The 142894-nt window shown below is 40.7% G+C and overlaps 8 protein-coding genes and 1 non-coding gene across 32 annotated transcripts in view; 3 read left to right on the top strand and 6 right to left on the bottom strand.

Annotated features, from left to right (window-relative positions):
• Positions 1 to 24447: 24447 nt before the first annotated feature.
• On the bottom strand, positions 24448 to 43957 carry trmt61a (tRNA methyltransferase 61A). 3 transcript variants are annotated; one of them, XM_030759216.1, is made up of 4 exons: positions 43001 to 43121; positions 42381 to 42724; positions 33316 to 33582; positions 24448 to 25269 (listed from the first exon to the last, which is right to left on the bottom strand). In XM_030759216.1, the coding sequence occupies exons 1-4, from the start codon at positions 43006 to 43008 to the stop codon at positions 24974 to 24976; spliced, it is 915 nt and encodes a 304-aa protein (XP_030615076.1). In that variant the 5' UTR covers positions 43009 to 43121; the 3' UTR covers positions 24448 to 24973. The 3 variants fall into 3 exon arrangements, with proteins under 3 accessions (XP_030615076.1, XP_030615077.1, XP_030615078.1); XM_030759217.1 differs by lacking the exon at positions 43001 to 43121 and adding an exon at positions 42858 to 42967; XM_030759218.1 differs by lacking the exon at positions 43001 to 43121 and adding an exon at positions 43789 to 43957 and having other exon boundaries at positions 24456 to 25269.
• Positions 31727 to 31798, bottom strand: trnay-gua (transfer RNA tyrosine (anticodon GUA)). The gene has a single exon. It is a non-coding gene; the product is annotated as a tRNA-Tyr (tRNA).
• On the top strand, positions 43153 to 48165 carry ckba (creatine kinase, brain a). Of its 3 annotated transcripts, none has more exons than XM_030759214.1 (8): positions 43153 to 43307; positions 45817 to 46004; positions 46122 to 46276; positions 46360 to 46492; positions 46943 to 47114; positions 47207 to 47330; positions 47416 to 47605; positions 47840 to 48165. In XM_030759214.1, exons 1-8 carry the CDS (start codon positions 43300 to 43302, stop codon positions 48016 to 48018), a joined length of 1149 nt encoding a protein of 382 aa, XP_030615074.1. In that variant the 5' UTR covers positions 43153 to 43299; the 3' UTR covers positions 48019 to 48165. The 3 variants fall into 3 exon arrangements, with proteins under 3 accessions (XP_030615074.1, XP_030615072.1, XP_030615075.1); XM_030759212.1 differs by having other exon boundaries at positions 43285 to 43307; positions 45802 to 46004; XM_030759215.1 differs by lacking the exons at positions 43153 to 43307; positions 45817 to 46004 and adding exons at positions 44661 to 44821; positions 45166 to 45367.
• A 908-nt stretch (positions 48166 to 49073) lies between these two features.
• mark3a (MAP/microtubule affinity-regulating kinase 3a) lies at positions 49074 to 97363 on the bottom strand. 18 transcript variants are annotated; one of them, XM_030718380.1, is made up of 19 exons: positions 96747 to 97363; positions 92318 to 92500; positions 91381 to 91434; positions 82647 to 82695; positions 80759 to 80824; positions 75715 to 75785; positions 74878 to 74934; positions 72745 to 72981; positions 72048 to 72188; positions 69291 to 69390; positions 64932 to 65044; positions 64370 to 64517; positions 63465 to 63682; positions 62507 to 62610; positions 59216 to 59488; positions 53930 to 54009; positions 53691 to 53738; positions 51511 to 51555; positions 49831 to 49924 (listed from the first exon to the last, which is right to left on the bottom strand). In XM_030718380.1, the coding sequence occupies exons 1-17, from the start codon at positions 96795 to 96797 to the stop codon at positions 53692 to 53694; spliced, it is 1992 nt and encodes a 663-aa protein (XP_030574240.1). In that variant the 5' UTR covers positions 96798 to 97363; the 3' UTR covers positions 49831 to 49924; positions 51511 to 51555; position 53691. The 18 variants fall into 18 exon arrangements, with proteins under 18 accessions (XP_030574225.1, XP_030574226.1, XP_030574228.1 ...); XM_030718365.1 differs by lacking the exons at positions 53691 to 53738; positions 53930 to 54009 and adding an exon at positions 58203 to 58229 and having other exon boundaries at positions 49074 to 49924; XM_030718366.1 differs by lacking the exons at positions 53691 to 53738; positions 53930 to 54009 and adding an exon at positions 58203 to 58229 and having other exon boundaries at positions 49074 to 49924; positions 59216 to 59485.
• A 2133-nt stretch (positions 97364 to 99496) lies between these two features.
• eif5 (eukaryotic translation initiation factor 5) lies at positions 99497 to 107608 on the bottom strand. 2 transcript variants are annotated; one of them, XM_030718385.1, is made up of 12 exons: positions 107455 to 107608; positions 106641 to 106867; positions 105015 to 105294; positions 104779 to 104860; positions 104045 to 104217; positions 103816 to 103927; positions 103533 to 103663; positions 102520 to 102681; positions 102138 to 102299; positions 101818 to 101982; positions 100856 to 100993; positions 99497 to 99936 (listed from the first exon to the last, which is right to left on the bottom strand). In XM_030718385.1, exons 3-12 carry the CDS (start codon positions 105084 to 105086, stop codon positions 99838 to 99840), a joined length of 1296 nt encoding a protein of 431 aa, XP_030574245.1. In that variant the 5' UTR covers positions 105087 to 105294; positions 106641 to 106867; positions 107455 to 107608; the 3' UTR covers positions 99497 to 99837. The 2 variants fall into 2 exon arrangements, with proteins under 2 accessions (XP_030574245.1, XP_030574246.1); XM_030718386.1 differs by lacking the exon at positions 107455 to 107608 and adding an exon at positions 107187 to 107398.
• Positions 107609 to 107725: 117 nt separating this feature from the next.
• Positions 107726 to 113466, top strand: vps29 (VPS29 retromer complex component). 2 transcript variants are annotated; one of them, XM_030718387.1, is made up of 5 exons: positions 107738 to 107845; positions 108802 to 108813; positions 110033 to 110224; positions 110684 to 110919; positions 112991 to 113466. In XM_030718387.1, exons 1-5 carry the CDS (start codon positions 107843 to 107845, stop codon positions 113106 to 113108), a joined length of 561 nt encoding a protein of 186 aa, XP_030574247.1. In that variant the 5' UTR covers positions 107738 to 107842; the 3' UTR covers positions 113109 to 113466. The 2 variants fall into 2 exon arrangements, with proteins under 2 accessions (XP_030574248.1, XP_030574247.1); XM_030718388.1 differs by lacking the exon at positions 108802 to 108813 and having other exon boundaries at positions 107726 to 107845.
• Positions 113467 to 115943: 2477 nt separating this feature from the next.
• Positions 115944 to 119760, bottom strand: LOC115772682 (protein FAM216A-like). The gene is given in 7 exon segments (XM_030719073.1): positions 115944 to 116065; positions 117288 to 117326; positions 117328 to 117365; positions 118467 to 118569; positions 118912 to 119038; positions 119233 to 119345; positions 119685 to 119760. Coding segments are annotated over 7 exon segments (618 nt in total).
• Positions 119761 to 123707: 3947 nt separating this feature from the next.
• On the top strand, positions 123708 to 130830 carry LOC115773093 (uncharacterized). Its single transcript, XM_030719602.1, has 11 exons — positions 123708 to 123859; positions 125109 to 125400; positions 125924 to 126005; positions 127294 to 127395; positions 127484 to 127584; positions 127710 to 127811; positions 127945 to 128071; positions 128177 to 128281; positions 128411 to 128566; positions 128669 to 128790; positions 130273 to 130830. Exons 1-11 carry the CDS (start codon positions 123772 to 123774, stop codon positions 130409 to 130411), a joined length of 1416 nt encoding a protein of 471 aa, XP_030575462.1. The 5' UTR covers positions 123708 to 123771; the 3' UTR covers positions 130412 to 130830.
• Positions 130831 to 137847: 7017 nt separating this feature from the next.
• Positions 137848 to 142894, bottom strand: part of LOC115772318 (tumor necrosis factor alpha-induced protein 2-like) — a 7352-nt gene continuing 2305 nt past the window's right edge. The window contains exons 3-12 of the mRNA XM_030718478.1: positions 142852 to 142894; positions 142456 to 142567; positions 142167 to 142289; positions 141125 to 141219; positions 140922 to 141014; positions 140688 to 140814; positions 140469 to 140588; positions 140208 to 140363; positions 139739 to 139860; positions 137848 to 138454 (exon numbers count right to left, since the gene is read on the bottom strand). The exon at positions 142852 to 142894 is cut by the window's right edge and continues 600 nt beyond it. Of these exons, the coding sequence (XP_030574338.1) occupies positions 138304 to 138454; positions 139739 to 139860; positions 140208 to 140363; positions 140469 to 140588; positions 140688 to 140814; positions 140922 to 141014; positions 141125 to 141219; positions 142167 to 142289; positions 142456 to 142567; positions 142852 to 142894 (1142 nt within the window). The 3' untranslated portion in view covers positions 137848 to 138303. The remainder of the gene's footprint in view (positions 138455 to 139738; positions 139861 to 140207; positions 140364 to 140468; positions 140589 to 140687; positions 140815 to 140921; positions 141015 to 141124; positions 141220 to 142166; positions 142290 to 142455; positions 142568 to 142851) is intronic.

Raw genomic sequence — 142894 nt, 5'->3', positions numbered from 1 at the left:
GTTTATGAATGCTGTTTGCAAGCTTACTAGCATCTATGAGCTGATGAGCACTGGAACTTCCTGTCCAAATAAGGGTTCTACAGGATTAAAAAACTAACCTGGTGATCACCACAGTGCTAAAGGAAGGATTTCAAGTTAGTTCACTAAAACTCGCAACATCAGGTCCAAAGAAATGCTAAACTAAAATAAACTTTATGAGCAGCCAAATCAACAATTTAGTACATTTCCAGTAAAGTCTAACCTGGCCTTCTTGTTTTTGAGCGTAACCAGTGGTTTGTACCTTGTTGTAAATGTCACGGTCCTGGGCTGTCTGCCCAGTGTTCCTCCTGATCAGTCTGTGTTCCCGTGTCTGTTTCTCCCCTGTGTGTGTTACGTCAAGTCTGTGTTTGTATCATGTTGGGTCTCTTCCTGTTTTGTTTTGGCAGTCTCCTGTTCCCTGTGTGTTGTGCTCAGTTTCGCTTCCCCTGTCTTGTTCATTTGGTCCACCCATCTGTCCTTCCCAGCTCGTGCACGTGTATGTTGCCTGCATTTTCCATTGTGAGCTATTTTGCATCCTCGTTCTTTATGGTTCCCTTTTGCTTCCAAAGGGTTTTGTTTTAATGACTCTCTCCTGCCCTGAGTGTGGGATTTTGTTTCATGTAAGAGCCTCCAGCATTAAAGCTGTTTTGAGTTTAGCTCTGTTTTACACATCCTGCATTTGGGTACTGCCCTGCCAACCACACAGCCAACATGTGACAGTAAACAGTCTGCATTTATATTCATGAAGACATCTCTTATTTGTAGAGTTTGACAATGATATGCCTACCTCCCCGAGAGTGTTCTTGACTCTGTCAGATGTTGTGACTTTGTTTTTGTTAACCATGGAGATCTGTCATCATGTACTTTAGTTTTGTCCTGTGGTCTTTCAGGTCAGCTCATTAATTCTTGTAAAAAAAAAAATCTAAAAGGGCCTGTACAGTTCTACAAAAAATAAAATAAAATCTTTGATGAGATGAAAACAAGATGAAAATATACCAGAATGATGAGAAAAGAAAAGTATGGAGGAGGAGAGAAACGGCTCATGAACAGAATCACATCATCTGTCAAACATGGTGGAGGTAATGTAATGCCAGTGGAAATGGACCACTGCTACTTCTGACTGCTAACAGCAGCAGCAGGATAAACTGTGAAGTGTACAGAGCTGTACTCTCAATCAGATTCAGTCAAATGGTGGAAAACTGATTGGATGATGCTTCGCAGTGCAAATGAATCATGACCCAAAGCAAACTGCGAAAGCAACCCAAAAGTTTCTCAAGGCAAAGAAATGAGATTCTTCAACGGCAAAGTCAGTCACCTGATCTCAGCCCAATAAAGCAGCTTTTCAGCCGCAGAAGACAAAACTGAAGTCAGAGACAGGGATGAGACAGTATTTGACGATTCTGATGGATTATAGACTTCAGGCAGTCACTGATGCGTACTGAAAACAAGCCTTACATTTAAAATTAATTTAGTTTGCCCAATTACTGTTGAACATGGTTGACTGTATATAAAATGTCTGTAATTCCTAAACACTTGTTAACCCCCCTGAAGTAAAGAAAAAAAAAAAACTGTGTGACTGTCCAAATACTTATGGCTCTGAGTGTATCTGCTAATTCAGTAGAAACTGCAGAGGTGGATCAGCCAATCAAACAAACAGCCATTCTATGAGTTAAAACAAACATCAGAAAAACTTATATCCACCTGATGTACTGACTCCTTAGCACTGTACACTGTACAAACATGAATTCAACATTAATCCTATAAGATAAATCCTGCAGGTTAGCATATGCACCGTAGTCAAGATGCACTCATGTCAGCATATTGTATTAAAAACAAAACCCTGTTATTTACTTGAATCCGGTTCCTGATCTCAGCCTGAAGTTTATTTTGGGCAGAGCAGCTTGTCAGTGTTTCAGGGTGTAATACATCTTCCTCAGGGGAAACCTGCAATTTTCCCGCAAAGAAAAAGATAATAATGGAGTTTATTTTGCTGCCGAGGCAGTAGTGCTTAACTCAGGGTCAGGACTCTTCTAGTGGTCCAAAGACACAAATACTTATGTTACTTATGTTACTTCTAACAAGAAAAACAAGGGAGAAATGACTGTTTCATTGTACTGCTCGCAATTCGTGTCCACACTGAGGACATAATCCTTGTTGAGGGGTCACGAATAAACTTCTTTCAGCAGTTGTGTACAAATTTCATGCAGTTTTAGAAAAAAACTGAAGAGTTGTTTGTGGTGCTGGATGGCATAGTGCGTGAAAAATGTGCATGCAGTTACTCATCCAGCTTTCTGTACCTACAATTTACAGATGTACACTGAACTCTGACGTGCATACGATTATTAGACAGCTAGGCTATGAGTTTCTGAAAGGAAGACAGCATTTGCAAAACCATAATTTCCATTACATGTACAGATTATGTCACAATGGGTGTAGACAATAAGATGTCCTACACAAAGATTTACAAATACAGAGGATAAAAGCTGAGGTTGCTTGAGAATTTTGGGAGCAAAATCCAAAATAATATCATTATGCCTGGTAAAAATGTTTGATTTCCCTCAATCGGTGTACAGTTAGGTGTATTTATATACATTTAGAGAACAAAGATTTGGTACTAGGAGTTTTAAAACCATGCCAGTAAAGAGAAGCATAAATTAGCTGTCAAGCAGTCTTTTTCATGAGTTGGAGGAAGAACAAAAAGTTCTCTCTCCAACTCACTATTCACTTGTTGTCCCTTTCACTGTGATTTCTCACTTGTTTCTCCCACCAAACCATCTTAGAAATAATTTACTAAAAGTACACACTGTACCTTTCTTTCTTTAATTGATCTTTCTGTTCATCATTTTTGTTTGAACTATGGAAATGTCTCTCATAATAATAATTTTACATCTCATTGCGGCTGGTTTCAATGTCTTTAGGGTTGATTTGTATCTCCTTAGGGTTATTTTTTTCATTTGTGATCGTTTTGCAGTTTGTTTGGTTTGTTTGTTAGTTTGTTACTGAATTCTCAGAAATGTCCCATCACATTCCATGCTAAATCCCAGTTTCAAAGCTGACCACTAGAGGACGTCACAGCCTCAGTTGTGAAGGCAGCGTATGGGCTGAGTTGGTTGAGGCTGTAGTCACACACAGCGTTGATGACAGTAGGCAGTGGCGTGCTGTGGCTCTATCAGGCTGTGCTGATTGCATAATCTGCAGGATGGGGGTGATAAACACTCAAAATGCTTCACTGCATCTGCAGCTTGAATCACCACAACAACACTCCTGAGGCAGTAATGATCCAAAAAGGCCACTCGGGCTTTATAAACAACAGTTCAGTTCAGTCTGCATTAATTATTTCAGGGTGATATAAACAGCATTTGATTTAATTAAATATTTGTAAAACTCTGAGCAGAACACAGGCTTAAGACTGTTTTAAGCTTTAAACTTTACAAACTACATGCTGAGATGACTGAGCTCTTGTTTGAGTGTACAGAGTCTAACTACATCTAGAAGACTGGAGAAATGTTGCCTGGTCTGATGAGTCTCAAGTTCTGTTGGAAGATTTGGATGGTAGGGTCATATTTTGGCATTTAACTACAGGAAAGCATGAATCAGTCCGGCCTGGGATCAACTGTTCAGGCTGGTGCTGGTGATGTAATGGTGTGGTGATGTAATGGTGTGGTGTGGACACACTCTGGGCTCCTTAGTACCAATTAACCGTTGTTGTTTAAACACCACAGCCTACCTGAGCATTGTTGCTGACTGTTATGACCACAGCGTATCTTCTAATGACAGCTTCCAGCAGGATAATGTACCATGTCACAAAGCTCAAATCATCTTAAACTGGTTTTTTAAACATGACGATGTTTAAGAACAGCTGACTGCACTCAAACGGCCTCCACAGTCACCGGATCTCAGTCCAGTAGAGCACCTTTGGGATGTGGTGGAACGGGAGATTCACATCATGGATGTGCAGCCGATAAATCAGCAGCAACTGTGTGATGCTGTCATGTCAATGTGAACCAAAATCTCTGAGGAGTGTTTCCAGCACCTTGTTGAATCTGAGCCATGAAGAATTGAGGCAGCTCTGGGGTCCAAGGTGTAACTAATAAAGTGGCCGGTGAGTGTGCATCTCATCGTTCATGATAAGACAGTTCAATGTGCTCCTATTTTCTGAACATATTAACACTTTAAAAACAAACAACAACAACAATCTAAATTGCTATTCCTAAACTGGACTTATTATTTTGCATTATGTTACTTGTTTGTTTCTGTTTTTATTTCTCTATGTTATTTTCAAGCTTTGAATTTTTGTAACCTTGTAATGGATACCCTTTTTTTTGCCAAGTGTTCCTTGAAAAAGAGATTTTAATGTCAAGGGATTTCCTGGTTAAATAAAAATAAATAACTATACCAAAACCCCTCGAAATAAAAGGTAAGGACAAGATAATTAAGTTTGGTTTGGAAAACGCTGATTTTTCTGTGTTTTTTCCCTTTCGTCCACGCATCACTGGAAACTCACTGAAAACAGAATTCTGTTTCTGTGTTTCCATGTAGACAAAGAAAATGAAGATGCAGGATGCAGCCTTCACTTTTTTTGCTAGCTTTAAGGCCTAGCTCCCCCAAGAATGTAACTGAGCACCACAGGAGGACGAGCAGCAAATAAATTCAGAACATAAAACATAAAGTCCAATACAGACGAAGACCAAAAACAGGATGAGTCACAAGAAGCCCACACACAAGAAGCCTGACAAATGCAAGATATCCAGAGGAGGGGCAGAGCCTGAAGATGAAGACTAAATTACTATTAATAAACTGAGAGGTTGCATGCTTTTTTCCATATTAATATAGTCCCACTTTGAACAAGGAGGGAGGCAGAGAGCTGCAAAAGAGCGCCTGTGGGGGTAAAATGGAGATAACACAGAGACACACAGCCATGAAGGAGGACAGTGTGGAGAGTTATGTCATGCAGTGTGCAGCAGGGTCCCCAGTGCCATCAGCTGTGCAGCGGTGCAGAAACAGAGGAGTAGGAGTGTTATGTAATTCTCCCAGAGCCTCTTTACAGGGTGAAAGAAGCCCAGATTAATTAGCGTAAAACATCACAACACATGGTGGAGGGGGGGTTAAAATAAAATGGTTTATAATGTGTTGGCCCTCTGTGGCAGATATAAGAATCAGCAGCAGCTGCAAAGTTGCTCAGTGTTATCAATGAGACAGAATTAAATTACTGCTAAATACTGGTAAGTATTTAGGCTAAGGCTGGTGGGCAAATGAATGCACAATGACCCTAAAGGTTTCTGAAGATTTGGACCTTTAATGTATGATAATAAAAGCGCTTTGAGAAATTAACTGCTGGATGTTTCTGTGTAATCACCTGATGTGATAATGCGCAGGCCAAAATTACACTTTGATTAATGGCAAATACCTGAAAATACCTGAAAATACCTGACCACTGACTGACCCATAAAGACCCTGCTTTATTCTGCATTTAGTGTTACAAAATGTTTTGCGCCAACACAATAAACTGAGCTGAACACCAGCATACTAATATTGTTGGTGCTTTTCTTGTTTTTAATTTGCCTGTAATGCAACAGAAGAAATTTCAATTTAATTTAATTTTACTTATATAGCACCAAATGACAACAAACAGTCACCTCAAAGTGCTTCATACTGTAAGGTAAAGACCCTGCAATAATTACGACAATTAAAATGACCCCCTATGAGCAAGCACTTGGTGACAGTGGGAAGGAAAAACTCCCTTTTAAGAGGAGGAAACCATCTGCAGAAGCAGGCTCAGGGAGGGTTGGAGACAGGACAAAAGACACGCTGTGTTAGAGAGCCAGAGATGAAAAAATTACTAATGACTTTCACTTGGATTTACCTACTTTCTCTAAAAACACGATGGCCAACATGGCAAACTCAAAGCTTAAAAAAAAAAACAAAAAAAACTCAAGCACAAACCCGTGTGTAGCTACATTTTAGGCAGAGGGTTCTCAAAGTGTGGCCAATGGGTCAGAGGCAGCCCTTATTAATATTTTGTGTGGGCCAAAAGTGTGACGAGGAAAGATGAAGCATCTCTTCATGTCATAATATTTTATATTATTATATTATTGTAAATAAATCTCCCCTCTTGGGGAAGACAGTATCTGGGATACACTGCAGCCTTCGTTGCAATATCACATGTGACCACCAGGATAAAGTGTTACCAAAGCTGATTGGTATTTTAATCTTCTAATTTATGGATATAGTCTGAAGAACCTCTGACACTGCCAGAGGAGGAATGGCAAATATATTATCGCTTCATCTGGAAATAGTGGCTCAAGTCTGAGGTCCATCTGGCTCCTGCAGGGCTGGTTCTGTGTTTCTGCTGGAAACCTCATCAGATAAACACTCAGCTCTGGACAACAGCTGGGGACTCATTTTCCCCTCTGATTCATCTTGTGAGAAATTCAGTTGGTTAACATAATTTATGCGCAGTCATGGTTTGGGTCTTTACATGTAAAAGATCGATGCTTATATCTCTGTGGCTGTAACACTGGCACCTGACAGTGATGGGGACAGTGCCGTATTTGGCTAGTTGCCACAGCAACAGCAGGAATTACTCACTCCTCCATCACAGCTGCCCCGGTGTTTGGCCTGCAGTTATTATTGTATGTCTCCACTCCCACGTACTACATCTGCAATTCACTCTGAGCCAGATCTGCATTCCAAGGAAGAGGCACAGGCGGTGGCAGAAATTGCAGGGCAGTTACCTAATGTGGATGTGATTAGCAGAAAGGCAGAGATTCAGTGTCATAACTGTCAGTTTTAGAGGCCATTGAGGGTACTGAATTGCTAAGATAAAAAACAGATGTGGGTGCTTACCATAAACCCCACCAACAATACACATCCTTTCTCTCCCACAGAGCATTGTTTGCACCAGAAGATCTGTCCCTAGGTGGAAAAAGGCCCTTACAGCATTTCCCATGTTTTTTTTTTTTCATGTGCACAGATAAAAATAGCATAAGTGGGCGTGAGAGACGCCATATTTTATTCAGATGCATGAGCTTTAATGTAAAGAGCTGTTTGCTGAGATGGAGAGCTGGGAAAACAGTCCGCCTAGAGAGCTTTATAGTACAGTTAATGGCATGAAGCCGGCACGCCTCGGTCCAAGCTGCAGGGGGCAGCCCATCATTGTGCCACATCCCCTCACCTTTAACAGGATGTCTGCTGCTGTGCTGGGCGTTCTAGCACAGACTGCTCCCTTTCTTCCACATTGACATTAATACTTTACTGTTTTACAAGATGCTGCAGGGAAAACATGCCCCTCCCAATCGTAGCTTCTATATTTAAATACAGATCAGTGAGCTGAGAACGTGACTGGTCACTACAGTGTACAACAACTAATAAGGAAGCAAAACTAAAAAAAAATACATCATCGTTTTGGCTAATGATTGTTGGGAAACTGTATCAGGTGACCTACAATATCAATAAAGCCAGTTTTATGACAGTGCAGAAAAACAGGACAAAGCTTCTACACAGCTTCTGTCATTAGGTGGGATGTTGCAGGTCTTGTGACTGAAACATAGTATTAAAGCTCCTCCAGGCAACGTTTTTGTGGCAGACATGGGTACACAAATTATACACTGTGCGAGGCGGCTGAACTAAAGCTAGTTTAAAGGAAGGTCTGGTTAAAATAAGGCTGATATTCTGTAACATGAATGCAATCCAAGAAGAAAAAATATTCAATAAAAGGAAGAGTGGTAGACAGGGCGGCAATGGCTAAATGGGTCTGGCAATGAATACATTTATGCAAGAGGAGCCAACAGAATACTGACACTGACAAATATATACCAACAAACTATCAAAAAAGATTGTAAATAAGATGTTTATTTGTGGTGAGCATTCATGTCTATATTATTTGGCGTTTTTAAAAATGGATGACCACTTTACTACATTTTTTGTGTGTGTGTGCGTGCAACAACGCAAAACAATGATGAGCATTGTGTATCTCTTCTTGTTGTGGATTGCTGTATCAAAATCGAGCTTTATGTGTATTTTTTTCTACAGCAACTTTGAATGACTCCTACATGCACATGTAGAAGCAGCCTGGAGAGTAGCATGGATCTACAGGGAGTAACATAACCAAAAGGACAAAAGAAATAATAAAGGTGCCCCCAAATCATGCATGAAAAAATAAATACTGGTTTTACAGTACTGTGGTTACATCACAATTTCATATGGAGTGAGTGCAAAGTAATCAGGTTACTGTGTAATACCAATGAGTCAGCCTTGCCTGCTATTGAAACTTGTGGCATTTACTGGTAATCATCTTTAAAGTATGCCTCAGCTAAAAGCGCCATCTATCAACTGCATCAGTATCGATTCATAATTGAACCTTATGGAGCTGATGAGGGTAAAAACATTTAGATGTATTGCTTCCTGTGGTGTTACTGCTTAGCTTCTGCAGTGCTGCCTCTTTGCCAGAGTCCAGTCCGTGATGCTAGGTCTGTCCTCTACCTTGCTGCACACTCACTAAGCAGTGAAGAAAAACCTGGAGTTAATGTGACACACAGTGTTCTCTGTGGAGCAAAGCCTGCACCACTGTCGACCTACACAATCACAGAACAGGATCTTTGGTGGTGGTGTTTTTAACCATGCTGGTCCTACTTTATTCAAGAGTGAAATATCTCAACAAGCCTGTACGAGAGACAGTATAAAACACAGACATACCTTCCAAATTAGAAACATGAGGTCAGTGTGGATGTGCATTAAACCTGCAGGTTATCTGAAGGTGAGACAACAGAGGTCAGTGGAAAAATGGCTTTCTGACTTGACCTCTGTAAACACTTTCCTCCTGAGTTTACAGTCTCATTCACTCATTTTGGGTTATACTGAATAAAAAATTAAGTCTATTCAGAAGGTTTTGGCCACACTATATTTCAAAATGGTATGAAACCTGAAGTTCAATGGCTAACGACTTATGATTCACAAGTTGTAAACCAATGTCCTGATACTTGGTGTAAGGGGAGAATGTAGCTAAGCAGCATTGGATGGTAGTCTGTAGGATGACTTCGGAAATCAAGAAGAGGAAGCGAGTCAAGGCAGGGGCAAGGATTAAATGGTGGAAGTTGAGGAAGGAAGAATGCTGTGCAGATTTCAGGAAGGAGTTTGGTCCCAAATGACTGGGAAAGTACAGCTGTAGTGCTGAGGTGTTTGGTGTATCCTCTGGACAGAGGAAAGAGGGCAAGGAGACTTGGCAGTAGAATGAGGAAGTACGGGAATGTATTCAAAGGAAGAGGTTAGCAAAAAAAAGTGTGATAGTGAGAGAGATGCAGCAAGTCGACAGGAGCACTGGGAGGATATGGGTACAACAAAAAGAGAAGTGACAAAGGAAAAGGCTCATAATGAGTTATAGTATGTAAGGCTGAACACTAAGGAGAAAAGAACTAGATAGAGAGATGGAGCTGGAAAGGATGTAGAGCAGGTCAGGGTGATTAAGGATAGAGAAGGATGTGTACTAAAGAGTGAAGAGAATGTGCTGAGAAGCTGGAAGGAATACTTTGAGTAGCTAATTAATGCAGAAAATGAGAGAGAGGAGGATGGATGGATAAAAGTTAGTGAATCCATAAGTTCAGAGGATTAGTAAGGAGGAAGTGAGGGCAGCTTTGAAGAGGATGAAGAGTAGAAAGGCAGTTGGTCCGGATGGCATACCTGTGCCAGATACCTGTGCCATCTGGATGCCTGAGGAATAGAGAAGAAGTGCGTTGGTACCAATATTCAAGAACGAGGGTGCTGTGCAAAGCTGTGGTAACTACAGAAGCCTCAGAAGGAGTTGCACTGTGTCTTTGTGGATCTAGAGAAAATATATGATAGGCTGTTGATTGAGAAACTGTGGTACTGCATGAGGAAGTCAGGAGTGGCAGAGGAGTATGTGAGGGTGGTGCAGGACATATATGAGGACAGTGAGACAGTGGTGAGGTGTGCAGTAGGAGTGACAGATGGGTTTCATGGTGGGATTACATCAGGGATCATCTCTGAGCCCCTTCTTGTTTGCAGTGGTGCTAAACAGGTTGAAGGATGAGGTCAGGCAGGAGGCTCCATGGACTATGATGTTTGCAGATCACATTGTGATCTGTAGTGAGAGTAGGGAGCAGGTGGAAGAGAGCCTGGAGAGCTGGAGGTATGCTCTGGAGAAAAGAGGAATGAATGTCAGTAGAGGCACGATAGAATAGATGTGTATGGTGTGTAAGGTGAACATGCAAGGAGCAGAGATAGTGAAGGTGAACAAGTTTAAATACCTGGGGTCAATGATCCCAAGCAATGGACAGTGCACAGAAGAGGTGAAGAGGAGAGTGCAGGCAGGTGGAGTGGGTGGAGATGAGCGTCAGGAGTCATTTGTGACAGAAGGATAGCTGCAAAAGTGAAAGGGAAGATTTACAAGATGGTAGTGAGACCTGATATGATGTGTGGATTGGAGATGGTGGTACTAACAAAAAGACTGGAGGCCGAAGTGAAGATGCTCAGATTTTAATTGGGAGTGACCAAAATGGACAAGATTAGAAATTAGGATATGAGAGGCACAGATCAGGTTGAGCAGTTGGAGACAAAGTTAGAGAAGCAAGGCTGAGATGGTTTGGACATGCAGAGGAAGGACAGTGGATATACTGGACAAAGGATAGTGAATATGGAGATGTCAGGCGGGAGGAAAAGAGGAAGACTACAGAGAAGGTTCATGGATGTAGTTAAGGAGGACATGCAGAGAGTTGGTGTTAAAGGGGAGGATGCTAGTGAGAGGGAGAGATGGAGGCAGATGATCCACTGTGGCGACCCCGAAAGGGAGCAGCCAAAAGAAAAAGGAGGAGAATACTTTGCCAGAGCTGAAGAGGAAAGAAGACAAGTCAGACATTGTGTCTGCATTCAAAAGAAAGATTACAGTTTTTAAAAAGTACACTTATCTATAACTTGTAGACATACAACATAACAGGATTTGTGTAACTACTCTCACAGCAAGAGGAGCGAGACAAAACTGCAGGTTTAAGTCTTTTGCATAAGTACTGTGAAGTTTAAAGTTCTACTTTATTAGTTGTACTTGATTACTTTATTTAGAAAAACAAGGGAAGAAAATGGGTGGATGGATGGATGAATGGATGGATGGATGGATGGGTGGATGGATAGATGGATGGATGGGTGGATGTACAGTATGGATGGATTTTGGATTTTAGCTGCTGTCTCTGCCAAGGATCATGGTGCGAGGTTAACTCCTGGATTAGAAACACTCAAAGCAAACCACAATTAAGAATTCATCTGAAGTCACCTGAAGAGACTGGACTTATGTGTTTAATAACTGGGAATAACTGCGCCAGTGTTTCTGTAAGCCTACTGTAGATGCTATTTTTCCCTATCCGCGGAAATCTTCTGTAGGAATAAAATGCCACCTCACAGGTTTCTATTGTTAGTCGGCTGTCAGCTGTCTCTGTGTTCATTTCCTTAGTCAGAGCACTCATCCCTGTGTTTCTATTTTCTGAGAGAAGCACAATGCTCTGGATTCTGCTCACAGCATCTCATGACACAGTGACTCATGACAGACATGGAAACTATAGATCTGACAGTCTGTAACGGGCTGGATGCTGGAATATGTGGAAATCAGATTTAGTTGTTTCTCACTGCACAGTCTGAAAACTCTAACAGTTGTAACAGGACTTTTTTTTTTTTCTTTTCCTGCTCTAAAGCCTGGTTTACTGTCGAAGGTATCACCTCACAGCTAAATAACTAAAATCACGGTGACCTCCTACCAAAGCAACCAAAGCAGGAAAGTTTAGATCTCACTGCACATCACCGTCTCATGTGCTCTACAGATATCCTCCAGAAAAGTCATCTTTGAAACTGACCTTTGAGCCTGTTGTTGCTCCATAATGCTTTTTTAAACTACAGGAACTTGACCAGTTAGAGTTACTCGCTGCAGGCAGATCCTCAGCACATTTAGTTTTATGGAGTATTGAGGATATTTAGGTTTTCTCTAGTTCTGCATCTTTAGATTATGGTTCTGTGTTTTTATTTGTCTTTCTGTCAGTTTTTTAGGGCTTATGGGTCTTTATTTCCTTATAGCCAATATGAGTTCCTTCATGGTGTTACTTCAAGTATCTAGTTCTGCGCTCTTGTTCCAAAGTTTATAAGGTTCATTCTATGTTTTGTGGGTTTTAAGATCAAATTTCTGTTTAAATCATGCCTTTAGTCCCTTGCTTTGGTTTGTGAGTTCTCTTTTGTGATCTCTGTTCCCATCTTGTCTCCGTGTCTGTCTTTTGTCACTGTGTCGAGTTTATATGTTTGAGTCTCAGTCTCAGTGTTAGTTATATTTCCTCTTTTATTTAGGCAGTCTTTGTTCCGCGTGTTTGATGTTCCATTTTCCTTTTCACAGCCTCGATTCTTCAATGAGTTTCAGCTGTGTTCCCTGGTGTGTCTTCTCTCCCTGATCACCTGGTGCGCATTTATTGTCCGAGTCTCCCATTGCCCTTTGTCGTGTCCTCCTTATCCTGTGTGCTCTCCTTGTTCCGTGGTTTTTCCTAGTGTCCTAGTTTCTGGTTTGTTTTGTTCCTGCCTTACTCTCTGCATCTTTTGTATGCTCCTCTGGTTACCAGCAAATAAAGCTAAGGTTTTAGGTTCAAATCCCGTCTCCAGAGTGCTGCATTGTTGCTCCTGAGGAGTGTGAGGAGGTGGTGGCCAAGCTGAAAGAACACACCCAGCAGGTGATCAACACAAAAGATGACTACAGGACACTTACGCAGCTTGCTTTCTTCAATGGATTCAATGGATTTTTTTTTTTTTTTTTAAACATCATATTAGTATTCTACCCATAACTTTTTCTATTTCTTCTTTTTATTTCTCTCACAATTTGGCTGTGGCTCCACTTTATGTCGTACCACAATGGATGAACTGAAATAACGCTGTTTGTATTGTTATGTCTCTAAGTGTTTGGACAATAACTGTACATACTGTAGACCACCACACAGATTTGAATTCAGACAAGACGCGATTTGTGATCGCTGATAGAAGCGAAGAAGAAGGTTATACTCTCTGCTCAGATTCAGCCAAATGCTACAAAACTGATGTGACAGCACTTCACACTGCAAACAGATAATGAGCCAAAGCGTACTGCAAAAGCAACCCGAGAGGTTCTCAAGGCAAAGAAATGGGATACTCTTCAATGGCAGTCACTTGATCTCAACCCAACAGAGCAGCTTTTCAGGCACTGAAGACAAAACAATACCGAAAGATGCACAAACAAGCAGAAACTGAAGTTGGCTGTAGTAACGGCCGGGAAGAGCATCTCAAGGGCATTTGGCTTCAAGACTTCAGGAAGTCACTGACTGCAAAGTTTTTAAAACAATCCTTGTATTTAAAATGAATTTAGTTTGTCCAATTACTTTTAAAAAATTGGTGCCTGTGTGTAAAAATGGTTGTAATATCTAAACAGTTAATAGAATACTTTTATTAAAGTTGACTGATTAAAAATTCCACTGTAATGGTGAAAAAAATAAATGCCCAAGAAGGACACCAGCTGGCACAACCAGGGCACCGGGACACAACCCCAGCAGCACAGGATGACCCAGCTCCACAGGGTGTCCCCCCGGAGCAACATTTTACACATGTGGGCTGCTGTTTTCTTTTGTATTGTGGCATTGCTCCAACTTCACATTAGATTTATGAAGGCATAAATGCATTTTATCGAGCTAAAAGCATAACATTTTATTTGAGCTTTTGATTTGTATATCATGTAACTAGAACCACAGTATATTAACAATGGGGAAAATGACTCAGAGGTCACACCTAGAAGGCAGCTACACACTTACCTACTACACACTCAACTCTATAGAGCTTTTTTGCTGTATTTTGACTGATTCTTTTAGCTAAAGTTGATTTGGCTAAATAAAACCTTGTTGAACTTGCTGCGTGGAAGCACCACGTGGTTGGAATAGTGAGGATATGGAAACATTGAGCGTGTCAAAGAGACCAAAAACCAGTTTTCAAGGTTCATCAGATTTTAAAGCTTTAATAGAGCCACTATGTGTCAAGGTTGAATGTCCAGTTATTACGAGCACTGCACACCTTTCACCCTTTAAAACTGTGACCCTGCTTTGTTATCACCAGGCTGAGCTCTGTCACACTAACCTGTGACTGTCAGTGTGGGCAGTCCAGCAGGGCAGCAACTGAACCGGCATTGAGCCAACATGCAGGTCACCAGGTCCTTTTTCCCATATCACCTGCTTATCGCCCTTAACTTCCTCAATGACAAAGTCTTAACGCTTGCAGCCAATCAGGGCTGCAGCGATGTCATTAAAAGTTTTACATGTCCGCGATAAACTGCAGGTTATTTAAATTGGACGTGTTGTATAAATGCCAGCAGCTAAAGTTAATTTTTTTATTTCACTCTTGTGAACTTGCTTTATTTTGGCGAATACTAGAGTTTACTAGTACTGAAACTTACTCACATCTGAGAACGTACAATTTATAATCACCTTGCCAAGCCCTGACTCCTCACAGTCACCTCTGCAGAGGTAATTACAGATAAGAGCCTGTGTTCATGCACCATATCTGCTCTTGTAAGGACTCTGTCTCCAGGCACAGGGCAAGCTTCATATTTGCACTCGGTTCAGATAAGATACTGACTCATGCAATACTTTTATTCAGCTCCTACATGAACAACAAGGATTTTAGCTCAGACAATTCTATCCTGGTGCAATACAAATCCTTCTCCACAAAGAAATTTAGAGGGTGGAGCATGTGTTCAAAGAAAGTAGTGTTACTTCTTCATGGTCAAGGATGCAGGTGTGACAAACCATACACCATGTTTTACTGGCTTTGACTCACTTGTCTCCTTCTCCTTACATACAAACTTCTTTTAAGACAAATTAACACATAAGTACTTTATTTAAAGGCATTGTATTATACACTAAATTGCCAAAGGTATTCACTCACCCAACTAAATCACTGAATTCAAGTATTACAGTCACTTCCATGGCCACAGGTGTATAAACCAAGCACCTAGGCATGCAGACTGCTGCTACAAACATCAGTGAAAGAATGTGTTGCTCTCAGGAATTCAGTGAATTCCAGCGTGATAGGATCAAACCTGTGCAACAAGTCCAGTCATGAAATGTCCTCCCTACTAAATTTTCCACAGTCAGCTGTTAGTGAATGTCAGCAACTCAGCCACAACGATGAGCCAGTTTGGTGTGGAAGAACTTGACTGGCCTGCACAGAGTCCTGACCTCAACCCAATAGAACACCTTTGGGATGAATTAGAGCGGAGACTATGAGCCAGGAATTATCGTCCAACATCAGTGTCTGACCTCACAGATCTGCTTCTGGAAGAATGGTCAAAAATTCCCATAAACACTCCTAAACCTTGTGGAAAGCCTTCCCATAAGAGCTGAAGCTGTTATAACTGCAAAGAGTCCCAGCATCATATTAAACCCTATGGATTAAAAGTTAGATGTCACTCAAGTTCACATGTGTTTGAAGGCAGACATGCATACTGTATGTATACTGTATGTATGTCTCTTCCGTATGTGTGAGACATACTGAAGTAATGTCTCACACATTATCAGAGTAGAAATAAGATTACAACCCTTAAAAATAGGAACATTTAATAAATGGTTTCATTATATTTCTACGTAGAAAATGAGAGTATTTGAATTAGCCTGAGGAGCTGGGTATTTTATTGCGTAATGTCTTGCATTTTAAAAGAGAGTTCATAGGCATGTTACTATAACTTACTCAGGCATTTTTAATCTGCTGCCATGTAAATCCCCTCAGAGCTCCATGCAGAGTTTCTGCAGGACGCAGGCGCCACTTTCAGAGCCACAGAAACTGCAACAAAGACTCAGCTGATGGCTTGGTGACGTCAGCACGAGGCAGAACAAAGCCTCGCCTCCACCCTCTGAGAAATCACCCCTGATAACGCACTGACCACAGGGCAGACCGAGTTACAAAGACTTACAGTAACTCGTGTGGATTCTTCCTGCGAGCATTTTTAGATTTCAGAACAGGAAATGGGCCAGAAAATACACAACTGCTGATTATCTGGAGGGACAACAGCAAATTCAGGCAGAGAATCTGAGTCTGAACACGTGACACTGCCTCTATTCTAGGTTACTAGTGTGTAGAACAAAATCCCTGTTTTCCCAGGCCCATAATGGCCCAGTGTGTCCAATGGTGAGTGCCCATTTTCTCTCATGGATCACTGCCAACAGTTCTGACATTAAATTAAGACCAGCAAAGCTGTATGCAAATGCTGATTAACCCTTTATTGTTGTCACACTTTGAGCGTGACCCCAAAGCTCGGCCTTTCAAAAGGCTGGCTGCTGTCCAAACTGTGCTGCGGGAATGTTGGTGGGGGGGTCGCAACAAGAGGAGTGGTGTTACATTTTAATGAGCGTGGTTCCCAGGGAAAAAATAGCTGCCCCCCCCAAAGCTCAGCGGAAGGTTGAAAAACAGCAAAGCTATCCTCTAAATCCCATTTTATCTACATAATCTACAGATTCTTTATCAGTGGAACTGTTATTAACTGCTATCTAGATGTCACATGACTCCTCAGAACATGATGTTTACATAGATTTTGTGATAATGAAATGTTGAAAATACAGTTACAGTTCATTTATATTTTCTGGTTCGAGTTTCTCAGATTAGTGTGAGATTAGCTGCTTTTCTCTGCTTGAGACTAAAAATAAGGCAGACCCACCGGCCGACTCTGCCCAGTGTTTCAAATAATGATGTCAGCTTCTGCACAGGTGAGATTTCTAAACACTAAGCTTCAGACGGTTTCTTCTCTTGGCCCTGTATGTCATTTACAGGGTCACCTGCAGCACACAAACCCCTCCTGCCTACTGTTTACAGCAATCAGAAGAAAGTTGGCTTAAAAAGATTTGGAAGTTAAAAGTCCCCCAAAAGAACTGGGGGACTTAGCATAAAATAAATAAGGATTATTTTGAACTATGAGTCATACAAAGCTACTCTAGTACACTTGAAGAATAAAAGAGCTGGAAATGAGCATAATGGGTCCGTGAAAAGGAAGAAAATTCTTTCTGTCCAGGAAAAGACCAACACTAATGATGTGCTACTCCTACTAGGGTCACACAAACATTATGCCATTTTACAGTGGGGGAAATAATTATTTGGTCACCTAAAAACGCACACATCTTAGGAGGGATTTTGGCCCACTTCTCTTTACAGAAACTCTCTAAATCCTTTAGGTTTCTTGGCTGCTGATTGGTCACTCAACGCTTCAGCTCCCTCCACACATTTTCTGTAGGACTGAGGTCACCGAGGTTAGGCCACTCCATGACCTTAATGTGCTTCTTCTTTAGGCACTCCTTTGTTGCTTTGGCAGTATATTTTGGGTCATTGTCATGCTGGAAGACCCATCTGTGACCAATGTTCAGTTGTGGATGAGGGAAGGAGGTTCTCATCAGAGATTTTACGGTTCACGACCCCTCAATGCGGTGACATCATCCTGTACCCATAGCAGAAAAACAGCCCCAGAGCATAAAGTTTCCACCTCCATGCTTGACTGTGGGGATGCTGCTCTTTGGTTCATACTCAGCATTTTCTCTAACACAGCAGGCCGAGTTGATGCCAAAGAGCTCGATTTTGGTTTCATCTGACCACAGCACTTTCTCCCAAGTCTTATTATTTAGATGTTCACTGGCAAACTTAAGACGGGTCTGTGCATGTGCCTTCTTGAGCAGACGGACCTTATGGGCACTGCAAGATTTCAATCCATCTAGTGACTGTGGTCCCAACTGCTTTCAGATCATTAACAAACTCCTCCTGTGAAGTTTTGGGCTGATCCACCACCTTTCTCATGATCATCCTCACCACATGAGGCAAGATCTTCCATGGAGCTCCAGACTGAAGACGGCTGATGGCCATTGTATATTTCTTCGATTTCCGAATAATCGCACCAACAGTCATCACCTTCTCATTGAGTTTTTTGCTGATGGTCTTGTAGTCCTTTCTCGCCTCATGCAGGTCTACAATCTTGTCCCTGACATCCTTTGACAGCTCTTTGGTCTTACCCATGGTGGTGGAGAGGTTGGAATGGAATGACTGGGTTATGGATGCAAGTCAATTTATAACTTTTATGTAATTTTTTTCTGGATTTTTAGTCAATATTGTGTCTCTCTGCATTAAAATGAAACTACCATAAAAATAGAGACTGTTCATTTCTTTGTAAGTGAGCAAACTTACAAATTCAGCAGGAGATCAAACAATTATTTCCCCCACTGTATCTACCTCACTTCTGGAGTTTTGGTACATTTCTGCAACGTCTAAAACTGAGGAAGAGTCAGTAGATAAAGTGAGCTGGGGCTCGGTGTTTACGTTCAGTGTGAGCTCCACATGGTGGCCGGTCAGCTGCCAGAGTGAGTAGAATGGTTGGAGGTTCAGGTTGCAGAGAGGCCAAATAAAACATGTATAAGCAAACATGCGGTTAGTTTCATAATTCAGTATCTGCAGCTCTGAACGCTGACTCTACTAGACGACAACTGCCAAAAAGTTCTAGGAGACGGTCATGTGGACACTGTGGACCTCTGACACCTGTTTTTCAGATGACAGGCTTATCAAACAGAGGAAGCCTATTCAGGATGAATACACTCTGCTTCTTACTGCAAGATCCAACTCTTGAATACATGGGTCCCAGTATTCACTCACACTCACACTCACACTACACACACACAGCTTTGTTGGGGACTGATTTCAGTTGTGTGTTACTCTACATTTGGAGCTCTAGTGGGAATCTGGAACAGGTTGCTGAGAAATAAATAACGGTGTGTGTGTGTTTATGGTAACAAAACAATCCTGTAGAGAAAAAAAAATAACCATTTGCATTCCTACAGTTAATGTTATGGCTCCCCTTTATGCAAAATCAATAAATTATTCATGTTTATAAATCATCAGTGAGGTTCTATCCTAAAACGGATCAATTGTAATGTAGGAAATGACTGGAACAAGCTTCACATCAATATTTCATACTGTAATTAGATCACAGAGGAGGCCAGGATGGAAACATTTGTCCCTCGCTGACCATCACTGTGTGAGAAACTGGGTCACAGACCTTTATCACTGCTGCATGACATGATGAAATCTGTTGTTTTGTTTTTTCAAAGTGCATTGCAGTAAATAGGACATATTATCCAGGGTCACTGGATGAGCTGCAGCAACAGTCAAGCCAAACTGCACAAGATATTTGGTGAGATATCTCCTGGACAAAGCCGATGCATCAGCGTTTCCACTTGAATTCATCTGAATCTGCTCACCAGATTCTGAACCAGTGGACAGTTTGGCTAAGCCAAGACAAGCTGCAGGATTTATCCTCTGAGGTCCGTGAACACTTAAAACAAAAAAAAAAAATCATTGTCCTCTTTCTCAGACTTTGGATGCTGGCTGCCTTTTGTTCTGTTCTCTGTCAGGTTGCGTCAGTAAGGTTGAGGTCCGGGCTCTGGGGAGGCCAATCCGTGTTTTCTACCAAGGTATGCACTGTGTGTTTGGGATAATTGTCATGCCATGCTTTCCAGTTGGAACTGCATGGTGGATTAAAATCTGACCGTACTTTATTCATCATTCCATCAGTTTTGACACCACTGGCATGAAATGCAGTCCCAAACCATGACAGAGCCTCCACCGTGTTTTACAGATGGCTGTAGACACTCAGTGTTGTACCTCTCCTGACCTCCTCTGTACAAACTGATGATGATTTGAACCAAAAATGTCAGATCTGGATTCATCATTCCATTAGAAATGCTGGGGCTGATTTTCAGTCCAGTTCTTGTGTAATTTGGCACACCTCAGCTGTTTCTCCCTTCCTTAAGAATGGCTCCTTAGCAGCCACCCTTCCACTGACACCATTTCTGATGAGGCTTCAGTGAACAGTAGATGGATCAGCTGAAGGGCCAGATGCATCTCTCAGGTCTTTGCTGGATTTTTTCATCCAGCGCCACTTCTTCCTTTGCCCTCCACTTGTCCAGTTTCCTCACATCTTTTAAGGACACACTTCACACCAAGCTGAGACAAGTTTGGGAATCAGCTTGTTGGTGAAAAAAAATACTATTTTATGCCTGTCAGATGGTGTTATCTTTTTCATTGTTTTCATTGTGTTATGTTTGCCATTTTTCATAGATTCAACTAGAGAAATTGGAACAAATGATGTATTTCAGTAACAGGCTGCGAGTAACAAAGTGCCTGAAGATACAATTTAAAAAAGTTTTTTTGCTAAGTTGTCTGTTACGTGTAGACACATCCCTGGTTTATCCCTTGAGTTAGGGGCCTTTTTTTAATGCTTGAATGACTCACAGATCAGTGTTAAGTGGCTTAACAAAACAAAAATCCTCCAATGTCCAGAGAAAAACTTTGAAAGTCTGGAAAACTGTTGCTCAAAAAACTTAAAACAATTACAAGAAACAAAACATAAAGAAGAGGTGGCCCAAGACTTTTGCACATTACTGTATATGAGTGAAGATTAAATACTTTGGCACGGTTGTAGACAAGAAGAGTGTTGATTTGTAAATGCAATTATTTTGATTAACGTGTAGTGTATGTACTGTTTTCATGGCAGTAAATACATAAATTAGTTCATTTGTTGAGTGACTTTAATGGGGAAAGGTTCTCAGATGAGTTAATCATTAAATAATAGTATGTCCAAAACAGGTTTTTGTCCGGGAACAAAAATTATAAAAAAAAAAAATTACAACAAAGTACTTAAATTTCAAAAATTTTAAACACTGCATTAGTAAAATCTTGCTTTATAAACAGAGTACATTTCTTTGGTTCTTCTACTGTCTATAATCATTAATGTAAACACCTGTAAATTCTACTTGATCTTGTGGTTTTGAAGGTTTTAAGTGTATAATCAGCTCTCAAATATGCAGATCAAGTGCCAGTCCATCGCTGCGCAGTGTCTCCTGACAGGACTACAGCTCCGTTGACCTCTGACCTTTAGTGCACAAATTATCTGCTGGTAAGCGATCCACTTTCTTTGAATCTGACCGAAATAACTAATGAAACACATCTACTGGAAACAGCGGGCTCACATGTGGACAAATGCAGTTATTGATCAAATGAAATCCATTTCTGCTGCTGTTCTGACAGCAGCCTCTTTGTGTGAGAACCAAAGAGCACCAGCACAGCTTTGCTCTTTTCAGCTTCTAATCTAATCATCTCTACTTTTCTCATCTCCCTCTCATTCTGCTTTAATCCCACCAGGATTAAAGGGTTAAAAGAAAACTGCAGAGGCTTCTGCAGAGCACATGTGCTCAAATACGTGCAGCATGGTGTCCCCACACAAATGAAACACAATGAAAAGCTAAAAAAACAAAACAAAAAAATCAGATTAGAGATGCACGAGAAGATAACAGGATGTTCTGCAGCTTGTGAAGTAGTACAGAGCTGAAATGATAGCATATCATAAAACATATTTGCCTTATTTTTGATGCATTTTCCTTCTTTCTTTCCTGAGAATCAAAACTGAGGCTATATTAGTCATCCTGCATCCTGTTTGTTGATCCTACAAAAAACAGGTTTCAAAGTAAAAACTTGCAATTAAAACAAGTTTTAAAGTAAAAATCTTTCCTCAAAGAAAATGTTTCAGTCCTGAAAATGCTAACTCTGGCTTGGCTTCCTTTTCATTGTTATCCCCACTAATCGGAGGCCTGAAACGCCCTCTCGCCTCACTCTGATCGTGACGCGTGACGCTTCGTCCCGTGCAGCTCTCCTCCCTCTCTGACTGCGAGGTTTCAGGCCTGGATATTTGCCCGGTATCAGGACGGCAAAAGACAAGCTGATTATCACTAGGATTTCCAGCAGCTCAGAGCTGCTATTCCCAGCCTCAGCTGGGAATTACACCCTCTTGAACAGCCTGCTGCTGCTGGTCCACAGCTGGGTCGATTAGCCAAGTGTTGACACATCATTTCAGCCTTGATTACATGAGTCAGTTTTCTGAAAGCTGATGAGCAAAACAGTTGTTCATTTAGAGGGGCACAAAATTAAGCACACAGCCAAAATGATTAACAAATGTTTGGTGTCTTGTGTGTTTCCAGTATTCTGGATGAAAAGATGAAGGCTAGTGCTGTGGTTTGCAGTTGGTCCTCATGGTGGGAGTGTGGTTTCACCGTTTCAGTGCCTAAAGCTGGACGCAATGATACAACAGTCTGTCTGCTTGGCTTACTGTCACAGTAACAATGGTGCACCCTGACCATAAGTGTCTGGTCTAGTGCAGAACAGCACGTTTTTTCATACAGGAAAACTTTCATGACAACAGCTCTGAAAAGAAAGGTGGCCATTCATGAATTACTGTTTAAAAGTAAAAAAATCATTAAAAAATGTTGAGTTGGGATAAGAGAAGCTTCACCCTTGCTGCTACAAATACACCAGTAGTCTTTTGAGACAAATTTCCAAAAGCCAAAAGACCTCAACTACAAGGTACTGCAGTGTTTTTAGTTTGTTCTCCATTAGAAACATTTTAGATTAAAAAAAAAAAAAAAATCCATGAAAAACTGGATGTTGACCAGTGTCAAGTGCCACTATGAAGCCTCAGTTTGGCCGTCACCATGTTGTGGTTGGCTTGGGCCTCTTGGTGCCAGTGAAATCTTAATGCTTCAGCTTACCAAGCTACTTTGGACAAGTCTATGCTCCAGCTGTGTGGGAACAGTTTGGAAATAAGCCTTCTGTTCCAGCATGGCTGTACCCCAGCGTACAAAGCAAAGTCCTTAAAAGCACGAGTGGATCGGTTTGGTGTGGAAGAACTTGAGTGGCCCACAAAGAGCCCTGACCTCAACCTCATCAAATGCCTTTGGGATGAACTAGAACAGAGATTGTGAGCCAGGCCTGGTATCCAACATCAGTGTCTGACCTGATTCTGGGTGAATGGGCGAAAACTCCCCACAGACATACTCCAAAATCTTGTAGAAAGCCTTCCCAGAAGAGTGGAAGCTATTACAGCTGCAAGGAGGGAGGAGGGGGAGCAACCTCATATTAATGCCTATGAATTTAGAACAGGATGCCATAAAAGCTCCTGTATGTGTGATGAGCTGTATGTTAACTTGTCAAACTAAAAGTGTTTATCAATGCACAGCATATACTGTTAACCCACCCATATCATCCCGTCACACACCAACAGGCTCCTAATTCCTGATTACGAAATGAATTGGGGTGCAATTTCAAAACGTGATTGTAAAGCTCTACAACCCCAATTCTGAAAAAGTTGGGACGAATGTTGTCCTGTTCTTGCCCGATGTAGGATTCTAGCTGCTCAACGGTCCCGGGTCTTTGTCATATTTTTGTTTCATGATGCACCAAACGTTTAACTGATAGAAGATCTGAACTGAAGGCAGGCCAATTCAGCACCTGGACTCTTCTTCTGCAAAGCCATGCTGTTGTAATAGATACAGTTTAGTATCGCCTTACTGAAAATATGCGCGACCTTCCCTGAAAAGCTCACCTGGACGGGAGCATATCTTCCTCTAAAATCTGTAGATACTTTCAGCACTGATGGTGCATTTCCAGATGTGCAAGCTGCCAGTGTGCACCCCCACACCGTCAGAGATGCAGGTTTTTGAAGTGTGAGCTGATAACAAGCTGGATGGTCCTTCTCTTCTTTAGTCCAGAGAACACAAGACGCACACTCTCCAAAAAGAATCTCAAATTTGGATTCGTCTGACCACAGAACAGTTTTTCCACTTTAGACGATGAGCTACTCAGTCATCGCAATTTTATGGTGACAAACGTTCTGATTGTTCCAACAATTTGTAGATTTGCAGATTAGTAAAACAGCCTCTCTAAAGTGCTTTTTATCCTCCAACCATGTTTCTGACCTCTTGCCAATTAACCTAATTAATTGTTCCTGCTGTTTTTTTTTTAAACTTCCACTTACTTCTCCAGCCTTTTCTTGCTCCTGTCCCACGTTTTAAGAGACGTGTTCCTGCCATCAAATTAAAAATGAGCCAATATTTTTCATGAAATAGTAAAATATCTCCAAACATTTGATGCTGATGTTTTCTATGTTCTACTGTGAATAAAATATGGGTGTATGGATTTGCAGATCACTGCATTCTGTTTTTAATTTACATTTTTCACAGTATCCCAACTTTTTTGGAGCTGGATTTGTACTAACAACTTCTGCACAGAGCATTTGTTTGGAGACACTGTTCCAGTGACACTTTGCAAAGGGTGGGGGTGGGGGTACCTTTGTGAGATAATAAATGGGAACACCAAGAGTTCAAATTAAATACAGCAGTAATGATTTCCTGGTGCACCGGATCTTTCCTCTCAAACAGGGGAGTGGGAAACCTCTATGGACGCATGTGACGCTGCAATCAGTCAGCGTGGTTATGACAGGTGGAGGTGTCTGTGTGGAGGAAGTACTGCAGCCAGCTCAAACAGGTGGAAGCTGCAAATTAACAGGAACACACAGACAGACATATTCTCTGTAGTTGCACTCTTTATGTTTCAAATGTAACAAATATGTGAGTTTTTAATTCGTTACAAGGATTTAAAAAAAAAAAAAAATGCAGTTAAATCAAAATGTTCATCAAAGCTTCTCTGCGGTACCACAGAAATATAAGACTAAGACTGTCACACAATTATTGTATTTACTGAATAAAATAAAGCTACTTCTTCACCAACAAATAAAAGTAGAGATTATCTGTAATCCGTATGAAAGGGAGAGCCAAATAATCAGTTATAATCTCAGCGTTATAAATCTTAATCTTGAAATCGCTCTTGAATTGATTTTCAAGTCCTGCTTGATGAAAGCAGCAAACCGGTGCCAACTGACAGAGCACAAAATTATGTAACACACAAAACTGTAAATCCTCCCAGCGCTGCCGTGCCAGGCAGGACCTGGAGGAGCCTGCTACCCCTGCTGGATTATCCGAGCCTTGATGACACCAGAGTGAAGTGGATTATAAACCGTGTTACAGAAAAATCACTCTCACTCGGAGCTTTAGGTTCTTGGTTTGGTAGCAAACGTAAGGTACCCCGTGTGGCCGGGCATCTCTCTAGGTAGTGTGGTGGTCTTCAGTGTGATGGAGGCGTGGTTTGGAGCGGCACTGGGAGGCGCCTCCCCCACGGTGTCGGGATCAGGGCCGAAGTCGGGCAGAGGTAGAGAGACGGTTCGGACTTCGTGCTCTCTCAGGAGCACCTCCGTGGTGCTGATGTCTTCGAAGCCCTGATCCCCCAACACCTCGCATGTCTTCTGGACCTGCTCTATGCAAGGAGAGAAGGAGCACAGCCGACCACCTGCAGGAGACGCAGGACAGAAAACAAGACAACAGTAAACGTCATGCTCCCCAAAAAGTATCAAGTATTGTTGTTCACTCGTGCCAGTATTGAACAGCTGAGTAATCCTATCATTTTGACATTTCTTAACCCTTTAACACCAAATGTATCATCACCTATCGGTGGCAATATGCTCTGTGTTAAATGCTGTTAAAGGGTGTATCAGCGATGATGGCTTCACTTTAAAGGGTTAGCAACTGGACATAATCACCCACATGGTGTTAAAAACAATTGTTCTGAAAACAAAGTCATGACATCACTTCCTGTCTAGCTTCCAAAACACTACTTTCAATAACTGACTGCAATCTCCTGTGCAACAGCACAAGTACGTCTGCTACCACGACTATAGACATTTTGTCCATATAAATAAAACTCTTCTACAGTCTTCTTATAATTTCTGCTCTTCAAAGATAGCTACAGTGTTCACTCCTCCTCGTCCTGTTATTACAGCTGCTGTAGCCAGGAGTGCTCGTTCACCTCCATCAATGCTAAATTTAGTCTGAGAACCTGTGTGGCTAATGTTGAACTGATTTGTTAATGGCAAGGCCAAACCAAATGAGGACACTCCAAAAAAAAAAAAAAAACCTGTCTCAAAGCAGGGCAGCGAGGCCTAAATATTGAAATAATAGGTTAAGTATTTGGAATGAGGGATCATCTGTAAGGATATCACCAGGAGAGCAGTCAGCTTTCAGGCCACTGTCACCAGATTCAGGTGTAACAGTTGTCACCACCTTAGAGTCTCCTGGTACAAAGTCTGTTTTGTATCCATATTTTCCAACAGTCTGAAATAAAACCTTTGATCTTCTGCTGGGATATGTGTGTGTGTGTGTGTGTGTGTGTGTGTGTGTGTGTGTGTGTGTGTGTGTGTGTGTGTGTGTGTGTGTGTGTGTGTGTGTGTGTGTGTGTGTGTGTGCAACTGAACAATAATTAATGTTGGACACATAACTGCCAGGTTGTATTTACTCCCAACTATTCTGCTGAATGTCAGCATGAGCGATCCCTGCACAGAGTTATTCTGGCTGAGACACGTACCATCACTCTTTCTGGGGACATCAAATCTGTCTCAAAGCATCCATGTATCCACGGGTTTCTGGAAGAGCATACCTAGGCTGCCATGACAGACTGCTACTTCACATCCTATTACTATATTTTTTCCTTATGTTTTAAGTTTTCCTTTAATGTACAGCCTCTTATTTTTTTACGTTATTTTATCTATAGTGTGACACTACAGTATACAGCCTACACAAAGCTTAAACAATGCCTGCCTTCATGTAAACACGTAGCAGTTAGCAAGATGACAGCTGCGTGTCTCCCCGATCCAGTCCAGTGTTTCTGTTTCAGTGATCTGAACACTCTGATATCCAGATCAGTGATTTACCTTCCACAGAATAGCTGCAGCATCACTGCATGATTTCCCAAATCCGTGATACAGGAACAGCTGACTGTCTCCACCACTCCACATTCCCTTAGCATGACCCATGCTAAGTGCTTAGCTTGGCCAATGCTCTGGTTCGGCTCTACAGCTGCTTTGAGGAAAACAGTGTTGCCTTGTTTGTTCAGCATTACTTTATTGATTTTATTGCTTTGAAGGTAATCTGGTGCTCTTATAATTACGTGATTCCTCGCCATCAACACCTTCGGAAAAAACAAGGTAACTGATAATGTCGCTGACTTTGAGCCATAATTAATCATTTACACAAGTGACGGTGAGGCACTGTTACTGAATTGTCCTCGCTGCTTTTTAAAACATCCTTGCAGTGTATCCACCTCCGATATGGTACCATTTAGGCCAGGTAAAAGAAACTGCAGTGTCAAAATGCTTAAATGAACGGCAAGTGTGTAAGCCCGCAACCGTAAAAAACAGCGCAAAGGGAAGTAAACTACCGGCTTCCGCTATGAATTATGTGTAATGGCGCGAAGTCAGGAATACTGTGGATAGAAAGTATGGGTTTCCATGTTTACTCTGCCTGAAAGAATTCTGCTTAAAAACAGCTCTGAATGAAGATAAATAACCTAAGTCAGATTTTTAGGCTTGATGTGAACTGAGAAGACATTTAGTTTCACTCTTGGGAAACCCATGATACTACACCTTCTATTAATAATTAGGTTTTTTCTCCAAACACCCCATAGCACTTTCCAGGCATATTTCCTTCCTAACAAAGCAGTCCTGTGACCTGCTGAGCTCCAGGCTGCAGCTTGTGGATCATCAGGGGATGAGCCGGTGCTCTAATGAACACAGATTACCTACTGGCCGCGGCCTTTCGTCTCCAAATGAAACCCTGCTGTGATCACAGCGTGAGGCTGGTGCAAGAAAACTCTGGCTGACCTGAAGAGCAAAGAATGTGACTCTAAGCGATGCAGCTGTACTGGTCTGGGCTTTGGGTTAACCGTAATATGGTTTAATATGGAGGAAAAGAAATTTAAGCGCTTTTTTAAAGCTAAACCAGTTCTTGACCCTTAAGCAGCCATTGTAAAACTTGCTGAAACCCCACAAGCTTAAAGGAGCATTTTTACAACAAATGCAGGTGTCACAGTAAACCAACACAAATGTTTCAAAATATGAATATCATGACACCATCAAACCATCTTCTTTTGCTTATCCGGGGCGGGGTTGCGGGGGCAGCAGCTTAAGCAGAGAAACCCAGACCTGCCGCTCCCCAGCCGCCTCCTGCAGCTTATCCGGGGGGGGAAAGCTGAGGTGTTCCCAGACCAGCTGAAAGATGTAATCTCTCCAGCGTGTCTCCCAGTAGGACGTGCCTGGAACACCTCACCCAAAGAAGTGAAACACTCTCACTCTGGATTCTGCGTGACAACATGGATGTCTCTACTCGAGCTGCTTATCTAATCTGAAGCAGCTTCGTCCATTCATTTGAAACACTCTACACCACACTGGTTGCAGTGTGGCTCTTGGTCACCTGTAACCTGCTCCCGATCAGTCACATTTTCCTCAGTGGCCCTGCTGTTGCACCACATTGTACACCATTTATTCTACCACAGAAAGAACATACAGAGTTTCAGGACTTGGGCACAGATTTAGTACCAAAGTAACTGCTCTGGTGACAAACCTAATTTCTGACCTGATGGTTACAATGAATGAAAAGTCAGGGGAGTCAAAGTTAACATGGCAAAAAACAAAAAAAACAAAAACTATTTTTATTGTAGATTAAAAAAAAAAAAAATACTAGTCCACACTTTGCTTCATACTCAGACATGTCTGTGGTCCATACACCCCACCCCCACACACAACCTTTGCTACTCACCTACAGGGCCTGACTCATTTCATTCAATATATACAGAAGTGACCCTACGCTGTGTCTGTAAATATAATTCTTAAACCACAAGCTTACTGCCGTTCTCTCTCTCTCTCAAGCTTTTACGCGCCACTATTGTTCGGTGTTAGAAATTTCTAACAGCCAGAAGTTAAAAAACTGCTGCAATTTGACTTTGTAACTGTAAGAGGATTATACAGAGAGACACCTCAAGGGACATGGTTTCCATCTGTGATTAAGTCCTACACAGTTAGTTGATGAAATAAAGATCAACTCTGCAGTCCATTGTCTCTGGTAAACACTGAAGGAGGATTATTGAGATAGCAGGCGTTCCTATGGCCGACAGGACCAGCGCTGTCCCTCGAGACAGCAATAAACACATTTCAGTGGTCTCCTGGAGACCAGGATGAATACACAGGGAGGGGCTGGGTTGATGATTAGACAGGGGTTATTCAAAGCCTTGAATATCAGCTGTACTCCCACAAATCGCTTCAATATGTGTTTGAAACTACTATTCCTAGTTGTAAAGTTTAAGGTTCTCGAGTGTCTGAGTCCACGGGACATGTTTGCTTTATGCTTGCATAACACCAGCCATAAGTCTGTGAGGGAGAAGGGAGGGCACGCTCTGTTAGGGCTCAGGAGCCTTCTCAGGGAACAGCTGAACAGAGGGCCAGGCTGCGTGCCAAAACATTAGAATTACAACTTTGAGGGGGGAAAAGGAGCTATTTCACTGCCCCTTGTCTTACACGTTGTCCACTAAAGAAAACCCACTCTGAGCAAATATTTGTTGAGTTTCTGTCCAGTGCTCAGGCAAGATCTGAAGATATAAGGAGCATCCTTTTCCTGGACAGTCTAAGCTGATTTATGGGTGTTTATTCATGACAGAAGCTGAAGATACCATCCTCAAAAATCTAGTGTTTTAACTGATTAAGATTATTTCATAGTGACTGTTTTTCAGTCACCAGGAAGCAGGTGTCTTTCACTTCACGTGGGAGCTGTAAAGTGTGGAAAACCTGCCTCCCTATCATGAAGCAAAACATCCCATTCTCACTTTGTGTTTAGTTTGTTTACTACAGCATCTTTCTGTCTTTAGCTGAAACATTTTGGGGGCAATGATGTTCTGGAGAAAACCCAGTTTGAGCAGTGGGAAGTAAACCAAACCTTTCCTTGTGAAGCCACATTCAGCAGCTCTCTGCCTGCTGCATAACCCTGTATGGTCATGGCTCTGGCTGCACTCTATTTATCTGTATCTGTGTGTGAGAGCGTGTGTATGCATGCAAGGGCCAACAGCTCATGAAAGGAATATGTAGCAGTGGCACCATAAAAGGGAGTCAGAGAGGAGGTGGGAAGAGTTTCGGGGCAGCATCCATATCCCCCTCTGCATTCCTCGTCATGCTGGGCTCATGAACTCTGGTTTTAAAATTAATCTTCTGCATCTTAACTCTGACTCAGATTGAGACGTTAAATAAAATGATTTTGTAAGAAAACTTCAGTAGCTGTGGTAGTAACATAAATACTGACATTAACTCCAGTTTGCTAGCTGAATCTCCACTAGCTGAAAACTGAGGATGCAGCAGCTAAGCTGTGATAACCATGCCAACAAGTTGTTGGGGGACTTTTCACCTGTGTATTCACACACAGGTGTATTCAAGTATTTTGGCCAAGGTGACCTTTTCTCAGGGCAGTCCGGGTACGCACATCCTGAGCTTCTCCTGCAGTCCCTGTTCTGGGAAACTGTAAAACTCCATAGCTTCTGATGTAAAGAGGATAGAGCCATGGCTTATGGCTTAAATTGTTTTACAGTAAACTGATCAAAATACAAACTCATGTTCTCAAAAGCAGATCTAAAATAATGCTTATATAATTTCTCTAGCAGTATTTGTGCACATGAACAATGAAACAAATAAAAAGAGCTTTCTTTACTTTCTCAGTGTGTTAGTTTTCTATTGTTGGGCATGTCATTATGGATTATTTAGAGATATATAAATACACTGGCCAATGACCGGGATGGAAAGTTTTTCAGTTGGACAGCCAGCACTGACCCCTCAGCTTCAGATGTATCTGATTCTGTGCTGACCTGCAGCACCCTGACATGAACCCCTCTAGAAATGTAACCATCAGGTCACGATGCAGACCGCAACAACTGTGGCTGCTCTGCTCAGCAGCAAAATGCCACGCAAACACACAAATCAGGACAGCCACGGCATACTTATCTAAGCAAGGATACTTCTCCTGTTAAACAAAAAGTTATGTTATTTATTTTATTTTATTTAATTTAATTTATTCTGCACCTGGATGCAGATGCTAGCACGTAAGAAGTTAAACGTTGGCCAGAAAAAGTGTGCTCGGCATGAATGTTTTTTTGAAGGTTTTCTGTCTTTTAGACTTGTTGACTAGAATAATGTATATTCTAGACTAGAATATGTATAGAATAATGAATAGTGTATGCTGTCAATTACGGTTCTTGGAAAGAGACAAGAAGGTGGCAAACCAACCAACAGCACTCCCAAAACATTTTGATACAGGTGTGGACCAACTGTGCAACAGTGTCAAACTATGCATCTAAATCTAAATGGTCAGAGGGCTAAAGGTGCAGTTGCTGTGAGCAACTCTATACAACTCACGCACTCTGACGATAATCACTAAGCACTGTGCACCTCAGCAAGTGCCGACATGCCCGGGCATGCTGCAGATCTGGACATCACCAAACTGCCGACATGCTTTCTACCTCACTGGCACAGTTTGGACTGTGCTCCTGTGAATATGAAATACCACAAGGGCAAAGTTAATGAGAGGTGGAGAGCAGGATCAATGGTTGTTCTGGGAGTGCAGAGCGAGGTGACACGCCCGGGGGGGGGGGTGTCATGGACTGGTATTTTAAAAAGTGCTTGGTCACAGTCATGTTCCTGCAACACCAGGACAAGTCACGCAAAAGCCATCAGGTGGTGGTGATTATGTGTCAGCCAACACATATAAATATACACCATGTGCACACACACACATATGAAAGTACTTAAGGATCTATCAGGATTCCAGTAGCCCGCTTTCCACCTATAGTTGGATCACTGTGACATGTAAGGCAAAAATGTTAAACATTTACGTCAAGAGCAACAATGAGGTATACCACAGTTACAGTTTGGGGGAATTTGTGTCTCCAGCTGGAATTGAACCAGCAACTTTTCATTTACAAATCAATGTGTTAACCACTACACTATGGAGACATATCCTTATCCTTTTTCAGTTTCAGTACTGAGACTAACCACTTTCTATAGTTGCATATTAGGGATGGAACGGTTCATGAAAAAAAAATCTGTGCCGTTCGGTTTGCTTGTCTTGGTTCGTGTGTGATGTTCAGTTCAGGTCATCTGCAAAAAAGCCTTGCGCCAGTAACCCAAATGAAGGGGCAGGAAGGTAAAGTGTCTAGTGCTGAAGCCAGGTTGTGGAAATGGCAGTAAAGACAAAGGAGGCCCAGAGTTGGAGGACGCATCAGTAGCAGCATCGTTTCAGCGATGCTTATGATGGTAAGAAAGTGGTTGCTTATGCTAGCAGCAACACATCCAATATGTTTGCTCACCCGCGGAGACACCACCCCAATGTGTCAATTTACACAGCAAGGCAAAGAACAACTTCTGCTTCTTTTAAACAGCCTCTCGGTGAAAAGTCAGACTGGGTAAAAACCATAACGGAAGCACCGGGAAGTTTCACAGCTATGATATGCAGCCTTATGCCGTGGGTGTGGGATTTCAGTATTTGTGACCTAGTGAATCAGAAGTTGTACGGGCTAATTAGACCAATAACATGAACAAGGGAGAAATTACTCGTGCTACCAATGATGTCATTATTAAAATTATGTTTCACAATCAATATGCAACGTTATTTTACTGACATACTAAGGTATACTGAACTGAACCACCCCTATTGCATATTGTACTGTAATGTTCATTCTGACATCTCCTATCTAAAAAGATTATGTAGGCAGAAGATTCATTTTTTTCCACCAAAATTTCTGTATCATGACCGAAGGAGGTAAGCTAAGAACATGACTCTGACTCGTGGCTGAGAGTGATCAATCAACAGTATTAGAAGACTGATATCTGAACACAGAAACAGGGATACAGGAGGGAAACTAAACCACAGAAACATTCAGGCTACAAACAACTGAGAGCTGAACAACAAGAGATTTTACAAACAGATTTCTCTTCCTTCTCTGTGTGGTGACCAGCACTGTGTAAGTGAACTGTGACATTGACACAGCACCATAAATATTTATACCTCTGCTTTACCCGCTGCCTTGCTGCTCAGAAAAGAAAAAAAAAACCATCACCGCTTCACTGCTGTAACAGGAACACAAGGAGCCAAAAGAGGAAGCAAAGTGACTGCTAAGGTTTTCCAAACCGTGATCTTTTTGTGTGCCATGTGGGAAGACTTCAGCCTCCAGATCATGCCAGGTTACAAAAATTGTGAGGTGCACGACAAGCCAAAGATAAGGCATGACACTACAGACAGTCATGGAGGACACCAGCATGGCTATGGACCTGCAACCAAGCAGCTGGGCTTTGTGTGCCTATCCTCCATTGTGGTGCTACTGAAGTAGAAATGCAAATCATCATTGCTTGACTTTGCAATTCATAGCTAAGGTGGTCCAGATTGAACTAGTTGAAATACCCTGACTTGGTAGTGATCGTTCTGCACGCTCATAAGAGCTTTCTTTCTCCCACACATGCACAATCAATATTACCTTGCTTTTTCATGGCAGCTTTAGCATGTCTCACTGCATCCCACGGGCTGGGGATGTCAAGGAAAACGGCGTCTGCAACCCCCGTCACCCCGAACCCATCCTTGCACACATCCTGGTTCCTGACGGTGACCAGATGATCCACACGATGCTCCGTAAATTCTTCGGCCACCTTCTCTGCTCGCTGCTGGTGGAACTCCACTGTGTGGAGGTGACCCGTAGGGGCAATGCTGCGGAGGATGGCGTGGGAGAGGGAGCCACTCCCTGTACCTGGAAAACCACAGACAACAAGGAGGACAGAGTCAAACACAGAACGTCTGATAAGAACACTTTAACAGTCTATGAAAAATGGCCATTTCAAAAGCATTTTCAGAATAAAAGTCATATAATCAATATAATCATATAGTCAAATAAATAACCAAGAAAGATCCAGACCTAATAAAATGCTATCAAACCCCATCTCTGCGTATGTACAAAACACTGCCAAAGAAAGGGCACGTCACATGTGCTGCATATATATTAATCTCAATGGCTTCCTTTAAATGACCAGTCTGGACATATTTTGCTCAAATGTCAGATATTAGCACCAGATTATATATTATCATATTCTATGATTAAATGTAATCTTAGAAAATCTCAAAATGAGGTGCTTAAAATGGACAGTAAATACTGTCCTCTATCCTCAGTCAGTCCAAACAACTCGCAGCTGTTACTACGCCACACACCCACATTTTCACACCGCTCTGCTGTCTACTCTGGACGATAAGTGGATGCTACATTTCCGACGCGGCCCTTTTCACCTCGAACCAGCCCTGTTAGCGATGTAAACAGTGGCCACTGATGTACAGTTTGCGAACAAATGACATGAGCATTTACATTTTTAGAGGTGGAAAAAGACAGCACTAATCATGTGACTTATAGGGGAAAGAGGAGTGCCGAGAACACAGCGAGAGGCCAGCAGATCCCCATCCTCCACCCCTCGCTCTTCTTCTCCTGACATTACATCACCGCCGCCTTTGTTAGTGCTGTGACAAAGAGGACAGTGTTTACCAGGCGGGAGCACTTTGACTTGCTAAAAGCTCAAACTGCTGGATTGGATGGTGTGTGACTGCAAACTATAGGAAAGTGAGATACAGGAATGATTTTAATGACTGATGTTAATAAGCACATAAGAAGTTGAAAATACTTTAATAAAGAGCCCCATATAGGGCTGACAAAGCATGTAACTTGGGTTAAATTACCCCAGTTATAGAAAATGAAATCTTTATCATCTTCGCCATAGAAAGACCAAACTGGAAGTTCTGCACTGAAGCAGAGTTGTGTCTTTGAAAATTATTGATGGAAACCTTGTATATGCTAAAACTATGAAAAACATTCTCACGGTAAACGACAGTATCACACTGTAATACTGTAGATAATTTTAGCAAGACGCTTGTTTATAAGCCAGAGTTTGTGGACAGAAAATGGCTCCAGCAGGGTTTTGTCTGAGCGATGGCTGAACCCATAAATCAAACAGTGTCTAATTTCTATTTGGATAAACAGACCATCAGTCGGTAATGAAATGTTTCTGGACCTCAGGCTTTATGCCAGGATAGCGCCGGGCTCAGTGGGCTATAGTTACCCTGATTAAAAGGGATGGATGATAGCCAGGTCCACCAGAAACACACAGCAACTTTCTAAATTCAAAATGAATCCAGAAAATTTGTTCTTAATAACAAACTGGCACTGCTGTTCATCATCAGCACAGCATCTGAGTGCACAAAGGAAACAAGGAAAAGGACCACATTTGATTGTCTCTCTAAATGGAGAACGACTGTTGTTGCTACACTTAAGATGAGAACTGCTTTAATTATCAACTGAGTGCACCATTACCAGGCTGAAACGCAGTTTACGAAACAATACTCACTATGGGTTAACTGGTTTCACTATGAGTGAAAAATGTGATACCACACAAAAAGAGAAGGAGAAACATGTAAAAACAGAACACGAAGTAACAGTTCGGTTAACACGCTTGAAAATACTTTACACAGAACAGCAGGAAAGAAATGGGAGGAATCCTTTTAACAAAAAATAAATAAAAGATTATGATCCAAGTTTTACATATGAAACACAAACAAAAATGCTGAGCAGTGCAAAGCATTCACAGCAGACAGAAATACTGGAAAAACTGTGAGAAACCCTTCCCAACGTGAGGCTTTTACGCCCATTCTGAGCAACTGTGTTACTACAGAGTCATGCTGTGACTAAGTGTTGGGAACATTTGACCTTTACTGTAAAATCTGTCAAGAAAGTGCATTTCATTGATTAAAAAAAAAACCTTGCATAGGTCAGGTTTCTAATGAGCTCACACTGTTGCTGATTTTAGTAATTACAGTATTTACAATGTTCATTGTTGCCCCTCACTGTTTCAGGATGGAAAAAATGGCTCTTTAATACTAAAGGTGTAGTATTTTAAACTGGCAATTCACCTAAAACTCCAAAAGGATCATCAAACTCAGCAGACTTGATTTTCTTGAACATTTGTCCATGCTGAGCCGTTTCCCTGGAGTTCAAGGAGCAACGCTGGTAATGAGACTAAAAGGGATCGTGGGTATTAGCTGATATGTGATGTTGTGTGGAGGGGAGACAATGTCACATGGAGCATGTTCCTCCCTAACTTTAAAAAAAAAAAAAAAAAGGGGAAATACTGGCCAAAATCACAACCAATTCATCTTTTCTCTACAGGGCAGTATTACGCAAATTACTGTATACGCAACTTAGTGAGAGTTCAAGGCATGAATTATATCACTGTCTCTAATCTCCTCCCACAAGTCGTCAAGTCAGCTGTCAACCACTGTAAGAGGGGAAGTGGTGATAAAGCCAAAGTGGGGGAGTGGGCTGAGGCTGAGAATATGCACCTAACTTCTGACCTGAACTAAAGTTCATTAGTGCTTACTGTTCCTCATCTTGTTCCTACTCTGAGTACAACACGGTCAGTAGCCAGATGAGAAGCAAAACCCTGACAGAGGTCAAATAATTTAACTTCCCAGCAGTTTGGAAAGCGAAAGCAAACAGGATAACGTCCTCCAATCACTGACTGACTGATTTGTGAACGCTCGAGGAACGACCCTCTAATCCAAATGTTTTAGTGGAGCAGCTTGAGAGCCAATTGTAAGAGGCAGTTGTGGCCAATGCTGAGAGCAATCATTACAAAGGAGTGAAGTTTAGAGTGACACATCATGAATACAGCTGCATGAAAAAGCCTTTAAACCCTTTGAGCCTTCTTATAATACACACTACTGCATAGATATGGCCTAAAACAGACTTTAGACTTCCAAATGTGTCAAAAGTAGATAAAGAGAACCCAGTTAGGGCTGCAGATATCAGTTATTTTAGTAATCCAGTATTCTATCAATTATTCCATCGATTAATCGGATAAGAAATACTTTGGTCTTATCAATGAGCAATAACAAATATTCAGACAGTTTTAGTGGCCCATGTATACCTTTACTGGCCTCTTTACTGTAGATTTTCACTGTGTAAAACAAACGGCAGTGGATGGAGCGGCTACAAAGTTCTCTTGTCTTCATGCTGGACCTTGGTGATCAGCTGGTTTGATGAAGGGCTTTTTCCCAGTAAAGGTTTTAATGCTGGTTACAGGAACAAATGCTGTTTTTTCAGACACTAGAAAAACATTTCCTTTCACTCCACCTGAGCTCACTGTCTCAGTAACAGCTCCACCTCTTTGCGCTTTGCCGTGTCTGTATAAACAGACTGCTGCTCCACGTTACGACTGTGACAGCATCTTAACTGCTGCTGTTGTGTTATCAGTCCTTTTGTTGAAACACCGGGGCCCACACAGGCTTAATGTTGTAATACTTTGCATTTACACACGATCTCTAAATACGTTTCTAATGCAGGTCTATTTTTAGTTGCAAATGTAGGTGAAACGCGCTCGCTTATGTGGCGACACCTGAGCGCCACAGATTCGTGGATTAAACGAAGCACTAAAGCAAAAATTTGCAATTTATGACCTCACCCCGATTATACAATCGTAATTATTGTACTTGTACATTCATTTACTGAGGAAAAATAATACATGACTGTTACAAGGATAATGTGACCATCAAGGATTAGCAATAAACTGAAAGGGGAAGTTAGAGTTGGGTATTTTCAGTAAATGGGACAGCCTGTTTTGTGTAAATGTGTCTTTCAAAATCTTGTCATAAAATGTTTTTGATGAAGCATTTTTCTGAAAAAACAAAAAGTTGTTGACGTAGACTGAAAAAAACCACCCTGAAATATTTATATTTTCCACTCCACAGTCACACAGTCCAAAAAAAGGGAAGAGGAAAAAAAAATTAAAAAAATAAGGCGACTGTCAAGTGACCAACCAACAAAGATCACTCCTTGAACAATATTCCAGGAAGCTGCAAATGTAACCAGGTTAACTTCTAAACAACTGTATACCAGCAAACATCTGTCTGTGGGCTCAAGAGTAAATAGGTCATGCAATAAGGTAACCCTGAGCACAAAAGCTATTCTACCAAAGAATGAACAAATATGACTCGAGACAGCATTTTGCAAAGGCCAAGTTGAGTCTTGAGCTTAATCCAAAAGAAACGTTAGAACTGGAAGAACCTGAAGTGAGCAGCCATGTATTCTGAGCACTTGGCTAAAATTTCCCAAAGCCAGCGTGCAGGGCTAACTGGCACTTATTGCCAACATGTAGCTGCAGTTACTGCTCCAAACTTCACCTCCTCATAGATACGAAAAATTTAATAATTCCTCTCAGTAAATCACTGAATGACTCATATTTTGGTTTCTCTTTTCCTACGACTTGCACTTTTGTGGAACTTCATTTTTATTCAACAACATAAAAAATTCCCAGGTGTTCAAACTTTTTTTTTTCCCTGAAACTGTCTCACAAAAGTGTTTTCTTGCCAGTTGTGTAACAGTGATTATTATCAGCTAGTGTACACACCCCACTTTGAACTTATACAGTGCCTTGCGAAAGTATTCGGCCCCCTTGAACTTTTCAACTTTTTGCCACATTTCAGGCTTCAAACATAAAGATATAAAATTTTAATTTTTTGTGAAGAATCAACAACAAGTGGGACACAATCGTGAAGTGGAATGGAATTTATTGGATGTGTCAAAATTTTTTAACAAATAAAAAACTGAAAAGTGGGGTGTGCAATATTATTCGGCCCCCTTGCTTTAACACTTTGTAGCGCCACCTTTTGCTGCAATTACAGCTGCAAGTCGCTTGGGGTATGTCTCTATCAGTTTTGCACATCGAGAGACTGAAATTCTTGCCCATTCTTCCTTGCAAAACAGCTCGAGCTCAGTGAGGTTGGATGGAGAGCGTTTGTGAACAGCAGTCTTCAGCTCTTTCCACAGATTCTCGATTGGATTCAGGTCTGGACTTTGACTTGGCCGTTCCAACACCTGGATACGTTTATTTGTGAACCATTCCATTGTAGATTTGGCTTTATGTTTTGAATCATTGTCTTGTTGGAAGATAAATCTCCGTCCCAATCTCAGGTCTCTTGCAGACTCCAACAGGTTTTCTTCCAGAATGGTCCTGTATTTGGCCCCATCAATCTTCCCATCAATTTTGACCATCTTCCCTGTCCCTGCAGGCCCAAACCATGATGCTGCCACCACCATGTTTGACAGTGGGGATGGTGTGTTCAGGGTGATGAGCTGTGTTGCTTTTACACCAAACATATCGTTTTCCATCGTGCCCAAACAGTTCTATTTTGGTTTCATCTGACCAGAGCACCTTCTTCCACATGTTTGCTGTGTCTCCCAGGTGGCTTGTGGCAAACTTTAAACGAGACTTTTTATGGATAGCTTTGAGAAATGGCTTTCTTCTCTTCCATAAAGGCCAGATTTGTGCAGTGTATGACTGATTGTTGTCCTATGGACAGACTCTCCCACCTCAGCTGTAGATCTCTGCAGTTCATCCAGAGTGATCATGGGCCTCTTGGCTGCATCTCTGATCAGTCTTCTCCTTGTTTGAGATGAAAGTTTAGAGGGACGGCCGGGTCTTGGTAGATTTGCAGTGGTCTGATACTCCTTTCATTTCAATATGATTGCTTGCACAGTGCTCCTTGAGATGTTTAAAGCTTGGGAAATCTTTTTGTATCCAAATCCAGCTTTGAACTTCTCCACAACAGTATCTCGGACCTGCCTGGTGTGTTCCTTCCTGCGCTTTGAACAGAACCCTGAGACTATCACAGAGCAGGTGCATTTATACGGAGACTTGATTACACATAGGTGGATTCTATTTATCATCATCAGTCATTTGGGACAACACTGGATCATTCAGAGATCCTCACTGAACTTCTGGAGTGAGTTTGCTGCACTGAAAGTAAAGGGGCCGAATAATATCGCACGCCCCACTTTTCAGTTTTTTATTTGTTAAATTTCATTCCACTTCACGATTGTGTCCCACTTGTTGTTGATTCGTCACAAAAATTTTAATTTTATATCTTTATGTTTGAAGCCTGAAATGTGGCAAAAGGTTGAAAAGTTCAAGGGGGCCGAATACTTTCGCAAGGCACTGTACTTTGCAAGCTGTAACTAAACTTAAATGAGTTTGGTGAGTTGTTTCTTGTAACTTCTTGGCAATAAATCCAATACCTTTGCCAAGCCTGTTCATGTCCCCTTACATGGCGTCACATGGTGTCAGATTTATTTATTTTTTATGTTTTTTAAAAACAGTCTCGCCACATTTTTAAATTTATAGATTAAAAAAAAAAAAAATAGTGAAGAATTTGACTCAGCATGAGGTTTTATTCAAAATCTGCACAAGCTACCCTGAAACTTCAAGTTACCCTGACTTGAAGTTCCACTTTCTGGCATGTATGTTGTTACCCTTGGTAAATATTTGACACCTGTACGCGTACTGCACCTGAGTGATGACGCCTGATAAAACTACGAAAACAATGAAACCAGTAGCAAACAATTAGTTTCAATCTTGGAGACCAACCTGCCTTCAAGGTGACTCCTCTACAGGAATAAATGCTCCTTCAGCAGGCTAAGCATGACAGCATGAGAACAACAAAATTATCACCTCTAATCTCTGCTTGCTTACACAGCTCACTGGCAAAACGTCTCTACAGCATGCACTCGCTGTTGACTGTAAGGCTGAAATTTATGAGTCATCACTGAAAGGCTGATTATTACCACCACCGACACACAATGACACTCAAGTGGTTTGTGCAGCTAATAAAATACTAGGTTCATTCCTGAGTTTAATTAACCAGGTCTTTTATCTGCCATTTCAACTGTATTTTTAAACAATTAAAAGGATGGATGTTGTTTTAGTCCATCTTTCCCCCTCACTGCTGTCAGACTAGGAGAAAGTGCAATCTATAGCCAAAAAACAGAAACATGTTCTGGATGATTGCAACTAGACAAATTGAAATGGCCAAACAAAGATTGGAGGAATCCCCACTGGAGAATCAGAGGGAGGAAAAAAAGTGGCAACGTCTCTAAAAACGCACATTACATAATGCCTGAACGTTTACACAGACATCTGTAGCAATCCCAACAGCTGAGGTTCTGTGCATGCAAACATCTGGCTGGGTCTCAAAGGTGTAAACAGCAGGATTCAAATTGGGCACTTCTTAAAGCTGCAACCGTAAAGATATCAGGCAAATCTAAATTATAAAACGTAGGCTGCAACAAAACAAATCTTCCCATTGCAAGAGTAAAAAACCTTTCTGTGTAAATCCTCATGTTAGAAGAGAAAGAATTCACAGCTTACCTGAACAAGGCAACATTTTAATGTTTACATTTCTTAGAGTTTAGTTCAGCATTTTCAAACAACCTCCACAACAAACAATGCTGCACAAGAAAAATGAAGCTGATTAATGTTGCATCTTACAAGTGCATGAAATCTTGAGTGCATTTCATGAATGTCTGACAGAAGACACATTACCCAACTGCAGCTACAGGCTTCACAATAAGCATGTTTCACCAGTGCTTTACATGTATTGCTGCAAGCCAAATTCCAGCTTCTTATGTTGTGTACATGTCACTAGCAAATACTGTCGTGTTGTGAAGTAGTTCGATGAAATGGTAAAACCGACCAGCAGCTATCAGTCCCACATTCTGCAACTGCTAATAATTTATTACTGTCTGCATTCAAACGATCATCAAATTTTTAAAAAGTAAAAAAAGAACAAATATCTTTTATCTTAAAATATACATTTTCCTTTGTTAATGCCTTCAGGAGATGGCAGTAGAAGCTGCTTGCCATCACTATTAAACAACAAAAACAGGAAGAACATAAGAACATATTAGTACCCAAGTTGCCCAAAAAAAAGAAAATATGAACAGTGGAAACTCTGCCAGGCAAAGCTAGCATATCTACAACTTTACCACAACTATGCACAGGAGGGTGCAGGCTCAAAGAATAGCTGATTAGTTCCCTTGAATACTGAATAGTATTTTGGAGTGACTTGCCCATCCTGAGACTACAGGTTAAGGTTTGAACATAGACTTGCAAATCAAATCATCACAGCTGTTGGGTAAAACATTTGAATTTCTGATGACAGGCAGACCGGTGCAGCATCAGCAAGCACCTGCCTGTCAGACCCGACTTTACCCTCGAGCATGAGCGCTGACAGCCTTTTTGGGCAGCAGTGCCCCTCCAAAATGTCACATGCACACAGATCCTAAAGTGCAGGTTAACTGCATAAGCAGCACGGTGATGGGTCATAATCAGTCCTGCAGACCTGCTCTGACAGCAGCAGTGAAACAGCCCTGTGAGTGATTATTTGCACAGTGACTAATAAACGTGGGCTTTTTCCATAGGACAAATAGGGTTGAGTAGCTTCAGCTTGCTAAACTCATTCTTGAAATTGAATAGTTTGTACCAACATCAATAAAAAACCCAGTGCACCTAAAGTTCAGATTTTAAACACAATAAAATAGTGCAATGAAACTATTCACATACAGCTGAGCCCAACGCTCTTTCTGATTTTGTCTGCATTTGGAATACATTGTTAAAATACACAATGCTTTTTAAAACTATTAGCATACATGTAGCATCAACATGCTGCCACCCTCACCTGACTCGCACACGATGGAGCCTGGCTTCAGCTCCAGCATCATGGTAATGAAGGCGATGTCGGTGGTGTAGAGGATCTGTGTGCGGTGTGGCAGGGCAACTGTCCACAGCTCTGGCGTGGGATGGAGAACATGGACCCACCCTTTGCTGCAGGTCACCTTTGACCCATAACGCTGACCAATCAGGTCTGTGGAGTGGCGAATGACTCCGTAGCGAGTCTGTGTCTGGGCACCCTGCTGCACCTTGACAGGCATTACATTGTTGTGGTTCAGGTAAATGATGGCAACATCCCCATCTTGAATGAAGTCTGAGTACTCCACAAAACTCATCGTGAGCACAGCCACTCTGTAACAAGAAGGCAGAGTTCAGATTACGGCTTTTCTTTTTTGCATATTTAAAGTGCTGTTTTTCTGCTTGTTATTTCAGCTACACTGACCTAGCTGTTTACTTGTTAGTTTGGTTTATTTTAAGAACTTACAACATTAAAATCAGGATCAGACATCACGTTAAAGGGCTTCTATCTACCAATTTTCGTTTCCTACAGTCTGGACTTCAGTTTGGTTTGTAGAAGTTTGCAAACCAAACTGAAGTCCAGATTCATGTTGTGTCAACTTTTAATACCTCTCCATTCTAATATTGCGGATTCTGGTTGCATACTGTCCTACATTTTACGCACATTGCCATGTTAATGTTAAAACACACGGGAAATTATTTTTTCTGCTGCTGCTACGGTAACTGCGCTGCCACACCGTTAGTAAATGTAAACGCCACGCGGACCGTTACTTTTTAAATCCAGTACCGTTCAAACTGAAGACCAGCGACTGTTATCACAATTTGAACTCAGCTGAACGGTGAGAAGGTGGATCCACTTTAACCAGCGACTGCTTCGAGAGAAAGGGACGGAAACAGATCGGAAAAACATGGAGATGTCAGTGAGATGACTTTACGGTTATATTTCTATTTATTTCTCTCAGTTTCTCAGACGATGTTTTTTCCCCATTTGCTGTTGGAGTCAATTAAACTGCTATGGTTTGTGTTAGGCGAACAGGTTACATCACCTCTTAATTTAGCTTTAATTTTATTAAGTAAATGAGGAAAAACATTAGTCAACGGGAAATACTGCTGGATAGGTTTTTTTTGGAAACGACGCTAACGTCAGCTATCACAGTTAGCTAACGTTAATGGAAATGTTTGCGTCGCATTTAATCCAAGTTAAGTTTAAAAAAATGGCATAAACTGTAACATCAAAGAAGTGGAAAAAAGGCCACAGTGCAAAGCGTCCCTAAGCATAAGCCACCTTCCGAAGTTTTCGTTTCAACGTTTACATGCTAACGTTAGCAATACTAGCGCCCGTTATGTCTGCTTTAAGTCTTAGCGACAAAAACAGCCGTTGGAAGCTCTCCACCTACCTCCTCCAGAAGTAGTGCTCTTTGACTACTGGGCAATACAAGCAAACAAAAAGACCCCAGACGACAAATTCTGCTTTAATGCCGTTATAGGTTCAAGTGGGCATCAGTGACAGCCATTCATTCCCCACACGCGTGGTGTTGTTTTCAGAGGAAGTTGAGTCGACGAAACCGGAAGTGCAAACCAGCAGCAATCAGCAAGACTCCTCTGCCCCAAGAAGTTTCTGATATGTTGTGCAGTTGTGAACCTGCAGTATTCGTACATATTATAATTATATTTCAGAGTTTATATATATATATATATGAACAAGCAACGAGCAACAGTTATCACCAGTAAGTTAAACTGGTGGAAGTAAGATTGTATTTTTACCTTAGGAGAGAAAAAAAAGAATACTTCCTCTATTACTCATGTTTAAACATTAGTTATTTAATAGCATATAGTTGTATAAAGTTTTTCAAATTTGTTAATATGAGTTATGTTATGAGTTATTACAGATGAGTCCGATTGTGTAAATTGTAAAACGTGTCTTACAGCACTACTAAGCTGAACTTGTCAGTAATGTAATATACTAATGTAAACTGAAATTATATTAACTAATGCAAAATTTAATAGTGAAATAAATAACAAAATTCATTTTTATTGTCACAGATTTACACGTGGTTACTTAAACGTAGCTTGTGTCCTATTGGAATAACAGGACAAACATTTAAAAAAAACTAAAGGTTTTTCGACTAGAACTTATCATTAATTTTGTTTTCTGCAAAATGCAATAAAGAGTACAAAAACGTGAATTAGGAGTACAGAAGGAGTCCACGCTGGAGCCGCATCAGCGCGTCCAATTGAATGAATGGACTACAAATACTGACCAATAGGAGCAGAGACTCGACTGCTATAAATCACCATCTCGAGTCATTAGCCCGTCTGGAGAGCTGCTTGGACCCTGCTGGTGGTTTGTGAGCTCCTCGGTCAGGAAAAATAGGGATCTTTGTCTCAAGCCCTGGTGGCAGTAGTAGTAGTCCACAAAATCGACAACAGGTAAGGTCTTTGTTCAGTTTAACTTAGTGGTGTTACAGACGATTTTGTCCGCTTTTCACTACAAGCACTAATGTTAAAATCTGAGGAGTTTTGTAAGGTGATTAAAAAGCGATGCGATAAATTATGTTTAACCAAATGTATATGCTGCCCTTGTTGGTTCCTGTTAAACGCGCTCAGGACACTACGGGATAAATCTCTTATCTGATACAAAAGCAAAACAAACAACAACAAAAAAAAGCAGCCGTTTGTGTATCGATGTGATCTACGGACTTGGTGTTGACTGGCGGCATTTTGCAGTTTGTTTTGCTGCTTTTCAACGTCTTTTCCTTCCATCCTCCGACCAGGGATCAGCCATGCCCTTCGGAAACACGCACAACCAGATGAAGATGAAGTACTCCTCCGAGCAGGAGTACCCGGACCTCAGTAAACACAACAATCATATGGCCAAGATTCTGACCCCCGCTATGTATGAGCGGCTGAGGAGCAAACAAACACCCAGTGGATTTACTCTGGATGATGTCATTCAGACTGGGGTTGATAACCCAGGTAAAAAAAAAGCAGCTTTTCAGCCAAACCATCTGTCCTGTCTGATCCAGTGCGTTTGTTGGTCTCAGCGGTGCTCTGTGTTCTTGTTTGTGTGAGGGGGAAGGCTTTTTTGCACTGTGGCCTTGTTAAGGGGATAAACTCTACCAATTTTTACAAACATATGGAGTTCTGATTCTATTAAACCCTACCACTCTCCTCTAAAAGGCTTTCCATTTTCAGAGCAGTATTGCACAGCTTAAAAGCAAACTGTAAAGATTATGAGAGTTACATAATGTACGCAGCTGATAATCCTCTGCTGCTTTCATTTTATGTGCCATAGCTTCTACTGTATTGTAGACTCCAGTATGGGTACAGTTTATATTTTAAACCGTTCAGAGAACTGGGATGACCTGATGGCTATAAAACATGGCAGGTGACTCGCCCTCACCCTGTAGACTGTTTCTGTGTAGCTCTAAGAGTATGGCCAAGCTGACGCTGAAGAGGCTGTCAGCTGAGGATGAGTACCCAGATCTCAGTCAGCACAACAACTACATGGCCAAGTTCTTAACCCTGGACATGTACAAGAAGCTGAGAGAGAGGGCTACACCCAGTGGCTTCACCATAGATCGTGTCATTCAGACAGGGGTTGACAATCCTGGTACAGTAACAGTCCCAAACTGAGCCACAATGACACTTGGCACATAATTTGTGAGGATGCTTGTTTGTGTGTAATACTGTCTACTGTCTCTTGTGACCCTGCTGGCTTCATGTGCAGGCCACCCCTTCATTATGACTGTGGGCTGTGTTGCTGGGGATGAGGAGACATATGAGGTCTTCAAAGAGCTGTTGGACCCCGTGATCGAGGACCGACACGGAGGATACAAACCCACAGACAAGCATAAGACTGACCTCAATGCAGACAACCTGAAGGTACCGCAGCTCTGCCATCATTTAATCAGGATGAATTTAACACTGGAAACTGAGCTGTACTTAATGTGACTGTGCTTTCTAAGGGTGGCGACGACCTTGATCCCAACTACGTTCTGAGCTCCAGGGTCCGAACAGGCCGCAGCATCCGCAGCTTCAGTCTGCCACCACACTGCAGCCGAGGAGAGAGACGCGCTGTGGAAAAGCTTTCCATTGAAGGTAAGGAGGCCACCTTGAACTGAAGGGAGCTGGTTATGACGGTGTACTCTGCTGCACTAAGTTGATCAACACAGATGGAGCCTGGCCTGCAGCTGGATGATTGTTATATAAAAGTAACATAAGTCTGTGGCCTGAAACCAGTGGCTCTTGTTGTTCATGCTTGTTGACTTGTCTGTGTGGCAGTGGATGCCCCCTAGTGGGAGTATGTGGAATGGTACGTTACAATGAGACAGAAATAAAGGTGGATCAGAATCCGCTATGACCAATTTACTGATGCTAAATGCACAAGTGTTTGTGGAATCAGACTGATAAGAGATTCACAGTGCTCAGCATTATTTTCCAAACAGTTCATCACAGACTGAGGCTGCAACATAAGTATTTTTTCATGCATGTCATAGTGGATTTTTCATGTCTCAGATCTGTCTTAAATCTCGACTCTTGTCCCTGCAGCTCTGGCCTCTCTGTCTGGAGACCTGAAGGGGAAATATTATGCCCTGAAGAACATGACAGAGGCAGAGCAGCAGCAGCTCATTGATGACCACTTCCTGTTTGACAAGCCAGTGTCTCCTCTGCTGCTGGCCTCAGGGATGGCCCGTGACTGGCCTGATGCCAGAGGCATCTGGTAATGCATCACCTTTAATGCCGTTTGTCTGCCAGCATTATGTAGATCTCGCAACTGGTATTTGAAAGTAAACTGGCATTTTCTGTCTACAGGCACAATGACAACAAGACTTTCCTGGTGTGGGTGAATGAAGAGGACCACTTGCGTGTGATCTCCATGCAGAAAGGAGGCAACATGAAGGAAGTGTTCACCCGCTTCTGCACTGGGCTCACCAAGGTTTGTAGCAAACATGGGTCATAAGTTTATAATCACTGATCTTAGCAGTGTCTGGTCACATTAACCAGACCAACCTTCTGTTTAGATCGAGAGCCTGTTCAAGGACCGAGGCCATGAATTCATGTGGAGTGAGCACCTGGGTTACATCCTCACCTGCCCGTCTAACCTGGGCACTGGCCTGCGTGCAGGTGTACATGTGAAGCTGCCTAACATGAGCAAACATGCCAAGTTTGAGGAGGTTCTCAAGAAGCTGAGGCTCCAGAAACGTGGAACTGGTGAGCATAACCTTCACCCCAACCCTCTGTTGGCGTTTGTACTGTTGGCACTGCCTTGAATGTTTTCCACATTTAATTTTCTGCATACACTTCTGTATTTCAAAACTGAGCAGGAAATGCTGAAACCTTGCTTGAAAGCACTCTAAATCGTTGTATAGTGGGTGTATTTAAGGCATATTTTTATTTATTTTATTTAATAAATTAAAAAAAAAAACCCTTTCCTTTCACCATCAGGTGGTGTGGACACTGCTGCTGTGGGTGGCGTGTTTGACATTTCCAATGCTGACCGGCTGGGCTTCTCTGAGGTGGAGCTGGTGCAGATGGTGGTCGACGGCGTCAGGCTGCTGGTGGACATGGAAAAGAGGCTAGAGAAAGGACAGTCTATTGATGACCTGATGCCTGCCCAGAAATGAATCCCTAAAAACCTGTTCTCTCCACCTCCACCCTCTTCTCTGAATGGTTGACTCCATCCTTGAATGCACTTAGTTGGGATTTGTATTTAAGTTGAAACTATTCCTGTAAGTTCTGACATGAAATAAACTGTTCTGGTTCAAGCAAAACCTGCTTGTAGTCCTTGCAGTGACTATTAAATATTAGGCTGTAAGTCTTTAATATTTTAGTCCTGGTAGATTAAGAAACACCTGTTGGCAGTAGCAGCAAATGCAGAATTTTAACGAGCACAGATCTTTTTGCATCAGTCTGAATTATAATTAACATGCTGCACAAGCTCAAACAGCAGTGGAGTGGAAGTTGGCGTACAGCTTGTTACCTGAAACTTAATGACACTGGCTCCTGTTAGTCCCTACACTATTAACTGATCGTGTGTATATTGCTAGCAATCTGTCAATTTCAGCCAGTTGCATTAAATGATGCTATAGGAAATGCTGAGTTTAAGTACCTCACAGCAGTTCTTTTTTGAAATATGGAAACATACTGCCTTACCTTCAGTGGGACATGGATTCAGTCACTCACTGAGCAGTAACACAAATGAAGGATTTCTGGACCAGCTCGTGACACTTAAATGGTTGAAGACTTATGTAAGTGCAGTTGTGATCAACCTGAAGACACTGATGCAGTCAACTGGAGTCTGTTGTGTATCTTGGGAAACTTGGTATCAGCAGTTTAGAAGCCTTTTTGGGACTCAATGCATTCAAAGTCCAACATTTGACATCTTAATGTGTAAAATTATTTCCATCTAATTGAACCCAGTTTTAATGTAGATATAAATCTACTTTGCTCTGTGTCAGACTTTAGACATGGCACTCTTGGAGAATTCCAACAGCAGAGCTGCTGGCAGAACTCCAGTTAGAAATCTTATTCAGGGAAAGTCGGCAAACTGTTTTAGAGACCTGACTGATTCTGTACAAGCAATTATATCCCAACATCCAATTAACCCAATTAAATGTAATTTAGGCTGGAAAACGCAGTTTCATGTGTGGTCTCTGGATGTTAATGATCAGACGGGCGGTTTAGGTTGACAGACACTTTAATTGAGACATGAGTGACCCTTAACCACGTGGGCATTTACATGGACTCCCCATCATCTCTACTTTTTAACAAAATACAAAAGTAGAAAAATAAAACAAAATGAGTATTGCAGAGAAGCCTTCTTCAAAGTAAGATACATTATTTACACTGAAAACAAAACGCTACGTAATTTTCCTTTTTCCAGGAGAGAGAGAGAGAGAAAAAAAAGATGAAATAAATAAGACCAGAAATGCTTTTTCGTCCACATTCACAGCATGACAAATCATATTCAACTCATTAATGTTGGCCTTGTGCGGCCAGAACAGACTGAGATATTAGTAGGTAATTCGGTGATTATTGCCAAAAGCCTTAATCTATACATTATAATATTCAATACATACTCTGTACTTTGTTTAGAAAAAGGAGACATTTGGAAACTGCTACTTGGATGATTGTACAGCTTAAATACTTCTAGATATATATATGTATACTTTAAACCCTTTTGTTCATAGCTTTAACTCGTTGGCAACTTTGGAAGCAATGTTTTTGAAAGCAATGGATGAACCGGATATCCTTTTGAACCTGACGCCATTAAGGGAGAGACGGGGAAGCTTGCAAACCTCCATCTCCCACTGCACCAGGTTTTCAGCTCGCCCGTCTCCGTGGACGCAAAGAAGCAGGAAACTCTCTTGCTGTTCGTAGTCGCAGTTGTTGGCGTCGAGCACCTTGCGAATCTCCCGCATGATATCGCAGGGCTCCATGGAGCTGGTGGTCCTCATACTCCAAGTGAATCTGAGGGAGCGGGGTTTACCGTCTTTATTTTCCCCTTTTTGATCCCCAGGTACATGGCGACTGTTGGGAGAGAGAGAGAGAGAGAGACGAAGGCGAGTTTTTAGCCTGGCAGAATATTCTCACGCATTTTACAAAGCAGGATCTGGTGGATTTTGTTTTAAAGAAATAATTTCATTTTTGAAAAAAATCTGATGATTAAAGAGGCAAAAGCAGCAGGAATTAGTGCAAATTCAGTTATGTTCTACACAGATCTGATGCGTTTCCACTTGAGACGCTTTCTAGCCCCAGTTTGTGCCTTTCATATAAATAACCACAGTTCAGTCTCAGCATAAAGCTGCAGAAACTGCACTGAAACTGACAAAATGCAGTAAAAAGTTGGAACTAAATTAGCTGATGTGTGTTTGCTTCTTTAAAATCAACTTGGTAAAGTGTGAAGATTTATTTCTTTCTACACTTCATTTAATCAGCATTTGTTAAGGTTTGTTAAGTCAATTGAATATTTGAAGTTTACCACATTTTGTCGAGTATCAGTTTTTCTGGACCCCCCAGTAAATAAATTACAAAAAAAAAAAGAAGTCTCTGAAAAACCCAGAAGATTGCTGCAATTTCTGCAAAAAAACTTAAACCTTTAATATTTTTATTTCTTTGGTTAATTTCTTTAAACATCTTAAGACCTAAGAAAATACAAATATAAACAGTTTAAGTACATTTGTGTCCTATTTTTTTTTCTGCAGTTTTATATCCAGTGTGTTGAGTTAATATTGAGTGGTGAGCAGAAGCGATGCTCCCAATATCACAAGTTCAAAGTTATTCATTACCTCAGTCAAGACGAGGCGAGTAATGTCATTTATTTAGCTTATTTAGCTTCACAATCATATAGAGGACAATCAGTCTGTCATATTGGACAAATGAACCCCGTAGAAAATATAAGCCATGGCGTGGTTCAGTGTCTCATAATTGTTACTTTTGTGATAAGCCAAATATTTCTGTTTCAGAGCACTAATCAAAATAAATCTAATGATGCTTCAGGTGACCAGATTGACCAACAATGGACAGTAATCTCTGGATGAAGGCGTCCCAAATGAAATAAAAACAAAACAAATTAAATTTTCTCATGTCCATTAGTCTCAAATGAATTTACACTGTAAATTAATTAAATACATAATTCATAAAGTTAATGTCGTGCTTAGTGTGTCTGAAAATAGCTCATTTTTTTTAATGATTTTCTGGGTTTTTCACAGATTATAAATCAGTATTTACTCTCTGGAAAAACTTGATGTAAACTGGAGCTAGACACATAACGGCAGTCTCTGAGTTTCAGGAGTATTTTTCAGGGTGACAAAATTAACAAACATGCCATGCTAAAAGACTAGCTCACAAATACAGTGCCATGCAAACAAGAACAAAAAAAAAATATATATATATTTAACCATAAACACTCAAAGACAAAGCTTTAAAGATGCAACAGTGCAAAACAGTCAAACATCCCAGGAAGTAAGCAAAAAGTGGTTCCTATGCAGGGGGGGGGGGGGGGGGGGGGGGGGGGGGGGGGTTGAGCAACTTTGATTTGATGCTGCAGACGGAGACAAACTGAAGCCTACGTTCAGAAGAGGGGGGGGGGGGGGGGGGGGGTAACGTAACCTCACCTTGAGCCCTCAAGTCTCCCGTTTCTCTCAAACTCGGTTGAGACTCTGGAACGCATGAGAAGATCAGACAGGGAGGAGTCAGGGCGGGGAAAAGAAGAAAAAAAAAGATGTGGATTTTGCACGACAGTCATTTTTGATCATTTCCAGTGAAAGAAAAAAGAGAACGTGACGAATACTTGGACGACGACGAGAGCCACCACCAAAAAAAACAAACAGAAAAAGAAATGGAAAGTTTGACTTCCATTGAGATCAATGAGTCATGAGAAAGAGAGGACGAAAAAAACAAAAAATACCAAACAAAAAAAAAAAAAGAGGTGATGGATGTTCATGTCCCAAACTGAAGCCAACAGGAGCACACAGAAAGAAAAGCTTAACAGCGGCATGTTGACGCAAAACAGCAGCAAAATAAGATGAGATGCAGCCTGCGGGCCCCGTTCAGGTGAGGTGGAAAGTGAAGGCAGTGGTGCAGCGCTGCTTATCTGAACTATTAACGCCTCGCTTTTCCCAAAAAAATAGATTTTAATCTACATCTGAACGGCACACAGCTCTAAAAGAAAGCCCAGACTCTTCCATCGGCTTTTACAAGGTTCAGAAACATGACTGTATATAGACATTATGAACTTGCATATAATAACAACAATAATAATAATAGAAAAAAATTACAGAAGAATCAAGAAAGCTGACTGATGGCCCTGAAAGGCCTTTGACAACAGATCTTTCACTGTAAATAAAAATCTGCTTTACTTAAGGATAAACAAGAAGATGCATATTAAAAAAAAAACTTAAAGAAAACCTTTATAACTCACTTTAACTACACTGTTAGTTTGGATGACAGACTATCATGAACCGTTGACCCATCATGATTGTTTTATTCAATAATTTAAACTTTATTATCTGGCATTTTAAAGAGGTCTAATTGCATTTGGGCTAATTCTCATAGTCATCGGATCACTTAAGGTTATATTAGTCCATTTGTTTTATTAAAAACACCTGCTGAAATGTCCCTCAATCTTACCCAGTGTTAACAGTAATTATGGTGTGTGTGTGTGTGGGGGGGGCACATGAACACAGACACTCTTTGGGGAAATGGTCCCTGCAACATGAAGCTCAGGCTCTAAAAACCCAACCAAAATGTTCCCAGTTTGTCCCTGTGACTAAAGCAGCAACACATTCAGCAACACTGCGGGAGTGCGCTCACTCTCTGATCGACAACAGAACACAACGCTCGACACGTTTGACAGCCCAGAAAAGCTCATCATTAGTGAACTTTTCAACTATTATTAAGTCACAGCTACGTGCAATACGCAGGACCTTTTGTGTGTACGTGTGGGTCTGTAATAGTTCTCACACCAACTAGAAGATGGGTGGAGTTAAACTATACTTCCATTTGCCAGATAACACGGCAGTAAGACGACAGCAAGAGAGGTATGAGGACAAACAATAATCCAAGTATTCCTATGACAGGGACAGAAGAAATTTACATAATTTGCTTCATCTGCAGTTATGTGAGTTTTTTTTTTCCCGTCTAAATCTGGTGCGTGCAACACGATCTGTTGCATTCATAGCGGTCTGCGGTGATTTCAGAACTCCCAGCATCATGATGTCTCTTTGAGATACACGCTGATAAATAGTGAAATGAGATATATCGCTTGATTATCACCGGATTCATCATGAGACCAAAAATAAATAAATGGTAACTGTGTCACCACATAAATTTAGATCTACTGCGAGATCTTTACGGCGCACTCAAAGCCACGACTGCCAGAGAAGACTTTGTTTTTGGGCGGGTGCTGAACGATTACAAACAGGGAAAATGTCTGAGTAACAACACAAGATTAGATAAAAAGTGAGTCATCAGTAAACTTCCTGTTTCTCAGACAGGATGGGTGTACTGTGTCAGGCTCCCAGCATGCATTGCAGCCTGCAGAACAGAAAACAGGACGGGTGGTGGAGCAGGGGAAGAGTCCAAACTCCTGACAGCTTGAGGGACTCGACAACAAGAGGACGAGTGAACAGACAGGACGGACAGCAGGTCCTGGGTCGGCCAGAGAGGCTGTGAAAAATCACAAGACCGAGGAGGGGGTGAGGTGAGGGGGGTGAGGCAAGGTGGGGGGGAGAGGGAAGTCTGAAACTCAGACTTTAGTCTCAGGAGAGATTGAGCGATGAAAACAGCCCCTTACTCTAGATCTTCATCTTCCTACAACTCTCTATATCTTCCGCTCCTGAATCTGAAAGAAAAAACGTGAATCTGAGGATGTGCCGAAAATCTCAATGGACTCATGAAAGAAAAGAAAGAGAGAAGGAAAGAATATTTAAATGAATGGCATGACGACAGGCCAGAAAAAAAATAAATATGGAAGATGATGAAAAGGAAGGAAAGAAGGAAAGGCTGAAAGAGACTGGAGGGCAGAAGACTTACTAAGGGTCTTTCCTCCCTGGGTAGAAGGGTTGGCAGGCCCTGTTTTGGCCGATTGCCGTTTGGCCGGGTCAATACTGACCCTAGGCAGAGAGGAAGAGCAGCAAGAGGTCAAGGTTAAAGGACACAAGAAGGTAAAGAAGACACAAAAAAAAAAAAAAAAAAAAACACCCCGGGAGGAGAATGTGAGTGAACCTAAAACGTCCTGAGGAGAAGGAAAAGAAAGAAAACTCACTGATTAAGTTCAGAGACGAGATGAGTTTTAAGCAGAAATGTACAGCGGCCCAGACTGGACAAAATGAAGTTAATGGCTATAGGACAAGTCAAAAAATGTAACAGTGAATAAATAATATTGTTGGTTAAATATTTAAAATGGAGATTAAAAAAAGAAACTAAGGGTTTTTTTTAATCTTCTGAGGATGATGAAGATATATTTCACAATAACACAATTTTTCAGCTGGTGTATTTTATTTTCAGGTTTGTTTATTGTGTTATATAAAAAAAAAATCATTTAATTTTTCCATATTTTCTGATGAGTGAAAATAAACGTCTGATTAATATTAATTTATTTGGATCATTTTAGTCATTTTTTTTAAGCCAGTAGACCGAATATTTTTGCTGTTTTCCTCTCTTTATGGACCGCAAATACTACCGGAGGTTATGAACATTTGTAATTTATATTCTGAACCAAATTCAGATTTTAATTTTACTTAAAAAAAACAAACAAACAAGCAATTAATCAAGAAAATTTATTAAAAAAAAATTGTTGCAGACCTAGACTCAGGAAAATAAAGAGCATTTAGTTTTTATCAACAGACTGAAAGTACGCTCAAAGAAAATTAAACTCCATTTCATTTATTTAACCAACTATACAATTTATTTATTGATGTATTCGGTTGTATTTTGGACTTATCTGATAGTCTTCTGCTACATTTTGTCACATTGGGTGCTCCACAGAAATGAGGACAAACAGAAAAACCCTAGTGAGACGCTATGAGTGAGAATGCAGGATGACGCCTGAGCAGAACCGACAGGAGGATCTGGATGATGATGACCGTCTACAAATCAGCCACCAGAGGGAGCCATGGCCCTCAAGACAGCTCCCCGAGAAGGCCGCAAAGCTCCTCTGATCTTTTGACTGTTTCAGGATGATCACAGCTAACACGCGGTTTAAAACGATCTGTTAAAGGAATTCGGTGTTTAATAGATTTCTCTCTTATATCCCAACTCCCACTGGAATGACTGATGTGACTGCTTCGAACATCCGTGGGAAACCATCAGCATGTGATAAATGTCCAAAAACTTATGCCTCCTTTACAAAGTGGGACATCTTTTTTTTTTTTTTTAAATGTAATTTTCAAGTATTTTAATGCATTTTATTGAGCTGTTTTATGTATATTATTGTTATACTGAACAGCACTTTGGACCCTGTGGGTGATTTTAAAGTGCTTTGCAAATAAAATTGGATTTGATTGGATCAAGGAAAGTTCTTAACAATCTGAAGGGACTTCAGTTTGTTACCTAAAGAGACCCATTTAACTATTTAACTATGATCATGTCACCACACACATTACACGGGCCCTGTTTGAATTGTAAAAATAAGTCGTATACATTGTTTCTTATCCTGGAGATTTGAGGAATCAGAGTGGAAAATGACCTGAAACCACCTTTAAGTACAGCAGTACGGCCCAAACGTAAAAGCACACTGATCAGGAGACAGTGAGAGAAGATCACCTCCAGCACCTGCATCTAAACCAACTTTCTGAAGACACAAAAACAGAGAACCAAACTCTAACCACACTTCAAACTCTTCTCTACAGTTTTTGCCAGCCTGACAGACAACTGTCAGAAACAAAGTGCACTGTAAACAAAACATGTTACACAAGAAGCTGGTGATAAAAAAACAAGCTTGCTGAGCACTTTCATGATTAAAAAGCACTGAACGGACTTAAAGAAACACCAAATTAGACAAAATTCTGAAGAAGCATTTAAAAATATGATCTGACATCATGGATACATAAAGCTTATATTTCATCATCATCATAGAATAGAATGCCTTTATTGTCATTATATAGGATCTACAATGAGATTGGATCTCATCTTATATTTGTGTGTTACAAAAAAAAAATTGTATGCAAACTGCATTTATTTGTTGGCTGTTATATTTAATATTGGTAGTAATTTATGTTTCTTGATTTTCAGTATCCAGCAGTACATTAGGATGATTTATAAGTCAAATGCCTAACACATGGACTCTATTAGTCCCTCAAAATAATCAGTAAATAAACGCTGCATGCTGGAGAAAAGCTGTGTTTTCTTTATGACTGACTTGCACCGAAGGTAAAGAACTGGCTGAAGCCTAGAAAACCTCCAAAGCTCAACAAACAAAGTGCAAAGAGACGAAGGAATGACTGAGCGGCATGCCTTTTAGGAGACACTATGTTCGTAAGGCTGCAAGTGCATATAATGAGGAAAGATGAACTAAGTCTACAAAAACATCAGTGTACACAAAGGTTGCATTTATAATTGTACTCAATGGCCTACAAACAGAAAAAAATATCATCCTTGGTGGCTTCTTTCTGCTCTGACGGCACAGCTGGGCCAGAGAAAATAACAAAATATATCAATTCTACGGTGAATAATGCAGCAGAATAATATAAAATGAGAGAGAGTTCAGTCGTTAACACCAACCATTACGGTGAGAAATCAAACCAGAATCAATGGCAGCTGTAAGAAGCGGCCTCATGCATGCAATGGCGATTGATTAGTGGCAAGCTGCTTTGTTGTTGCTGTTGGTTAATTGACTGATTGTTCAAGGAGTCTGGTCTGCTTTCCCAATCAGCCTTTATCCACTCAGACCAACTGAGGCCACCCCGAGTACATTTACACACAGAAACGAGTTCAAACCCAATTAAATCATTCTCACTGAAAAGACTCTGATTTATAACCATGTCTGACCCCCAGTTCCTGAAGTTTTTTTTAACTGTAGTGCATCCATCTTAAAGGAATAGTTTGCCATTTTGAGAAATTTTAATAACTCACTTTTTTGTTAAGATCAAATGATCGACAACTCCATTATGTACAATAATAATAAATTTTTTAAAAAGCCAACACGTCTCAGACCACGCGGTCCACAAAGGCTTAACTGATACAACCCACCAACACTACTGATCCTGTTAGTTTTTGGTAAACCTGGACTAACACAGTCTAACAGTCTCCTCCTCATGAAGGTTCACTGCTGCTTCTTCAACTGTATGATCATTCTTAAGGTTGCTGGCACAATATAGCTTAAAAGGTCCACAAAATGCCTCCTCCAAAAATGATGCCACAGCAGAATAAACACCTCCCTAAAACTGTTCACATGTAAAAATAAATAAATAAATAATTAACAGTACAACTAGGGCTGGACAATCTGTCATAGTCCTATTGTTCACCTGTGAGATCGCCAGCATCCGACTGGTGGCAGGGCGGGGCGGGTCAGGGGTTAGTACTGCTTTCCACTTAGAGCATTAAGAAGGATATACCAATGTCTCATTCACACACAAAGGTGATTAATTTAGTCTAATCAGCCGATCACACTTAATAATCTGAACAGCTATAATGGCACTGATGTCTGTTTTTTGCTCCCCTTAGGTTTATAGCTCTACTAACTCACTCAACCTGTGTTTATGTGTGTGACATGGTTTGGTTGTATCTCTACTCAGCACAGGTATCTCAGGCTCGAATTTAAATAAATAAATAATCAAGCTAGCAGTAAGAAACACCCTTCGCCTGAGCAAGAACTGAACGATCAAACGTGCCTGTGTCATAAGTGTCAGTTACACGCAGAGATGCTTACATATGAATCTAATAATCAATAACTTAAATATGACTGCAATCACTGACCATCACTGATCTATGAGATCATCGTCCATCGGCACAACCTAACAGTATAACCTTCACAAAGGGAAGACTGCATGCACAAGTGTTTTAATATATGATTAAGGCATAAAACCAAACTATTCCTTTAAGGTTAAAACTAACCTAGACATTCAATTATGTTACCATGGTTACTTGGATGAAGTCATGTCAGTAGGACTAATGTGAGAACTGAGATCTGTCAGGGTGAGCTGATAACTGGTGTGTGTAAATGCACCCAGAGAGAGTTGTTGTTCTGCTAAGCGATGTTAGTTCAGTGCCAGCAGCCCCACACGTCTCAAGAGTTTCAGAGGAAGTTTTTCAGTGAGATTGTTGTTGTGTTTTTGGTACAGAGTGAAAGGCAGTACAGGAGTCCTACCTTTTGGTAAACCTGAATGACATGTTTCTACAACAGAATCAGACAAAGAAACAGTGAAAATGGTGAAAGAGAAGTGAAGGAAGGGGGAAGGGGGAAGGGGGGGGGGGATCTGAATGAGCGAACAAAAATGGGGTGATTGGAATCATTAAGAGTGAAAGATAAAGATTCATTTTATCATATTTTTTAAATCAATATTAAATGATTTCAATTCCTCATTTTAGGTCAGTCATTGCAGGTGGGATGACGCTGGCCTGGCTGCTGCTCTCACTGTGACATCACTCACAGTAAGAAGTGTGCAATAATCCAGTGTGGTGGGTTTTTTTTTTTTAGGCAGGGCTGAAAATGCACAAAGGTTGGTTCATTTGGTTTAAACCAAAGAAAAAGCTTTGCTAAACGGATCTCCTGTTAAGCTTGTTGATTGTAAGCTGGACGTGGTTCAAAATGTATGCTTTCACTTTGATTTAGGCCAAAGAAAAACAAAAATTGAAAGTATGATTCTACCATTTTATAGTGTACACAGAATGCTAAAGCACGTGTAATGCAGGAAATGATTAATGTATAAAAACATCATCACCAAGCATCTTTAAAGAATCATGGAAGTAAAATGATCTTCTGGGTTTAATATCTCTAATTTGATTAAGAGAGATCCAAATGCAGCTTATTCATTGTGGATTCACTGGCAGCAACCAGGCAGCGGCAGATAACAATTAAGAATAAATCACATTGTACAGGACAGTAAAGTCTTCCTCCAGCATGTAATTATTCATCTTAACTCTACATGGCACTGTGCTGATTGGCTTCTAATTCAGCATCAAAGGAGAGTATACTGTACAGAGCAGGGCTGGAGTCTATCTTCTTTCTGTTCAAGCCTTAACTTCTATATCAATAAAAAAAAGAAAAGGAAAAGATGGCTTCAGAACAAATTAAACCTGTAAACTGACTGAACAGAAAGAGCTAAACCCCAACCTGTGATGCTTCACTACAAGACTGACGAGAGGCATTTCCTCGCCTACCTGCGGGTGAGTTTGGAGGTGAGTTTGGAGAAAAGGTTGCTGGTTCCACGGCTGCGGGTCTGAGACAGAGGCGTGGCGTCATGGGAGAGAGTAGGGGAGGCCGGCGGCCCGTTGTACGTGGCCGTGCGGCGATCTCTAAGCTGGCCGCCGTGGAAGGTGCTGCGGCTGGCCGTGCCTCGGGGGAAGCGGAGACGGTCGGGCGTGGTGGCGTTTGCAACACTGTGGGTGGACGCCACCGGGTTCCTCTGACTGCCGGGGGACACGGCAACGCTGCTGAAGTGGACGGAGGGGCAGAAATTACAAGCACGTTTTACACACACACACACACAAAAAGGAGACAGTTTTTCCAGAGCAGACGTGTACTTCAATACACCGAACTGGACGGTAAGACTTCCACTCTCTTATTCACTCATCTGTCCAGTTAGAGTGTGATGGAGCCAGGTTACGCACAATCACAAAAGTTGCAACTGCACAACACTGACAAGTATACTACTGCAATGGAAAAACGCTGGTGCAGAGTCATCACATTTCCTTCCTCATTTGTAAAATGTCAGAGGGCTGGTTATTCTACATGGACTGCTAAAACTGCCATTGGGTTCAAATAAATGAATATGGCAAGTTAGACATCAACGGGGTAGGAAATTAAAATAAAAACTGGAAAAAGCTGCACATCAGCTGGTGGATTTAAATACGCGACAGCCAGTTTAGAAGATGGCTATAAAAATCTTAAGTTGGTAAGTGAACAATTTTAATTTGCAATAAATTTTTTTTTTTAATAACAGCTAATGTTTTAGTCTTGTGACCACTGGTCTCACACAACTGACCGAGCACAGAGGACGCAGCCTCAGTCAGAGCTAACAGCTTAGAGCACAAGAATATCTAAGCTGATTCCTGACTCCATAAAGATATGGTGCTCACAAGAGGCAGATATTACAATGGTGACAGTTTATCAGTAGACAAATACAGCTGAAAGCTTAATTTTGTGCATTTCGGACCCACAGATGTGCGAGTACCTCGTGTAAAATGAGCTCCAGTACATATTTGGTCTAAGAACCCAGTTTCAGTGGCCCCCCTTTCAATCAAACACTTTCAGGAACTAAGAAGCCACAAGGACTTATGTCCTCATGACCCTGTGCGTCATCCAAAGAGTCTTCAAAGCAGAAAAATAAATGGGAAACTTTGTATAAGGTTATGACATTGTTTACGACCGAAACTGAAGAGTAGGGACTTTCTGGGACCAGACACAAAATTAGTTTGATCTATTTAACATGGTTCCAGGGCAAGGCAAAGACTTTAACTGAGGTCACATGACCAAAACATCTTTATATAATATTGAACAGTCAATGTGTGTGTGTGTGTGTTTTTTTTTAAATAAATTCATAGAAATTTTTAGAAAAGGAAAGATTCATAAAGCAGCTGGAGCTAAAATTCACCAGTAATGAGCTGTTAATTTCACACCCCAGATGTCAAGCTGTTGCTATGTACAATGAAAGAGTAAGTTGTGATCCTGCTCACTCATGAGTTTAAACAGAAACAGACGAGGGTCTGAGGGAGCTGGGACAGCAAGGGAGCCGGTGAGCAGTGGGGCTTTTCCATTGTTTCTGAGGCCAACAGGTGAGGGGACCCAGACAGAGCAAACCAGGGGTCAAAGTTCACAGCAGAGGATGGAGAACAGATCAGGAGGAGAGATCAGGAGCAGAGCTGTAAGTGTGTTACTGCAATGCCGCAAAGGAGGCGGGGGCCAAGCGGTCCTCTGGTTTATGGTTGGCAGAGGGATGATGGAAACACTGAAAAATATTATCACACACTGAGTTTAACCTCTCGTTTGTTAAGGGTGGCAGCTTGATTTCAGTGTGCGGATACATATTTTTCTCCACTTGTGCCTCTGCTTTGATCAGCGTCTGAAATCAACACTCAGCATGTGCCACTGCAGGCAGAAACGTCACCGGCTACACTGACAGTGCAAAAGACTTCACATCCTACAACATCCTACTTAATCTGTCTTCTGGATTTTGGATGTTTGTATTTGCTGAAATTAGATCTGAAACCATTTCTAATTTTAGCAATCAGAAAAAAAAGGAAAGCGGCTAGTCCTAGTTTTTTTTGGATGTTTCTATTTATCTTGTATTAAAAGGTGCTCGTTCTCTCTCTCTCTACCTATATGACAATTTATGGCTCCAACACCTCAGCTACGTGTTATCAAACATAAACTAAAGAGTAGTGCCACAGTACTTGTGTTTATAAATAAAAAGATCATTATTCTGAATACAAACCACTGTGTTGGACATTCTAGACTGAGGTAGAGTAACATTAATAAAAAAATTTAAAAAAAGATATATTTATAAAGGATAAAAGATATATTTTGATTGAGGTATACCAGTTAATATAGCAGTTTATTTTACTTCCATTTACCCGCTCCTGCTGATGAGCATACATTTCAGACTCTGGCACCAAAAAGCATTTTGCTTACTGTTCTTTGCAGGAAATGGCATCCATGGTTTAGTTGTGAGGTTATAGAGTGTGAAGCTGGCTGGATGTGTGGGTTAGCGAGGGGCCAAACAGGGGCTGAGACATGAGAGGAGACAGACAGGGGGGTTTGGAGGCCCTGCCGTCTTACTTGGGTGAGCAGTAGTCCAGAGCGTAGTAGGAGTGGGGCAGCGTGGCCCAGCCTGCCTGGCAAGCGTACAAAGGGCCGACAGTTTGATACCTCAGCCGCACCGAACTGGACGAGGCACCGAACGCAGCGGCCGCAAAGGCAGACGGGGGGCTAGTGGCACAAGCCATCTCAGTCATGCTGGTCATGCCGTAATGGGGAGGGGGAACAAAAACAAAACAAAACAAAAAAAAAAAAAACAAAAACAAAAAAACACCCCGTCCCAAGCCCGAATCACAAACACACAGGTAGAAATGGAAGATAAGTTGATGAGAAAAGGGGAGAGTAAATAGAAAGAAGGAATAGAAAAATCAGGGAATGAAACCAAGGAAATCTTTTCTAGGGATCCTGTTTATTTTTTTCTATTAACAAGAAAAAGCACAGATTTTGGGCCTAAATGTTGCCTTCAAGACTCCAACCAGTATGAGACTGAAATACCAGTATAAATATATTTGTACACTGGTCGAGTAGAAAAGGCTCTACAACAATATTTATAGAACTCTACAGTACTACATAAATACACACTTCATAACAGGACCCACAAAAATGATCTCATTAAAAACAACTACACTGATAAGTGGGAAAACTCAAATTCTGCTGTCTGCACTGATACAGCTTTCCAAGCATCCTCCTCTCACCTGTTCTCCTTCCCGTTAGGAATGACGGACAGGCGGTCCGTGTTGTTTCTGTCACTGCAGACGTATGTGTTCCTCCTGGTCATACCTGCAGATGCAGTGTTATTCTGCAAGGCGAGAGCAAAAGGAAAAAATGTGTTCAGTGTAAGACCTTTAATTAAAAAAGGCTGAGGGACACAGGTCACAACACTGGAAAACGAGGGCTGATCTTTTGGGTGTGCTTTAATTCTGATGATTCTGGCAGCATGATAAGTTGAACTTGTGTGTGTTTGCTTTGTAATGTTATATGCAGTACATTTAGGTGCTTAAGATATGCAACTCTGATTCAAGCTCATTCTGCAGCAGCAACATACAAAGGAACAATTTCAAGGGGAACAAATACCTCGTGTCTTTAGTCTCAAACATTTGCACTTGACTGTATATTTGAAGTAGCGCTTGTCTGAAATATTTGACACTGCTGCAGTAACTTATTTGTGTCCATGTGGATTAGTGAATCAAGACAACTGAAGAAAAATTGGCGGCCATATTTTAATGGACTATATGAAATGGCTTGTACAAGAGTGCTGCATCATGGTTGTATGGCCTTGAAGTCCAGCTTAAAAAGGCTCGTCAAAGGTGTTTTCCTAAATCATTTCCTAATCTCCAGACCGTGTGAAATCTGTAAACTGACTACATTATCAACAAGACAGAACAAGAGCTCCAGAGCAGATTGCTCACTTTATTTCTTTACAAGGTGGCATCACTTGAAGAAAACAGCTGTGAGAAGACACCTTATCTACTGTCTCACAGATCCATCTGAACACAATAAAGGCTTTATACCCCCCACAAATGCAGTGGTTTTCTCCAACACCAGAAAACAGACACCGATGTGTCTCAAAAAACTGTCATACAAAAACAGACAGAGCCCACTCAAAGTTGAAGTTTTCATTTGCTTAACTAAGCCAGCAGGTAAAACACTCACGCTAGGGCCGGTGGTGGCTCCTTTCCTGCGGTCAGGGATGTCGGCCTTGTTGGGGTTGTTGGCGTTGCCCTGCAGAGGGCTGGAGGGTGGCGCACCACGGTTCCCTGGGATGCTCGGTTTACGGAGCGGGACTCCACCTTCCTCTTTCACGCTGTTCTCCGCAGTGGTGGTCTGACTCCTCTTTGGATGAGTCATCCCTGGAGGGACGTTCTGACCAACTACAGAAAGGAAAATCAGAGACTAACGTGTGAGTGATGACTCCAGAATACTGTCTGTACCTCTGGCAAGAAAAAAAAAAAAAAAGTGTCTGATATAATTATAGTTAAAATTCATACATAATCATAATCTCATTAAGGTATTTTTTTAATACAAAGCAGATTTAATCCATGGTGGCCTTGAATCAGGTTTCACTATTTACTAGTTGAAATGTAGCCGTCTTAAATTCCATAAATTTATTTAAAAAAAAAACAAAAAAAAAAAAAAAAAAAAAAAACCACACAGGCTAAAAATACAACAGTCCTCGTGAACAATGTTTGAATTAACAGGTTTCTGCTAGAGTGTAAAAACATCCTCACAGACAGGAAGCAGTGCAAACTGAGGTTATTGACAAAGCATTATATCACAGTGGACAGCACAGAGCTGTGCAAATAAGAGAAAGGCTAAAGTGCCTCCACCATGTGACTGGTTTGATTTGACTGCTTTTATCAACCTGAAAACAAGCAACTGACAGAAAACTAATTCCATTATTAGGAGTGTAGTATAGCAGAGTTTTAAGTGTGTTCATTTTCATGTAACTCTGCAATGACAAGACGATGACTACCAAAACAGTGTTGCCACATTCACTTAATTTTAGGGGGAAAAAAAAACAACAAACAAAAACAGAAAACAAGATGTGGACTGCTCACCTTGCTCACTGTAACGCCTTTGTTTGTGGTTGGAGGAGACGCTCCTCTGGACTTTGAGGTGGGAGGGTGACTGGCCGTTGAGCTCACTACTGGGCCTTGGTTTGGCCAGAGACAAGTTGCTGCTGGAAGCCGAATCGCTGGGCTCCAGCTGAGGGTCAAAGGACACATGCAGATCATACAAAAAAAAAAAAAAAAAAAAAAAAAAAAAAAAAACAACTTTCAGTTACAGATTGACAATATTGTGAACGTGATTTGAAGCACGTCAAACACACACTTAAAATCTAGGGCATGTTATATGGTCACTGATGTGTGATAAAAAGGATTGCTGTGTGATGATTAGGAAAGCTTTCATTTGTGAGCTAAGGGCATGAAATCGCCACTGCAGACCCACTATATATCAGAACCAAGTCCCCATGAACGGTGCTAAACTTGGAGGGGATTTACCTGAAGTGGCTGTGTGAAAGACTTCCTCAAATGTCAAATTCTGTTAGATCCTGCAGTCATATACTGGTTTACAACCCAACAGCAGCTGATCTACTGTGATAAAGTATGACGTTTGTACCTCAGAGGCCTTCCTGCCCAAGAGCAGGTAGGTGGCTGTGATCTCATCATACTTCATCTTGGCCAGAGAGTCCTGGATCTCCTCCAAGTTGTAGCCCATCCCCACCATCACATCTGCACAAAAACAGTCCCAAGAGGCTCAATTTAACAACAGTCTTTCAGAACGCTAATGGAAATTATGCTCTGCACAGGAATTTGCATTCAATAATCTCAGTGCAGATGACTGGTTAATTAAGATTGGGTGTGTGTTGATTCAGGTGAATGACTTGTGCATGTTTATAGCCTCATGTTAGGATCCATTTGCTTAGGTCTCTGGCTATGCAGAGACGATGATTGGGTGAACTCAGCTACAAAAAACAGGAGAGATTGTTGTGAAACTCAGTGATTTGCACTGTGATAGCACACATCTGCAACACGAAGACATGGGTGTGTAGCTCAGCTTAGAGCATACAGACGGGAGCTTCAGGCAGCAGTGAAGTTCAGGTAATCGACTCCCTGTTTTTCTGGTTCACCTTTTGATCAATCACAAGCAGAGCAACGCTGAAAAGGTTTTGGAGAGGACTGGAGAGCTTATACAGTTACCACATGACCATGCACACATTTGTACTTCCAACACTGTGAGGACCCTGCTTTTAAAATCTTATCTGAATGTCTAATCCCAAAGTTAAACTCAGACTTCTTTTGAATTCCAAACCACAGCATGTGCTCATCACCAACACTAGAGAGGGGTGTGTATTCTTCTAAGTGGAAAAAAGAAAATCCGAGGTGCTCTTCTAGTTTGAGCAGCTCTGAAAATAGCAGTGAACAGCAGCCAGTCAAATCCAGAGAGAAGCTGGGCTTGGAAGGTAGCTGGATGTAAACATCACGGAAGGGAGGGAACGCCGCAAGAGTCCCTCTAGTAGTTCATTCTGGTTTGACACTTAATTCACTTTATTTTTTCTGCACAAATTATCAAATGTCACCTTCCTTGAATTGTGTTTTCATTCATTTTCACATCTCGGGAAACTGTGTGAGCATCGATTACAGACATCTTTTAGGAAAACATACCCTACAGCGTCAACACAGGAGAGACCGCTGTGTTTGATCTCAGTTTAACCCAAACTGATTCTAATCTCAAACTGCCTTCTGAATGTTCGTGCAGCAGTGAGCACACAAGAAATGTCTTCACTCCCAATGTCTAAAACTCAGATTTTATTTTAGGAGACAGCTAAACAGAAATATGAAGACACACGTAGCTTTGACATTAACCTTCCTCGCTGTCCAGGTCACATGTAACAGCATGCCAGGTGAAGCCACTGATCCAACCAGCTTTAAAAATGTATTGGTGTCATTTGACCTCTGACCTCACTTTTATGTGTCACATCTGCTTTTTCTTTCAAGTTGAACCCAAAATGCATTATATCATTAAAGAAAGTATTATCAAGAGGAAGAGCTGCCTAGTTAGTTAGAAACCTCCTGTACTGTAATTTGACATAATAAGCTCAAGTTATTAATGTCGTTATTTACAAATCAGTACCTGTTATCCATGACCTACTCCTACACAATGTTTGTGTAATCAAAGTAAACATCTGTCACCCTTATCTCATTTTTCAAGGAACAAAAAAGCAAACATCCACAACATAATTCATTAAGTTTTAGTTGAATACTTGGTTTTTCATTGTAGCACTTAAAAACAAAAACAAACAAACAGGAAATGCAGTCATTTCCTCTGAAGTAATGAAAATATGACTGTGTTCCCCCACTACATCACATGAAGGCTTTTATGCTCCTATCTACACACTGTGGAGCCCATAAATCTTTGAAAACACACACTCCTGTATCTGAAACATGTTTGAGAGCATTTTTATGGAGATTACATCTTCAGAGACGGAGCAGCCGGTCTCCAAGGTGCAGAAATGAGTCACCGGCTTCGCGGTGACCTGTGATGGGCTCTGACTTCCAGCCAATAACTGCTCTGCCAGTGCAGGCTGTTTGTGTTTGACAGGAGAGCTTTTTTTTAAAAAAAAAAAATAAATAATCAAACTCTTTTTAGCTCACATGAGAACTCCGCTTAGCCAAAAATTAACAGCAAACTCAGCTGCCAGACTCTTGAACAACAATGAAGAGGTGTTAACACATCACCATAATTTTAGACTCTTTACGTGGCCGCATCATGGGTTTATAAATTGATTTTTTTTTTAAATGTTACTGAAACAAAGCAAAAAACAAAATCGCTGCAATAATTTTCCCTCATCTCCCTCAGATGATTACTCTGAGCCCATTTCGGTTCATTTACATTTTCACCACCTTAGTGTTTGCCATTGCTCAACTGTACTCAAGCACTGCTAGGCATCAGAGGGCATATGCAAACATTCCCAAACTTATGCAGTTTTGGATTTTGTGGTAAGGATCAAATTTTCCTGTAGAATTACGATGATTAATCCTGTCTGGCATAATTTTTCCCTGCCGAGGTAGAAAAGCCTCTCAGGCGCTTTTCTGATCATCATGTAAGAGTGCATTCGCCCCTGAAAGGTGCTCTAATGCAATTATTTTAGTGAGTTTTTTTACTGCTTTCTAATTTGGCTGAGTTAAATCTTTCCACTCCAACATGGAGCCATTACCTCAGGCACACAGACAAATCTGACTCCCATCTTCATTCTTGCTTTGATAAATGTGCATCTACTACACCTGGAAACTGACACTTGAGTCTAACGCCAGGTTTCAAGTGTAGGACGAGAGAAAAGCGAGTGAGAAGCAAGCTCTGCCTCTGTAACCAGGCGGAATCACTGTCATCTTTCCTCGTCCTTCGCTGGATCAATCTCAGCTTTCTCACTTTCACACTTGTGCGTCTCAACACTTGTGCTTCCCTCTCTGCTTCACAGTTCATTAGATGGTTTATGGCTGCAGCATTTGATTAAATGCTCATTGCTGAAGGAAGAAAGGACATTTAAACACTAAGCTGATTTATTTGGTAATGCCCAAACTAAAAAAGGTTGGAATTATGTAACATTACTGGCTGTATTTATCTGTTAAAGTGATCTTTTTTTTTAGTCATTCTGACATAGGTTACATAGGTTAGGTCGGTTATGTAAAAGTTCTGTGTGGCTATATTCAGATATGGCAGGACCTTTAAAAGAACAGGAGAGCTTTGGTGCCTCCTGATATTTAGCTGTGAGTTAATCACGCTGCATGAGTGATGGACTTTGTTTTAAATAATGCTCATTGTGAGCCGGCTGCTTTTCGCGGTTAAACACATCGAAACCAGGAGAAAGAAAGAAAGAAAAAAAAAAGATGCAGACTCACACGTAATTCTTATTTGATCAGGTTTAAACCCAGATATTCATTCAAACTAAAAATATAAAGGCAGAGTACTGCTGTCTCTGTCGATGGATTTGCTGCCTTTGTAATCTGACAGAAGAATTTCTCTTATATGCATCACATAAAAAATTAAAAACTGTTATATAAATAATCCACCAATGCAATAAATAAATTACTGAAGACATAACTGACCTAACAGACATTTAAGAAATCATATGTATTTGACAAACCACAACTGGGAATTTTAAATGTTAAAGATTTAATTTCAGTTAATCAGCTAATAGTTTCACCTTCAAACTGGCCCATTCACAGCATTTCCAAGCTTTAAGAAACTCCTTTCCCCTCTTCTGTAAGGAGGAAAAGGAATTTTCTCTCTATTGTTCCTTATGCTGTTGAAGCCTTTGTATTAATTAGATGACATTCACTTTGTGAAAATTCAAAACATTTTCTCGTGCAAGACAGCACCTGCTCCACGACGCGCTGTCTTCCATTTAGCAATAATTTGAGGTAAGATTTTGTATGCATTATTTAGAATCCAGCAATTAGTCAGCAGCTTCGAAACATCGCTCTCTCCCTCCTCCAGCTTTCCTTTTTCTTTTTCCTGGGTGACCGGGAGTTCGCACCGACATGTGTACCGACAGCCAACCCCAGCTGCGGTTATGCAAGAGCTTTCATCCAGGGCATGATGGGGAGGCTTCTCTCGTTTTCTCTCTGCATGCAGCAGTGCTGCTCGAGTTTATTTATTCATCATCACGTTTCATCTTTTTTTCTTTTTTTTTTTCCCCAGCACTGAAATAATGAGTCTGCCTCTGCATTGTGGAGCTGTAACCCCATTAATGTTGGACACCTTACGTCTTCTCACTACTGACAAAAATTACAGACTGAGCTTTTACAGTAATAAAGGAGAAGGTGCGCACTTTTTCCTTTGATTACACAACAGGGTATATTATATGACAGACCTGATGGTCAGAAAGTTGGCTAAAAACTGAATGACTACGCAAACTAGCCCTCAAAAAGGAAAAAAAATGCAGTTACATGATTTTGATAGTCAAAGCAGCGTTACCTATTCTCTTCTGATCTGTGATGTCCAGCTCTGGTTCAGTGTAAGGCTTGAGCTCGTCATCGTCAAATCCTGCATTGATCCATCGGTCCTTCATGATTTGCTGCAAAAACAAAGGCAGACCATTAAAGCAGGATTTCTGAGGTTGAAACTGATATTTAAGAGAAAAACTAAAACTGACAGTGCACACGCAAACCACTGAGTAAAAACTGGGATTTATTTTTGCCAGCAGTGTAAATACGATTAAGACTGACAGCTGTTCACGAGTCAAACAGAAATAAATGAATTGTGAGGAACTGACAGTTTGTGGACACTGACAGTCTAAAAGAAGTTTGGAAGCCTGGCAGTTTGCCTTCAAACCTAGAGGAAGTTTTAAAATGTAAATGCAAATTATTATTTAGTTACAGTTATTATGGTCTCACAGAGTTTTGCCATTTTGTAATTTTCATTTAGTTCAAAATTTTTCAGAGAAGTTCAGAACTGCATCATAACACAACAATGTAAACACAGTCACACAGACAGCGTAGTCTCAAACAGTTGCACCAAAACCTCTGCAGCGTGGCTGTGCTTACAAATTTAACCAATTTACTAAGACTACAAATAATTCATTGTGCAATTTCAGTTTCCTTTATTTACTCCACATAAATCTTTTTTCCCCCTCACACCTAGTTCCAGTTTGCCATCAGTAAATCAGGATATCAGAGGGCACCTCTGCTCCAGGAGTTACATCTTTCCTAAGAGGTACTTACTCCATTTTCATATAAAAGCAAAAATCCGTCTACAGACAGTTTTGCCCTTGCCTGTCTCCCTCATGTATTAAAAACACAGACATGTTTGTTAATTTATCATCTATGATAAATTAACATGTACATTAAACGTGCATGAATGCACGTACTCCATGGATTAATATTTTTAATAATGCATTTAAACACACCACTGTAAAAACTACAGTGACTGCACGGGGCATTCCACTCATGTTTCAATTACAATGCTGTCCTTTCCCAGTAACATCCCATATTGAACTGTGGGCTTCATCCCATCTGCTTGCACCTTTATTTTGCTAAATCAATCACCAGCTAATCAATTGCTCCCTGGGGTTTTATTAAGAACAGAGCCAAACTAATTATCATGCTCTGCTGTAGCTGCCATAATCCAGGTCAATCATGTGGCATCACACGCCACCAGATGTGACCCTCAGATTCGGACCAACGCCATTTATTTTTATTCACTTGCTGTCTGCGAGAATTAATCAAGATACAATAAAGCTAATTTCCTTGAAATGAAAGGCGAAACCCAGCTCTGTGATTAAATGGCAAGCTGAGACCTTATGTGCCAAAAGTTATTGCACAAAGAAATTATGTTTTTATGTGTGAATGATTTACTGCTGAGTGTGGACAGCTAAAAGACGATCATTCACGCTCAGATTGATCTGTGGAACAATTCTCTCTGCCCGCTCTTCCTCTTACATGTAACACTCGGATTATTTTAACCACTGCAGATGTTCTAAGTAAAATAAAGAGTCCAGGTATTTCCGCTATTGTCTGGAGATAAACTGTGGAAAAATGACTTATTTTTGTCTGAAATATTTAACTTACTGCGTGGACACATAATGACCTTTAATGGTCTGGATTAAGAGGCCAAAATCTGGCTTCTCAGACCACAAGCTGAAGTGTGATGATCTTTCTGTTCTTTATGCCACTTGTATTGCCCATATTTCAATATGTTTCCTTCCATGTGTATCTTTAAATAAGATCTGTCGGGATTTTATAATTTGGTGCTTTCTAACAAAAGTTTTGTTAGTTTTTGCTGCTGATGTATTTTTTAATACTGTGACAAAGAGAGGTTCTTAAAAAGAGGAACTAAATAACTGGAGGACTTTTCAAACTCCAAATATCTGCCCAAATACAACATTGCATGCTGCTCACATGACTCGCATCATTGATATAATTATGCAAGTCATAATTTTCACATCTAATAAAAAAAATAAAAAATAAATAAATCATACTCTTTTTTTGCTAGTAACAGAGCTTTGAGTTCCTCCTCATTTTAGAACAAGCTACTGATTAAATCCCCAAACCAGCTAATCCTCACATCCATGACTCGGGATCCATCATAGGTAGGAGAACATTTCTGGGCACCAGACTGGCTGAAAACTGTCCAGCTGTCGGCTCTACAGTTGCTATGATGTTAAAGCAAAAAACTAAACGTATTTGTAAGGATTGTGCGGTGCTTCTACTCAAGACAGAGACCCAAATTTTTTCACCTCGTGGCATAGCGCAATGACTCAGCACAAACATTTATAATAACTAATTTAATCTTTGTGTATTTGTAAATGCAAACACCGCTTGATTGTATATTTTGATCTCACATAATTTCACGTGATAATATCACTTGAACACAGCTGTACTCTCTCTTGCTAATGACGCAGAACTCAACTAAGTAGGTTACATGTGCTCTCTTCAAAACTGTGATGCATATTTAAGGGATAGATGAAGGCAGAGAAGTGATCATAAAAGACAATTTTGGCACAAACACAGAAACGTTGATGCATTATTCATAGTTACAACATCATAAAGGAGGAGTAGAGTGTGGGCCGGGCACACGCAAAACAGGACGCAGTGGGCGTCAGAGGAGATGATGCAGTGGGGAGATGCAGGGACTGAGAGGAGGGGTTTTTGCTGGAGGGGCTGAGGATGGATGGCATTCTCCAATGGTGCAGACGTGCTCTGGAGTGTGTTAAGAACAAAAAGGTATATTTACATTTTCTGCGTCCTCCCTCACCTCGAGAGTACCCCGCTTGGCTGGGTTGAGCACCAGGAAGCGTTTGAGGAGGTTCTCGCAGTCTGTGGACATGTAGAAAGGGATGCGGTACTTCCCTCTGAGCACACGCTCCCTCAGCTCCTGCAGAGAGAAGGGAAACAACCAGGAGGTTGGAAAAACACTCAAACAAGCCAGATTGGTTTTAGAAGAATGAACAGACTGGAAGAAATGAAGGGGCTGCTTTGTAGACTACAATATTGTGCATATGCATTAATTTGATTATTAAACAGTTGACAGGGACTGCTGGATTAAATGGTTTTCTTTAAACATGTCAAGACTGTCTTGCGTGTACCATAAAAAGCCACAGCACAAGGCTAAGAGCAGCTTTATGATTTCAATGTTGGACCCAATTCCAGTTTTTGTTTCCACTCTGTCATTCAAAAACTCTTTGAAAAAGTACAGATTGCATTTAAATGACAACTAGCATTATTTTTTAAACATTACTTTTTCAGTAGCTGTCACTTGCAGGCTTGCTTAATGTAAAACCATCATCTTGCCAATGTAACATTGTGTTGTCTGACATATCAAAGTAGTCCCTTTTTCATTTACAGAAAAATTAGAAGATCGATCATCATAAATCTATGTCATCAAAGAGAAGAAGCAGCTGCAGCATCATGTCATCCACACACTATCCCACCTTAAGGTTCTGTCCATCAAAGGGCAGTGAGCCGCTAACCAGCGTGTACAGTATGACCCCCAGACTCCAGACGTCCACCTCTGGCCCGTCGTACTTCTTTCCCTGGAACAGCTCTGGCGCTGCGTACGGTGGAGAGCCGCAAAACGTATCCAGCTTATTGCCCAGAGTGAACTCGTTGCTGAAGCCAAAATCAGCGATCTTGATATTCATGTCTGCATCGAGGAGCAGGTTCTCAGCCTTTGGACAGACACAGCAATGACTTTTAGATCACATACCAAGCACATTCACACTTGTCTTTAAGAGGCGGTCATATGAAGGTCAAAATGTCTTGAAATACAATACAATATTGTTCAAACATGTCAGTATTTTTGGATTTTTGCTGTCACTTGAGTAATTATTTTGTTCATGAAATGTCAGAAAAGTAACAAAAATAAAGTTCAGTTTTCTTTATCAATGAGTCAAAATCCAAGACTGTTAGACTGGCCATTTTTTTTTATATTAACATTTTGTTTTTGATGAAACAATCTGATTTAAAAAAAAAAAAAACAAAAAAAAACATTTAATATCTCCTCTGTGAATTAATGAAGATTTCAACCAAGCTGACGTGTAGCTATAGGCAAAAGACTAATTAGAAAGCTGAGATAAGTACACAGAGATCATCCTTCCAGCTGAAACATCGAACTGACACCCTGAGAGGCTTTCAGCTGCATGCAAACAGCACTCATCGCAGCGTGTCTGACCGTCAAAATCTCTGTAGGTGATGCTGCTGAAGCCATGAAATGTTAAAATTCCTCAGAGGCACAAAATGGCCTACAAGCCTGAGGGACAGTGTTTGGCTAAAATGTTGCATCACGTGTGACATATGGACGCACACCGAGCAGACAGAAGAGACTGTTCTGTGCTCCTCTGTCATCTCCCTACTCATTGATCATTGATGAAGCTTTGCAGAGGAAACACTTTGGACGTGCAGCTGCTGGCAGAGCAGATACACGGGCCTCTCTTCTCTTAGTGACTCCCACTGACGCCGAGATAAAAATACAGAGGCATCAATATTTATAGCTGGAGAACTAAAATGGACAGCATCATGGCTGCAAAACAGAAAAGGCAGGAGAACATGTTGGCAATTTATAGGGCCACCTACTTTTTTTTTTTTTTTCCTTTTTTTAAACAAACACTCCTCTCACCACTGTGGTGCAAAAATTTGCTTCACGGTGGTCATGGTGGCTTAGGACAGAATAAGGAAAAGATGAGCCTTATTAACAGCAAATGTGCTGTTTTGGAATTAGACCTGGTGGGTTGGATTCATCTGAGGGAACATCGGAGTTAATATGGGAATCATAAAACACATAACACGGACGTCAGCTCGCAACACTGTGGCCTCTGCTGTTCAACATGAGTCAGAGGTAATTAGTCTAAAATTCTTTAAAATCTTGCTATTGATAAACATCACTGACACTGATATAAGCCACCAACAAAGCTCCCAAAATACAGATCACATCAGTCGGAGGTGTGTACAGAGTAAAGCAAATTTTACCAACACTCTTGAAATGAGACAAGAGCTTCACCTAAACTTTATTGCCCACACTAATGGCTAATCTCGCAAAAAAATAGTTTAGTCCCACAACGTACATGAATGCAGAAATACCAGAGTTCATAAAATATGTTGATTTCTTTAAAATACTTTTTTGTTTTTAAAGTCAGACCTATAGTAATCATTAGACAAAGTAGAAAAACATTACAATACAACTGTCAGCAAATATTGACACTTCAGTTTTTGTATCCAGCTACTAATTGTAGTTCTCAGTTTTACTTTGAAATAATGACTTATTCAGATAGATGATACATCTCTCTATACTGTGATCTATGAAGGGCTTTTGTCAAAGAACGAAGGGCTCAATTATACTTTGTTTTGAACTGTGGTTTAGATTGATGCTGAAGGAACAAAATAAAAGCTGATAAACTTCATGTTCATGGATTGAAAATATGTATATAAAGAAGAGAGCCTGCAAATATTCACAAGAGATTAAAAACAGTACATCTGTGGCTTTTTGGCCATTGACAAGATTTAAACATTAAAAATAAAAAATAAATCAAGTTGAATCTTTTATTTTTGTTGCATTTATTACCACTCACCTTGAGGTCTCTGTGAACAATGTGCTTCTGGTGGCAGTACTGCACTGCTGATACAATCTGCACCGAGAAAAAGACGAGCGCTGTTTAGTTAAATGTCTTGTGTTGTGTTCTCAGACTGTGATAAAGGATGTGGTGTAGGAGGAGATGTGGTTCAAACTAACAGGAAAGATACAACTCAGCTAAGGTGGGGCTGATGACACCGACGCCAGAGCGGTGAGAAAACGGGTTTGAGCAGTGGCTCTGTTGTACAGTCATCTGCCTGCTAAGCGTTACCAATATCACAGCACAAGGGGTTCCCTTCAGTCACACATTTTAGATTTCACTGTATATATATATATTTTTTTTTCAAATCTTATTTTTGCATTTCAGTTCCAAAAAAGCTCACAGGAAGAAAATCTTAATCTTAAAATCTGCTTATGAAGTGACTTATCATAAAAACCCCCAACAAAGTTCTTCATTACACAAATTAAGATTGTTTTGATCTAAATCTGATGACAGCACAGGCTGTTTTACTTACTTATGATGCCAGACCACTGTCCTTCAAAACTGATTAAACAATACAGCCAAAAAGATGCAGAGACTCTGAGTGTTGAAAGTGAATAAATAACACCCAAGTGCTTTGGCCAGCCTCTTATCACTTCACGTAACAGTCGACGGCTTGTTTGACTGTCAAAAACAAGCCATCGAGGTAAGTGATGAGGGAGGAAGCAGGTTTGGACATCTCATCAGTCTTAACAGCAGAGACGCTGCTGTCCTCCGAGGACAGCGTCCTGTCTGAAGCACAGCCAGGAGCAGAGGTGCGAAACCAGAACACTGCAGGGGGAGAAAGCTGGGTACCTGTCTAAATTTAGCTCTGGCCTCTTTTTCCTTCATTCTTCCATGTGCAACCAGGTAGTCAAACACCTCTCCTGCAAAAGAGAAAGAGAGAGAATCAGATAGGAGAAAGAGCAAGATTGAGGAAAGCATTAAGAATAATGAATAAGCAGTAAGGAAAACGCAGAGATACAAAAAAGGTAGACAAACACAAAATGAATCACAGCTTATAAAAATCTGCAGATAAAAATAACTTCTACGCAGCTGGCCTGCACCATCACCCATGTGCATGGTTCGAGGGTGTTTCTTGACCATATTGAGTTGAGCTCGGTGCCGCTTCCTCAACACTGAGCCTCTCCTGGAGGCACAAAGCTGCCGCCGAGCTTGGCTCCACAGCAGCAGACCCTTCCCTTGGCCCACACTTCCAACTAAAACGTGACTGTGCTCCCTCATGTGTTAATTGAACTCAAGTTACTGGCGTGTGCATGTGCACGCTCACACTCGGCTGAAGATAGGAACTAACGACATAGGAAAGAAATCTGAAACAAAAACGAACACCTCCCCCACTTCTCCTGAATCCTCCAAACCCTTCCACTCTCAGCGCTGACCTGCAGAGGTGGTCAGAGTGTGCGATTCTGTACGTATGAGCATCAATTCATTGGTGCTCTCTGACTCAACTGCTAAACACAGAATGAGCATGCTAACACTCTGCATATCAGACGTAAAGGGCATACTGTATGTTGTACTTAAAGATGAGAATAGGAAACAAATCTGGAAAGCACCAAGTAAATTCACTACTCTTCAAAAAAGATATGAATGTACATATTAATATAAATGTATTTGGGGGGACACTTTGCTGTCTTATAGGAATTTGATACACAAGATTACATGGCTTCTTAAATTCTGACATAATAAATTTTCTGCATTATCAAATAATCCTGGTACAACATCTTGAATTGCACTCCTCAGACTCAGGCCTAGTTCGACCTCACATTGATTTTTCCTGGAACTTTTCAAAGTCCTGCACTTTTGTCCAGGGAGAAAATGTAAAAAATAAAAATAATTCAATCTGACCGTGATGAATGGTATAAAATCGTCTATCAACTAGTACAAAACAACTGAGTCTGAGACTCTTTGAGGTTAGGATGCCATTAATGGCAATGCTAACATTATGAGCAGGTATTTTATCACGCTATTAGCTAAATGGCACTTTTTTTTTTAAAAGGGAACCTGGGGGGGGGGGCCTTAAGATCCTGCCTGACTTCTGAGAAAAATCAATGACAAACTGAAAGTAGCATTAGATTTACGTCATTAAGAGCTAATGCAATTGGCCAGTGATCAGCGTTCCTATCTCAGATGTAATGTGATTTGGTCCTCGACAAGCAGGTCTTCACAATTTGGCATCTCTGCTCAGCTCAGCAGTCCAATAATAACCAGCTCAAGCAATCGATGGCCAAGTGTGGCTTCTGTGTATGCATGACATGACACAAAATGAGAATTCAGAAAACTTTTTCCCAGCCAAAGACCTACAAGTGGAAACTCCAAGCCGGGCCTCTTACAGCTAGATATATCTCAGTTTGCAGGGTCCAAGTAGGGATAATTTATCGTGGCGGTTGAGTGGTCCCCTTTACTCCTCTTCATTTACCGCAGCACAAAAGCCAACAACCAACCCCTCAAGCAGACTGGTGAGAAACCCTCTGCGAACCTGTGACAAAGGCACCCACAGGCAGTTATGTGGGTGTTACACCTTGCACATCCACGACTATGCAAGGGACTGCTTTCGGAGGATGACAAATTTGTTTCCGGGGATGAATGTGAGGCTCTGTGGCAGTCTGCATGCTTTCAAAGTTTTTGTGACGAGACTTGGACAAAGTAGAACAAGAAAAATGCCTACATGTCTTTCTTCAGCCGTGTGAACAGCACGGTCAAATTCAACTAATCCCAAATTCACCTACAGAAACTTTGCTACCACTTTTCTTCTTGACAGATCTTGTTGACCAAGGGCTTTTAATGGACACTTGTTCGACTGACAACTGAAAGCATTTTTACCTAAGTGGAGGACCAACAGTTGAAAGCTCAAATAACTGACATTATAGCAAACTTCTGTTTTTCTTTCAGACGTGCAGAGCCCCACTGAGCTGATGGTAGCTAACCAACATGTTTTTCCTGCTCTGACTCGCCTACTGTGTGTAGTGGATTTGTTCAGTTTCTGCACTGATTCATACTTATGTCACCATGTTTCAGCTTCCAAGGAGCAGCTTTAAAATCTCACATTTTTTTCCAAATATACTGTGTAATGCTGTAATTTACGGGTCAAAGATTTCTTAAAATGTGCTGATAATTTCATAAAGGGTTTCTTATAAAATGCTGTAATTTGGTAATTGGGAATATATTCAACCATATATACCTACTTCCTATTTTCTGTCAGAAAACAGGAACTAAGTACCACAAATGATTATCATATTGTATAATACTGTGAAATGGTCTTGAGTCACCCCTCATTTCTTTACATTTTGCTAGGAAAATGGAAAATAGGTGCAGCAATTTATTGAAATATGTGCAAATATACATGGGAATGCAGTACATGAGGCAATAACGAGAGTTTGTACGATTCCAATGAGTTTTAAAGTCAATATTTGGTGTGACCACCTTTATTCTTCAGCACAGTCTGAACTCTCTGAGGCAGCTTTCTTGTCTTTTCTTTAAATAGTCTTCAGGAACAGTTCTCCAGGCTTCTTAAAGGACATTCAAAGCTCTTCTTTGGATACTGGCTGCCTTTTGTTCTGTTCTCTGTCAAGATGATCCCACACTGCTTCAATAATGTTGAGGTTCAAGCTCTGGGGAGGCCAATCCATGACTGATAGTGTTCCACTGTGTGTTTTTCTATCCAGGAACGCTTTTACTGCACTGGCAGTGTGTTTGGGATCATTGTCGTGCTAAAAAAAATGAAATAGTACTGCAGGTACTGCACGGGGGATTATAATCTGACTGAACTTTTCTGTGTTCATAATTCCATCAATTTTGACAAGATCCTCAACACAACCATGTTTTACAGATGCTGCAGACACTCAGTGTTGTACCACTCCTGGTCTCCTCTGTACAAACTGATGATTTGAAGAAGAAAAAAACAAAACAAAAAAACAATTAAATCTGGGATCATCACTCAATAAGACCTATTTTTCTGCTTTTTGTTTTCTTATAAAAAGGACCCAACCTTCAGACAGTGCTCATCTGCTGTAGATAATTTTAGGCTTGCCGCTTCTTTTTTCCTCCACATGTCCAGTTTCCAGTATGCCTATCAAACTGTATTATCATTAGGATTTTTCATAGATTGAACTAAATAAATGGGACTAACTAGAAGGGCATTCAGTAGAGTGCCCTTCTATTCAGAGATTATTCTATAATACAAAGTATTCCTGGATCCAGATCACCAGCAGAAGTTAATCAATTTTTCCTTGTACCACCCTCAACAGCTCCAGAGATTTTCATTGAAATCTGTGCAGTTTTCAAATGCAACCAAAAACATAACCTCTCCACCTATTGGTGGGTGAGGTAAAACTGGTCAGATCCAAGGATTAGGAAGAAAATTAGTGGAAAAAGCAGCCAATGTCTAAAGAAAAACTTTGAAAGACCTGCAGAAACCCTGAAGAAGTATTGCTCAAGACCACTTTAAAATAAATTAGCAGAAAGTCTGGCTCCTTGGAAGGAAAATATAAAGAAATGAGTGAATTTTGCACAGTACTGTATATTTAGTGTTTAGAAGGTAGTTTAATGCTCAAGCTATGGACTAAAACTGTTGTTGAGCTCTTTGTACAAGTAATCTTGCAGTGTGCAGACTATATGCTGCTCCCAAGATATAAATTATTAACAAGCACATTTATCATGTTTGGTGTTAATAAATTATACTTTGGAGCAGCGCAGAGCGCAGATTTCTACCAGCTCTTGTGTGCAGCAGCTGCTATTGCAATTGTATTATATTGTGTTGGTTTTTATTTCTGCGGTCTAGGAAATTCTCAAAGTTCTTGGGCTTATAAAACCATCAAATTTGTTTAAAACCTAGTTTTATTTCACTATATGGATGCCTAAGAGTGGAATAGTAAACAGTTCATATTCATTTAGATTTTGAGAATTTGAGGTTTGACATAGTTTGTGTAAACAGGCTTTATCTCTTACACTATAGGAGTGAATTATTTTTTGACCATATAATTTTCCACATTCTGGATCTAATGATCCTCCTTCAATCATGAACAAGCTTTGCTGTCAGACAGAACTTATTTTTTATCTTATTTAGAGGATTCTGACTTATCCTCATAAGGTTAGATACAAATATGTGAATATTGTCCCTATCTCACAATGGGAAAGAGTCCTTTTACAAAATTCCTGGATCCAGATCACCATAAAAATGTGGTCAATTGTTCCTTGTACCCCCCAACAACTCCAGAAATTTTCATCAAAACCCGTTCAAAATTTCCCGAGATATCCTGCCAACAGACAGACTGACCAACGTGACCGAAAACATAACCTCCCTCCACCTCAGTGGGCGAGGTAATTAACTTTAAAGTATCCATAAAAGCCAGAACCACAACTTCAGCTTAAAGATGGCACAGAGTAACAGGGCCTCTTATTTTCTCCTCCATCTTAAAAAACACTTTATTGGAAGTGCCGATGGACAAAGTGAGTGGGGGCTTGTTGCTTACTGTCAGTGTGAGCACCACATGGCAGCCAGTCGACTGACCTGCAGAGCGTGAGCACAGAACTCACAAGTTCTGGTATTTCCATTTCAGCGTGTTGTGCAAGTTAACACATCGTACAAGATAAATAAAAACCACACAGTATCTGCCAGCTGTCAAGGCTGAACCTTGACTTTAGAAAAGATCTGCTCCAGGAGTTCAAGCATGGACACAAACAGACTTCCGACAGCAACATTTTGGCTCTCTTGAACCAAATGATGCACTTATATATAAACTCTTACACTCCTCTTGTTTTGTAATTCACAAGTTTGACATGTTGGAGACACTTTGCTTTCAGTTACAGCAACTAAATGTTAAACATTGTATCCAAGTCTCACCTCCGCTGGCGTACTCCATTACCAAGTAGAGCGTCCTCTCTGTCTCAATAACTTCAAAAAGCTTGACTGCAGGAGGGAGAGACACAGAGACAGGCATTATAAATTCAATTATGGCGAAAGTCGGGAGAGATCCAGACAGAAGCAGTAATGAATTCAGGATCATGAACATGAAAAATTATTTCCAAACACACACCCCAAGCGAGTCGAAGAAAAGTGAAGTCACGTGGAACTGTGTGTGTCGTGACCATGTAAGCACATCACAGTCGAGCTGAGCAGCACTCAGTATTTATTGTACAGTCCAAATACTTTTTCCCTTTTTAAAAAAAAAAAACAAAAAAAAAAAAAACACTGCAGTACTTCTCTGATATAAAAGGACTGTGTGATGAGCAGCTGAGAGCTGCACTGCTAAATATAGACAAGGTGGGATGAAAAACAAAGAGAACGAGGGAGGAGAGAGAGATAAAGAGTTTAAGGGCTGGTGATAGCATTTACTATGACTCTGGTAATTACAACTACATTTTTGCTGAGGAAATCATGGAGAGGAAATGAAAAAAAAAATAATTAGCAGGAAATCCCCATTTCAAAAACTAAACACATCATGGCAGACTTCTCCGATGCGTTTTGTGGTAGACACATTTGTATGTGTGTTTGTAAAGAGGAAAAAACGTGATTTCTAGGTGCATAAAGTAGACACATTACTCTCATTTCCATCTCTACATTTTTGAGTCGGGCTGCTGTGCTCATAGCCAGACCTGTGACGGGCACATTCCGTCTCTATTATGTTATAAAAATCCAAAACTAGGAAAACTGTCTGGAGCGGAGTGTTTAAAGCCGTCTGAAGCTTTTGGTTCAAAGGAAATATTTATAAATTCAATGAACACATTTTTTTTTTTTTTAACTTTGGCCTTTACAGGTCCAATTTAATGCCTAGAACCAGGAATAGAAAATGTATTGATTTGTACGGTGCACACACGGTTATTTTTTCCTTAAAACTCATCTGCTGCACTGGCAGTGTCGGCACTTTCTCAGTGTCTGTATGTTTATTTTTGACTTTTGGTAACCACATCCTAAGAAAAGCATAAAAATAAAGTCATCATCAGTAGGATTCATGCTGGCTGGAAAACAAGCTATGTGATAACCAAAGAAAACTGTGGTGCACATTTTTCAATATTTTTCTTAGATGTTTTTGGAATAATTTGTCCAGATAAAACATAATAATAATAATTACTAATTTCAGCACTAAAAGCATCCCACTGGTGCTACACATTCCATGTTCAAGTTCTCCACAGCTGAGGTTTTGTGTAATATAGGCTTCTTGCTGCTGTGGTTTGGTGTTTGTTGGCATTTTTTGCTCTTGCAGACAACTGTGCGTTGCCAGCATTTGCTACGGCTCCAAACAGTGTGCGCGCTCTTGTTTACTGAGCATATTCTGATTCCAAAACAAAGCAAAACAAACGGTCCTCCAGTTTGAGCCTCAATTACGTGCAGTTATCCACAGATGAAGGTAGTAAAGTCTGTGTGTGTCATCTGGGACAGCTTCCTGTTTTCCACATGTATTTTATAAAATGACAAGAATGTAGGGTTAGACCTTAACTATCTAAAATGTTTCTGGTACTTCAGATGGTTGTTACATGTTTGTTGGAGCCTCCATCTAGTCAAAACTCTCCTGTGACTTCTACATGAACCAAAACAAAGGAACTAAGAAGCTTAACCACCTTAAAGCATTGACAAAATGCACATGTGACTGTCTAACAGAAAGGTCAAAGGTTGACTGTATAATTGTATGTCAGTCATCCTCATCTACACTTTTAGCACAACAATATTCTGAACTATCCACATTTTAAAGCTCATCATTGAAATGCTGTATTTTTGTACAAAATCCACTTACCTATATTGGGATGATTCAAGATCTTCATTATTCTAACTTCTCTGAAGAGCTGGAAATGAGAAAAAAAAAAAGAGGAACTTATAATTCAGCATACAGACAGCACATGGTCCACTGAGACACAAACCACATTATTCAACCTCAAAAGATAAAAAACACAATAATAAAAGCCGTTATATGTCTGAGCATTTTTATGCAGAAGTCAGCGTGAACTCAGACTATCCCAGCTGGACTGCATGTGTTAACCCCGTCCCTTTTCCTCATGATAAAACACAACCACAATGCAAAGAAAACACAGACTGTAAAAGTTTCAGTGCAAATGCTTTTTTTAAAGGACTATTTCTAGTTGGCAGGTTTCAGACACGCCGTGTCATTACAACAGGAGATAAATTCATTCTGAACAAACATTTTTAAAACTCTGCGGTGTTTTCTCTAGGCTGATTGCTTCGGGGAGGCAGGTTTTCCACAGAAGCCGATGAACACCTCCCACCCACTCTGTCCAACTGCAGTCATAGCCTGCCCGTCTGATTTCAGACAGCGCAGCACTTGTTTGGAAGCTTCTGTTACATTTACAGTAGGCTAATGAGGTGTCAACACCACAAGTAAGCCATCTTCTCTTCTACCCATCTCTACTCCTGGACTGTGTTGAACTCTTCAGATTTAAAAAGGTGTGGCCCAATACTTTTGCTCATTTAGTGCATCTGTTGTTTCACACTTCTGAGATAGAAAAAAAAAATGTAAGATCATTCTTAATAATTAAGACTTTTTAAAACCATTTATTAAAATGTAATTAACGCATCATTAGATTCTCCAGTTATGGGATTTTTCTGTCCTGGTCTGCACAGTGATGATAAGGAAACACATAACGAGCTTTCCGTATCTGCACTGCTTTTCTTATTGTTAGCTTGCTCCTGTTTTTAGATTATTGCTAGCATGGCATCTTGGACTCATAAAACCAAACACTGGCCTCTCTACTAACCAACATCAGCAACATTTTGTCAGAGAAATGTGATCATTTCGTTGCTGCTGCTGGCACAGCATCAGGCGTACAGGAAACCCTGCAATACGGTGTCATTTTGAGACACGCTGCCAGGCAAAGCTGAACATGTGGCATCAGATCTCCACCCCTCACAATAAGACAACACTTAGTTGACATGCTTCCTCATTAGCATTCGGACTGACCACACCAGCAGATCTTTAATGGCCAAAAATCCTTGTTAGAAAAGCCTTCAATCAAAAGAAAAATTAGGTTCAGAAAATGTGTTTCCACTGCATTTAGATTTTTAGCCAGTAAAAGTGGAAGCATATAAAAAAAATAAATAATCACATAAAACTGTCATCTTTTCCATAAATGAACAAAATGTTTCAGCAGCACCATAAAAGGATCTTTTACGGCATCACTTTGCTGAATTTTACAGCTAAAACGTCTTCATGAGTCAATAAATCTTTGCGAAATTGTGCATTTCCCATATTTATCCTTTGGCTACCCAACTGTTCTGCATTTCTCTTACCAAGTCTGTGAAATGTCACAAACAGTAGTCAAACCTTAAAAGTTTTAGAGTTCTAACACAAGTGTTTGTCTGTAATACGACTGATATTTACACTGTTAATCTTATCTGCTGATCAACAAATCAAACTTCAGCAGCACTACGCACAGCACAATTTTATTTTCCTGATGACTGAACTGTTTTAGCAGCATCTCGTTGAGACAATCGATTCCTTCTCATTTGCGGATTTGTCTCAGGCGGTCTGAGCGACAGACAGCAAAGGGTCACTGACACATTCAAACCCACCGATCCACCAGGACACCCTGATAATGCTTTCTGTCCTGAACCCTGGACTGCTGGTGTCTGCCTGAGATGCAAACAGATGGTTACACATAGTGGGTGTTGTGTTTGCACTCTGTATGGTTTTGCATGCCAGGCTGCTTGAACACACAATTTCTTTTCCCTTCTGCAACAGCCACAGTGCTGACAGTCAGAGGCAATGAAATATGAACCTGAAAGTCCAGTTTGAGTAATGGACTTTGAAAACTGTCACATGGCAAAACACAGTGCACTGTTATGTATAGTTACCCCTAGCAGCAGTAATTGTGACTGTAAAAATACACCCTTCAAACATTAGGGCTTCTGCCAGAAAGTATATTTGTTTAAAATACCATTATTTCTGCCTTAAAAGTCAAATATTTGTCCAGCAATGGAATCAGGGAATTAATCCTTTTAGTTTAGATATAATGTAAAAGCTGCTACTTTGTTACAACTTCGCACACAAGACATTCTTGCTTTTCTTTTTGCATCACTGGGTAAGATCTGAGATATTAACTCACAGGCGACTACATGCAAACTAAGAAATTAAATTTCTTTTAAAGATCAGTGAATAATAATATTAAAAAAATACAATAAATCAAGTCCCTATCCTAGTTTCTATTAATGGGGATGGCAATTCTGTATCACCTATGTGTAAAAAAAAAAAAAAAAAGAAAGAAAGAAAGAAATATTAAACCATCAAACTCACTTCAAACAGTAATTTAAACATTCAGATCATGCAGGGAATGCCAGTTATGGGACATATTGAGATAATAAATCTCCTTTCATTCCTTGTTCAGAGATGATTGAAGGGTCAATTATGAATTCCACTTAGTGAGGCCTTCAGGAGTCGACCGCTTTGAAAGCCATGCAAACAAAGTGAGCCAGGAGTTGTCTGGCTACTGCCGAGGACGAGGAAGAGGAGCACTGGAGTGAGCTTGAGGTCTCCTAACTGTCATTACATTCTGCCTATGAGCCTGCTCTGCCCATCATTATACTCAAAATACTCTCCTGAGCTCTCTGAAAGTACAGGGGAATAAATCTAAGCTGGTTTTCTGTGTGACAGTGGAAACCTCTTCACTGCAGCTCAGAGAAGAACTCCCATCTTTCCTGCTTACAAGAGAAAAGCAGCAGCAGCAGCTTTAAGCAAAGCTCTTCAGGATAGTTACCTCATCAGTGACAGACCAGCATCAATTTATCTTTTCTGTGTGACTTTGGGAAGTCTTCGGTACAATCTGTGCTGTCCTATTTAGCACGTACAAGCCTTCTGACACTTGGGTGGTTATAAAAAAACAAAACCAAGTATATGGGAATACTTTGTCAGGTATGCTATGCAGTAAACAGAATTAGTGGAAAAACTCAGGAGAGACGGGGCTGATTCACCACATAATCCAACTATTAGGTAGTCGACGCAAACCGGCTGGTGATCCAGTCATACCACTGCAATAATGCACAGCTGTCTTAATTAGGCAATCCATCTTATGATCGATAGAAGGCACCTTTAGGCCACATGACACACACTTTGAGGGTAAAGTCACACCTGAAACTGGCTATTGTCAGACTGCATTTTTGTTACTGCATTTCCTGTTTAGTTTAAAATGGCCTCAATTACATCAGATGTGAGGCCTGTAAACAAAATCTCATGGGTGCTACATTAGATCATTTACAGGAGGTTTTCTTTATAAAAAAAAACCTGTCATCCCACCAGGATAGATGCTTTGAGCTGAGTCAGATTACAGCCCCTGCAACTTCAGCTAAGAACGATAGATGTCTGTGCACTTTTTGCAGTAATCGACCCCGGGTGTTTACTTCAGCTGGAAGAAAATATATCCAGATGGCAGTTTTCCTTTACTACATTTAGTTAAGCTCACCTTCTCAGTGCACTTATTTGGCCTCTCTAAAGCTCCAGTGTTATTGTTTTCATCCAGATGAACAAATCAACCTATCATTCAAATTAATAGCTACCATCACACCTCGTTTATGAGATTCAGAGAAGCCACCAGTGAAAATGAACTTCAGCACTGGCTTCTTGAATTCTCTCTTCTCAGACCGTATATAAAAGAAAGATGTAGCTACCATGATGTAAACCCACTGGTTTGTTAACTCACTTTTTTTTTTGTTGAGAAAACCAGTATTTTGGTTGTCACCATGTTGGTTCTGGGAACCAGAAGTGACCATATATGGACAGGAGTGTATAGTGTTAGGTTATTAGTTAACATGACCTGGATCTGCAGGCGTAGCTTGCAGCTACAAAAATGGCTGAGAGGGCTTGCAGACAGCTGGCTTCCTGGCAGACAGCTGCCAGCTTCGGGTGCCTGTAACTGCCCGTCTGTAAAAGCAGCCCAGACCCCAAACTTTAAGCCTTCAAAAACTTAAGTTGGACATTGTAACATGGGAGTCTTTAAGGACTGGTTCAGTTTTAAAGCTAGCATCAATTGGTTCCTTGCAGATCTGGCACTTCTACATTAGTTTTACTTTTTAGTCAGAGGGTTTTTTTAATAGCTCCCAAGGTCATGAATACTTAAGTGACTTTCAAAGCCCATTGTCTTGAATATTTTTGGTGGCTTACTCATTCAAATGAATGAGTAAGTGTGTCCAAGCTTTTGACTGGTACTGCACATTTGGCTCAAATTCTTTAACAAATTTTTCTTCAGCAGGAGTAACTAACTGTTGTTAATGACAGCTGTGGAAAGATTTCATGGAAAAACTTCATTTTGAAGGTTTTAATAACAATTCTAAAAGCACTCAAGGCAAAAACAGACCTGGCAGTGGAAGTTGTAACAGACTAAGCTTCTTACTGACACTGTTTACATTTAATCAAGACTTCCAATCATCATACTCCTTCCCTGACCCCTGTCCAGGATAACAAGACCACCACAGCAGGTCAGGACAGAATGACAAGAACAGAGCGGGAAGCTGGAAGCTGGAAGCTGTTTGCCAGGAGCCAGTGACAGATGTGAACGTCGACTCATCTCCGCCAAACTATTAAGAACAGAGGCTGAAAATAAACATTTAGGCTTCTGAGACGATACCTCCCCACCCCCCTACTATCAGACTCTCGCCAAGTCTTCCAGTTACATAAGAGGTCAGGACACAGCAGTGCTGGCTCTGATGCAGGTTGGCTGTTTCACCGGCACCAGCTCAAAAGGTAAGACTAGTGCAAAGAAAAATACATGAGATCCAGACATTCAAAACCCATCCGAACCTGAACACAACATCACATTCACAAACATGAAATTATGTGATGACCGTCAGCTATTAAAAATACTTTGGATTTAAAAAAAAAAAAAAAAAAAAAAGTTTTTCTTGTTATCAACAAAGCCAATGAAAAGACCAAAACCAAAAATATTTGGTCTCAGTATTATCCTGCTTCATCTTCATCCAGGCTGTCTGTGGCTCTCTGTTCTGTGCCCATTGGTTGCTTCTGCAGATGTAAATGATTACAAACCCACACAACTTTAATCCACTACTTAAGTCCACAAAAATCAAGACAAATTACATTAAATAACACCCATTTTCACAACTAAACTTTCCTCTACCTTCCAAGAATATCTCTTTTGCAGTGGATTAATCTTTTTGACATATTGTACTCTCATTGATGGAATGGTCTTCACATTCAGGAACTTTATTCTTCAGTCTGTATATTAGATTAAGTTATCTGATGTAACCAGTTCTTGAAAGAAATTGACTTATGAACTAAATTCATCTACAAAAAAAACCAATAAGAGGCTGTAAAATATAACTGTCAAGGCAGACACTTATAAAGCAAAAAGGTAACTTTACTGCTGCTACAGCACAGGTGATAAGGGTGTAACCTTTCTTTCAGTTTGAGATTTTTCAGGTTCCTGTCAGATGGACTGAGTCGGTTCTGGGATGAATGATGACGATCCATTTAAAATCATCCTCTGGATGTTCAAAGAAATATCACTGAGTTTTCCATAAACCTGACCTTTTACATACAACTCAGAGGTGCATCTGAAAATGCAAGTTTCTAGTATAAAATGCAACCCACCAGCTACATAGTACACATCATGTTCCACTCTATGTGATGTCCTACTATGACCATGTGAGCATAGTGCAGACAATAATCCAAAACAAGTGGGTGTCACATGCCTTTCACACCCTTTATCCAGAGAGCACCCCATTTGAGCTTTGCCATATATCATCTCTGATAATACTGGTATGAATTTGTGTGTGATATAAAAATGTCATAATGCAATATCATTGCTATAACATGTGATTACACTACTGCACACAACAATGAGACAAGGCTGGGCATATCTGACAGCAAGAGCTGGATGGTGGATGGAAATCACTGATGCCATCACATGGTGGCAAAGGAGGGCTGTAAGTGGTTAAAAAGCTGGACTCAAGATACAGCATGCAGACATACAACATACAATATTTAAACATGCAGAAAAATATAGGTTGAACACACAACCTTTTAGCATTATGCTTAATTGTACCATTATTTACAAGTAAAGCATGCCATGGTTTTCTAATAAATAAACAAAGTAGAATACAGAAGCTCCAAACTGGCCAGAACCACAAAATATCTTGATGGCACACATTGGCCACTAACAAATTCTTACACAAAGCACGCTGCACGGGACTGTTCACTTACAGTTAAACAGGACAACGCACACTTAGGATAAGTGTATGGAGGCAGACCAGGAAAACTGGTCTTACCCAGCGCTGATACTCAGATCCATGTCCTGTATTTCCTTCATGAGCGTTCACTCCCTGCTTGTTTGCTGACAATGAAATAGCCATCATATGGACTGTAGTTGCAGCTGTTAATTCTAATGATCCACGAGACTTTGCTATTTTTGAAGGATTTATTAATAAACACAAAAATTACTTTCAAAGCCATTATCTTATTCAGTTGTGAACTTGTTTAAAAAACAGTGGTCATGGATTTGACAGCTCTTAAGCAACTTAAGATCCAACACCTCCACTATTAAAAACGTATTTGAATATTATACAGTAGAAATGAAAAATAACCAATAAACTAAAAAAAAAAAAAATTATCAATTTTTGAATTGGTAGTTATAGATATGCAGGTCCTCCCTCTGCCAAGTGGTGCTGCAGCACCCTCAGCACCCCTACTTTCAACAGTTAGTTTAGCATTAAGACCAAAAACAGGAAACAGTTATCCTCACATCTGCCAGCACTCCTGTGGCTCACTAACAAATTACAGATATTTCCCTTGTCTGACGCATAAAAAACAAACAAAACAAAACAAAGTCCTACTAGCGTGGAGCTGGCAGGAACTAGCCGTTTCCCCCTTCCTCATTCTTTATGCTAAGCTAATCAGCTGTTATCATACAAATGGTTGGACAGTAAAAGTTTGCCAAAAGAGTTACGGTTAGGTCAAGACCAAGGCCAAAACTTACTTGTTTAAACGAGTGACTCTGCTATGTATTAAAGCCTGCCACAGTCACTGCTCTAATTATCTAATCCACGTCAGGACTTCCTTTAACTCTAAATCTCAAACTCAATAACCAAAAGGAAAAAGGAAAAAAGAAAAAAGGGAGAAAAAAAGCCTATAAATGGCAACATCTGACAGGAAGGGGAACATTTAATGTATCAATCACGAAAAAGCTCTAAAAAGCCTTTAAATGTGGCTTCTTTTCCCAGCTTGTTCCAATTCCTTAAAATAAACATTAAAAAAAAAAAATACCAAATCTCTTGTTGAACAGTAGGAAAAATAACTTGACAGGCACCTAAAAGAGTTTTTATTCTTGAGTGTGACAAAGCAGTAACCTAAAAACAACAAGGACTGCCAACAAAAGCCTCGCGCTTTGTGTTCCTGTGAACAGCGCTGTCATGACTCAGTGTTTTTCTGTCAACGTGGTGTCACAGCCAACGCCAAAGGGCCCGGGCCTCTGAGATACAATGGCCACAATCAATGGAGCTTTGGAAAAACTGATGGAAAACCACTGGCCGACTGCTGAGAGGGATGAGGGAGAGAGGAGCAGAGCGGAAGGGTCCAGCTCAACATCAACACCCAACATCATCAGCGTCACCACCAGCTGCAGCCCCACTGCTCTGCCTCGTCCTCGCTTATCTGTCTGACAAGGAGAGCGAGGCAAAAAAAAAAAAAAAAAAAAAAGCCTCGGGAGCTGCAGCAGCAGTCAATATCATTCTGACTTCCCCGAAACCACTTCCAGGCCCAGAGACAGAACTAAAACGCACAGCGGCACGGATCAAAGCGACCACGCACACACATTTCTACTGCTAATGATTATAGACAAAAAGAAGAAAGAAACAGGGTAAGGGGTGGCTAACTCTCAACTCACTGACTTCAAACTGTAAAGTGAAACTGCCATTCACTAAGCTGCAAAAGAAGCATTCACCCTCAGCTTGTGAAATTTGCATTTTAAAAGCAAATCCACTTCCTGATTTGGTTGATTTAACAAGGAAAACAAAACCGTTGCTCCCAGTTGCAGGACAACAGTTCAGCGTGAACTAGGAAGAAGCTGAGAGAGAGAAAAAAAAATGTTTTGTTTCCAGCAGATCCAGAAACCAACAGCGAAAAACATTCAAATAGGACAAATCTACATCTTATAAGCCTGTTCAAACTGTTCCATTAAGACTCCTTTTTGAATTTGTTCAATGAAAAAAAGCCAAACCTCAAACCATACAATCCCCTTTTAAGGCCTCAGGTTTGAAAAGTAGAACAGTCAACATGGAGCTAAATGATCTTTCCTGCTGCAACAGGCTCATACTAAAATAATAAAAAGAAGCTCTTAATTCACCCCAGGAAGCTACTGTATATGGAGAACACAGCTCTGTCTCAGAATGCCCTGCTTCCCACTTACACAAGTAACACTCAATCTGTTGTGCTTCATGAATTAGTAAATGAATTCTGCCACATTATAAGAGAAGAGAGAGAGAGAGAGAAAAAAAGGAAGGGGGGGATAAATTACCTTCTGAAGGCTGTTTGGGTTCAGCTGTGTCTTGTCTATTATTTTAATTGCCACCTGTAGAGAGAAAAAAAATGAATCGAAAGTGAGCTAAGTGGCACATTAGAGCAGAAAAGTGTGAGAGAGAGGAAGTGGAAGATGGCACTGAAATTAAAAAAAAAAAAAAAATAGACAACAGCTGAGAAAAGGAACTCAATGCTCATGTTTTTCCAAACCATCACTTGAAGACTTTAGAACCAAACTAGGAGGGTTATTAAACAGTCTGAACATCATCTTTGAGTTAAAAATATGTCTTAATGCACCTGACAAATTATCATCTACAGAATCAGGAGAGGACAAAAGGCAGCAGAGCAGATTCAGTTCCTTAAATGTCACGGGCTGCATTAGGAAGAAGCTTGCCCTTTCTGCTCATCAATTATGAACAAATCAAATGTTCAGCTGCTACGGATTGCATAGAAAACAATCATTACTGCCTACAAGATTTACAGTGACAAACGGTAGGTGCATGGAGCTGGCAGGACTAGGTTTTACCTTTTTTTGGTACAAATACTGTTTCAACAACATACACATTACAACAAAGTTTTTAGAGGCTGTAAAGTTTCCAGATTCAAGCACTTTACAAAGTGTTACTCCAACAAAATAGTGCAACCCTGGAAACGCAGCATTATCAATCAGGATCTATTTGATCAAAGTACAGGCAAACAACATTACAAATCTGACCACATTCAATGGTAGCTTTAGGTGCTGGACAGGTTGTGAGACTCAGTTCAAAGAGGAAATGGGATACAAATTAGGTATGATCCCAGCAAAGTCATCCAGCTCCTTAACCACAGGATTTAGCTCATTAGCAGCGTGATGGTGATGCAGTACTTTCTAGAAACATTTAATTTAGATTAAAAAAAAAGCAAAACAAAACACCCAGCATCACTGGACATCTTACCTCTCTGCCTGTGAGCATGTGTCGGGCCAGTTTGACCTTGGCAAAGTTGCCCTTGCCAATGGTTTTGAGCAGCCGGTAGTTGCCTACGTGGGGCTGCTGTGGCTCCTCGGAGGTGCGGGGTCGCACGCCCGTCCGGCCCGAGCGTGCGCTGATCTCCTGGCGGCCATTACTGTGAGACGTGTGCTGTGGAAAAAGCACAATGTTAGATGAGCACTTGCTGGTGAATGGCTCTTATGTGCAACATCTACTTGTATCAGCGGTGACTCATGTCGACCTGCTGTGGCACTTTGGCTCAGCAGGAAAAAACACTGATATTTATAGTTGTGATGCAGACAAAGAAATAAGCTTTTCTTCCACCAGCCAGAGATGGCTGATAAACTCAGTCCTACCCCAGCAGTTACAGAGTTTCATCAGTCAAACATCAGAGCCCCAAAGTTCAGATATTTCCATGAATATTTTCCTAGTCACTTTAATGACTAGGAAAATATTCAACTACCAGTTGAACAAGGTCCAAATAATTAATGCAAGTTAATGGGCAAGATCAAACATAGTCCATTGTTTATACTGAAGAGGCATTATAAACCATTATAAACAGATGCTTCAATAAACAAATGACATTTCAGCTCTCAGAAATGTGTAACACTGTGCACAAAGTCAAATGTGGATAATGCTGGCAGTGCTAGCACCAGCAACTGTACTGTATAACTGCACTGAACATGCTTATGCATTGCCATAATCGAATGTTTATATGCCATGTTTATTCTAACTCAGTCCATTTTCATTTTCTAGTTGCAGCAAACCTGCCTCCTCCCCTTTATTAATGCATTTTCTGTAAACCAGTGAAATATGATCATTATACGATCATCATGACAAGGCTGTTAGTTATAATATGGTATTAATAGATAAACATAATTTGTCTCTGTTGCTTGTTAAAGTGGCAGAGTATTTGAGGGCTGTTTAACGCAATCAAGTCCTGACAATAATCAAAACACCACTTAAAAAGCCTGTGAAATACTATATGCCAAAAATTGCTTATATGTATTTTTTTTTTTCCAAGGGGTAGGAGAAGTTCCTAAACTACCCTTCAGTTCTCTGTTATAAACGCTGCTCCAACGCATTGCTTTGAATTGGCCACATGCTTACAAAGGTGCTTATCAAACAAACCTGAAAAAAAAAAAAAAAAAAAAAAGGAAGTAGCACATCCTTTGATGGGTTTACAAAGGTTTCAAAAAGGGTCTTATATACTGCTACCACAGTATTTGTGGTAGAAACTGTTGAGAGGAGTCAGTAAACCAGGAAAATCTCCTTGCAACTTCTTTAACCGTTTAAACGATATGCACACCAATATCTGGCATTTACTGCTAACTAGCTGAACTAAAACCCTCGATACGCTGATGAGCATTTATTTCTTCTTGTCAGTGTTTTCACCTGGTCAAAGTTTCATGTCATGACTTTGAGATTAGCAAGAGAAAGCTGTTATGGAAAAGAACACACGTGGGTGGAGACAGCGGTGGTTTGTACAGCTCAGCTTGCTGACGATTATATACAATAATCACAAAGCTCTGCATATGCTCTGACTGCCAAGTGCAACCGATCAACTACTCATTTAACTCCAGTTGGCTTCTTTATTATACATTTTAATTTTAATAAAAAAAGACTTAGTTAACAAGGCACCATTCTCAATCTGAGTACATTTCACGACCACTTTAAAAACAATAGAAGTGAGACGATGGAGAAACGTGCCTCTACACACACTTCCTGAATCTGTACGAGCACAGTGAACTGTCGAGAGTACAACGTGGAGAGGAGTCTTCAGTGCTTGAAAAATAATAGATATACAACTGGTGATAAAGCACAATAACTGCATTAACTGCACAGAGCGAGGACATTCTCATTAGACAGAGGTTACTTCAGGAAACACAGGCAACAGCAACATGATTTTGCCTCAGTAAAAACTCTGGATACTACTGAAATGCAGCAAACACAGAAAACCCAAATGATCCTTGCCTGCATCTTTATCATGTAACTGAAGAGAAAACGCTCAGCGCTGTGATTTGTGGTGATGCACTCTGACAGCACGGCTGATACAGGGATTGATTTTTGGGTGTTGTGTCCAAAAGCTCTGCTGTCCCAAAAAGCAGACAAAAAAAAAAAAAATCTGGTGGATACAAAGTGCGGCCTCAGTATCGACTGCCTAATCAAAGCCTCATTAAGAGTAGTGGTGCACTCTGCCCCACCCGGCTCTACCCATCCTCTCCAGTCCCCAACCTGGCTGACCCCATTCACCATACAGAACAAGAAAGGGACATTGATAAAGTGGTAAATTAGGCAGACCTGTAGGTGTAACAAAATTAAGTATTCAAGAAACTGGGCAGAGATTACACCTAATAACAAGGCAAGACAAGGTCACTTAAAACTTAATTAACACTACAGAGTATTAAAAGTATCAGAGGAGTTAAAACACTGCAAACCTCAATAAGGTCACTTTAACATGTCCGCTAAGCAGCACAGACATACTTTAAGTCACTACAGGAATATTTTAGGACTTCTACAGTGATAGCAGAGGAGATAAAAATACCATCATCTAGGATAAGGTCACTGTTGAATACCAGACAGACTGAAAAGAAGAAAAAAAAAAAAAAAGCAGTGGAAACATTGGGATGTAGTTTTCATTACTTCTAATCCAAAGCACACAAAAACATCCACCTGAGTTACCACCATGTCTAATTTTCCACCTAACAACTTCCTGTAAGAATTACAACAACAATAAATAAGAAAAACTCTGCTTTCCTTTTCATTGGTTACTCACAAAGCTGCGGTGTCTCCTGGCTGCCTGGGAGCCTGTCATGTTTCAACAGGAAAGCACTGCGCCCCGCTGATGATGCCCATAGAGATTCCCACAACACCAGATTTTCCCAACTCAGAGCCCCGATAACCAAAGAGACAGAGAGGGAGACAGCAGGAGGGGGAAAGTACTGATCCCAGTCAAGCCTGCTACAGGCTGACACACCCAAACCGGAAACCAAAGGATAACATTTCATAATAAAGGCTTCCTGTCGGCTCTGTTCTTGTTGGTGACATGGGCTAGAATGCTCAGACTGCCAGCACATAACTTCATATTAACCTGCAACTAACACTTATTTTGGAAGTGATTAAACTGTTGCTGATCAACTTTATCTTATTTCATCTCATAAGAAGACAGTAGAAAAATGGCCATCATAATATCACAGAACACAAAGTCTTGTTCTCTCTGTCCAAACAATCTCAAAAAAAATCTCAAGTATTATAGATCCCACAAAACTGCAAATTATCAGCACTTCACAACAGAGTATGTTAAATTAATCCACAAATTGACTTGATCCCTTGTTTTCACCATTTTCTCTATCAATTTACATTTTTCAGTGCCTGCTGGTCAATAACAGATCGACAAAATTCACCACCACTTTTCACCCACATGTTCCTTTTGCGCAGTATGAGCCTTATCACCATCTGATGCTGCTGAAACTCAGATGAGTCATAAGACTCTGGTGGTAGTTCTCACATATTTGCATTTACACCCATGGAATATGGGGTAAATGTGTGGCAGAGATACAGTATAATGGAGATAAGAGGGAAAATATGTAAACACTGCATAATATACACAGTATTAAAAAAAAAAAAAGCTGCAGATGAAACACTCAGGATAGGAAAATTTGAAGTCTACAATATGATTTTCAGTGGAACAAGATCCAATGTCTTTATTCATTATTAATAAGGTATGGTACTTTGGTCAAATCTGCTTTTAATATCCTATATAAATCAATTTAGCCTTAACAACAGCGGAGGATCAAAGTTACCAATTCCATTTATACGTCGTGCTCATTTTGTAGTTTTTCTGCTGAAAAGCTGCTTCTCCAGGTTTACTTTGAAAATCTAGACCGGAAGTCCACATGGTTACTTTGTAATCACATTGACAGCGCTTTCACACAGGAGGCTGGTGGTCACGAGGGGGCGGACTAACGAGGCCCATATTTGGAAGCTCAACGGGTGAAACCTCTGAGTGACAGCTGGGGGAGCCAATAGGCAGGCTGAAGAGAAACTACTGTTGCCTGCCAGAACCAGCAGGCAAACTACAGTAGTTTTATTCACGGTTGGGCCTAAATATTCTTAGTACATCCTAATTACCTGCAGTCATATCGACACTTACAACACAGAGATACAAAATATAGATTAAAGCGCAAATAAATCCCATTATAAACACTTATTAACAGAGGCGTGTTTGACGTACAAGATATGCTTGTTTACGATTTACCAATCAAGTGTGAAACAACCATTTATCATCAGGTCTAATAAGGCAAAAAAAAAAGCTATTAAAAGGAGCCACATTTTTATTTCCAATTCCGTGATATTTTACAGCAATGAACTCAAATAAAACATCCCTTCTACTTACACTTTCCGTCACCTTCTCGTTGACTGTAGGTAAAGGAGTTTTTGTTGACATCTTTTATTCTCCCTTCTTCAGCCAGCCGCCGTCTTAAGTCCGAAATACTCAGTATACAGCCCGACAGCCGAAGAAAGAAATTATTGCTTTGCTTTTCGGCTCCCTCCGGGGTAACAGTCTCAGCATGGATCGTGACAATTTTCAAACCAGACCGGACGTGTTTGAGTCGAGCACCTGAACTGCTGGGGACCGAAAAAACCCCTTACTAAAGAGCATAATAATCCCGTTTACAGCATCTACCCGGCGTATACAAACCGTGCATGGCCTGTGCTAAACTCGGGAGGGAAGCGAAATCAGTGTCCGTCTGTCCGTTCAGGTTTGAGTCAGTGGAGCTAACTATAATAACGTTAAGGCGCTGTCGGTCGCCACAGGCTGTTTTTCCACAAAGCCACTCTGTCTAGAAACTTGCCATGGCGTCAAGTGTCACCAGTGGATAATTCTCGGAGTGATTCAAAAGGTCTGGGTAGCTGAAATACTCGCCGTTGGCTCGGTTTCTTCCATCTCCGGCGGCCCAAAGTGAAGCGGGTCTGTCTGTTTTAGGTGGGACCAAAATGGCTACTCAGCGGCTGGGCTGGATTAGGCTGCCTTCACGGACCTCACCGGGCTCCGACATTACAGATTTTACTAAAATGTCGGTCAACCGACTGTTAATAATGGTGTGTCTTTGTTCGCTTGTTCGATGCACGTTACAGATGGCAGGTTTTCTATTTTTTGTTTGTTTGTATTGTTCAGTTTTTTTGTTTTTTTGTAGGCCGAACTAGAGTTTTAAAAATACTGTTAGCTGACAGTGCTCCCCCTCAGCCTCCTGGTAGTAGAATTTTTCGGTGGCACAAATTCCCTGGAAGTACAAGTTCTACAACAGTAATTACAGGTCTCAGTAGATCTTAAATGAGCCTCGATGACTTTATTCACCATATCAATTCAAAAGCAAACGACTAAGTAAGAACCAACAATAAGAGATGCTATCCCAGCCATCACAGGGCGAGAGGCAAGGTACACCCTGTACAGGTCGCCAGCCTGTCGCAGGGCTAACACAGAGAGATAGACAACCATTCATACTCACATTCACACCTATGGGCAATTTAGAGTGACCAATTAACCTAACTCCAGTAACTGCATGTCTTTGGACTGTAGCAGGAAACCGGAAAACTAACTTGTCCAAGATTTTTAGTAATGCATCTATGGTGTGAATTTGGAAATCCCAGGTGACATCATCATCGATTTATTGCGTTGTCACGTTCACAAAGTTGAAAGTTGGCTGCCTGCCCATCCGCCCGGTGGGATGACAACAATACCCCATCAGGGGTAAACACTAACCTGGAAAGGTATTTAATGTTAAACACCTGCGACCATAAAGAATTATGTTTGTAAGCTTTACTTATTTCCATGATGCATTTACTTCCTCCTGGAGTTTTCTGACATTCCACATCTTTATAAAGACATCACATAGATACCAGTTGATTTCATTTACTAATACAACGCCAAATTTCCATTTCCAACTTTTTGAATTTAGTGTCCAATTGAAAAATTTGTTTGTGATGGAATGTGGAAATGATATCTCCGAAACCCCCTGAAGGCAACGCGAGTGTGTCCAGCTGAACGGGTGGAGGAAGTGAGGAAACCGACTGACCTCAGTCCCATAGGACCACAGCACAGGGAGGCCTGTCATCAGCCGGGAGGAAATGGGAATTTAGTGAGCTTCAAAGGAAAACAGTTGTGCGCCTTTGTCAAATTTGAGTGAGACAAAAGAACAACAAGAGCATCCTTTTATTCGTCAAATTCAACTTGAATAAATAAAATTGCTTTAAAGGTTATAGTGTTTCATTTTTGACAAATCTTTATGGTTTAATAAATGCTAATAGGCAGTTAATCCCTTATAGAGCATCTGTAGTTCGTAGAAATTACTTTTGCATTTCTAGGCTGTCTTTTTTATGCTCTCTCTTTAAGGAATTCACTGTTTGCCCTTCTGGAAAAAGCTATCAAAGTTTCAGTGACACGAAGCTGCAAATAATTTCAGAATTAAATTGTAATGAAGCTTTTAACATATCTGCAGGTTTTTCCACAATCTAGCAAAGTGAAATTTGCTCTGATCAGTGGACAATAAACTGAACCATAGAGAATCATCAATGAACCAGTAACAAAACCATAAATACCAATGATGCCTTCAGAAATATGGCCTTATTCAGTGGTACAGATTTTCCACATCACATTTATATTTCATGCTTGGGTGAGGAATTAAAAGCCACTTTACTTAAATTCTGTCCTTTTCTTTCAAAGATCTGCACTACAGTGTAGATTCTCTGTAATATGAGCTGCTTGTATACATTTAGATTAGTATGGCATGAAGTGGTGCAGGTGGCAGATGTTTGAACTTTGGTTTCATATTAAAAAACATGGACATCCTCTGAAGAGGAATCTGACCAGATACTTTCTCAACCCCCCCCCCCCCCCCCCTTCTTTTTTTTAGGATTTGGCTATTTCCTAATCTTGTTCATAAATTAAGTGAAACATAGTTGAATATTTGTCTTAGACCCAGACAAAGCCACACTTAAAGAGAACACATTTTGGGCCTCAAATTGTGTTTCTTTCCTATCAGGAGAAATGCCGTTCTCCTTCCATAAAATCTATTCCGTCATTTCTAGCCCAGCTTCTCAGACAGGAATCAGATAACAGTGACCATCAAAGATGAAACATTCGAATGTGTTGGATAGCAAAACATTCTTTATTGACTGGGAAAATACAGGGACCGAAAAAAAAAAAAATTAAAATAAAATAATGTGCAGTCAAAACAAACCCCAAATCACCCATGATTAAAATCCCCAAAAGCGACTTCATTCCAATCAGCTGAATACACTTTAAAATGACAGCATTAATGTGCAGCAGATAGCGCTATGTTAAGTCATGCCACGAAGCAGAGAACGGATCGTAGAGGGTGGTGGGGCAGGAAGTAAAGGAGGGAAAAGGCCAGCCATTTAGCTCATACAGGACAACGCGACTCAAAGCCACAACTCAAGAAAAGCAGCATCATCACTTGAGTCTCTCAGATCGCATCGATGTCAATGTCGTCCTCTTCTTTCTCAGGCGCGTCTGGTTTCACAGTCTCCACTTTGAGCTTGTGGACAGAGGACGAGTACACCACCTGTGGACAGAGAACACGCAGCTGCTCAACAACCCACAGCTTAATGCTCCACTCACACTGGGCTCTTAAGAGCAGGCACTCTTTGAATAAAAGGCTCTCAGTTCAATTATACGAGGGGCAGTAATAAATATATTCCCCCTCCTCAATTTAAAAAAAAACAAAAAAACAAAAAAAACTGTTGCATATAGAAACTGGTGTAACTGTAAGGCTCATCATGAGCAGGCTTAGTATCATTTTAAATGATGAAATCAACCTTCGAGTAGCAAACTACTGAATCAGATTTCTGTGTGATGAGCTGATGAAACGCAAACGCAGCTCCAGGTATACAAGTTTAAATATACATGCGCCAAATATAAGTATTTCTCTGGACTGGCTGAGGGAAAAAATGGGAAAGTTAAGCTTCTGTAAGCAAATACAAGTTTTTGAATAGCAGGTTTCACACTCAGCCTCCAACTACCCCCTCAAAGTCCTACCTCAAAGTGCAGTTTTCTACTCATTAAAACCCAACATTTAAAGTCCGCAACAGTTTTAAACTGCTGTGATGGCTACAGTCCGGCCTCTTCGTGCTTCCTCCTTTTAGGCTGTACCCTCCTCATTGTCAGTGCTTTTCTGCTTCTACCAGGAAACTAGTGGGTGGAGCTGACCTAGTTAACAATGCAGCACACCTGAGCAGGCTGACAGATTTGTGTCATCACATGCATGTGCTCACTTAAACACCCATCATCATGCACTGCTGCCTACTTGTGGCTTCTCGTCTTTGTGACACTTTTGAGCGAGGTTGTGACGGGTGAAGCAAAAGTTTAAAATCTGGAGACTAAATTTATTTAAATACGAATGTGCGGAGTAACTTCTTAAATAAGTCCTTTTTCTACTTTAGCTCACGGCACACGGCCGAGTGGCCACTTCAGATGAACTATACCTCAACATTCTCATCTTCCTCCTCCTCTTCCTCGCTGCCCTCGCTCTCCTCCTCTGCCTCTTTCAGCCATTTGACAAAAGGAGCGGCCTTGGCGTGGATCTCTTTGGCAAGTTCCTTGGAGACATACTTCTTAGAAACCTGAGGACGGAGGAGATAAAAAAAAAAGAAAAAAAAATTTTAGCATCCAACATTTAGTGTTTATACAATTTAACACAATACACTAGTGTAACAAAACCAACAGTTACAACATAAAAATATGTACAGATACCAGAACATCTGCAGAAACCTCTCCAACTGTAGGATGCTTTGTTATCAGTGTTTTGTCCATTTGTTCCTAAACCAGCTCGGTGGTGTTAAAAAGGTGCTAGACACCCACCCACAAACCCACCCCATTCAGAACCACTAGGTGCCTCAATAGTGCACCAGAATCTCACACCAATTCACACATACACACACAAAAAAAAAAAAGGAGCCCCTGTGAAAAGGCCAGGACTGATCTTTCTTTGTTATTGGCCTTTTTAGGCTTTCTTTGGTGGAACAAAGTGTGAAAGGTTGTGTTGAGCCCAACACTGCTTTTGTAATGAAGTGCAGGTTGGGTGTGTCACTCACACCTCACTTGTGGGGGAGATGGGATTCAATGTATGGCCAGACCAGCAAAACAGATTAGTTTGGATATATTTTGTCAGAGGCAGTGTATTTACTTTGAAGTTTGCATTAAAACAAAACAAAAAAAAACACAAACAAAAAAAAAAAACAAACCACACACACACACACACACACACACACTCATAACTGATTCATGAGGTAAGGATTATCTTCTACCAGTGGACCTTTAGGTTCTTGATTTTCTGGCTGAAACAGTATCAAGTTGAGCAGGTCATTCTTCACCCATCCCCCTCGGCTGGAATGTGTCAGATCTGGAATGCTAAGTTTAACTCAATATAAATAGTTAATTGTCTCACTTTCTCTGCCCAGGCGAAAATGACATCCTCCTCCAGCAGGTCAGCATCGTACAGGTCTTTGAGGATGATGGGAACACGTGGCAGGAGCTGGACCTGATGCAGCTTCACGACACACTCAAAGCCTCCCAGCAAATACTTTTGGGCCTTTTTGTTGTTGTGGCAGAACTGAGGAAGAGGTTTAAAAAAAATTAGACAGCCATGAGACACCCAGGCCTCACCTAATGTGATGCAGAGGACAAGACTGTCAACTTGAACTGAGGCGTAAAGTTTGAGGTTACATCAAACAACAGAACTGTGGCGCACATGTGACAGGAACTTACACGCAGGAAGTGCCGTTTGTACTTCTTGATCTGGTCACGGATGTTCTCGTTGAACAGCAGCTCGCTGAGGATGAGCGGGCCCATGGCCTTCACATCCAGACGCTCTGCCTCTGCCAAGATCTCTTTATCAGCTCCATCGATGGTTCCACTCTCCTTTTTTTGCTGCAAATGGAGAGAACATATGGTTAGAGGGTATAAACTTAAAAATCAGGAAATGCATTTCTTTCAAGTACCTCCAACTCCTAAAAATTTACACCTAAAAGCTAAACAGTGTATCAGTTATGAGGAGTCTGTTCCCTTAGTTTTAAAAATGTGGTTTTGTTTTTTTAAACAAACTCGTGGATGCTGTGAACAAAACGCAAAGCGATCAGGGGACCCTTACTTTCACAAAGCTGTAGAACAGGTTGACCCTCTCCTCCAGGGGTTTCTCCAAGTCCTCACTGAGTGTGAGGTTCTTGGCATGGTCGCTGATCTCCTCCATTCGCCGCCTTTGTGCCTCCTCTGTAGTCTCCTCTGCCCAGTCTTCATCGTCGTCATCTCCATCCTTAACACCAGACCACAGAGGATTCAGAAACATTCAGGCTCATTTGGATTTTTCAACTTAGTGGTTCTTATTGTGGGAAATGTGAGAAAAGGATGTCCAGCCAATAAAATACAGGCAGAAGTAATATTTGCATAAAGGCAGTTGTTGATCTCAATGCATACTAAAGCGACCTTATGTTCTGGTTGAGGACTTTGAGGACAAATTCCAAATGTGGAAGTTGCTAGACCAGGTTTTTATGCAAACGCCGGCTTTCTTGGAGGTCTACGGGCGTCGCCTCCACCCTTTCAGTGGAATATCCATTTCAAAGAATCGCGTTTTACAATAACAGTATCAGTGCGGACTCTAAACCCACACCTGAAGAGGCAGCAAATGTGGAGTACTGGTGTTAAACAGTGTGAATGCTAAAGGAGACACATCACCATTACTTGTGAACAATTCTCAAACACTGATCCTTACCAAGGAGAGGTTCTGTTCCACAATGCAAATTAACTATGATCCTCTCAGCAACCAAAACTTAAAGATCCTTACTGAACCATGCAAAAAAAAAAAAAAAAAAAAAAAAAAAACACGTCTAAAAAGGGTTCAGTAGGGATAAAGTTAAAATTTATACTAAAATAAGATACCAGCAAGTGAAGAACTGTTTGAAACTCTGCTCCAGTGACAGAAGAATGCAAACACACTGCTCTGTGTACTTGTGGCTAAAAATGACAGCTGGAATTTGAATACTACTGACCTCAGCAGTGTCTGAGAAACTATTTGACAAGTGGGGAGAGACTAAAATTAACAGAAATTTTGTGCTAGTCCCCACGTGGGTCTAGAAGCCCAACAGGTGTGAGCAACAGCAGACGCACCACAGCCTCAGGAGCATCAAAGTTGTCGTGATTTCCAGCCTCGCCACTGCCAGAGCCATTTTCCTTGTCCTTCTTGCGGTTCTTCTTCTCCTTCTCTTTCTTCACAGATGCAGATCCACTATCATTGCTCTCTGAATTAGGAAAAGCAGAAGAGTCTTTGTCAGTAAATCTGTCTTGGGGTTATGGCTGTAGTTCCTTTTTAGCGTGAACCCAGAAAACTAAATTGTCCACCAACATTATGTTGCTGCAACGTGTTGCCAAAAAACACCACACACACACTTACCAGGTGGGTTTTTAAGGATGAACGTGCAGAGTTTGTGTCTGGTGTCTAGCATGCCACGATACCCACAGGCCTTACAGGAAGTACCAATAGTTTGTTTCTTGGGATTGACATGCTGTAAGAAGGACAAAAAAAAAATAAATAAAATAGATTTGTTTCAACTGAATTTAGAGTGACCAAAAAACTACAACAAATCTCTAGACCTGTATTGAAGATGCAGTGAAATATTTACCAGATCAGTTTCAGGGTTATCACACTCAGGACACAGCACAAATTTTCTGATGAACCCATCAAGCATGTCCTGCAACTTGTTCGCCTCGTGGGATCCGTTGACGATGTAACGATCGTTTTTGGTATCAAACTGGGTCTGAGCGCCAAGTTCACAACCAAAAAACTTGGTCGGGTCTATGGAGAAGAGCAGAAAGAGCACACAAGGTCATGATGACACAGCAAAAAGGAAACTGCCCTTGTAATTATTGACTCTGAAGAGTGTGTGTGTGTGTTTTAAAAGATGTTAAACATTAACTGTTTAAATTGCTTGCTTTCATACTTGCAATGAACTTAAACAACATTCAGATTTGATCATTTGGGATCAAGTACTCCAATTACAAAACTATGTAAATGAGAAATGTTAGGATACAGAAATTGGCCATGTCAAAAAAGCAATTTTCCCCACTTTTCCTCCAGACCTCATAATGGTCTCAATTGAATTTCTCTTTTTTTTGAGCAATAAGGAACTAACATCTCTTCCTTTTCATCCTGCACAAACCAAAGATGACAAATTAAGGAAGCAAAGTGAGGAATGTTGCTGTGACAAATTCAAGAGAGAAAAATAAGGCAGAAAGTCAAACACTGACAAAAGTCTCTAAATAAATGTTGATCTTTAATTGTTTTCTAGAGATAAACTGACTTTTCAAATCTGGTCCAGTTTCAACTAAATGCCAAGATATGCATGTTGTTACTCACATGTTGGAGGCCTGTTCAGAGCCTTTGCAACATCAACCATGTTGACAATGACCGTCTTGATTCCATTCCCTTTGCCTTCAACCTGGATGGGAAAAGGAAAAAAAAAAAAATTCCCGTTAATATTTAGACTAAAAGTAATCTCAGAAACTTTAGACTGACTGCATCTACTATACTGATCCTGGTTCTCTCTCCCACCGGTGTGACTACAAACACTTAAACTGATGGCAAGCTGTTACCTTGGCAATCAGACGGGGCATCTTGTAGCGATAGAACTGGTCTGACACGCTGCGGTTGACGTTGACAGACATTTTGGCTGGATGTTAGCACTATCAGTAAGATAAAAGGATCTTGGTTGGGGATTTTTCGGGATCTTCTGTCTGGAAAAGAGGGGATGACATAAACGACTGCAAGCGTGCTCGGTCTCTGACATGAAAAACGTTGTGCCGCTGTGGCTGCAAGCTCCTTGCTTGAAGTCTAGATTTCCACCACACAGGTTCCAACGGCTGCGCAACAGCTCTGAAAGACGAGAGGAATAAACATCAATCAATATTTAATAAGGAAAACCCACAGTTCATGTGTGTTCCAGCCAACTTGACTGAACAGAGATTACTTTAACTAAGATCCCACATTGGATGGTCAAGTAGTGCATTTTGCCCCTCCAGATTTTTAGATATGTAGTTATAGTCTGTTACTATATCGGAAGACATGTCCAGTGTCTTTACTTAATTTTGTTAACCAACTTGTCTCTGAAGCCATTTTTCTTTATTTTACACTTATATTCTAGTTTTGAAAAGTAACAGTTTGATGCCTGTCCCAGTTTCATGAAAGCAGTAATGAAAATATTGAGTTTCAGACTTATCAGGTAAAATTAACATCTTTTCACAGCTGTCAGAGTTTATAGACCAACCAACTGAGAAAATGTATCATAATGAGGAAAAATAAGATGTGGTCTGGTTATAGTTTATTTTGTGAATACAAGAGTTCATAGTCTTGGTAGCTCCCAATCCACAGGAACAAAGTTAAAGATTCCTGTGGTGCAGGTCAGTTCTTGAGTGACTGCCACTATTAAGAAAGAGCAGACACCATTAGGACACAGATCCAAGCCAGACAGAAAGGCAATCGAGCCTCCAGTGACTCTCAGAGACAGCTTATTTAAATATAGGGGGGAAAAAAAAAAAAAAAAAAAAAAAAACTGGGTTAAGACTGAAAATATTCCAGCAAATCCAAATAATATCCATGTGATCCAACAGTGAGCAAGCGTACCCCCCCCCCCCCCTCCCCCCAAAATAGAATAAAAACCCTACCACAGAACTGGATGCTTCCCCCACCTTTTGTGGTCATACAATACACACAAAAAAGAGCTTTCGAAAACCCCTTTGTTTTACACCAGGGCCCCTGGCTTTAGTCAAATAAGGCCTGCTCTTTTTACTAGGTCACAAACAGGGAGGCCTAGCAGCTCCCGAACAACTCTACCCCGCTCATGGCTTTAATATCAACAACAAAGTCCGCAGCAGTTATTGTCTCACACATGTGAGTGCGATTCGGCATGAAACGCCTCATAACCTGTACGTGACTGACACAGTGGTGGCCGATGCTGAGATCTCTGAGAAGGGCAGAGGTCGCGACTATTTCGGGAGGAGGCTAGCTAACTAGCTTAGCTGGCAGCTTGGTGCAGAGTGCGTCATACAGTCACTGCACACGAGTGACGGGACTGGAAGACGCCATTTTGATACAGTGGCACAGAAATCGAGTCATATTGCTGAATAACGCTGACTAACAGTTAACTTTAACGAACACACAACACCACATCATATGTCTCGTCAAACACTTGAAATGCATCGTAAACTGCGTCCTAAACTTACCGTTTTCGCAAAACAAAGACATAAACACAACGCTGATCGTCCAAGAGCCGCAGTGAACGGTGGTCGATGCCTGGTGGTGGTTGCTGTTATTGATTGCAACAGGGTTTCTTAGTGATTTTGTTGCTCTCAAAGACGCACAGTTAAAGACCATAAAGTGTCCAAACAGTGCAGTTGCTCTTCTCAAAGGCAGAAGGAGGTTATCTGGGCCGTCCTCGGGATTTGGGGACCTTTGGGAAAAGAAACATTTCGTTATCCACACAAAATGCGAACCAAAGCGCTAACATCAGGTGAGACAGCCATCGGTGTTCACTCCGTGGCTATCTCAATCGTCACATGCAGCGTAACGGCCACGGGGATTAATCACTCAAACACGCCCGTTAGCTATAGCGCGACACCACGAAAAGATAACGTCAGCCAGCTAACTGGCTAAAGTTGACGTTACACGTGTTTCACCGCCAAATACCCGACAAATTATCAGGTAGAAATAGCCGCGAAAACACGGTTATTACCAAAAGTTAATCCAGCAAATTATGCGTCCAAACACACCCTCGTTGTTAGCATTATCCGTTGTGAAAACAGTCGCCCGAGCTCCAGTAAGTAGCCATATCCCATGTGATAAAATGAAGCCAGCGGACGTCACACAGCTAACGCAGATATTAGCCAAGTCCAATCGACGCGGTCGGTGGAAGATAATGTCATTACAACTATCCTCAGTGGCGTCTAACTACTGTTTCTTTGTAAAATTACGAGCATCAGTGTGAAAGCTTCGTTAGAACGAGCCTCTGAAAAGGTGATGGAATTATTTCAGACCTACCTCTCGAATGTTCTGCGAAACGCTGCCACTCACGTCGCTTTTACTACCAATGTCAAGCTGACGGCCGCAGCAACATCCGGTGTCAGCATTCATTTGAACTTAAAAGTCTGCTGAAGTCGCGCTCCATGTGTATGTGGAACAAAATTCCTTTTAGGTCTCAAAGACAGGAATTAGAATTAGAGGCATAAAACTTCATTACCAGATTGCAACTGTTTGTGGAATACCCCCTCCCCTCTATTCTTCCACAGTTCAGTTGTTTTATTTTTGAAAGGAAAGGAAGTATTATATCTTGCTTGGCGCATCCTCGTTTCCCATTGGCTGACGTCTTTACGCTGTACGTGCGTAGGCGCTTCCTCAACTTGACTACCTGCAAGCCGAAACATTTAAGATGGTGAGTATGAAATGGCGAAAAGGCCACGGTTTCTCACATTTACATTCGGTTGCTTCGAGCGCTTGATCTTTTTATCAGACTGCCAGCCAACGTAAAGAGACCGTGAACATGGATGGTTTCAGTGCGTCCGCACAGTCTCAGTTTCTGGCTGTTTTTGCAGCGAAGCTCCGCTCCGTGATGTATCAACGATCACATGACAGCTGAGCAATTTAGTCTCCAAAATTCAGCGAAACAAGCTGCAAACATCACTAAAGTCAGGCGTTTCATTCGCACAGCGTGTGTTCTGTTTGTTCATTAGTCATTCTTTTGTGTGCCTGATTGATAGCACGACTTCTTTTACTTTTCCGTTTGCCAATCAGTTAGCTTCCGGAGCTAACAGAGCTAACACTTTATCTTACGGTCTTAGGAAACACTTTTCCGTGCTGCGTTAATGATGTACTGGAACTGTTTTTGAATAACCCAGCCGCACAAGAATGTTCTTACTCTAGGACTGCAACTCATTCATTTTGTTCAGTTTTCCAATTTTCAGGTTCTGTAGATATTTGTAAACACAAATATGGAGTTTGAATCTACCCAGTTGGTTGATCAGAGCTTAGTTGCAGTCAATACTTTGATTTGCTTCACTGCATTATTTTTAATTTGCTCACACTCAGGCGACTACATTATGTTTTGCTTTATGATTATAACTAACCATCAACCATTAACAGCTGTTTCAACCACATTGTTGTTTTTGTTTGAATGATTAATGTCTGTCTACTTAATCCATTCACTTTTTAATTTCTAATTTCAGTTTCTCCTTCTTGTCCCCATTCTTTATCTCGTTTATATTTATATTTTCTTTCTTTCCCCAATCTTTGATCACGCCTTGTGTCGATCTCTCCACGCACATCATGCCTTCCTCTCTATCTCACCCCACCACCCACTCCACCCTTTTTTGCCTGTCTCCAAACACCCAGGCTGGTCACCGGGTAAGTGTTCCCGCTCTGTCCTGGATCCCTGTTTTCTGATCGTTCCTCTGCCTGGCACACTAACATGGGATTGAAATTGCACGGCCCTGGAGTTCTGCTGTCTCTGCTTCTCTTGCACAAGTAGTTGCTACTCTTACAGCAACTGCAGTGCATTGATTTGTTGCTTAAACAATATTAATAATGTACTAATCAATCATAGACAAGAAATCCACCAGAAAACAACACAGCAGGAAGCCTAAAGATATTTCAGAGTTTTAAATGATCAGTTTTTGGGGGGATTTATGTCTTTTTAGAGAAGGTAAACTGCTGTTTACTAGTATAGAAGTAAGTGATTGGACAAATTTAGCAGTTGTTTAGTGAGGAAATCTAATGCAAGCCAGGTGTTTTGTGTTTTTGAAAATGAACCCATGAAGTAATATAAAATTTATTTTTCCCCTCCCCAAAGTCACAACATCCTATCACAGCATTAAAACCTGCACGATAAAAATTGATATGTAGGTTTAATGTTTAATGTAAACCCTGGGGTTTGTTGGTGTTTGTGTCGTGTGGAAACATAGTTGTCTCTCTCAGCTGTCATTGAGTGTCTGAAATCCGGCTGGGCTGATTTAAACCATATTTTTCCTCCATGGGCTGTTTTCCAGTTGTGTAAAGCGTTACATTCACATAACCCAGTTTGAATTCAGACACCCAATTTAGTGAGATTCTTACTCACAACTGTTGCTTATTTGCAAATTTGAGCTTTCTGAGTGAAACCTGTACTAAATTAATCTGGAATTGGTTTTTAGGTGCAGTAACAGAAAACTGTTCTGAAACAAGTACATGAGAATTTAACAGTAACTAACCGAGGAGCACAGTGGTTATGGTGGAATCTTATTTGTATTATTTTCTGCTGCAGAATTGACCAGTGGCGTCCTGCAGGACTCTGTCCTCGGCCCACTTCCCTTTTCTGTATTCCTATGCTGCAGCACACAGGCTGAGCAATTAATTTCCCCAAAGGGCCACATGATAAACTGGGATTGTTGTGAAGGGTTGCACCAAAAAGCTGAACTCAATTCCTATCAATATTCATATTAAATCTCTTTATAAGGGTATTGGTGCACCCCTTCACAACAGCCCCATCTTCTCATGTGGCTCACTGGGAAAATAAATGCCCAGCCCTGGCCCAGAGCTTATCGGTGGGTAACTAACCTGTCCGTGTGTGTCTGTGCGATGATATCAGTTGGTCCTGGTGTTAGGTGACCTGCACATCCCCCACCGATGCAACACGCTGCCAGCCAAGTTCAAAAAACTGTTAGTGCCGGGGAAGATCCAGCACATTCTCTGCACAGGGAACCTCTGCACCAAGGAGAGCTATGACTACCTGAAAACCCTCGCTGGGGACGTCCACATTGTCAGAGGAGACTTTGATGAGGTCTGTTTGTGTGTAGATAACAGTAAAACAAACTATCTAGAAGATACTAAACAATGTCACAGTTTTTTTTAATCTTACTGCATTTACAAAAATGAGGTTCAAAGGGTGCCTACAGGGCTAAAAGGCCACAATTTGTGTTGCTGCATATTAAATAGCACAGAGGAAGAAAATGGATCTTTTGCTACTCCTAAAGACTAATTACTCTGTAATGACATTGTAATTGCTCTTCTCACAAACTGAGATCTATCTGTCTAGATCATGATTTTTTTAAATGATCCCACTGAGAAACTGCCATTATTTAAATGCAGCTCATTCTGCCATTTGCTGTCTGTTTAAACTTGTGCACATTTAGTCTCTTATTCCATAATTAGTCCTGTCAGATAAAAGCTGAGGTAAATAAACGTTACTTTATTTCTTTTTTTTCCTCATCTCACATGGGTCCTTCTCATATTCTCTCAGAACCTGAACTACCCAGAGCAGAAGGTGGTCACGGTGGGCCAGTTTAAGATTGGCCTCATCCACGGCCACCAAGTGATCCCCTGGGGCGACATGGCCAGCCTGGCACTGCTCCAAAGACAGCTAGACGTTGACATCCTAATCTCTGGGCACACACACAAGTTCGAGGCATTCGAGAATGAAAATAAGTTCTACATCAACCCTGGTTCTGCAACTGGAGCCTACAGCGCCCTGGAAAGGTGGGAGTCTCTATAAACCATATATTCAGCTCTGTTTACTAGAACAGTTAGTCATGTTTTCATGATTTTGACATTAACCTGGTACTGAAGGGTTTCAATTTTGGAGTTTGCTACCAAGACGCCCCACACAGTGGCACATACAGATACAGCCACATAAAAATGCCGACTTATCTAAGACAGGACTGTGGCAGAGGCTTGACTGGTCCATGGCTGGTTCATGATTGGAAAGAGATCCTCCACCAGTGACATAGACAGTGCAGCCACAAGTTGTAACGCCTCTAAACGGATAAACACCAGTCGTAATGCCTTCTGTTTCCACTAGGCGGAGCAGCCATAATGGAAGTTCATTTATTTAGTGCCTGCCATCATGCATTTTATGTTTGCTCAGGGCTTCTGTAATTATCGTGGGATCATAATGCCAAACCTTTCTGTAAAACATTTATTATTATATATATTTGTTTGTAGCAAATATAAAGTGGAAGTTGTTCAGGTTGAGCCAGAAGGCAGAAAGTGACGCATATAGCCTGCAGTTATTTCTGATTAACCTTTCTGAATATAAAAGCTTAAAACAATATAATTTAACAGAAATGCAAATGTTTCCATATAAAAACTCAAATTTAAGTTTAAAGTGAATTAATTATTACCGGGTCCTGTCAGAGAATGGCACATTTTAAATGCGTTTCAAAGTGAGGCAGAGCTCTCCGACTGCACAGCGCTGTGTGTGTGTGTGTGTGTGTGTGTGTGTGTGTGTGTGTGTGTGTGTGTGTGTGTGTGTGTGTGTGTGTGTGTGTGTGTGTGTGTGTGTGAGCGTATTCTGCTTTGGGCTGGTAAAATATAAAACGGAGCAAAACAAGGAAATTACTGGCAGAGATAATGAGTATTTTTATGATTATGTTCATGCAGCTGGAGGCATCTAGATATTTATATAAGGCTGAACTCTGGTTAAAATTGCCGGGGACTGTGTGGAGTGTCGGGCTCTTGGTTTCTGCAAAGCCGAACTAAGAAACGTGACTTTTGTTTGTTGCTGACTGAGATCTGAATGTGTGGAATTCTTTGCTGTGTTTATCTCCACAAACCCCTCAGCTCACTGTAAAAAGTAATTTTAATATGTGTGTGGCAGGTATGGCCTCTGTCTGGTATTGTAAAATATATATACTGTTTTCTCTGGTGCTCCACATTAAGTTACATTAAAATACTGGTAAATTACTGAGAGCCACAAATAGGCTCTGGGGCTCGGATCTAAACATCTGGAGTTAAGAGTTATTGGACGGATTCAAAACTTTGGCACTGCAATCACAACTTTTGAAAATACACCCATACAAATTAAACACTCATCACTGATTTTCCAGGTTAAAGGCCACTCAAAGGCAGGTATCACAGTCACGCTTATTTGTTGATGCTACAGACCACTCTGTATTCAATGAGTTTAAATCTCTCCAATAGTATGAGGAAGTTTGTGTGAAGGAATATGTTTCTTTATTTAATTTTCTTTTAAATTGCATCTATTTAATAATTAGTTTGAAATGGATGAATGAAGGAATGCTTGGTGGGACTATTTTTTCGTGATTTGCAGTTTATGGTCAAACTGACTGTAAATTTTTATCCAGCTATTTTATATTTGCAAACCTTGACTTTGATTAAGTTTTTACATTTCAGCAGGTGAAAATTTTTAAGCATGAAATCAATCAAAACAATATGAAACTGTACAAAGTTTTTTGTGAGGAAAGCGCCATCTGTTATTGACCATCTGCAACTGAGTGAAAGGTGTGTGGTTATAGTGGGAAAACAGATGCACCCCAACAGAAGGGGTGTGTGGGGGGGGACTCCCAACTGCTGGGAACCGGCTGACAGCCGACTGGGAGCGGCAGATCTAAGTTGCTGTGTGGTTGCTAAAGCTGACAAGCAGATACAGCAGCAATGATAGCTCCTGTTCAATTGGGAATGTTCTTTGGATGCTGGTTTTTATGAGTGCACATGGACTTTGTTGTGAATGTTTTGGTTTTTTTTTAACCATTGAGGTGTCTGCGGTTTAAAGCTCTTTTCATGAAACTGGGTGTCTCCTCTCTCACAGCAACATCATCCCCTCTTTTGTATTAATGGACATCCAGGCATCGACAGTGGTCACGTACGTTTATCAGCTGATCGGCGACGACGTCAAGGTGGAGCGAATCGAGTACAAGAAATCTTAGAGAGCACAAGAAAGAGAGAGATTGCATTAACAAGGCTCAGATTATTGTTCATTCCTGTCCAGCAGGGGGCTGCAGCTGCCTCAGAGTCACCACAATGTTAATGCTGTAACAAGCTGTTCACTAAGTTAACTCTAAAAGACCCGTGTATTATATTGTTTATATGTTATCAGCATTTGCTTATACCTGAGCTGTCATTTGGTAACTGTAGAGAATGCAATAATATTTGGTGCCATTTTTTTTTTCTTTTTTTTCCAATTTTCGCCCTCCTCATGTCCTGTGCATGTTACAGGCCTTTGATTCCTGTAGTTGGCCTCCTTTTATTCGTTTGTTTCCAACAATAAAGATGTCATTTCACTCAGTCTGTTGCTATGTGTTAAATTATCATGACAACAGTAATAGCCATGCATAAACAGTATGTTGGTGTAAACCACAGATGATTAAAGGAGCAGAATGTATTTTTATTGTTACTCTTCTGTCTTAAAAAAACTGGAGGATATTCATATGCAAAGAAAATCCCCTAAAGTCCTCCCGGCTCAGTGCAGATGATACTGAAACTTATTGATACCAAAAAAAAAGCCTCCGTGTTCCTGATTTCAGGCTGTTGGAATTTTTGAACCTTGGTCTGACTTGGTTTACTTTGCTGGTTCACTGAAAGCTGTTAGTTCTCTGAAACTGCAAGCGGCTGGCTTTGTGCACAAGGGGACTGTGGTGCTAAAACTTTCTAGTTGGGCCTCCATTAAAATAAGATGCCTGGTTCAAATCATGACGATTAAAAGGTGGAAAGTGGTGTCCACAGATGTTAACCGCATGTTAACATTGTACTCTGTTGTAAGCAAGGCTATAGTGAACGTGGACAGGCTACATTAGGTTCAGGTTACCTTCCTTAAAAGCATAGAAAGGCTTCTAAATCAGGTTGAACCAGTGTGGTGTCTACACATAACAATTTGGCAAAGAACAAATTTTAAATTGTATCTTTAGGCACTTTTTTACTCGCAGCTTGTTACAAGAACACAATTTGTTCCCATTTCTTTAATTGAGACCATTATATATGGAAGTCAGGAGAGGTACAACAGTGAGTGTCTGCAACCATCTGTAAAACACTGTGGAGGCTCTGTCACAGTTTGGGGCTGAACTTCAGTCAGTTTTGTTGGAGATCTTGTCAAAATTGATGGAATTCTGAACACAGAAAAGTACCGTTAGATGTCGATCCATCGTGTAATACCATCTGTAAAGACTCTGATTGGCAACAGGTTCATTTCTCAGCATGACAGTAATCCCAAACACACTGCCAATGCAGTAAAGGCATTCCTGGATGGAAGAACACACAAAGGAATGCCATCAGTCATGGACTGGCCTCCTGAAGCTTCAACATTAGCAGAAAAATTAAGAAAATTTGTGCTTGGTGGATTTTTTTTTTGTTGTAACGATGCGTCTTGGTAATCAAGCTTATGCAATTGGAAAGCCTGTTTATTCCCCTTAAACGGTGCCACATTTTTAAGAATAATGCATTTGTGGGTTGTGTCCATGAAAAACTTGCCAAATCTTCTCTGCCAGTAATTGAAGAACAAAGGTAGCTCATTCAAACTGTACAAACTCTGTTGTTGCCTCATTTCCTTTATTTCCATGTATGTTTGCACACATTTGAATAAATTGCTGCAGCTCTTTTCCATTTTCCTAGCAAACAAATGAGGAGTGGATCAAGACTTTTGCACATGACTGTACAGCAGATGAGTAGACATTCATACCACTGAATATTAAAGAAGGACAAGAATTCAACATTCCCAACACAGATTAAAAAAAAAAGATAAAGATAAATAAAAAGTATAACAATCTCTCCAAAGAGCCAGTCACAAGCAACATTTGACCTACAAGCAAAACCTGCAGGAAATCGATGTTATTGGGTTTATTGCATGTAAAAATAATACAAAAATAGTTATCAGAGATTATCAGATCACCGTATTACAAGTGCCTTGTCTCTGAAAGTTTTCACTCATACTGCACTTTGACTACAGGTGGAGAATTTGAAGTTTCAAACTTTCCTGTTAATTGAATTTCAAAAATACTTCTGCATAAACAAAAGAATCCAACATGTGCTCAGTATCAGTGATGGGAAATCTGCACCGGCAGCAAAAGAGAAAAAGACTCTCTCATATTTACTTTTTCAGTTAACCAACTCAGCTTCATTTAGGCGAAGAAATTAAAAATGCTTGATTGTTTTGAGAGAGAATCTACTTTTAAAAAGCAGCCAAAGAAGCATGCTTAATCTGTTCGTGCAAACCCATGAGACTGCAGCCAGCCAAACAGCTCTGCATGCCTGCACTGGCAAGCATGAGCACTGAGGTCCCATTGATCATGTGATTTCCTGGAACTCGACTTCCAAGGGTTTTCTGTGTGTGGGGGAGCGCTACATTAGCTGTAAAACCTGCCGACGGTGTCAGCTGACAACTTACTCTTTACATTTACTCAAACTGATCTTGCAGATACATAAAACATATTTAATATTTTAAAGGTGTTTAAAAGAACTCAAGATAAAATTGTACACAGTCTGATGAAGAGAAATTGGTGCAAAACCTAAGACACAATTGTATTTACATATACAGAAACTCAAACACAGTATATATGTGTATATAATATATAAATAATAGAAGATCCAGATAACTGTGTTTGTTTTTTGCAATTTTTGGATGCATGTGAAAATCAATATTCACAATTCTTCCCTTCCTTTAACTGCACTAGCGTCCAATAAATATATGCTGTAAGCTGTTGTGAGCGGCAGCAACCTGGGATCTGTGGTTTCCTGTGCACTTTGATGAGTTGTCATTTGTTAGTAGGAAACTATGATTCAGAGAAGCTGTCACGCTCCCATTCTCCCACAGAGAGTGAGCTCAGACATTCACTCAGAGAATCATCCGGTCCTTCCTCCTCTTCTTCCTCATCCAACAGTTTGATCCTGGCTCCTGGCAGGAAAGTGAAATATTTAACCAGCTCTACATGACTTATAAAAGGGTTCACACTAATATTTATGAGATAAACTGTAATATTCTTTACATACAGTTACTAGCCACTTTATTAGATATGCCTCACTAGTTGCAGGTTGGACCCACTTTTGCTTTCTGAACTGTTAATTCTTCATGGCGTAGATTCAAGAAAGTGCTGGAAACATTCCTCAGAGATTTTCTTTCATGTTGACATGACAGCGTCACACAGTTGCTGCAGATTTGTTGGCTGCACGTCCATGAGGCGAATCTGCCATTCCTCCACCTCCCAGAAACGCTCTGCTGGATTAAGATCTGATGGTTGTGGAGGCCATTTGGGGACAGTGAGCTCACTGCCATGTTCAAGAAACCAATTCGAGTTGATATATAATGGCTTAAGCTTTGTGACATGGGCACATTATCCTGGGTATACTGTGTTCATGAAGGGAGTGACATGGTGAGCAGCAATACTCGAGAAGGGCTGTGGCATTTAAACGAGTTGGCACTAAAAGACCCAAAGTGTGCCAGGAAAATCATTAAAAAAATCAGACCATTTTTTCAAATTCTGACCCTCCCAACTGAGTTTTGAATTAGAAACTGAGACTCGTCAGACCAGGGAACATTTTTCCAGCCTTCTACTGTCCAATTCTTGGGAGCCCATGCAAGCTGTAGCCTCAGTTTCCTGTTCTTAATTGACAGGGGTGGTATCCAGTGTGGTCTTGTGCTGCTGTAGCCCGTGTTCCTCACAGTTTGATGTGTTGTGCATTCAGAGGTGCTTTTCTGCATATCTTAGTTATTTGAATTACTGTTGCCTCCCAATCATCTCAAAGCAGTTTGGCCATTCTCCTCTGACCTCTGGCATCAACAAGGGAATTGGCAGTCACGTATCATTTGCAGACGATAAGGTCCAGACATGGCTGCACTGGAAAAGTCCCAGTAGGTGAGAAGTTTCTGAAATACCAGCCTGTCTGGCACAGACAACTATGCCATGTCCAGAGTCCCTTAATTCACCTTTCTTCCCCATTCTGATGCCCAGTTTGAACTTAATCGGGCTGTTGTAACCATGTATGTAACAGATGTAATTAATAAAGTGATCAGTGAGTTTAGAGTTTACAGATGATCGCAAACTAAAATATTACATTTTTGTAGAAAAACTGGATAAACTGAGGAAAGAAGTACCGCTCCAAATGTTCTGCTGACTTACTTCTTGGACTTTTTCTTCTTTGTGTTTGTGTTTTGTGTCCATTTCTTAACCTTTCTGCGTTCTGATGCATCAGAGGCCCTGCAATGTTAAATATGTTACATTACAGGTTTCACAACCTCTTGTTTGTTTAAAAAAAAAAAAAACACTCTAGAGCACGACTGCAGAGATTTAAGGAAAAAGGCTGCATCAGGCAAAACTGAAGTTACTTTTTTATCTTCATATTTGCTTTAAATTCTCCTTAAAATCATTCATTTGCTCTAAAACATTGCAGCTGGAGTAATAACAGGGACTAAAAAGAGAGATCATATTTCTCCCATATTAGTTTCTTTTCACTGGCTCCCTGTTACATCCACAATTTAATTTAAAATCCTTTTCGCGTAGAGAGGTCTGAATGATCAGACCTCATCCTAAAGACAGAAACATGCAATCCAAGAAGAGCCCTTTGCTCTCAGGGTGCATCCCTGTCTTTGGTTATTGGATTGTTACACAGTAGAATAGGAAGCAAAGCTTTCAGCTATCAGGGTCCCAAACTGGGAGCTGGTTCCACAGGTGTGGAATCTCTTAAGAGTGGACTAAAAATTAAAAAACTTACAGATTGGGCAATATGTGGTGACCTTGGATACTGCTTGGTGCTCGGCCTGCTGGGGAACTTCCCTCTGAGGCTTTGCCTGCTGAGGGACTTCCCATGATGCACTGAGGTCTACAGAGTTGACTCCCCTTCTGGAGTAGCAGTTTCCTTTTGTTTTATTGGAGCATTTTCTTTTTTATATACTTGTAGTTTCCATTTAGTTTTTTGTCCTCTCTCAGTGCCCTTTTTTAAAGGAGAATTTTCTTTTTTTTCTTTACACTTTTGTCAGTTGCTTCTCTGGATTGTTGGGTTCCTACATATAATTTTATTGAGTTTTTCACAATATAAATGACCTTGAGATGTCATTTACATTTAAAAATACAATCCAGCTGGGCTGAATATCATGGCAAAAGGGTGATTTCCAGGAAGCTTTCCCCCAAAATGTGATTTTTTTATGAGTTTATTCTTTCATTTGAACTTTTTTAATTCAAGTGTGACTGAAAAGTAAACACAGAAATCAGCTGCTTGTTAAGTGCTTTCAAAATCTCCATATGTGACAAACGCATTTATCTGCATGTGCAGTCTAGTTCAGATGTGTGAGGGTTGCAAACCTTGAAGGATGTTCTGATTGTGCTTTTGACTGACGACCTTCTCTGTCATTCTCAGGTGAGGCTACAGGAGCCGCAAGTAGTGTGTCTCCTTTGGGACTGTAGTCTACAAATAGGGGGAAAACAAAACAAAATCCCCCACTGTGTTAAAGCCTTAATGTAGCTTACTGACTCACTGTAAAGGCATGTAACAGGATAAATCAGATGCATCATCACTGAAAATGCTTTACAGATGGTTTAGAAAAACAGGAAGTCTAGATGAAGAACAGAAAACAATGGCAATGGCAAAGAGACAGAATTACAACCAGCAGATTAGATCAACCACATGTTGATCTAATGCACTTTGAGGCGACTGTTTGTTGTGATTTGGTGCTATATAAATAAAATTGAATTGAATCTAATAAAGGTCAAATGTCATTTTTTAAAATTTAGTTTTGCTTTTTCTCACCTGCTCGTATACACCTGTACAGCACGTTCAAGTAGTGCTGGGTGATGAGGCTGCGGGCATGTTCAGTGCTGTAGGAAGATGCAATGGTGCGCAGATACTCCCTCTGAGCCGGTGTCAGTGCTGTGTGCTGAGGGACAGGCAGAGGCAGGCGTTCACACTGATCACGCTGAACATGTGCAAACTAGTTTAGGTGTGTGTGTTAGGCAAGTTAATATAATGTGCATATTGTGTTAGTGCTCCTACAGTCCTTTGGCTGTGATGAGGACACATTATTAGCTGACTGTAGTGGACAAACTGAAATAAGTATGATTCATAATTTACCTTCAGAAATGAGGCTGCAGTCACAGCTGTGGGGATCTGTATGGTTGTTAGGTGCTGATCAGCTGGTGGTCGGCGGATTTTCAAACCACTGTTTCCGGCACCATTTTTAAATTCTGTCCAGAGAGCAGACAGTAATTTGGATATTAGAAATGGAGTTTAAAATTTTATATAAACACTCCAGCAATAATACAATATAATATAATATAATATAATATAATATAATATAATATAATATAATATAATATAATATAATATAATATAATATAATATAATATAATATATTTTCTTTTGAAAATCTAATAGATTATTTTAGGCTGGGGAAATCCAGAGATTTACATGTGGGCATAGATATACTGTAAAAACAAAGAAATAATTATAAATCAGCACACTTGAGCTTTCTTCCTGTAACTTATCAGGCCTGACCACATTCACATTCAGGTGTGGGATTTCACCTGGTTTCCACTGATCCCCTCCCATCTCCGTGTCCTCGATAAGTAAAACCTGGCTCTCAGGTTTCAATGCAGACATGATGCGAGACATGTTTTTTTTTTTATTTAACAAGGAGATTGTGCGTGCATCTTAAATCTGACCCAAAGTAAGACACTGAAATAGACAGAATACAGATTCAGTAGGCAGAAAGATTCAGTGGAGTGGAGTATGAGTACGAGTTTCATCATATTTCTGCTCAGTTTTTTTTTTTTTTTGCTTTTTTGATTTACTCATAAAAATACACCTGCTAAAGAAATGTGAATTACATTAACATAAACTTACAGGTACAGAAAAAAGTAATTAGGACAGCATATTTACTTTGGTATGGACTAAAATTCAGATTACGTTACCTTGGCATAGCCTCATCGTGATGGAGCCTGTGGACCACCTGCATTTCTGTAGATTTCACCTGCTGTTTCACTGTAAATAAAGTACACAAAGCCAAAAAGTCCATCTGCTGTTTAAATACATATCGACCACACTCAGGTCAGTCTAGATAAATAAAGAAAAGAGGCGGTCTGATCTCAGACTTCGGACAGTGGGTGTGTCCTTTCTATAAAGCTTCAGCCAATATGTTGCACTTACAAGCTGAAAGCTGTGGCATTTAAAACCATGTCAGACATGCATGCTCACATTTGCAGTTAATGTTCTCATTGATCCACCTCACCAAGCTCTCAGTGAGGAAATCCAGATTCATTCAGACTGGACCCCTTAGACCTAAGCAAGAAAACCATGGAAAACATGGAGTTTCAAGCCCACATGATCCTCAAGTTTCACAGTTGACACATATTAATTAATAATTAAACCACAGTGTTTTAATATCTCTGCAATGTTTTGAATGGGTGTAAAAATAATTAAGGCTGAGGATAGTTCAAATATATGCACTGTTGGAGCTCAGTGGTATCAGGTTGAATATCCTGTGAATGTGCTGTGGCTCAATCACAAACAGCCCTGACCCAATTTAACCATTGAAATTCATCCTGTTTTAGGGGCTTTTTTAAAAAAAGTAGAAATATGTAGATCTTACTGTATTGACTGTATTACAGAAAAACGCTGAACAAGATTTCTGGGTAAAAGATTGACTATATTGCCTTGTGTATGCAGCAACTGGCAGTGTCTGGGCTGAAAAATGAAACCAGCACGGAAGTGGCGAGAACTGGAACTTGAGGCTTGGCTCTAAAAGTGAATCAGTCCCTACAGACTCTCATGGGAAAATATCCAAGCTGAGTTCTTGTCCTTACAGTGATCATTATATTGTATTATACTATCTGACCTCTTTTATCTCTTGATGACTCACCTCCTAGACAGATATTCATGCAAACCAATTTCCCAGTAATAACATAGCGTAACAGTCACTGGTTAAGTTGTATTTTGAGTCCAAAGACTAAAGTTTAACTCAGCCAATCAAACCTATTCTACTATTTGTGACATGTCGATTTATGTGTCAGTTTGTTGGGAGTGAGGGGATTATCCAGCTTGCCTGCTTACTGTTGGGCGAGCCAGGATAGAGATAACTTCATAACGGCTCAGGATCAGACACGCCCACTATCATTGGAGGGAACTTTGGGATAAATGGTTGCAGCAAAGACAGTGACAATTTAAAATTTTTTAATGCAGCCAGATTATTGGCTGACTGGTTAAATGAAAGAGTAAACATCCCTAGCTGGGTAATGTTGTTGGCAGCAGGAAATGAATAAAAGAAAGGGAGAGTATGAATATGTGAATGTTTCACAAAGTAAACACATCACATGACCTTCTGGAAAAGGAGAACGGTCAGTTCACACTGTATTTGATTTACACTTCATTTCTAATGATATGCACCCGGGCGTGCACAAATGCCATTACAATGACTCACTGGCACGTATATTTGATCACATACACACAAACCTGCAGGGACAAGCAAACAGCAACTTCCATTCTTTCACACACCTTTTGCTGCTTTCGTGTTAGATGCTGTAAAAGGAAGTAAATAATGCAGAAGTGAAAAAAACAAAATCTTACATTTATTGATTGACATCCTTAACTGTTTCACTATGAAACTGAAACCGTTATTCTTTTCCCTCAAAAATACTCATTAATAATCGCAACATTACACCCTTCAGTGGCTTTTTAGGGGAATATTAAAAACACTGATTGTCTTGTAAAGATGCAACGTTCTTTTGGAAACATCAGGTTCTGGCATTTATGTGGCTGTTCCTTTAATGCACACAAACTACTGAAAAAAGTGTTGGAACCTAAGCAACCCCTCCAAATTGGGAAAAGCTATCTCTAAAAGCAGCTGGACTTGCCGGGGAAATCCACTCCTAAATCCACTCCTACACACACCTTTCCCCCAAGGTTGCTATCTTTCAACTCACCAACAAAATGAGATGCAGCATTTGTGAAGTGTGTTTCTTTGTTGCAAGCACTTGCAGTGACAATGGCAATTTGATTTATATAGCACATTTCATTACATTACATAAACAAGTGAAGCAAACAAGCTGGTGACTTCTGAAGCTGTGAAATACAGATATAACCAAGTACTGAGGTATAACTTCTTCCAAATCTGGGGAATTTACAGGCGAGAATGTAGAAACTGAGCTTGTTGCAGTAATTTAATGAGGCAGTGCTACATACGTTACTACAAGAGGCTAAGCTGTTACCTCTAATATTAGAAACTTTACTCTGGAAAACAATAGTAAATTTATTATATTTAGCTGGAGAAAGAAATGAAATCGATATGGTTTTTGTAAGGATTAAATAGTTTATCAGTGGGTGAGCATGTAGCTACACTATAATGATGAATGTTCTGGGCCACCTGCACATTACACCTACGGGAACTGCTTGGAAACTCGTGCCATAAAGTTCTCAGTGCACAGTTTTCATGCTAATGTTAATGCCAGAAGTTTGGAAGCTGCAGTTACTTAGTCAGCAGAGTGTTGGCTACTTTTACGCAGTGGACCCCTCAGCACTCAGTGATCTGGCTCTGTAGCTTTCCATGTAGTTCCCACACACTTCCACTTTTGCAATAATACTACTCCCAGCTGGTCGGGGGAATATCTAGGAAGGAAGAAATTTCACAAACTGACTTGTTGCAATGGTGACATATTACAGTGCCACACTTAAATCACGTGAGCTCTTTAGAACAATTATGCTTTCACAAATGTTTATAAAGGCAGACTGCATGGCTGTACTTTGGTTTTACACCTCTGTGACAATGGGACTGAAAACACCTGAATTCAAAGAGGTGTGGCCCAATACCTTTGTCCATGTAGTGTACCTGTTGCCGTATTTTATGAGCTAGTCTACACATTAAAAATGTGTATAATGTTTGAAACAAATCAGTGTTTCCTTTTTGCTTTGCTTTGAATGCTTTTCATTTAATAACAAGTGCATGCGTTCCTATTTCTGTCTTTCCACTCATGACTCAACGCATTGGCGCACATATCTGATAGTTAGTCGTAGATAAATTCCTGCAGGCAGAGCCAAAGAATGGCTTCCACTCACCTTCCTGCTACCGCTTAAGTTTACTAGAAAACAAGTTACATATCTATGTATGCATGTAGAATGTATCTAAATAAAGTTTAGCTTCTTAGTTGACATTTCTTTGAGATAAATGATTAACTTATTTCATGTAGTTTTCATTTGTGCAAGTTATGGTTGCAGTACAATGAATCATTAATCTTATTTAGCAATATGTTAACACAATGCTCGCTAGGTGTTTTAAAGCACTTGAATTCAGATGACAGGTGGCTTATTTTCATTCAGCCGCATTATTATTATTATTATTATTATATTATGATGATTATGATTACACAGTTTCTAAAGCTTTTCATCATTGTGATGATGAGACAACATGATGCAATGACTTTCGTTTTACAAACAACGGCTCCACTCAAAGAATGAAAGCGCGATGCCGCAGCAGTGATGCTGTGTATGGGAAAATCCCTTTGACTGCCTTCATAAGCGCTCGCAGAGCCGCCTCGCGCATAAACGCTACACCGAGCAGACGCGTGCGTTAGTGAAACGCGACACCGCGAAGGCTGAAAGAGCGAGCCTTTAAAAGCAGCGATGAGAAAGATGTCGATTTTCAAAGGAAGGAAGGGAAGGAGTGAAAGCAAGAAACCTTTAATAGAGAAAAACAACAACACACAAGATGGTAAGAGCCTGTTATTAACGCGGGTGTTCCTCATCGGCATGGCTTATATGCAGCAGGTTGTTGCTTGTTATTTGGAATATTCACAGACTCTCTATTTTATTGTCATTTTAATTGCTTGCTGTTTGTTTATTGTTGTTTAGAGGCCACTGACTCACAAATCAAAGTTGGTTAAATACATAAAAACAGCAGAGTGAGCATCATCAACTGTTGTTGGTGAGGCTGAACCAAAGAGATGTTTCAATATTGGGATATGAGAGGTGAAACTGCAGTACAGCATGGCCTCACGTCTGCAGGGAATTCCCAAAACAAACATGCATCAATATTTCCAAATTCACCTTGAGAAGTGTAACTACAGCAAACGGGCTGGAACTAAATTCTCTAACCATGTGCATTAAATTTCATCATTGGTCCTGATTTTATTTTCAGGACCTGATGTTATCTTCAAAAACAATCTGTTTTTTTTTTTTTTTTGTTTGTTTGTTTTGTTTTTCCTTTTTGGATATGATTAAGTAAAGAGCCATGGACTGTGGCCAAAAAATAGATCAATAAGCCAAGACATGTCTTTGTGAGTGTAACTTTAACCCCGTGAGTCATTACAGTGAAGTATTTAAGACATGCTGGAAGCCTGAATGTCTGCACGCTAGACTTTTTAATGCCAATCCATCAAATTATATAAACAGCCTGCTCGAAATTACAAATGGGATATCATGGTAAAAGAAAAGTATAGAAGAAGGGAAGTTAGTAATGTCAGCATCAGTATCAACCGTGTCAAAACTGAAATCTTTCAGTCTGACTCAGAGTGATAGACACAGTGGTAGACTCCCTGGCCTTGGAAGAGAAATCCCCTGATCTGAAATACAAAGAGCACGAGGACTTCGAATGAGCTGGATAAAAATGGATTGACATCATTGTTTGTTTGCATTCTCTTTCTGTTGGTCGGCCCTCTGGCACTTCATTCACAATGACATCACACATGCTTTGAGATGCTGGCAAACTATAATTGGCTGATTGTCATGTGTCTTGGCCAAGTCACAGCAAGAATTTCAATTCAAATGATCTGACACGGTGCACATTGTATCAGAGAAAAATATGAAGCTGTCTCACATGAGCTTGGTATTTGTGCCGGTCAGCATGGCTGAAAATGATAACTCTGCTGTTGCTCTCTGTATCTCCTTCAACATTTAGCTGAGACCAAATCAAAACATAAAACTAATGTATAATTAATGTTTTTTTTCTGTCTCTTTCATAGGAAATGACCATGCGGGTTACATGTTTGAGAACTCCTTGGCCCAGAACACCTTCAACACTGCAGAGGAATGCATGCAGAGACAGAAAATCATCTCTATTCTGGAGCTAGTTCAGTGTCTCGGGGTGTCCTCTGAAAGCATTTACAACCCCACAGAGCCTAATTTGGAACTACTGAATGTCACCGATTGGCCCCTCGATCAGACATTCAATATGCTGCAGAATCTGCTCCAGAAGATCAGCACTGCCAGTCATTGCCTCCTACTGATGGACTGGGCCCAAAGCAAATATATGAGGTATTTATGTGCCAGCTTACCCTTTCCTTCATTTATTTAGTGACATCATCTTAGTGCTGTTGTGTGCATTTTTACCTTTGAATGTAGAAGTTTATTCAGTATGTTAACTGATCACGCAGGAAATCAGAAGTGTTGAGAGTAAAAAGCAGGCAGAGAGGTTGGGGGGGGGGTTATATTCTTAATAGAGGGATGTAGGGATGAGTGCTTTCAGACAGTCTTTCCCAGAAGAACTGCGCTTGGAGGTAGAGTGGTTTATCCCATAACTGGAAGGCAGGTGGCTCCTCCAGCACAAATACTGTATCACTGTATCATCATAATGTCCAGTATACCGAATCCCAAAAACTATAAAAGTCTGGCATATAGCAAAGCATTTCAATCTGCTTTAATTCTTCATTCTGTGTTGACCATCTCAAAGGGGAATCAGGCTTTTGAGGGTTTGTCACATTACCCTTTTGTCTCATGACTGAATATTAGGGATGCTGGTGCTCAGTGCTCATGTCAGTATTTTGTGGTACTTTCCCAGCAGGGAGGTGAGTTTTAATCCAGACAAAATGTTCTGCGAATGGGAAGAAAAGGCAACAAAGAAACTGCTTAAAAGTGTGCAGGTAAGACTACCAACTGGTACATTTTACTGGTTTGAGTAACTACTGCTTGATTCTCTTCTCAAAGGCCACTCCAGGTTAGGCTGCTGCACACTACAGTTGTGTGTTTCCTGTCACAAAGTTCCCTTTTTTTCAAAAAATCTGCAACATAAAACTGTTTATATTCCGGCAGGTTTCTGTTTGGGGCTTTTTAGTAAACCCTGCTTCATCACTTCTGCAGTCAGTCGTTTTACTTATTTGCATCCTTTGTCTCTCAGGCAGGCATTGTTATTGTGTGCCACTGTAAACCACAGCTGTGGGAGCAGGTTATTTCCTGGAAGCATAACACTTTCCCCACAATCCCTGTGATGGCAGTGTTGGTATTTGGTTACAAGGGTGTGATCAACCTCAGGGCATAACCAGATCAAAGACCAGACACTTAACCGTAGTTTAAAAAGGAAAAAAGCCACAAATCCCATTTTAAATCTTTATGCAAATTATCTGGTATTAAAAGCTTTTTCTAAACTTCATTTTCACATCGCTTCATTCTTCTTTGAATGTTTTTCACCTTTTTTTCTTTTCCTTCCTCTTTTTCCCTCTTATTTTATTTATTGTTAATGTCTTCCCTTTTTAAAAAAGAAAAAAAAATCCTCTTTGAACATTAATGAGTAAGCAACGTTATTAATACATTTTCAGTATGTTCAGGAGTCATACAGGTTAATAGTAATAAAAGTGCTCAAAGTTGGCAGGACTTTCAAAAACTTGAGTGCAGTCAGATGCCACAACAGGAAACCAGTGTAATTACAATCATCCATATAAAAAAGGACACAGTAGTTGCTGAGGTAGTTCACTCAACCACAGGCGCAGAAAAAACGATCCCAATAGCAGCTGTGAGTATAATGTACGAGAAACAAAGTCGCTCAATATGTCGATCAGATCCATCCTCTGGGGATCAGCAATATCTGGATCAAACACATGTGACACATTTAAATAAAAGCAACAGCCTCACAGTGGTGCTAGAGTACCTGGCACTATGATTGTACAAAATGGCACACAGCTCCATACAGAACTTGTCGATATACTCTGAACTGAAATGGTGGAAAAACTGACTGACAAATCCCGCCGCCTCTACAGCTCACCTCTGCTACCACGACCAAAATTAACGTCAGGGCTCACTTCTTCAAAATATGCAAAGGCACATTTCTAGTTTGTATTTTTTCTTCTTCTTTTTTGTAAGCTCTCAGTTTCCGTAGAGTGTATGTCTGCTAGAAAATAAGCTTACAGTCTGCTTCTGTGTTGTTTCTGTGTGCAGAAAGAGATCAGAGACTCCCTGGACAAAATCCTGCTGAATGAGACCCGCACAGAAGGCTGGAAGGAAGAAGATTATATTAAACTTTATTTGGACACTATCCAGGTAAGAAGAGTGAGACTGTGAGGAACGTTTGCGTGACTACTTAGCTATTAATGACTAACCATTTCCTGCTTTTTTGTCCCTCTTGAAGTGCGTTAACGCCATGCCCAATGAAGCACAAAAAATCAGTCCCAGAGTGCACGATCAAGTCAAGGAGGTGTGTTTCCAAGAGTTCCTGACATTTGTGAAAAGGTGAGAGTCAATTTATTCTTCCAAAAGAAATTATTCATCACTTCCGAGATTCGATGATGAAAATCGTGGCCCAGATAAACTCAGCACCTTGCATTTTTTGACTGCATATTCTCTTTGGCTTGTAGGTACAGCGCAGAGCAGACTGAGGATCTTAAGAAAAAGGCAGAAACAGACAAATCGGAAACAATAAACTTCCTCAAGACTCTGAAAACCTGTAAGGAACTCAGGTGAGCTGAATATAACATAGAAGTTGAATGAAAATACTTGACCACCACAGGATACCTGCTTAAAGTGTTAGGGTGCTGTGGGATGATAAACGCTGACCCCTGTCTTATAAATATTTGATGCTGTTACTTTCAGGAAGTACGTTCAGACCGAAGGTGCGGGTGTCACAGCTTCTCTTCGCCAAGAAACTCTGTCAACACTTATGAATCTGGAGGCTTCTACTCTCGCACTCCTGATGAAAACTGTAACTGACATTGCAGAGGTATCTATTCCTCCTAAACACAGATGAAAAAAATGTGCTCTCTTTTCTAAATGCCACATTATATACATGTGCTCCTCTCTTAATATTATATTTTGTGTCCGGCAGAACCATCTTAAAACTTACTTCAAATCAGATAAGGGGCTGAACTTCATGCTCAATAGTGTTCAGAAGCATTTCCCAAACCTGCCCTATGTTTTGGATGAGCAAAAAGTAAGAATATCACCTTTACTGTCAAATATGCACAAATATATTTGTGCCTTAGTGACTGTATTGCACCCGCAATCTGCTTTTTAAACTGATCAGATTAAACCAATTCCATGTTGTCTTTGTGTGTCTCAGATGGTGATGCAAGGGGCCTATAAGATCATCACCCATACTTACGTGAAACATCTTATCAAGTGCAGCCAGCGCAACCTGAAGAAGCGATGGGGTCCCAATGTTGGCGAAAGAATAACTGAAGATGCAAACCAACTTCACAACGCCATCTCAGAAATGGTGAGACCAACATGTGATTGACATTTACCCAGAGACAGAGTGAAAAAAGAAATCTTAATCATGACTTCTGGACCTGCTTCTGTTGCATTTGTTTTTTTTCAGGCTCCTGGTGGCCAAGAGTGTCCCCAGATGCTGCTGCGCATCCAAGAGGCGGTGGACTGCAAGTCCATCGATTCGCTGAAGATGATACTGGCACACATGCAGCGAGACTATCGCCCACAGAGGTAAAGCAGTCTGATAACCTCTCTTACCCATATCAATACAAACATTTGTACACACCTGCTTATTTAAGGCCTCAGCAACTAGGGAAAAAAATTCTGTATTCATCAACCAGGTGGTGAGTTGTGGCCAGAGGTTTCTGTTTGTCGCTGGGTGACATCGATCGCAAAGACCTCGTTCCAATTGCTTTGGTCACTAGTAGATTGCAGTGGTTGCCATGGAAGATGCCGGCTTGTCCTCAAACACTCGTTTCGTAGTGAAATTGGAAAAAGTGGGACACAAAGGAAAAGTTGTTCCTTACAGCTGAAGCCAACATGTTTCAAAGCTTTTACTTTGAAGGCGAACGGTCTCCATATCTGGCTTGTGTCATATTTTTCAGTTTCACAACTGCTCAGTGAGTAGTTTGCAAGTGTTTGCAGACAAGTCAGAGTCTTCCATGCAACCTATAGGCAACCTCAGCAATCTGCTACTAAACAAAGCAAAGCAATTGCAGGGAGATTTTTCCCCTAATGACAGCAAGCAACTTCCTGCCACCAACTGGTTGGGAAACACACTTTTCTCTAGGGACCGGTGGTTACCATGGGGTCACTGACTGACTGAGGCCTAAGGTTTTTACTGATTTGACCATTTCTGTTAAGGAGACCGAAATAAGCAGATCAAATTGAAAATAATTTTATTCATTAAGTAGGCCTTCTTGGTGATTACCTGTTCAATTTTCTACTCTGTGCTCTAGCAGCTGCAATTTCAGCAGTGTAAAAGAGACTTAGCAGAATATTTGAATAAAGTATATTTATAACATTTATACATTTTCTGCATCACCAAATTAATACATGCACATTCCCGTGACAACGCAATGCACGGTTTGCACTCCAATCAGTGGTTTTAAGTTACAGCTTAACAACTTGCACATATAAAACATATCCCCCCCCAAACATATCCCCCCCCTGCAGAGGATCTACATTGAACTTAAAACATGCTGTAATCAGAAGAATCAGTTAAAATGTGGCGCTTTCAGCCAGATTTAAAGCAAACTTTGAACATAAGCTGCTCCCGACCAGGTGATGTGTTCACTGTTTAGTGACCACAGTGATTAAAAGAGGTAAAAAGAGAGACCCGCATTCGTGACGCAGAAAATTCTGACTTTATGATCGACACAGCTCGCTGAGCCATTAATCTCACTTTGCAGTGCACCTCTTGGGTCTATTTTCTTGTATACAAACACAAACAGTTGGCACAACACAGTTGTGCACAAAAAGGTGAAAAACTTCTGCCTGACAGGGCTCGTCCTTCCAGGTGACTCTGAACACTAAGACAGTGTGTAAAGAGGTCATCAAGGAAAACAGTGACTACACTGAAAAGTAAAATATGTAACATAATTTGCTGTAGAAAATATAAAAGTTAAAGAAAGTCTCTTGAATGAATAGATGTGTCCAATAAAATAATTTACATGTTACTAACCTTCTGTGGTTTCTCTCCTGTGTCTGCAGTGAGGGCTTGGACCTGGCCGCCCTGCTGACGTGGAAGGGTCTTTCTAAAAGCCAGGTTAGAGAGGTACTGGAGGCTCTTCCTGGCAGTGAATCCAGACCCACCTCCATATCCTGTTTCTCCTGTTGTATCTGCTCATGAAAGTTTAGTTGCACAACAAAGGATCAAGCGCAACAAAAAGGACAGTGCTGATTGTTATAAATCTTTATAACACTTTCAGATTAAAAGATAGAAGGTGGAGTTTGGCTGAGAGAGAATTATGGGTTGTTTAAACAATCTGAGATAGTCTGGCCAAAGAGTTTTATTCTCGCTGTATATAGTAAATAACAGCCATACATACTTGAATGTACTTTGTTTACTGTAGTTAGTAGAATTTTTTTTTAGATCATGTTTTTAATTTAATATTTAATAAATGTTATTTATGAATGTATAAATATACATTTGTACAAGCTGAGGCAATTTAAAGGCCCAACTATTATTCCGTTAGCTTCCCTTAACTCACTGGGTCTAAAAAACAAGCAAAACCTGTGGGTGTTAACTTGATAATGAAGTACAAACATGTGAGATGGTCTCTACCAGTGAGCCACACACACACACACACACACACACACACACACACACACACACACACACACACACACACACACACACACACACACACACACACACACACGTTGCAGAGGTCCAGTTTACTGACTTGAAGTAGTGAATGAGTGTTAGGCTCAGACCACCTCAAGCTTTTCGCCACTTCTGCTTTGGCTGTTTGCCTTCTTTGTGCCTTGGTTGGTACACGATGATTACTTGCAAACATGGACTGATCTGGAGCTGCACATTTCTAACAAGAAAAGCAGGCAATAATTCAAGATAAATGTGAAGAAAATATAAGATAGGCTGAATGCTACACAGTTGCTACGGTCAAAGCTACATGTGTAAAAGTGTAGGTTAACAGGACACGGGTAGTGAGAGTGTGACTGTAGCTGTGTATGCCCCTAAATGAAAGTGTTGCTTAGATGTATTCTTTGGGCCTCTAAAACAGTTTTAGCCTTGTTCTTTCAGTTGTAACCTGTGACACTGACTTTTCTGGCAGCCAGAAGGGAAAAAAAATCAAGCAGGAAATAATGCAGAGAATCTGTCTCTCTCTCTGGATATTAAGTCAGGATCCAGATATCCTGGCTATGAAAAAAAAAACCCCTCTGAGTCATCAGACTAGCTCTTTTTTCTCTTAATGTATGGTTAGGTTGAAGAAACCTGACTTTTATTTTCATTCTTCTGGTGTTCGGCTATGAATGCAATACTGAACAAACAGTTTTGGGTTATATTTGAACTACAGACTGTTCTTCTTTTTTTTTTATTTATTTTCTATACAAAATCAAGATGTGCTCTAAAATTGATGTAATCTATACCTGTGTTACTTTAAGTGCCACTTGTTTGTGAGCTGCACTTTATGGTTTGAGGTTTTAAGGTTCTCTGTTCAAGCATTATTTTCTTCTTTAATGAAATTACTTTGTATCTTTATAGGATGATTCAGCTGCTAAAAATGGTTACAGGCTTACAGCATTGTTCTTGTCAGCAAAATGACGAATAAATGCCAGTTTTTAAAAAAGCTGCATGTTCATTGTACCACCAGTAAACACCACTAGATGGAGGCTAACATCACCTTCCAAAAATGAGACCGTCTTCACAGAGCTGATGCCACGTTCCAGTTTTCATTCTGAGATAAATCTGAGGATTCCTCAGATAATGATTAAATTAACCTTTTTTTTTAACCTTTTAAGCTTTTTTAACCTATTTACCTTGGCTGTTAGAAGGATCCTACTAACGGCCAAGGTAAATAGGTTGAAAAAATTAATTAAAAGGGTCAGAACCTCATAGCAGAAAAGCACCATAGAGACTCCAGTGTCTTACCAGTCAGGTTATTCCCACTAAAATTTATGAGCAGACACTCTAATGAGTTCATTGTCCTTCACTCCCTCTGTTGCTCTCTCTCTTTGGGGGAATTTTTAACTAAGGCCTCCTCATTCCTGAGGATAACTTAATCCCTTGCAGTCAACACAGACTTTGAGGAAAAAGTTGCATGTGCACTATAATTTGCCTCGACATATCCTTCCGCTGGGTTATGAGCAGCCCATTAGCCAAAGGTACATTAAAAAAAACTGGAAACTCCATTTCCACAGAAGCATGACTTCCCAGAATTGTTCACGACTCCTGTTGATACTGATGAGTAATTTGTCTCTTAGTCAAAAAACCACTGGATGAGTACTTTTAATACCCCCCCGATGAAGTCTCCATTAAATGTAATCTTTAAAGCCTTTAACCTCTGACTAAGGCAAAATTCCTTCAAAGATTTCCTCAAAGACTGTTTTTGTCCATGCCAGCAGTGGTAGCGATGGTTTCTTTCTCTACAGGTTTCATGCATGCTAATTTCTCAGACTGTTAGCGGGATGAATCCTTATCAGTCCTTTGACTTTCTTGTAGTGTCCTAAGTTTTTGAAGGTCTCTTGGAGCAATTTCTAAACTACTGCAGAGGATGGATGAGCTCTGAGGTTGAGAGGAAGTTGCTTAGGATGTTCAGGAACAACCCAGGAACTTTCTTCTGGAAGGGCCTTCCCAAAGCCCCAAAATACCATGTTCTTCGTTCCAAGACCACAACATTTCATAAAGGCCTACAGTTGTGGAGAGAAGCTGCTCTTGGGCATAAACCACAGAATGACACTGGCTATATGCCAATTCTAAAAAAGGTTGTGTGTGTGTGTGTGTGTGTGTGTGTGTGTGTGTGTGTGTGTGTGTGTGTGTGTGTGTGTGTGTGTGTGTGTCTGTTGCTCCCTGTACTTTTAAGCCTGTTAGACACAGTCAGCTCTGTGTCTAAATGATAATACTCGCGCACTCAGGAGACAATGCTGTAAAGCTGAACGCAAATGGAGGAAAGATAAATTACAAGTATCATTGGAAATTCTTAGAAACAATTTTGCTCAGTATCAGAGGTCAGTTAAGGAAGCAAAGTGTCAATTCCTGTCTAATCTTATTTCCACTAGTAATCACTCATCTAGGGTATTATTTCATACAATTGATTCTGTTCTTAATCGTCCAACCTCAGTTTCACTTGAGGCATCAGTCTCAGTGTGCAATAACTTCCTCTCACATTTTATTGAAAAGGTGGCTTCTGTGAGACACTCTTCTGTTATGCCTGATAGCTATAATTTAGCTGTTAGTCCTGCTTTGGCTGTCTTTGAGCAGTTTGAGCCAGTGTCCTGCTCTTTTTTAAAGAAATAAATTTTTCAAAAGAGGCCTACAAATTGTCCTCTTGACTGCCTTCCTTTTAAGTTATTGAAGGAAGTGTTTGATACTGTTGGTCCTGTACTTGTGACTTTTATCAACTCTTGTCTTAGCTCAGGGACTGTACCCAGGATCTTTAAACACGCTATTGTGAGGCCCCTTCTTAAAAAGCCTCATTTAGATTCTTCAGGTTTATCTAATTTTAGACCAATTTCTCGTTTATCCTATCTTTCAAAAATCTTAGAGAAAATTGTCTCTCAGCAACTACAGGCCTTCTTAGAATCAAATGATATTGTTGAAAATTTTCAATCAGGTTTTAGATCTAGGCACAGTACTGAGACTGCCTTGTTGAAGATTCATAATGATATTGCTATGTCTGTTGATAATAGATACGCGGTTATTTTAGTTCTGCTGGATCTTACAGCAGCTTTTGATACAGTGGATCATTCCATTCTTCTGTCTCGACTGGAGCACTTCGTCGGTATTCGCGGTTCCGCCCTGAAGTGGTTCACTTCTTATTTGAAAGACAGAACGTTTTGTTATGATTAATAATGTATCCTCTTCATATGCACCTCTTTTATGTGGAGTTCCTCAGGGTTCTATCCTTGGTCCTCTTTTATTTTCCATATATATGCTTCCATTGGTGGAAGTCATATCAGCGCATAATGTATCTTTTCACTGTTATGCGGATGACTTACAACTTTATTTGGCTCTTAAACCACATATGGCTAATCCGATTTTATCTTTTATTGATTGTATAACTGATGTAAAAAAATGGCTAAGTGATAACTTTTTGGTTTTAAATCATCAAAAAACTGAGTGTATTTTATTTGGTGATGCCGCTGCCATAGACACCAGTATTCTGCCCTTTAAGTTAAACACTACAGTTAGAAATCTTGGAGTCTTATTTGATCAGGAATTCAATTTTGACAAACAGATTAATTCTGTAGTCCAAACTAGTTTTTATTACTTGCGTCTACTGGCTAAAGTCAAATCTTTTGTAGATCGCACTGATTTAGAGAGGGCAATTCACGCTTTTATTAGTTCCAGACTTGACTATTGCAACAGCCTTTATATTGGTGTTCGTCAGTCTTCTTTGAGATGACTTCAGCTCGTCCAAAACGCTGCTGCTCGTCTCTTAACTAACACCCCTAGACGCGAACATATTACGCCTATTTTGTTCAATCTCCATTGGCTTCCTGTTCATTATAGAATTCATTTTAAAATCTTGTTGTTTGTTTTTAAAGTGTTGAATGGATTAGCCCCACTATACTTATCAGATCTTATAAGTTTTGCTGTATATGAGAGATCTTTGAGGTCTTCTAATCGTCTTTTACTAGATGTCCCGAGAACCAGGTTAAAGCATTGGGCCTTTTCAGTGATCGCAGCCCGACTGTGGAACAGCCTTCCTTTAGAATTCCGACTTATTTCTGATCTGAAAATTTTTAAATCTAAACTTAAGACTTATTTGTTTAAACAGGCTTTTAATACCATGTAATGGAACGATATTATTTTTGTCTTCTGTGATGTAATATTATTGTATATTTAATGTAATTATTTTTTGGAAAGTGCTTTGGTCACCTTGTCGGTTGTGTTAAGCGCTATATAAATGAATAAATGAAATGAAATGAAATGAAATGAAATGTGTGTGTTTTTGTATGTGTATGTGTATGTGTGCGCATAAAAAAAATTCTTAGCTGTTTCCAGGACTGCGCTCTTCTGGAAAGAGATCTCAGATGTCATTCCTGGAATCTGCTGGAGCCATTTTCCCAGTTTGGGGGTCACTGCCCCGAGTGTTCTCTCAGCCCTTGATATTTATTGAGCTTCTTGTATCCTTCTTCTTGATGTTGCCATCATTTGGTATTCATACATCTATCACTACGGCTTTCTTCCTCTGCTTGTCCACCACTATGATGTCCGGTTGGTTAGCCATCACAAGTGTGTCTGTCCGTATCTGGAAGTCCCACAGGATCTTAGCTGTCATTCTCAACCACCCTTGGGGGTATATCCCATTTTGACCTTGGGACTTCCAGGTCATACTGGGCACAGATGTTCTTATACACTATACATTAAATATAACTTAATTCCCTGTCTGTGTAAAGTTGTTATGTGTGAAGTGTTACAACCCCCTACCTGCATGGTCTAGGGGTCACAGTAGTATAACACAATACACTGAGTCTTGCGTGCAGTTAACGACACTGTTTGCAATTAACTCAATGTCATCAAAACAAAAGGGGAGGAGAATCAAAAGGAAGCGTTTAAAGCATCAGGGCCTCCAAGGCCAAAATAACAAACAACTCCCCCTCCCTAAAAAAGAAAAGAGTGCTATAAACTTTGGGTTAAAACAAAGACAATGCCTAAACTCCCTGCTTGGCCACAAAACTGGCGAAAAAAAAAGTGCACTAACAAAAGTGACAGAGAATCCCGACCGAGCTTCCACTGGCAAAAGAGAACTCCATCAAAACCAATAAAACAAAAAACAAGTTTTTGCCACTTCTAATCACTTAAACACTTGTCTGCACCCTTCTTGTGTCTGATGTTAAGATTATACTCTTGGGATAATGAGGCCCAGTGCATAAGCCTTTGGTCATGATTGTACATGCAGTTCAGGAATGTCATTGGGTTCTGATCAGCATACGCCGCAGGTGGGTCTGCACTTCAGCCAGCACAGGGGCGCTTCAGAGAAGAGAGTTGGCACAGTCAAAGGCATGCTGACATTCAGCAGTCCATATAAAAGTTTCAAGTGGGCTACACAATTGGGTGAGTGGGGCTACCACCACTGAAAAGTTTCAGCAAAAACAACTGTAATACCCAGCCAAACCTAGAAACTACCAAAACTCGTGTGTTGTGGTGGGCATGGAGTAGGATAGAATTGCCTCCAGTTGCCTCCAGTGACGGGACACACTAGCCTGTGGCCACAACATCATCCAAGTACACATTGCAGGTGGGAATATGTTGTAGGTAGCAGCATTTATGCTTTCTATGGAATCCTTCATACCAGGCAATAGAAATGAGTCTGGTACTGGGACTGTCTTTACCTTCCCGAAGTCCTTACAGAACCGAGGGAAACCATCTCACTTTGGTGTCAGAAGGCAGGGAGAACTCCAAGGGCCGTGACTGTGTATGGCCGGACCATTTTCAAGAAGATATGTTACCTCCTTTTTGATTAGTTCTTTTTTCAGTGGGCGGGGCAACAATATGCATGTTGCTTGATGGGAAGGGAGTTATCAACATCAATATCATGCTCTAATACAGTGGTCTTGGAGGGTGCACCCCAAAAAGAGTGGGATATGCACATAGCAGATTTTTTACATCCTCTTTTTTGGCTATCTGAGAGGTATGAAAGGTAGGCATCTAGGTTAGCAAGAATTTCTGAATTTGGCAGCCTACCACATTGTTGAGTGTCACACAGTTTCAGACCCTCCCCATGGTCTACTGGAACAAACATTAGAAACCAAAGCCGGGGAAGTGGATGGCAGGGGTTTCTCTTTCAGAAGAGTGTCTTCAGGGGTGTTTTCCCTTGATTGAAATAGCTTCAATGTGTTGATGTGACACATGTGTCTGACGCCTCCGTTCAGGGGTGTGGATTACATAATCAGTGTCATTTACCTTGCTTTTAACCACATATGGACCAGCAAACTGTGCTGAGAGGGCACAGCCGAGTGTGGGCATCAACACGAGCACACTGTCGCCAGGCTGAGGAGAACGCTGAGCAGCTTTTCTGACTTTTCATGTTACATTGAGAGGAACGGTTGTCTCTGGCTAGAGAACAAGCATGATGCAAACGTTCCCAACACTTTGCGACAAAAATCAAAGACATTATTTTGCAGAGATGCATCAATGGACAACAGCTGTTCCTTTAACATTTTCAGCAGTCCACATACGCTATCTCCAAAGAGATTCTTGCTTTGCCTCATGAGCAACAAATAGAAGGAAAGGCAACATGTGCTTTCAAACCTGACCAGAAGAAATGCTGAAGAATGTGGTCATAGGTCTTTGTGACCCCCAAATGACCAGACCATGGATGCTCATGGGCTAACTGCAACACTTGGCCTGTACCTCCTGATGTACCACACCCCCAGTCTTCCTCTTTCCCCTCCAGCCTTAACCTAGGTTGGGAGGCCCTCTTCCAGCACGTTTTTAAACTGTGTCTACATTAAAGGTTACAGTGTCTATTCACGCTACTAATGTTGTGCTGTTTCTGTGCTCCAACTCGTAAACCCTACATTTAGTGTAGGCATGGATAGTTTAATAAATATAGAGCAAACAGTAAACTGGCGTTTCAGATTTTTTTTAAAATTTATTTTAAAAAATTGAACTTTCATCATATTATGTACATCAGAAATGTAACATTCCATGTAATATTAAGAAATGCAACTTATGAACACTGTTTTGGTATAGAAAATGACTCTGGCTTTCATAAAACCACACTCATAAACTTACACACTTACAGTACCCGTCAAAAGTGACGGTACCGCACATTTTACATGAAATGCACAATAATTACCAGCATTAATGTGACATGTAGCTTATGTACTCATACAGTAACAACAACAAGCATTCAGCATCACCGAATCCGCGTTCAATATGGAGTTGAGCTTAAGCAGCCAGGCTTTGTTCATGGCATTCATTGTGTACATCAATACAGACATAGATTAGATTGAAAGACTGAGAATCTGAAAATCTGAGAGACAATATAGTACACGATGCTGTGCAACCCCATTCTCAGCCAGTGATAAACTGAACAGAAAACGCACGGCTCATCTCACTTCAACGTTGGAGAAAAACGTCCGGGTTTCAGCATCAGCACGGCTTTCTTTCAGTGTGTCCGACAGAGTGGCTTTGATTGTTTTCCTGTCGGCTTTGGTGAGGGTTGTCTTGAGTTTGAGCAGAGCTGAAACGTGTTTTTCACTGTGGGTGACAGAGAGAAGAAAAGGTTAAACATGAAGAATTTCTCCGTGGATTTCAGGATTATGTTTGTGTGCTGGTTATCATCACAAAGTCAGAGGCTCTGAAACAGGACTGTCAAGTGAAAGTTGCTACATTTCCTGTAGAGCGCTAAAAGAAATGGGCTCTCACATCACTTTTTCAGTTCACTAGTGTGTTGGCTTGCTTAGTCTGTATGAAAATGTATGAATTCAGTAAGATGCAGCCAGATAATTGAGGTTTTCAGCTCAGCTAGGATCACATGAATATACATGCTCCTGTAATGCCACATGAAATAGAACCTGCGGCATTTTAACTTTCAACACAAGAAAAACCAAACAATCCGTTGAGACTTGTGACCAAAGCCTGCAGCTCTCAAATAAAACAGCTGATCCTGATTTGCCCATAAGTTTCTTTAAAACCAACTGGATTAACACTGATCCCATCCAGGCTCGTTTTTCACTGCCATAGTAAGTCCCTCTGACACACATCCTTCCTACACAGAGTAATTAACAGCTGTCATTAACACAGCACCACACCTATTTAAACTGTTGAAAAAAGTGGAAGTGGAAAATGTGACTCCGTCTGTTTGTGTGTTTGAAATTTATCAATATTTGGATGTCCATGGGTCTGTGTTTAAGGGTGTGTGAATCTCAAAGTATACACGTAACTCCCCCATAAACCCACAACCTTCAGTGATGGTGGTACCTTCAGACAAAGCCAGTCTGCTTTCCTCCTCTTTCCAGCTTTGATCTATCAAGCTCTATCAAGAAGAACATGTATTTAGCATGAGCTACACTAAGCTATTCCTTTAAGGTTAGAAAAGAGAGTATGACAGGACCATTTGGTTTCCTGTGCCACATTTGGAAGAAGTCTGCTTCTTTGCTCCAGTTTTATTTAGCAGTGCTAATGCTGTCTGTTTCAGTGCACTGTCACTGAGACGGATAACGTAAAGTCATAATAGTTCTCATCAGTGACAAAAAAATTAGTCTCTTAATCCCTTGTGTCTGGTCCCATAAATGTAGCTCATCCTGCTGCCAGGAAACATCTGAATCCAATTGATATGTTTGGCTCAGTCCACTTCCTGTTTCCTGTCAGCTCTCTATGAAAAGTAGGACTGTTTATCCTGCCCTTATGTACTGGAAACTCTTTTCATCATGATACGGTTCTGTCCTTATTAGATCTCTTACCCTTGAGACAACAGGCCAAAATAAATGAGAGCACATCATTATGTGAATTCTACTGTGTCTGTTTTTGTTTCAAACTTACCTGAGGTCAGGATAGGCAGAGCCCAGTGAAACTATTTGCATCTGTATGGCAGGGATATCTTGGAGTTTTAGCACTTCTGCTATCTTGGTCAGGATTTCCTTTAACCACTCTTGCTTTGATCCCTGTGAAGATAAATCAGCGACGTCACTTTAGTCTGCAAATTTCCCCAAACTGTTGTCAACAGAGCTGCTGTTTAGGAAAAGACGTTTATCAGCCTGGAGTTTCTGCACTGGATTTCCCCGAGATTACTTATTAATCACAGACACTGGCCTGTTTAATGATGTATTTGGTAAGTTCTAGACAGTATAACACTTCTTTCAGTTACATGAATAATGTCGTTATTTACGCACTTTGTAGTCGCCAACCAAAGGTCGGTTCTTTGATACATTTGTAAGTACAGCTGGAGCCCATTTGTCCTTTAATGGAGGCTTTGCTAAATGCCAGTGTGGAGCGAAAAGTGAGGTCTCACCATTCTGGTAAACAGCTCATGCAATCTCTCTGCGTTTTCTTTCATTGTCATGTAAGCCTTCTGCTGCCGATCCCTGTCCTTCAGTTTGACCTCTCCTCTCAGGAGCCTCCGGACGTATTCTTCTGTCACTTCCCGATGAAGCTGACAAATCAGCTCCTGAATTAAGTAATCAGAGCACATCTTAGTCAATTTATTGTTTGACAGTGATGGCAATAATGACCCTTCACTTCATTATAAAGTTTCATGCTTTCATCCTTTTACCTGGTGACAGGATTGAGCCGAACCCTGAAGTTGTTGAAGCTCTTCATCGGTGCTGAAAAGCAGCTTCTCAAACACATTCTTCTTCAGCCAGTCACTGGTTCCCAGCTTCTGGTAGTGAGGCTATGGGAGGAACAAGCGTAACGCATTTTGTTTAACTTGATGAGGATGAAGAGGATCTCTGACATTAAGAAAAACTGCCTCTGCTGTAAATGAACCTACTTTGAGGACCTTGTGAACAGGGTTTAATAAATAAGTGTGGGCAGACTGTTTCATCTCAGTCAGAACCTGTAAACAGTTTTCCCGCACGTCCTCCGGGAACAGGTGGCTCTTCGTGGTGAGGAAGTCCCTTTAGACAGACCACACAAGACGCATTAGCTCACAGTGAAGTATTCAGCTGTTATGATGAGGTTGAAATCAGAATTTGAGCTCCATCTCACTGGATCAGAAATGTACCTGAACTGTTTGACACAGCCGAGGTTTGCCTTTATGAGCGCTTTGCTGTGGGGTCTGTTGTGCTTGATGATGTCTTCCTGAAGAGCTCTATACCTGCAATAGATTTAAAAAAAAGTTTTCACTTCTATTGTCCTGTTATTATGAAGCATAAGACTAAAACGCATTTTCAAATAACATGACGAGACATTGTGAAGCCTTGTTACCTTTGCATGAAGCCTGTCAGGTGGGATGCTATTTGTTGGGGCTTGTGCTCGTCTCCTACAATTTTCTGTGCTGATGTCAGGACACCGTTGATTATCTGAACACAAATGGACACCAGTCGCAAATCAGTGACAATTTAAAGTATCCAAAGCACCCTACACAACCTCAGACCTTTTTTGTCCTTTATTAGAACAAAGAGAGGAAAGTGGGGGAAGACACTCAGCAAAGGGCCACGAGTCAGGCACAAACCTGAGCCACCTGCACCACAGACGTACATGGTCGCCTGTCCACCCACTGAGACACCCTGGTGCTCACAGAAGATCTTTTTACATTCATCAAAAAAAAAACTCTTGCCAGTACCTTTTATTGGCAGTATTGTCTGGCTTTCTAATATTTTGCTCTCAGGCTGAAATTATGCTGCAGTTTAAGTGTGATTTTCAGATACAATTAAACCAACACAGAGAACCAAACCCAGTGTGTAATGATAGTGACTAACACAAATGATTAGGCTACAGAACTATGGCAGGTTTTTGAAACTGTGGCCCTGATCTGACAGTCATTAAGGATCTTTAAATGATCCCAACAAAAATCCCCGTCTTCCTCGTTTGGTGTTCTCAAAGTTTCTTTTCAGTTTGGCTCCAGTTAACAAGTGCAACAGGCTGGGAGATATTTTGTTGACTTTTATTTGGAAAGTTCAAGTGGAGAACGGGATAAATGTCATTCTGCACATTTTGTTCTCTTATGATCAAAACAAGCTTGTAGCATTTCATAAACACAAGGAAACATTTCATTGCAATGTTATGTAATTATTTCACCATGATAAATTGTTATTGCACAAACAGTGCCAGTCATATGAATCCAAAGCCTGTCATTATGATCTGTAATTAGAACTCAGAATGCAACAATGGAAAGAGACTCACTATGAGGATCCTTAAAGTTGGCCACCACAAGACTCTTTTCACCCTGATTTCCCTTATATTGATTAGTCTTTATAAAAGCATCAATGTCAGCCTCTTTTATATGAAATTATTGCAGCAGCTCTACCTGGATGACATCGCAGGCCACAGGACTGACGTAGCAACCATCGTCTCTTGTTGGCTCCTTTCCTTGATCCCACTCTTTCTTTGCAGCATCCAGTGCTCGGTCAGTAAAAATCATCAGGTCACTCTGAACACACAACAACACGCTGCTGTCACCTTGCACAGCTCACATTCACGTTAAAATGCCATCTGATCGATAAGATTAAAAGTGATTATGTTTGTAATAACATTCTAAAAAAAAATGCCAAATAAGCTAAACATAAAACAAACAAACAAACAAAACACTGTGTTACCTGCTGTTTGCTGAGGTACTGCTCCTCCAGAGCTTTCAGTAACTCATCAGGAAGCAGCTTTCCCAGCGCTTCAGTATTGATGTTATTGGCCAGCTCAGATTTTTGAAGGATTCTGGCACACAGAGCAGACGACACATGAGATTTTATAAACACCTCACTTACTCTGACAAATATAATTACATTCAGCACATTAAGCCACCAGAAATTAGCAAGTAGCAGAGAAATATATAAGTACTGGTATTAATTTTCTATAAAGCACACTCTGCTCCCTAAGACAATGACATCCTCAGGACGACATGACTGACAGTCATCACCATATTTAGGCACAGAGTGGACCGACACAAATAATATGCTGCTTCAAAAAGAAAAAAAAAAAAAAAAGAACTCGTGGCTTACCCTGGATAAAACTCGTTCACCCACTGCAGGAGGAAAATGCAGT

This window comes from Archocentrus centrarchus, chromosome 22 (assembly GCF_007364275.1).
Source record: "Archocentrus centrarchus isolate MPI-CPG fArcCen1 chromosome 22, fArcCen1, whole genome shotgun sequence".
NCBI classification, from domain to species: domain Eukaryota; kingdom Metazoa; phylum Chordata; class Actinopteri; order Cichliformes; family Cichlidae; genus Archocentrus; species Archocentrus centrarchus.
Note: the sequence above shows the minus strand (reverse complement) of the source record. Positions and strands in the feature narration are given on the sequence as shown.

Coding starts and splice junctions, on each gene's coding strand:
- trmt61a (XM_030759216.1), bottom strand. Junction 33,583..42,380: donor CTCCATCGTGTGCGAGTCAG/GTGAGGGTGGCA, acceptor GTGGTTTTCCAG/GTACAGGGAGTGGCTCCCTC. Junction 25,270..33,315: donor AGCTGCCATGAAAAAGCAAG/GTAATATTGATT, acceptor CGTCTCCTGCAG/GTGGTCGGCTGTGCTCCTTC.
- ckba (XM_030759212.1), top strand. Junction 46,005..46,121: donor GACAGGGGTTGACAATCCTG/GTACAGTAACAG, acceptor CTTCATGTGCAG/GCCACCCCTTCATTATGACT. Junction 47,606..47,839: donor GCTCCAGAAACGTGGAACTG/GTGAGCATAACC, acceptor TTTCACCATCAG/GTGGTGTGGACACTGCTGCT.
- mark3a (XM_030718365.1), bottom strand. CDS start 96,797: ATGTCAACAAAAACTCCTTTACCTACAGTCAACGAGAAGGTGACGGAA. Junction 92,501..96,746: donor ACGAGAAGGTGACGGAAAGT/GTAAGTAGAAGG, acceptor CTTTTTCCACAG/CACACGTCTCACAGTAATGG. Junction 65,045..69,290: donor CACAGATCAGAAGAGAATAG/GTAACGCTGCTT, acceptor GTTTTTGTGCAG/ATGTGATGGTGGGGATGGGC.
- eif5 (XM_030718385.1), bottom strand. CDS start 105,086: ATGTCTGTCAACGTCAACCGCAGCGTGTCAGACCAGTTCTATCGCTAC. Junction 104,861..105,014: donor TGCCCCGTCTGATTGCCAAG/GTAACAGCTTGC, acceptor TTTCCCATCCAG/GTTGAAGGCAAAGGGAATGG. Junction 100,994..101,817: donor TTTTCGCCTGGGCAGAGAAA/GTGAGACAATTA, acceptor CTCCGTCCTCAG/GTTTCTAAGAAGTATGTCTC.
- vps29 (XM_030718387.1), top strand. Junction 110,225..110,683: donor TCAGAGGAGACTTTGATGAG/GTCTGTTTGTGT, acceptor ATATTCTCTCAG/AACCTGAACTACCCAGAGCA. Junction 110,920..112,990: donor GCCTACAGCGCCCTGGAAAG/GTGGGAGTCTCT, acceptor CCTCTCTCACAG/CAACATCATCCCCTCTTTTG.
- LOC115773093 (XM_030719602.1), top strand. CDS start 123,772: ATGAGAAAGATGTCGATTTTCAAAGGAAGGAAGGGAAGGAGTGAAAGC. Junction 128,072..128,176: donor CTGTAACTGACATTGCAGAG/GTATCTATTCCT, acceptor TGTGTCCGGCAG/AACCATCTTAAAACTTACTT. Junction 128,282..128,410: donor ATGTTTTGGATGAGCAAAAA/GTAAGAATATCA, acceptor TGTGTGTCTCAG/ATGGTGATGCAAGGGGCCTA.